The sequence below is a fragment of the Neoarius graeffei genome, chromosome 1, assembly GCF_027579695.1.
Source record: "Neoarius graeffei isolate fNeoGra1 chromosome 1, fNeoGra1.pri, whole genome shotgun sequence".
NCBI lineage: Eukaryota > Metazoa > Chordata > Actinopteri > Siluriformes > Ariidae > Neoarius > Neoarius graeffei.
Window position 1 is genome coordinate 130422867 of NC_083569.1, and position 144179 is coordinate 130567045.

At 44.8% G+C, this 144179-nt stretch overlaps 1 protein-coding gene across 1 annotated transcript; it reads left to right on the forward strand.

Annotated features, from left to right (window-relative positions):
- Positions 1-3565: 3565 nt before the first annotated feature.
- LOC132883701 (zinc finger protein 271-like) lies at positions 3566-107158 on the forward strand. Its single transcript, XM_060917638.1, has 7 exons — positions 3566-3690; positions 4632-4807; positions 31124-31295; positions 57062-57333; positions 95296-95363; positions 95534-95712; positions 104296-107158. Exons 2-7 carry the CDS (start codon positions 4694-4696, stop codon positions 106374-106376), a joined length of 2886 nt encoding a protein of 961 aa, XP_060773621.1. The 5' UTR covers positions 3566-3690; positions 4632-4693; the 3' UTR covers positions 106377-107158.
- Positions 107159-144179: the final 37021 nt, after the last annotated feature.

Genomic DNA, 144179 nt, shown 5'->3' on the forward strand with positions numbered 1-144179 from the left:
TCCGCTCTCGCTCTCCCTCCTCATATAGGGTGCGGTCACTGGGAAGACACACAAACACAGGTTAATTGCTCTCAGGTGAAGTGATTCTGCCACTTACCTTCCCTGACTCCGCCCTCCTGTCACAGACCGGCGCTTGACCACGCCCCCGCTGCCACAATCTCGTTGGGCCATTAGATCGGTCAACACGAGGGTACTGCTTTATATAAGTTCTGGTGGACTATGCAACGCGATACCCGGAAGCAGTGCCTCTTCGCAGTATCTCAGCACGCAGTATTGCAGAGGCACTCTTCTGCATTATCTCCTGATTTGGAATCCCGAAAGAGATTCTGACTGACCAAGGCACCTCGTTTATGTCACGTACACTGAACAAACTGTATGGGTTGTTGGGTATTAAGCTGATCAGCACCACCGTGTATCACCCACAAACGGACGGTTTAGTTGAACGGTTCAATCGCACCCTCAAGAGCATAATTAAAAAATTCGTAAGTGAGGACGCATGTAATTGGGATAAATGGCTCGAACCCTTGCTCTTTGCAGTGCGAGAGGTCCCCCAAGCCTCCACGGGGTTCTCCCCATTTGAATTGTTATACGGGCGTAAGCCACACGGCATTCTCGATGCGCTGCGGGAAAATTGGGAGGAGGGACCTTCACCAAGTAAAAACGAAATCCAATACGTTATTGACCTGCGTGCAAAACTCCACACACTCACGCACCTAACTCAGGAGAATTTGCGGCAGGCCCAAGAATGACAGACTTGCCTGTACGACAAGGATATGTGCCTTAGGGAGTTCGCACCGGGAGATAAAGTTCTCATACTGTTGCCCACATCGAGCTCCAAATTGGTCGCCAAGTGTCAAGGACCCTTTGAGGTCACATGGCGAGTCAGGGATGTTGACTATGAGGTGAGGCGAATGGATAGGGGTGGGGCGCTACAGATTTACCACCTCAACCTGCTCAAACTCTGGAATGAGGAGGTCCCCGTGGCATTGGTGTCGGTGGTTCCAGAGAAGGCGGAGCTGGGGCCAGAGGTTCAAAAGGGAACACTGGCATCGCGTACCTCTCCGGTCCCCTGTGGAGACCACCTCTCCCCGACCCAACTTACGGAGGTTGCCCAGTTGCAGACCGAGTTTTTGGACGTGTTCTCGCACCTGCCCGGCCACACCAACCTCATAGAGCACCACATTGAGACGCCCCCGGGGGTGGTAGTGTGTCGCCGCCCTTACAGGTTACCCGAGCACAAGAAAAAAGTGGTTCGGGAAGAACTCGAGGCCATGTTCGAAATGGGCACTTTCGAGGAGTCCCACAGTGACTGGAGCAGCCCGGTGGTCTTGGTACCCAAGGCCGACGGGTCGGTCCGGTTCTGTGTGGACTATAGAAAAGTCAATGCAGTGTCTAAATTCGATGCGTACCCAATGCCTCGTATTGATGAGTTGCTCGATCGGCTAGGCACGGCTCGTTTTTACTCGACACTGGATTTAACAAAGGGTTATTGGCAGATCCCCTTGACTCCATTATCCCAGGAAAAAACTGCCTTTTCCACAATGTTCGGCTTACACCAATTCGTCACACTTCCTTTTGGGCTGTTTGGGGCACCTGCTATGTTTCAGCGGCTGATGGACAGGGTCCTCCGCCCCCATGCCACCTATGCGGCCGCCTACCTTGATGACATTATTATCTATGGTAATGACTGGCCGAGGCACCTCGAACATCTGAGGGCCATCCTTAGGTCGCTGAGGCGAGCGGGTCTCACAGCGAACCCGAAGAAGTGTGCGATTGGGCGGGTGGAAGTACGGTATCTGGGCTTCCACTTGGGCAATGGGCAGGTGCGTCCCCAAATTAACAAGACAGCAGCAATTGCGGCCTGCCCGAGGCCCAAGACCAAAAAGGGGGTAAGACAGTTCCTGGGGCTGGCTGGCTTTTATCGTAGGTTTATACCTAATTATTCGGACCTCACCAGCCCACTGACTGATATGACTAAAAAGGGGGCACCAGATCTGGTCCAGTGGACGGAGCAATGCCAGAAGGCTTTTTCTAAGGTAAAGGCTGCACTGTGTTGGGGGCCACTTTTACACTCCCCTGACTTTTCTCTCCCCTTTATGTTGCAGACAGATGCGTCGGACAGAGGGAAGCAAATCACCAGACATGCGGACTGTACGGTACTGTGCTCTCAGTGCTACGACTCCATCATACCCCTGAGACCAAAAGGGGGATTGTAGGTACACAGTCCGTCTAAGAATCACAACAGCCCATCTCTTTAAGAAACTACGTTTCCCGCACAAACATTCCATGTCCCAACAGCTAGCCGCTGTGTTCGGGGATCAGGTCGTTGAGGCCCCTGCCTTCAACTGCCACCCAATCCACACTGCACCGGCCCCCTACGGCTACCTCTGTGGGTGGTGAACCCACAGGAGGTCGGGCCCACGTCACCGCTTCAGGCTGAGCCCGGCCGGGCCCCGTGGGCAAAGGCCCGGCCACCAAGCGCTCGCATACGAGCCCCAACCCCGGGCCTGACTCCAGGGTGGGGCCCCGGCTGCACCATACCGGGCGACGTCATGGTCCTTGATTGATTATTCTCCATAAGGGTTTTGGTGAACTGCTCTTGGTCTGGCCTGTCACCTAGGACCTGTCTGCCTTGGGAGACCCTAACAGGGGCGTAATGCCCCCGACAACATAGCTCCTAGGATCATTCAAGCACACAAACCCCTCCACCACAATAAGGTGGCAGTTCTAGGAGGGGTGGCTTTGGGATTTATCAGGAATTGTATGTAGTTTCTTTGTAAAATATGACATTGCTTTTGAGTAAATTTGTAAGATGCAATTTCTGTAACAAATGGGGTACAACATTGATTGATTCTTTATTGTCATTGCACATTACTATACAACAAAACACTGTTTGAGGGCTCAGATCACAGCAGCATATCAATAAATTATATATATATATATATATATATATATATATGTATATGTATGTATGTATGTATGTGTGTGTGTATGTATGTCTACACACACAACCTCTTAAAAGCAGCATAATGGCATATAAGCAGTCGTACAAATTGTAGTATGTAATTATTTAATGTGGCCAAACACAGTAAGGTGCAGAGTGTGAGTCCAAGTCCAGATCAAGCCTCCAGCAGAGCTTTTACAGCCCTGGGGAAGAAGCTATTTTGGTGTCTTGCTGTTTGTGACTTTATGACCCTAAGCCTTCCATAGGGAAGGGTGTCAAAAAGACATTGTCCGGGGTGAGTGCAGTCAGTCCTAATCTTTGTGGCTCTTTTTCTCAGCCTGGCAGAGTAGATCTGTTCCAGGGATTGGAGAGGGGTACCAATGATTTTAGATGCAGTCCTGATGATCCACTGCAGATCTTTCCTCTCCTCTGAGGTGGAGCTGGAGAACCACACTAGGCTATTTAAGTATTATTTAGATTTCCAGACTCGCACTCCATTTCGGTAGGTGGCGGTAATGCTTCCAAAAGTTGTTTGCCAACCGCCATTAAAAAGGAGGAAGAAGGAGGTTGGGATAAGCGTCCTCCAGTCCAGGTGGTGGCGGTAACGCGTCCAGTAGCTGCTTCTCCAACCGCCAGAAAACACTGGAGAAGAAAAAGCCGCTGCTCGCCTGAGCCGCTTTAGCCCCTCGAGTTATAAAAATAAAAACACGTTATTGTGTCTGGCTCTGAGGATTTAAAACCCTGAGGTAAGTTAAACTGAAGGTGTGTGGTCGAATCCCAACTATATCTCCACTTTGCTGTTTTAGGAACTCCGTTCAGTATGAAATAATGCCGTGTGCACCCTAGATAGTGCACTATTTATCCACTCAGGAGAGAGTTGTAGTTTGGTTAACCTGTTTAGTTGTATATTGAAAGTATTTAAATCTTCACTTCAAGTTCATTTCCGTCACGGGTTATTTTTTTTCTCTTTCTCTAAATTGCGACTTCTTCGCAATTCCAACTTTTTATTTCTCAAAATTTCAACTTGATTTCTCGCAGACTTTTTTTTCCTCTGGGTTTTTATTTATTTTTTTAAATTATTATTATTATTATTATTATTATTATTATTATTATTAAGCTAATCAGGCAGAATCACCCCCTCTGCAGTGTGTTGAGCAGAAAGCTTTACACACTGAAAATGGATGAAATCATAGGGGACTGTTTTAGGCATGGTTTCCCGAACCGGGAGGTCTTGTTGTTGGAAGAATCGTATGGTGTTGAGCTCGAAGCCTCTGATCCCTGGAGAGAGAGAGAACTGTGTCTAACAATTGGCTCTGGCAGCAATGAAACCTCTTACTTTAACTCAGGGCTAAAGGCCAGGAGCAAGATCAATGTAATTCTCCTATTTTATATTAATCTTTTGTCAAATATCTGTCACATTTTGTGCCATTTTTTTTTTTTTTTTTTACCTTGCACAATACCAGAAAAATTCAGTTGAAATCAAGCCATTTGAGGCGAATTGGTCCGCCTCTGAAAAAACTTGGCATTTGGATTTCCCAGCAAACACTGATTTTCGTGACGTTGCGTGCGGAACGCCTCTCTCTGAATCCTACATCAGCGCTGGTTTGTTTATGAGAAAACGACCTTGTGGTTTTCTGCAAACTTCGTTATCGCGTAATTATTAAAATGGTTAACATATGTATCGTAGGAGGCTGTAGCAACACCAATCATGATGGGATTAGTACTCATCGTTTCCCAAAAGCCCGGACAATGAGAGAGAAATGTGAACGCTTCGTGCGAGGCACCCGGAAAAAGCCGAGGACCAAAGCAGAGCTGAGAAAAAGACCAAGAAAATCGGCAATTCACAAGTCGACTGTTGCCAGGGTAAGAAATAAGAGACTATACTCTAAATTAGGTGTTCCTGTGTTTGTGTGGTACACGGATAATGTTATTTATTGAAGCACACGAAAGCGCTGGGCGATAATACACTTACTTAGATTAGATAGAACTTCATTGATCCCTTTGTGAGGGTTCCCTCAGGGAAATTAAAAAGATGCAGTCCACAGCCTGGTAAAAAGCAGCCAAAGTAGAGTCCAAAGTAGCACGGTTAAAGTCCCCAGAAATGATGATAAATGCCTGAGGGTGCTGTGTCTGCCGCCTTGCTGTGACAGAGTGAATCCCCTCACATGCTGCGTCTGCCCTCGGAGGGATGTAAACACAGATGGTGATGCTAGCGGCTCCAAGTCTGGGCAACGTAAGCCTGTCTTTACGGAGAAATGTCCCGGGTTACACCAGCGGTTGTTCACGTAAATGATGAGTCCCCCACCTTTGCCTTTCCCGCATGCTTTAATGTCTCTGTCGGCTCTCACAGCAGTGAATCCCCGCAGGTCCACGTTAGCATCCAGTACAAGGTGTGTTAGCCATGTCCAGCGCTCGAAACTAACGGTGTCCCGATGTCCCGGGGACTATAAAAAATGTCATCGGGACACAAAATTATCATATCTGGGACAATCCCGGGACAATCCCGGGACAATGGAAAAAAATAGATCTAGAAAAAAAGCTCTACATTAATATTATTTACAAAGCCGTAACACATACGTAGACATTGACCTAATTTGTCAATTTTAATTTTAAAACGTTAACAGCGAAAAATACATAGTAGCTACACTTTCGATGCACCTGTCCTGCATCCGTAGGCTACAGAGCAGCGCATTCTGTTCGAGAATCTTCGGCCGGAGTCCGCATTATATGGACTTGGAATGGAATTGCTACCGCACACGCTGCGCCGACTCTTGCCAGAACAAAAATGCTGAAGTGGTTGAAGCGGACCGACCGCGGGGAAGAAACTGAAAGCCCAGACATGACGTCTCCGGGACCTTCAGGATCCAAAGTGTCCTCGCCTGGTCTGCAGGCAACGCTAGCAACTGAATGAACTTAATGAACACTGTTAGACACGTTATAAAATACAACAGGAATGATGTGGATGATATTGACGGAAGATACCGTTCAACAGAATAAGTGAGTTTTCTTGGTGTCTTTCTAGTTCAGAAAGTTTAGTCAGTCAGCAGCACAACTAGGCTCGGACCTGCCACTATGCTGATGTTCCACCCATGTTTCGGCAGCGAAAGTTCATAAAATGGATAACGGAAAGTTCATAAAATGGATAACGGAAAGTTCATAAAATGGATAACGGAAAGTTCATAAAAATGGATAACGGTAATGGATAACGGAAAGTTCATAAAAATGGATAACGGTCTCATCTCATCATCTGTCGCCGCTTTATCCTGTTCTACAGGGTCGCAGGCAAGCTGGAGCCTATCCCAGCTGACTACGGGCGAAAGGCGGGGTTCACCCTGGACAAGTCGCCAGGTCATCACAGGGCTATGGATAACGGTAATGGTGAAAATGATAAGTTGGCCTTATAAGTGCCAACAGATATTCAAGGTATAAGTAGATGAAATGAACATAAAAGGGGTCTTATTTTCAACTAAAGTGTACTGCAGATGTAGGGAGTTGAAACATTTTATGAATGAGCTAGTTGGCCCCTTTAAATAAACGGGTATCTATTCATACAGTGAGATCGCCAAAGTTTAATAAACTGAAAATGCAATAACTGTAATTTTGAAGTAGATGATGTATAGGACATGTGTTGCTTGTGTCTTATTGTAAAAATGATATAAAGGGTTCAAAATCGCATAGTTACAAATATAATAGTAACTTCATATGATAATATTAACCACTGGTTATTTCAGAGAGGAAAAAAATGGGGACACTATTGCTTCCATTCGGGACAATACAACACAGAATTCGGGACCACTGGGGGACACAAAGAAAAAAAAGTTAATTTCGAGCCCTGGCCATGTTTCCGTAAAAATAAATAAGCTGCTCTCCTGGTAAATCCGCTGGTTGTTCAGTGCGGATAGCTTGTCGACCTTATTCGGCAGTGAGTTCACATTCCCCATGATGATGGAGGGAATGGATGGTTTATAGCGCCACCGGTTGTCCGCTAGCCTTTAGCTTAGCCCCAGCTTTGCAGCCCCTGGGTTTCCTCCTCAGCTCCGCCAGGAGGGGGTGTCGCATCCCGGCTCGTCCCATTGTTTTCAGGGCCAGCAGCTCCTCTATCGAATAAGTGAGAAAACTGACTCCTGGTTGTGTGTTAAAGTTAAAAATATCCATGGGATATGAAGAAAAACACACTGTCTTTGTAAGAAGAGCAGAAAAGTAAAAACATGGAAAAAAGAGGTTTAAAGAGCTAAAAACTACAGAGCAACTGGAGAGGCAGCTGTCTCGCACAGCACCCAAGGTCACATTTTCTTTACATTTTACTTCACATGTATCAAGGGATGTACAGCGTGTCAGGGCTTGAGATCTTGGGACCTGTCAAACACATTAAATGTATATCAGGCCTTTAGATTACACTAATTTGGGCATATCAAAGGAGCGAAGCGACTGCGCGAACGAGCGTAGCGATAAATACATAAAACAAAAATCTCCTTAGTATGAGTCTCATTCAGAACATTGAATATTTGGCACAACAAGATGATTATATCATATCATGGTCATGTGATGTTTTGGTTGGCAAGAGGCTATTTATAAATGGCCGATCGGAGTTATCGGGTCATAAATTATGGTAGTGTCGTGTTATCGGCTGTACATACGGATTTGATAAGAATGATCCCAAGAGCTTTTACCGTATTCCAAAAAAACCTGAAGCTCGCCGAAAGCTTTGGATCACTAACAAGTGGGAACCTACTGACAATGACCGTGTTTGCTTTCGACACTTTATACAGGGATGAGAGTTTTCCGCTTTTTGGCGGAATTCCGCTTTTTTCAGTCAAAATGGACCTTTTTTATATTGTTGCAAATCCGTTGAGAATTTTAGGGGGGTTGGGTCTGCGTTGTGCTGTTTTGTCATTGCCACGGGGCAAGGGAGACCTCTAGTGGTCATATTTTTCCATAGCAACGCAGTTTTCTATTCCTTTTTGTAAAGCGTCCTTGGGTTTCTTGAAAGACGCTATATAAATTTAACATTATTATTATTATTATTATTATTATTATTATTATTATTATTACAAAAGGCCTATGTCAGTGTTTCCTTTACATAGGTGTAGTTGATCTTTATCAAATGAAAGTTTAAGTAATGCATGTACTTGAGAGTTCTACTTTTGTATAAGTGTCAATTTTGTAAGCAAACAGGGTATGGTATTTCAACAACATTTGTAAAATTATGATGAGAAATGGTTTTTAGGGTAAAAAATCTCTAAAATCCATGAGCTCCCGGGGGCTTCGTCCCTCTACCCCACTGGGGGCCTGCGGCCCCCAGACCCCCGGCTAATTTTTCTGATTTTTTTCATCGCAAGCCACTCTCATCTCTGTTTATATCTGGTAAGACACATGACTTTTTATTATTTTGTTTTGCAGTTTAATATTATGATGCAGGCCTAGAAATTCATATTTTTTTTCACAAGCCAGCCGGAATAGTTACCTTCCAAAGTAACTAGCCAAACAGAAAATCAACTAGCCAAAATTTGTTCATGTATGAATTTTATTCATAATTACTCATTCACTTATTAACTTATTTTTATTGTAATAACCTTTGACTAATATATTCATTATTTTGTTTACCTTTTTCATGGGTGTGTTGTACCCTCGGAAAACACGACAGAGTTTCGTAGATGGTAGCTGTCTGGCCAGCCTCTTTTTTTTTTTTTTTTTTTTTTTTTTTTTTTTTTATAAAGTAAGTTGTCTTCATGCCTTCCTTTGACAGGTACCGGACTATGAAGATGTCGTGTTTCTCCATAGTCCTATCTCTCGACTTGTCAAGGCCAACTCCTATAAAGGGGCTCTTCTGGAGTTCTTTGAGACTAGTAACGAGCGCTTGCAATGTAAAAATGAATACAAAAATCTTATGAATTGTATATCTAATATACTTTTTTATAGGATTCTTCTAGTCAGCTGAGTTGTTCATTGTCCACCTATTGTCAAAATAAACCACCTATAAAACCTAAAAAACCCCAAAACAATAGGTTAGTAATAAATTGGATATCATCAAACTAACCTTATCCAAGGAAGCAAAGTTGAATACCGTCAGGGATTCTTTCGTGCAGTTTCCACCCCTCCTTAGGTTGATGTCCTGCACTCAATGGTTTTGCTGAAATTTTAGGAAGGATGGATATTTCCTGAAAGAAGAAAATGCATTTTCTTCTAAGCAATGAGCACAAAATAAGCAATGAGCACATACCCATACTGAGAGCGGTGGGCAGCGATGCTACAGCACCCAGAGAGCAATTAGGGGTTGGGTGCCTTGCTCTCTATTTGAGTGGTAGAACTCAGTGTGTAACTGTTGATAACTGCACCTCATCCTCTCTCGAGGTAAAAATGGGTGTGCCCCAAGGATCAATTCTTGGCCCCATTTTGTTTTCTATCTATATAAATAACTTGGGTGCGGGACTAAGTCCCACAAAAGTACATCTTTATGCAGACGACACAATATTATACACTTTTGCTTCATCAGTGCAGGAGGCTGTGAACTACTTACAGTCTGCTTTTAACAAGGCTCAAAATTCCCTTGTAGGACTTAAGTTGGTGCTAAATGCTAAAAAAAAAACTAAATTCATGGTCTTTACACGTTCACACACACTTTGTAATGACACTATTTGTACTATGAATGGAACCCAGTTAGAAAAAGTATCCTCCTATAAATACCTAGGAATATGGTTGGATGATAAACTGTCGTTTAGTACACATATTGAGTGTCTCTTAAAAAAGCTCAGACCCAAATTAGGATTTTATTTTAGACAAAGAAAGTGTTTTCCATATAAAGCAAGAAAAAGGTTGGTAGAGAGCACCTTCTTATCAGAATTAGACTATGGTGATATGATTTATATGTATTCCTCACAATTGCTATTGAAAAAATTGGATGTTTTATATCATTCTCAGGGTTCTCACCAGGATTTTTTTTTAGCGTAATGGGTTATGGCGAGGGAGCGTAGCGACCGAGCGGGGGGATGGTGCGGAGATTTTGAAAAATCATGCCCAAAATTGGCCATATTTGACGTTCCTGGAGGGGATAAATTGCATTTTTTATGTTGTATATCCTTGATGGAAAATTGTTACATCTTTGGATCTTGGCAATGTGTTACCTACTGTTGTATTTCACTGAACTACAAAGGGTGTTGTCAAAAGATATGTAAACTCAGACACAACCAAAGAGATAATGAATGTTTTATTGTATTAAGAAATTAAGAAATGCCTGAGCACATAAAAATAAAAAAAAAACAAATTGCATTTTCATTCAGGCATAACATACACCCAGCCCCCTTAATAAATAATTAATATATAATCTAAAACTATTAAATTTCTTGTTTAATAGAAAATTTACTATTCTAATTAAAATTATAAAATTTTATAATTCTTGTTTCCACAACGGGTCGATGCCCGATTTTCTCCTGTTTTGGTTCGCCGTCTTCTGTTAACACCACGGGAGTAACTTTGATTGTAACCACTGTTAATTCTCTGATTTAAAGCCACAAGGGCGATCACGTTGGCACATTGGAGCTGAATCCCATGACTAAAATCATATCATTAACCTCATTCTCACCTGTGAATTTCCAGCCTCTGCTCGTCTTCCTCCATCTCCTCCTCTATCTCCAACAGCGGGCTCTCCCCCACTAGGCCTACCTCCATCCTCTGCCCGTTTATCTGCTACCTCCTTTCCTCTGCCTCCTATGTCCTTTCCTTCATCTCCTCCAACCTCTCTTGTGCCTGTCTCCTTATAGAAATATAACGATGGATGGCATGCAGGCAGATTACCAGTGTGTTAATGTTAGCCACAGTGGGATCCAGTAAATTAGCGCTAATCATCCGATACGTGCGCCCTGTCATATTGCTAAACCTGCTTACAAAGTAGACGTTTTCATTCATCAAAGGGCTTTGGGTTAAGTTTTCAAGCGTGATGGAAAACCTGTAGAAGTGGTGCACTTACATTTCTAACTGTGAAGAAAGAGCGAATGTCTCTTTTTTTGCGAGGGGGTCCGTCATCCATTGTCATTCACCGAAGTCCAGCTCAAGAGAAAGTTATCGCCAGGATCTCTCTCTCTCTCTCTCTCTCTCTCTCTCTCTCTCTCTCTCTCTCTCTCTCGGAACTGATTTCCAGGCATGGGTTTCCTAACAAACGTAGGCTGATTTTGACACCTTGAAAACTGCTCAAGTGCGCAGGAAAAAAAAAACTTTTGGCGATGGTGATGAACAACTGAAAACAACCGTTACGCTATATTAAAAATTTAGCGTAGCGGGGGGAAATTACCGTTGCGGTCTGAAATTTTAGCGTAGCGGGCCGCAACCATATAAAGCGCTGGCGAGAACCCTGATTCTGCCTTGCGTTTTATCACAGGAGCAGCAAATAGGACTCACCACTGCTTGCTATATGAAATGGTTCAATGGTCCTCGCTCCCTTAGGAGAAAGTTTCACTTGCTGATTTTTACTTTGAAAGCATTAATGGGTAAATTACCACAGTACATCTCAAATGCTTTCTTATCACACTAGTATTTATAGTACAAGGTCTACAAATAAGATACTATTAATCACACCCTCAATAAGAACTGAATTGGTCAGGACCTCTTTTTCGTACTATGCACCATACGTTTGGAACGAACTTCAGAACACACTACACTTAGAGACACTTCCTTCTGTTAATACTTTTAAAAATCTTTTAAAATCAACTCTTACAGAGCAGTGCCATTGCTTTTAAATATGGTGCCCATGTGCCTACTTTTTTTTTTTTTTAAATCCTTTTTTGTTGTTTAGTTTGTTTTATCTTAGAATTTATGTGAGTCTTGTCTTCTGCAGTCTCTTGTCTTCAGTGTCCTTGGCTGTACTGTCAATTGTTTTTATGTTTGAGATTTGTCTTGTTTTAGTTGTTCCTTTGACTTGGTGTATTTAGTGTATGTTACATGTTTAGTTACAGCACATATTCCACTGTTTTGTGTGCTTTGTAGTCTGATTTAGTCTTTAGTGTTTTGGTAATGTCCTCTGTCTGTGTTTTTTTTTTTTTTTTTAATAAACTTTCAACTTGCTGCCACTTGGCCAGGACTCCCTGGAAGAAGAGTCACTGTGACTCAATGGGACCTTTCCTGGTTAAACAAGGGTTAAATAAAAAGATGGGTGGGAAGATGGCACCTGTGTGTTTGGCTGGCCGAGTGTGTTGCTGTTTTTCTCAAGTCTGTTTGTTATACGGAGTGTCTCACCGCTGCAGGTGTATGATCACCTGACACTTCTTAATATTCATGAGTCTTTGGAAAAACTGTGGATCTGCGGCTCTGATGGACATTCAAAGATGCCTTCACCTTTTCTGGTGTTCATATCTCCACATCTACGGCATCTTTCCTGCTGGCTACCTCACAGCAGTCGCCGCAGAAGACGGGGAAAGCGAGGAGGAGTTCTCATTAAACTTAAATCTTACCTGGCTTCTTCTCGTCACGATCCCTGTCGTTTATTAGCCGGATCCTCCATGGACCACAGGGGCTACGATCTGCGGATCACGCGTACTTCTACGGAGTACAGGTATCTGTGGCTCCGACCGGTTCTCTGTAGCCCTGTTCACACGGCACATATTTGCATCGATGCTGCACCGATGTATTTTGTTGCGATATATCTTACACCGGTGTAAATTTTGTGGAGCGTTCACACGTCACAACCCTGCTTACTAGAGAGAAGCGTGTTAGCACCGGTGCAGCCCCACTTGCGGTCACACGGCAGTTTCTGCGACCGTGTTATAGTAGCAAAAACTTTATTACTATCATTTCCTTTGATAGTAATAAAGTTTTGATATCATTTCCTTTTATTATCGTCATCATTTCCTATCATTATTACTATCATTTCCGATAGTAATAATGCGGAAATGAAATATGCGCATGCGTGAAAATGTACTTCCTTTTCCCGGTTGTCATGGCATCATCAAGCGCCGGGAAAACAACGTGGATGAAGACACCAGTGTTGCCAGATATTGCTGACTTTTTCCATCCCAAAATATGTTCAATTCCACCAAAATGCACTTAAAACTGACAATCTGGCAACACTGGAAGACACGCAGTTCTGTTGTTGTTGATATTCGCCCTTTTGGAAGCGCAAAATACCAGGATGCAAAATTATGCAATGCCCGTATGTAATCAACTCTCCTCACGCGTAGCGAGTCTACCCCTGTAGCGTTCAGACGGCCCATTTTATATCGGTGCTGCCCCGCAAACTAGCATTTACTCCGGAGTAAATTTCTTAAACCACCTCCCGAGCAGGGTTAGATTTGCACCGGTTTAAGCAGCTTTCAGGGGCTACACCGGTATAACTTTGTACCGTGTGAACGCTCTACCGGGGCAGCCCCGGTGCTACACCGGGGTAAAAGTTGCCGTGTGAACACCCCTTATGATACCGGGGTGCTGTTCCCATGTTGTCGGCTAGTGCGGACCTGTCAGCGGGGCTGTATGCTGGGGATTCTTCGCTTGCTCACCCGCTCCTCTCACCAGTCTGGCTGTTGCTCAGCTCATACTGCGCTGATGAACACCAGATCTCTCACAAATAAGACATTTATTCTGAATGACTTCTTTACAACACATGATCTGGATTTCCTCCTGCTGACAGAGACCTGGTTGAAACCAGGTGAGAACAGTGCCTTTTCGGAGCTCCTCCCTCCCGGCTGTTCTTTTTTTCAGCACCCCGCGAGCTGCTGGTCGTGGCGGCGGTCTGACTGCTATATTTAAGGAGATTTTCAGATGCCGAATGTTAACCGCTTAAAATTATTCCAGCTTTGAACTGCAGCTGTTTGTGATTGCCCTCGCCTGCCCCGTGCTGTGTGCCACAGTCTATCATCCTCCCAAATTTAATAAGGACTTTATTCAAGAGTTCTGAGTTGTTGTCTGATTTTATTGTAAAGTTTGATAAACTATTGATTTGTGGAGACTTTAATATTCATGTTTGTTGTGCAGCAAGTCAACTGGCTAATGAGTTTAAAGGTCTTTTGGATTCCTTTGGTCTCACCCAGTCTCTTAATGCACCAACACATGAGCATGGGCGCACTCTCGATCTTATTTCTCACGGGCTTTCAGTTTCCCTCAGAGAAATAGTGGACGCTGCCATTTCGGATCACCTCCCCATTGTTTCTGATTTTGCTGCCCCCCCCCGCCAATAAGCCTGTTTCCCCAGCTCGTAGATGCCGTATCTTTACTTCGTCGACGGCTGGAGAGTTTGCTGTTGCCTTTAGGGACCCTCAGCTGCATGCTGACAGTGGGCTGGTTCCTTCCCTTTGCCCAGAGAGTCTACTCTCCACTTTCCATTCTACTTGTTCTGCGATTCTGGATTCTGTTGCCCCTTTTTGGCAAAAAAAGCATCAAAACCAAGACAGATCCCTGGTTGAATGACCACACCTGTCTGCTTGGGCAACAATGTAGGCAGGCTGAACGGACGTGGAAAAAGGACAAACTGCATGTATCCCTGGTCTGGTTAAGGGACAGTTTAGCTGCTTACCAGAGATCTCTGAAGGAGGCCAAGTCCAAATATCTGTCTTCCATTATAGCCAATAGCTCTCATCATCCAAGACTGGTATTTAATACTACTTTATTAATCCACTCCCCACTGTTATGTCTGATGCCTTCGCCGCAACCTGTGAAGAGTTTGTCTGTTTTCTTTACTGACAAAGTGGCATCATTCAGACAGAATATCAGTAACATTGATGCGTCCCTTGATAACGTGGATGCTCCTCCGACACAGTCTGCTGTTTTTGACTGGTTTGAGACTATTTCTCTGTCGTTTTTCACAAAGGTGGTTAGTGGCATGAAACCCACTAACTGCCCCTTAGATGTCATTCCGGCCAAGTTTTTGAAGGTTTTTAATTCTGTTTGGTCAAGTCTGCTTGTTTTTATAAACACTTGTCTTAATTCAGGGTCTGTCCCAGCTGCCTTCAAACATGCTGTAGTTAGGCCCCTCCTTAAAAAAAAAAAAAACACATCTTGACCCCTCTGTTCTGTCCAATTTTAGGCCTGTCTCCCATTTGCCTTTTCTTTCTAAGGTCTTAGAAAAAGTTGTTTTTATTCAATTACTGTCATTTTTAGAGAGAAATTCTAGTCTGGTTTCAGATCCCGACATAGCACTGAGTCAGCACTGTTAAAGGTGCACAATATCGCTCTGCCTGTGGATGCCAGGAATCCTGCCATGCTGGTGCTGCTCGACCTCACAGCGGCCTTTGATACAGTTGACCATGCGGTCCTTGTATCTCGCCTAGAGCAGCATGTCCGCATCCGTGGCACTGCTCTCCAATGGTTTAGGTCATACTTGGCAAATAGGAGCTTCGCTGTGATGCTTGGTGACCTCTGTTCTTCATATGCATCCCTCTCTTGTGGGGTGCCACAGGGTTCTATTCTCAGCCCTATTCTGTTTTCATTGTACATGCTCCCTCTGGGATCAATTATTAAAAAAAACCACAATCTGCCTTTTCACTTTTATGCTGGTTTGCAGATATATTTACCCATGAGACCCAATGAAAATACGGCACTTACTAAGTTACTGGATTGTATTACTGATGTAAAGCACTGGCTGGCACGGAACTTTTTGCACTTGAACGACAGCAAAACGGAATGTGTTTTATTTGGCACGTCACCCATGTCAAATGTTCTTACAACAAACTCTGGTATTCTGGTCCCCTTTTTTTAAACCATTTGTACAAAATCTTGGTAACGTTTGACAGTGGGCTTAAATTTGATCCAGATTAGTTCTGTTAGAACAAGCTTTTTTCAGCTCCGTCTCTTTCTTGGCCAAAGTGAAGCCGTTTCGCAGTCGGCAGGATCTCGAGAAGGCAATCCATGCATTCATCAGTTAGAGACCGGACTACTGTAATGCCCCTTATGTTGGCCTCAGCCAGTCTTCAATTTTACGTCTTCAACTTGTACAGAACGCTGCGGCCCGATTTTTAACAAGCACGTCCAGACGTGAACACGTTACTCCTGTGCTGTCGTCACTCCACTGGCTTCCAGTCCATTTTAGAATTGATTTTAAACTTCTGTTTGCTTTTAATGCCATCGATGGCCTGGCTCCCTCTTACTTGTCTGAGATTTTAACTATCCGTGATCATGGTAGGGCCCTGCGTTCTTCGGGTCAGCTTCTGTTAGAAGTCCCAAGGTCGAGATATAAACAGTGGGGTGATCGTTCTTTTGCTGTTGCTGCTCCCCAGACTGTGGAATAATCTGCCCCCCGACATTCGCACCACTTTTGATCTTGGCCTTTTTAAATGGAAGTTGAAGACCCACTTTTTTAGATTGGCATTCAATCCTGACTAGGGGAGTATTGTTTTTGAGGGGTACTTTGTTTCGTCTGTTCTGTTTCATGTAGTTCTGAAAGGCTTTTAATAACCTGCAGCACTATGGCACCTTCTGCAGTCAAAACCTGTGTTTTTATGTACGGTGGCGTTTTTTTTTTTTTAATGTATTGTTTTATACAAAACACTTGTTTTAGTGTTTTATGGCTTTGATGTAGTTTCGTATGGTTTATTTCACACCTCTGTTAGTGCACCATTGTTGGAATATTGGGCCCACCTCATAAATTGAATTGCAACCTCCAGGTATAGCTGTTTGTGGGCAGTGAAGGACCAGGTGGTCCATGTCTTGTGCTGCCTGTTGGCATTTTGGACATGTTGGAGTGTCACGATACCCCCATTGGTAGAGGTTCACAGCGGTTCAACCGCTTTTTGATAAAATTCTATTGGATTGGACCCACTCGCGTCTTGAGAGGGCCGAAAAGCCTGGGAGTGGGTCTGTTGGGTTTGTAATTATTTCTCCTCCCCATGGTATGTTCGAATCCCATTCTCGTTTCCAGGATTCATTTATGTTGAAATTTGGATTACTTGTTTTGAAGAATGGTTTGCGTGATATTAGTCTGTTGGTGTTAGGGGCAGAGTCAAGTACCCTTCTCACCGGGGTAGATTCGTCCAGCAGTTGTATATGCTCATGTTGGCGCTGGGTTGCTTGTTCCCTGTGGAGGGGCAATTGATGCCATCACAGGGAGCCAGGCTGTAGGTGTGGCTTTGATGGAACCTGTGATTATTCTCATGGCTGAGTTCAGCTGAACATCTATTTTGTTGGTATGGGAGCAGCGGCTCCAGACTGGAGCACAGTACCCAGCAACACTGTAGCACAGTGCAAGAGCTGAAGTCTGCAAGACAGACTGTGATGCTCCCCAATTGGTACCAGCTAGTTTTCTTATTATTGCACATCGCTTTGAGTTTCTGTGCTGTGGCCTCGCAATGTTGTCTGAATGTTAGCGCTCGATCTAAAGTAACCCCCAAGTATTTGGGGGTTAAGTCTGAAGGCAAAATATTTTCTCCAATGTTATCACGGACTTGCAGTGTCTTATTTGCTGAGTGTTTAAGTGAAATACAGAGCTAAGTCTTTGTGACATTCATTTTCAGGTACCATTTATTTAAAAAAAAAAGATGTGTAGTGTTTCCACGTCTCTTGTTAGGGTATTTTCTAATATTTCAAATGAACGTGCCTGTGTGGCAATAGCTAGGTCATCTGCGTATCCAAATTTTAGGGATTCCGTGGGTGGCATGTCACTTATATAAATGTTAAAAAGAGTAGGTGCAAGCACTGAACCCTGGGGGACTCCGTTCTGTATTTGTTTGGCTTTGCTCATCTGGTCAGCAATGCATACAAAGTAGCTATGGTTTCCTGTCATTTTGTAAAGCAGCCTCAGTGTGGCTCTACGTTTTACATATGACGACAGCTTAAACATGAGCCCCTCGTGCCACACTGTATCATAGGCGGCTGACAGGTCTACAAAGATGGCACCAATTTTCTGTTTGTTTTCATATCCTGATTCAATGTAGGAGGCATACCTGTCAACCCTCCCATTTTTCCCGGGAAACTCCCTTATTTTGACTTATTTCCCGCTGTCTTCCCGTTTTTTTATTTTCCCGAAAATATTCCGTATTTTCACAATATAAAAAAGCTGGTAGGTCCAGAATTCATGACGCGCTTCTGACAGGAGTTTACAGCAGGAAGTCGGGCCATGAATTCACGTCCCCGCCCTCTCAGGCATCAGTAATTACATAACTACGTCCGGAGGCGAGGCTGAACAAGTGATTAGGTCTGAGGTGAAGATGGCGATGCTAATAGCTAAGAAAAACATTAGCCTCTCTTTCTTTGATGATTTCAACAAGTGCGTGGCTGGAATGTTCCCAGACTCTTCCATCGCAAAGAAATTTTCCATGGGGAAAATGAAAGCCTCCCAAATAATCAAAGGTAAGCTACACATGTTTACATTAAGTATGTCCTGGCTAAGACCTCATAAATAGCCTAGTGTAAACTAATTGGTGTATAAACTGTTTTATCCACTCATTGTTTCTTTTTTTTATTTTCTATCTGAAACCCATTTTAAATCACTCTTGGTTTAAAGGTCCCATGGCATGAAATTTTCACTTTCTGAGGTTTAACGTTAAAATGAGTTCCTCTGACCTTCTTAAGTCACCCCAGTGGCTAGAAATGTCATAATGTGTAAACCAAACTATGCCCAACATTTTGAGAATGGCGCGTTGATAGGCTCTTCCCTTTACTACGTCAGCAAGGGAGATGATCCCCCCCCCCCCCCGATACCCACCCACTGTATGGATTGCCCGTCCTACCAAGCCTACTGCGCATGCGCGAAATCCAGGAGGGTAGGAAAATTCAACAGTAGTTTTGTCCTACCGATCAGCTGGGCTGATAGAAAATCGGTGAGTATTTCACGCATGTGCCGATTTTTATGTTTTGTGCGTATTGGTCGAGTCTTTGGCCGAGTCAAATAATTTGTAATGACTTGTTTTGTATAATAAAACGGTCTGTATGAGAACTTGCTAATTGTAATGACGTCATGTGTTCTGCGTGTGCGCAGTAGGCTTGGTAGGATAACTTTACACCACCTATGTGCGCGAAACATGGAAATTGCGTTGTACATGGATGTGACAACACAGAAAGGAGTCTGTTTTTACTGCCGATGGGAGAGCCCCTGAAGACGCAGTGGCTTAATTTTATTTACTCCAATAATACGCCGTCGAGTCTACCTAAGACGGTGTATGTTTGTCGGAAGCATTTTCCTGAGGAATGTTTCCACAACTTGGGACAGTACAGGGCAGGGTTTGCACATCAACTGTCACTGAAGCCTGGGTCCGTACCAAGCATCCCTGCCACATCAGCCACAAACACCGAACAAGTAAGTGTATAACTGTTCAGTCGTTTTGCTGTGTTTTAAAATCGGTGCGTTAGCCTAGCAATGGCTGCATTAGCTGTGCAGCTAACCGCTTCCTGCTGTTAGCCAGGTAGCATGCCTGCAGCTTGGTCAAGCCCCGCCCCTTCCCCCCATGGCCCGCCTCCATGCTTCTCATTAGCAAAACGACACACTGGGAAAAGGGCTGAAATGGGGCTTTCTCCCAGGAGGCTATATCTACCTGCCGAGGGTTCATTTCAAGAAAGACTGCGGATATAACATGCGGAAGCCTCCACGAGCCCGTTTAAAGCATCAACAAACCACCGTATGTATGTATGTATGGTTCCTAGGCCATTATTATGAATGGAATTGAGTTTATTGACTGGTTATATAATGACCTTTCTTATTTTAACATAAGATACGTATTTTAGCCCTTAATTTGGGAAATAACTGGTACCACTGAAAGCAAATAAAAATAAATGTATAGTTTATTCACAAATGCTCTCTATAAACCATAAGCATATTGAGTTTGGGTCTTGGCTATCACCAACATGCACCAGAGTACAGGAAATCTCAAATACTAGATAGAAAATTGCCCCCCATTCAACTACACACCCACTTTTGGTGAAGGGTATGACTTTCCGAAATTTTCCCTTATTTTGAGTTAAAAATCTGGGAAATGTCCCTTTTTTTTAAACCTCAAAGTTGACAGGTATGGTAGGAGGTGAGAGCTAGAACTTGTTCTACTGTGTCACACTGGGTTCTGAAACCTGCTTGTTCTGGTGGACTATGTACATTTAGGACAGGCTGTAGTCTAGCAAGAAGCACTCTTTCGAGTAGTTTGAATCTGCAGCACAAGAGGGCAATAGGCCGGTAGTTACTTGGAATATCAGCCTGTTTTCCTGGCTTTAGGAGGGCTATTATATGGCTTTGATGTAAAGCACTTTGGGTACCTTTCGGTTATTGTAAAGGGCTATATAAATAAAATTTTGACTTTTAAATTGCAAAAAATATTAAATACCAGTATTCATCTCTGTTTAAACAAAAAGGAAATAAAGATATAATGTCATTGTGTGACAGTTAGGAACAAAGACACACTGGAGCAAAAGAACATTCAAAAGGGATCATAATTATATTGAAGAAAACATTATATATAAAATTCAGTTTCATTTTTTTTAATCGGGCTTGTATTGAACATTCTTAAGATAAAAAGGTTAAAATGAAGGTGGTATCCTGAAAAAAGGGTTTATTAAAAATCATTGACAGTTCAAATGCCCATTTGGTATCTCCTCCGTCGCAAGCCAGTATACAGATTTCAGGGCAGTGGTGCAAGATGCTTTCTGATCCTCCTCCACCTGCTTGTTGGACTCAATAATGCTTCACTGCTATGGCCGCATAGTGGGCTTCTGACACCATGTGTGTCTTAAGACTCTTGGTGCTATAAAATATTTAAGAAAACACAACTTTAATATTTAGTCATGTAGTAACATTTTATATGGATAAAGCCAGTAAAATCGAGTTCCAGCACACTTTATTTATTTATTTATTAACAGCTGATTTACTTCATATGTAAAGATACTGAAAACAAGGTGCACACATGAATTAAATGAAGCACCTTCATTAAATAATGCCATTTGGCTTGTGCTTGATAATGACAACCTGAAGTTTTTCTTTCCATCAGTCTGCCTTGGTCTCTTGGCAGAACTTTGCTTTTCCAATGGTTTCTTCTATTAAAGCATATATATTTGCTTTGCTATAAAGCAAAGTTGATGGCTTTGCAGAGAGGATCATTTTGGTGGCCAGAATTGGCAAGCGGGTTAAGCGAAAAAGGACACGTCTATCCATCTTAAGTCTAAACAAATTCCAATCTTCTCTTGGCTCTCCCAGCCAGCACTGCCTTCAAGGCCGTCGCTGTAGAAACGTGATTCTCCCCCTGGAGTTCACTGCAGTGAGTGTGTGTGCGCTTTTTTTTCCTATACTTTCTTTCTGTCTGTACTAAGAAGGCTAAGTCGAACCGGAGTCAAATTCCTCGTGTGTGTAACATACCTGGCAATAAAGTGCTTCTGATTCTGAGATATAAAAACATTTCCTAGTAATGCAGGGTTGGACTTAAAGCAGTCCCCATTGGGAAAATGCTCTACAAAATCATAAAGGACTCCATTTTTGAAAGACCATGGAGTCCAGGGACTTAAAAATTTGAACGTCTTAGTCAAACCCTGTACCGACTGCATGGACAAAATCTTGTTGTATTTGAATATTAATCAAAAGCAACACCGTGCATTTTTCATAGACAAAATACTCATTGTTAGTTTGAAATTTAGTTAAGTTCCTTTTTGATCAAAGGATCAGTGTTTTTCACGACCCAATATTTCATCTAGATTATAACGTAACAAATATAGGCAGTGTTTTCCACGGGCACTTTTAAAGTGGCGCACCGCCACATTATAATTCTGGCCCGCCACCCTTCCCTTGGCCAAAAAAAAAAAGTAACTTCATCAGTACGCACCAAATAAATCGTAAAGTATTTGCTTTATTATAATTTAACTATTTAACATGCAGAAGACCATTAAATGAATGCTTATGGGGCTACGCGAAGTGGCCACGCGATTGCAATAGAAAAACATCCAGCCGGCTGCATACGGATTGTGACACACAGCTCTGCAGATTGAGGTCTATCCCTGCAACACTACACCGCGCCACATTACACCATACCAGGGTTTCCCATACATAGACCATTGTGTGGCGCAGCGCCACACAATGGATTCCTAGCGCCACACAATCAGACTCGCGATTTTGAAAAAAAAAAATTCCGTTGCGTATTGTTCCGTTCATTCATAGTGCTCTTTCTTCTCGTTCGCGCGCGCACAGAGACAGATGGAGAGGCGTGCTCCAGGGATGAGAATTTTCCGCCGATCGGCGGATTTCCAACTTTTTCAGACCAAAATGATCGTTTTTGAGATCGATGTAAATCCATTGAGAAATTCGGGGGGGGGGGGGTATGGTTAACGATCTGTGGTCACCTTATAACGCAGACATCCCAAGTCTCCCGGAAGTTCCGGGAGTCTCCCGCATATTGATAGCGGCTCCCTGATGCCCACACATTGGAGAATATCTCCCGGAATCTAGAGCAAGCGTGTGCACGCGAAACATTAATGTCTGCCTCGCGCATATGACGGAGTGCGCGAGACAAAGAGCATCCTGATTGGGTTACTCAGCAAAATAAGCCAATCAGCCTTCAGTGTGGGCGGGCTTCTCTTTTCTCGAGGACCGAAGCTTTCAGTTGAAGGTGGGGTATGAGATTTTTTTTCAGGAGTATTTTTTACCATATTGCTTGAAAAGCTCCTCACACCCATGTTGCAAGCAGTACAATAGAAGGTTTGACCCAAAAACGAAATATTTTAATCCAGTCTACAGTGTAAAATAAAGAAACGCCATCCAATCATATCGAGGTACCACCTCAAAATGATTGGATATTGACACATCAATCAGACTGAAGCCCGCGAGCAGCCCGCCCCTTCTGTGTGTGTGTATGTGTGAGAGAGCAAACAGCCCCTCCCCCAACCCGCGCGCTGCGAGCAGTGTGTCACTCAGAGCGCAGGATTTTCTCAGTGCGCTCCCTCCAAACAATGGGGATTTACACGAAAACGGAAGGAGATGTTCACAAAATTCTTTCACAGTGAGCGCCACAAGGCTCTCCTGAACACACTGATGTAATTTTTTTTTGTCTGTAGTGTAAAAAATGAGGTCACTAGAGCGAGTTAAAAATGAGTGACTTTTCTGCCAAGTTTATAATGGCAGTCTATGTGGCTGGGCGGCTGTGCTCTCCTCACTTTCAGGCTTCTCATTCAAAAACTGCAAGTCCTATCGTGTAGGTAGACACATTGTGTGAATCAGGACAAGTGTGGCTACTACTTTTGAGAAAATTATGTGTGGAGTGAAAATTGGGGCTGAAAACACAGTTTAAATGAGAAAGCTTGAGCTATTTTTCCAAGCTCTCTAGCTTTATAAGGGGGAGGAGGGGTGGAGACGTGGGGGGTGGGAGCATGGCAAGGGCGGGCGTTTCTTTTCAAAATATGGCTTGCGGGAACCGTTATTCCAAAATCTCGTACCCCACCTTTGAGTCAGTGCAGCCTACAGGATCGGCATGGCAGAGAGAGAGCGCGCGCCCCAAAAAATGAACAAACCCTACTTCACCTCAGATTACACAAAAGAATCTCCCTGTCTAATAAGGGTCAACAGTAATGACAGTTTCGTGCGATGTACTGTTTGCAGCAGTGGTTTCAGCATTGCCCATGGTGGCTTAAATGATTGTAAAGGACATGTTGAGGTGAGAAGTGTCAGTTCATGTGCATTATATTTAGGTCTACAACAGGCTGGCATGAAAACACCAAACTTGCTGAAGATTTCCATAAAGTAACAATGTATGAATATACATTTTATATATATACAGTGGTGCTTGAAAGTTTGTGAACCCTTTAGAATTTTCTATATTTCTGCATAAATATGACCTAAAACATCATCAGATTTTCACACAAGTCCTAAAAGTAGATAAAGAGAACCCGGTTAAACAAATGAGTCAAAAATATTATACTTGGTCATTTATTTATTGAGGAAAATAATCCAATATTACATATATGTGAGTGGCAAAAGTACGTGAACCTCTAGGATTAGCAGTTAATTTGAAGGTGAAATTAGAGTCAGGTGTTTTCAAATCAATGGGATGACGATCAGGTGTGAGTGGGCACCTGGTTTTATTTCAAGAACAGGGATCTATCAAAGTCTGATCTTCACAACATGTTTGTGGAAGTGTATCATGGCACGAACAAAGGAGATTTCTGAGGACCTCAGAAAAAGTGTTGTTGACGCTCATCAGGCTGGAAAAGGTTACAAAACCATCTCTAAAGAGTTTGGACTCCACCAGTCCACAGCGAGACAGATTGTGTACAAATGGAGTAAATTCAAAACCATTGTTACCCTCCTCAGCAGTGGTTGACCAACAAAGATCACTCCAAGAGCAAGGCATGTAATAGTCAGCGAGGTCACAAAGGACCCCAGGGTAACTTCTAAGCAACTGAAGGCCTCTCTCACATTGGCTAATGTTCATGAGTCCACCATCAGCAGAACACTGAACAACAATGGTGTGCATGGCAGGGTTACAAGGAGAAAGCCACTGCTCTCCAAAAAGAACATTGCTGCTCGTCTGCAGTTTGCTAAAGATCATGTGGACAAGCCAGAAGGCTATTGGAAAAATGTTTTGTGGACAGATGAGACCAAAATAGAACTTTTCTGTTTAAATGAGAAGTGTTATGTTTGGAGAAAGGAAAACACTGCATTCCAGCATAAGAACCTTATCCCATCTGTGAAACATGGTGGTGGTAGTATCATGGTTTGGGTCTGTTTTGCTGCATCTGGGCCAGGACGGCTTGCCATCATTGATGGAACAATGAATTCTGAATTATACCAGCGAATTCTAAAGGAAAATGTCAGGACATCTATCCATGAAGTGAATCTCAAGAGAAGGTGGGTCATGCAGCAAAACAACGACCCTAAGCACACAATTCGTTCTACCAAAGAATGGTTAAAGAAGAATAAAGTTAATGTTTTGGAATGGCCAAGTCAAAGTCCTGACCTTAATCCACTGGAAATGTTGTGGAAGGACCTGAAGCAAGCAGTTCATGTGAGGAAACCCACCAACATCCCAGAGTTGAAGCTGTTCTGTACGGAGGAACAGGCTAAAATTCCTCCAAGCCGGTGTGCAGGACTGATCAACAGTTACCGCAAACGTTTAATTGCAGTTATTGCTGCACAAGGGGGTCACACCAGATACTGAAAGCAAAGGTTCACATACTTTTGCCCCTCACAGATATGTAATATTGGATCATTTTCCAAAATAAATAAATTTACCAAGTATAATATTTTTGTGTCATTTGTTTAACTGGGTTCTCTTTATCTACTTTTAAGACTTGTGTGAAAATCTGATGACGTTTTAGGTCATATTTATGCAGAAATATAGAAAATTCTAAAGGGTTCACAAACTTTCAAGCACCACGTGTGTGTGTGTGTGTGTGTGTGTGTGTGTGTGTGTGTATGTATGTATGTGTATATATATATATATATATATATATATATATATATATATATATATATATATATATAAAAAAAAAATGTATGTATATGTGTGTCTGTATATATAAATAAAAAATCACATTTATCAAATACACGTCATATACAAGTGTGTATCTTTTTATAAATGGGGTTAGCTTATCTAATGTAGCATGTTGGGGAGAATCATAGTATCATCTATATTTCTAATAAAATTTTAGGTATGATACCGTGTATAACTCTCCTACTTGTTGCTCATTTCATAGGGGGACGGAATTGCTGGCATGTGCCGCGCGGGAGCGTCTGCCCAAATTTTTTAGGCCGAGATGAACTTGTAGTTTTTTATTTAAAAAAAAAAATTCCAATATGTAATGCCCATTGTACATGCCTGTTCTTTAATTCAAAATCACCATCTTGATCTTCAAATTGACCATATGGTATCTGTATTACATTACACAACATCCTGTCCAGATAAAACCTCGTTAGTACACAAGGGAAGTGGTGAGTGATGTTGAATGTTGCCTGCTTAATATGTAAGACCTCCTGCTACCATGATAACATCAGAAGAAAGCTTCAGAGAATTATATGACAGAACTTTTTTTCTGGTTTGCACTTCATTTTAAAGGATTAGAGTATTCAAAGACATGAAGAGCAAAAATGCAGACATGTAATACTGTCGAGCTCGTTTATATTAAAAGGTGCATTGATTTTTTGAAATCATCAAATGTGAATTGATTAAAAACAAGTTTCTTGTACCATATTAATCATTTTCACCTGGTAGTCCACCAAGAAGGGGAATTTATTTCCAAATACATTGCAACTTTTTGCTGATAAAATTAATGGTTTTGGGGAAAAAAAAATAGCCAAAAATCATTAGCTCCCTGCCCCTGGGCCCCACTGGGTGCCTGCAGCCCCCAAACCCCTGGCTTTTTTCAGACTTGAATATTTTTCATTCTCATCCCTGAATAACGCAGCCTTCCTGATTCGCCTTCCGACCCCTTATTTTAAAAGGTAGCCTACGTCGTGCTCGTGATGAGCTTTATCATAGCCTTCTTGGCTTACATGAAACAGACATCCCTGAGTCAGGCTATAAACCAATTTTGATGCATACAGTAGCAGCTTGACGCGAGGAACCGGCCTTATTGCATTATCCCGTTTATCCTGCTTCAGCATTCATGCAAGTTATTAATAATGGCTTGACATTCACAATAAATAAGGATTTCCCACTCGCCAATAAAATGTTATCCTCGCGGGGATGCCTAGTTGATGCTATCTGAAGCATAAAATCTGAATATTTTAAGAAACCTCTTTATTGGCGAAGTAGATAAACCATCACTGCACTGGATTTCTCAGCTATGAATAGGGTAAGCACCTAGAAATTCAGTATTCCTTTGTGTGTGTGTGTATATATATATATATATATATATATATATATATATATATATATATATATATATATATAATATATATTTTTTTTTTTTATGTAATGGAAATTTTTAGTGCTTTGATGAAGAAAATGTACTTTTTTTATCCATAGATTAAAACAGACCTCCAGGAATAGGCTCCAAGGGGAACACCTGGCAGCCTGCTTACGAATCTCCATAAATGGTCCCGAACCCAATGACTTCCCTTATGATGGGGCACTTGAGGTTTTTTTCAGGAAGCCACGCAGAATTAAATGTTCTGATAGGGCATGCAGGCTTTGCACCAATTAGGGTAATGCTTTTTCATTATTGTTAGTTGCCTTGGTGTTACCTTAAGTGGTTTCTTACATCTAATTATGATATTTTATTATTATTTTGTTGTTACATTATACTATTTATTTCATTTTAGTATTGGTTGAGATAAGTGTTGAGTTCAATATTTAAAATAAAAACCTCCAGCTTGTTTTTTTGCACTTTATTCCTTGAATGTCAACTAAAGAATGATTGAAAGATTGCCACCAAAAAGGCAAAAAACTAAGGTAAAAACTAAGCTTCAATTTTGGTGAGTAATTTTCATAAATTTAAAAAGACAGGTTTTCCACCAACATCAAGCCCAGCAAGCTAATGGCCTGCCCTGTAATGTAAAGTTGGGTCGAGGAATGAAACCAGGCAGGGTTCTGGTAAAAATTGTTTTAGCTGTCTTCTCTTAAAGAACTTGAAAGAATTTAGATTGAACTGAATAATCTCAAATGCTTCTTGTAGCTTTAAAATAGTCCCAGCAGGTGACTGAAGAAAAATACTGTGTGTTTGAACACCGCCCGCTGTAAACACTTTGCATACACCCCAATGACCCGACTCCACCGCGCATGATTCCGTCATCGGCACAGTGGAGCACCACAAACTGCTACCTGGTCTGTGGGAAACACTGCCATACTGACACATAGTAACGTTGGAAGCTACAAGCTGCAGCTAGCCAGCAGCTAAGTAACTTTGCAGTGCACACGCAGATTGTTTGTAGCATTATTGTGCAACGGTTATGCTTATCTATTGTCTTTTCTGACCATACACTGTTACAGTAATCATATAACGGCACGCGCACACAAGTTAAGTTCAGGTCTTTTATTTTATGTATCTGTGATTGTGTAGGCGAGAACTGTGTTTTACTGTTTGTTTACTGCAGGACTTCCAGGCTCCTGGGTCAAAGGACCCAAACTATGAAGGCCGGGGTGGCTTTGTAGTGCCAGTCTTGGGCATGCACAAGCTGGTGCGCATGGACTGTAGTGGTTCACCTAGGGCTGTAACAATATGCGTATCGAAATCGCGATACGCAGAGCCACGATCCGTGTCGCGATACAAGAAGGCAGAATCGCGGTACACCCTTTCAAACTTCTCCTCAGCCCAAAAACAGAGGCGCTTCCAAACTTCAATTTATGAATACTTTTTATTTAAATTACATTTTAAACTTACTTAAATTACTTTTATTTTTTTATATCTATTAGTAAGTCGTTTTTTCGCCGACCTGCGACAGTCTTCTGCGAGTCACGCAACGTCCACACTCGCCACTGGCAGAGCATTCATTTCTTTTGAGCGGTCGCCATTCTGGTTGCGACGCGGGGAGCGAATCTGTAAACAAGCAGCTCATTGGCTGGCTAGGTGTGCCACAAGCCAATCACAATCACTTGACCGGAAAGGCATGCAGTGTTGCCAGATTGGGCGGGTTTAGGGCTTTTTGGCTGGTTTTGAACATATTTTGGGGTGGAAAACATGAGCAATATCTGGCAACACTGAAGGCATGTCTGCTTGGGCGGAAGCCTTCTGCGGCAGTTACATTTTGACACGCGAGCAATGTTTCACCATAAAAATTCCGTAATTTCCATCTGTTTTCCGCGATCTCAGAAAATCATTGGCCCTATGAGAGTGAGACAGTGAGAGAGCCACCCCCCCCAAAAAAAATCTTAACGGATTTACACGATTTGGAAAAATGACTTTCAGAACCGAAAAAAACAGAGCTTCCGGCTCAACAGTATTATTTTGAGAAATAAAACAATCTTTGGATATACATTTGTTCATTTTTGCATACATATTACTCATTCTCTGCAGTGGTCTGAATTATTTGTTATTAAATAGTTAATGTAAGTAAGTAAATGTTAATAAGGCAAGTTTACTACTTTAAAAAAATATTTAAAAAAAAAAAAAATCGTGGGTGTATCGAATCGTGGGTCAAAAATCGCGATTCGAATCGTGAGTTGGGTGTATTGTTACAGCCCTAGTTTCACCCCATTAACATTGTGTATTGTTTAAAAAAAAAAAAGCATTTATTGTAACTGGGTATTTTGTTTATGAATTATAGAGATTATTGGCATGCACTTAGACCCGAGATTATGTAAATGTATGGGTTATGCAGTGTTGGTAATATAAAGTAATTGGTATCTTCCAGTGGGTGGGGACAGGCCACTATATCTAGCCCTCTGAAGGGAGGTGGATTAGTTGGGTCATGGTGCTGTCTGTTATGCAGTAGTCATGTAATGTGCATGTAATCAGGTGGTGCAAACATAGTGCAATACAGTATTCTGTTTTGTAGACGGTCTTTTTTTTTTTTTGTAGTAATTGCTTGAACTTTTATTATTATAACTTTATTTTGTGTTAAATTTCTGCTGCTACTTTGGGAAACCAGACCCAATAAAACACCTTGTATTAAAAGTTATCTTTGGCCATTGTCCATCAGATGATATGTACAGTAAGAATGTGTTAATTTTTTATAAAATGATTTTAACAATGATTTAGCAATTCCTATCCATTATTGGCCAGTTTCACTGTCAAAAAAGCCCAAAGTCCGTCAGCTTCACAGGGGGCCCCAGCCCCCAAACCCTTACCACCACCTTTTATTTTTGAAAAGTGGTGAACCCTGATAGAGGTCACAAAAACATATATATTTTGCAGTACATAGGTACTTAGTGGTCACATAAAAAAAAAGCCACTAAAGATTTAGACTAACCCGTTGTTGGGTCCAAGTTTGGTTTGGGGTGGAATCTTTTTCTACAGAATCCTTGTTGTTGTGATGAGGGTGGTGGTTGTTGAGCTCTGTTTCTACGCATTCATCATCCAAAGTGAGATCTGTTGATAGTGAACTACTAGAAGTTTCTGTAACTGGAAGATTCTTGTTAGGCAGGTTGTCTTTCTTCTTGAAGAAAGATGATGCGCTTCTTTGTGCCATCATGAGAAGAAGAAATCATGCAGTGTGTCTTGTGTGAATTCTTGCATCAGTGTGAAATTGGTGTGTGGGACAGCGTGGCTAAAATATTTGGGGCATGTGGTTGGGACCCGTCTGGATAGATTGGAGACCATTTTTGAATCATAAACAGTCCATAAATGCCTTCATTTTATATATAAATGTTTCTCATTTATATTTTAGATCATTACAGATTAGCATTTTTATCACAACAAGAATTTTCCATGGTCTGTTAACTCTGGCAAAATTTTTCCTGTGTATGCACTACAGCGCGCACACCAACCGATCTGCTCATCAGAAATAGAAGAAATATTTACACTTGCCTTTGATCTTTTGGCTGGATCGAGTTGAAGTTTAAAAATAAAGGCACTGTTCATCAGGGTCACAGTTCTCAAACTTGAATTGAATCGCTGTCCTGAATCATCCGATGCACATAAAATCTGTGTGCCGTCTTGCAACAAGTTTTACCTGCAAACAGCCTGAGCTATGTCTGACAGCATGGCAGGCGAGAGATGACGTTCTCACACCTTTTTTTTTTTTTTTTTCAGCTTTAACGTCCGTTTAGGTACCCAGACATGTGCATACACACAGTTGCGTTTTGGTCTGGGGAAATCTCTTCTCTCTGCTCTCCCTCCCTCCTTTTCTGTTTTCTCCACAGTCACTGCAACAAACACACACAACATTAATTGACAACAGGTGCATTGACTTTGCCACTCACCTTCCCTGGCCCCGCCCTACATTTGCAAACTGACAATAAGCCACGCCCCCACTGCCACAAATGCATTTGAAGTTCTTCATACTAACTGTCCAGGTTTTTGTGTCATGCCGAGGTAATCATTATAAAGAATCGCGATGCCTCCTCTGCCAGTTAGACGAGGCTGGTGTATATAACTGCAACCAGGAGGACTAGTTTCATTTAATGCTACGGACTCATTTGGTTTAATCCATGTTTCTGTTTCAACACAGTACAGTAAACTGCTGATCAGTAAGAAGTTCATTAACAGTTCATGCTTCAATGTAATGGTACCTGTGTGATGACTCTGTGCAGGTAGCAGACAGACAGTTTAGCCTGTCCGTCTGCTCCCTGGCCTTGGCTCTGGATTGTCACAGATCAACTAGGCCTGTTCTGAAACTACGAGCTATGCTGCAAGAAATGAGAGCAGCATCTTCCCGAGTGGGATGGATACCGTCTCGCCCTAACAGATTTGTTGTTTGATCTTTAGCTGTGTGAGGACATGAAAACAGAGACATCCATGGATGGAGAGACCTCAGAAGCCTGTGTGAAGAAAGAGGAGACGCTGGAGCTGAGCATCTACAACTATGGAGACGGTCTCGACAACCCACCTGAAGGCCTCTCCGTTAAAGTGGAAGATCCTGACGATAAAGACTATCTCTGTAAGACATTAGGCCACTCTGGTGCTCAGTAACACTCACTGTTTATTCTACCCTGCACACTATCTGGTGCACTAAAAGTGCAATACAGTACATTTGGGATGTAGCCTCAGTGTCTCTTATTTTAATCAACAAATTGTGACATTTGAAATTTAGATTTTTTTATTGATTAAAGTATGAAATTTGTTTATAGAGCGTGTAACATGGTAGCGAGGAGTGAGAGAAATTTATTTATTTATTTATTTAAAATACTTTAGTCGTTATAAACTGATGTTAACCTGAACAAAAAAAGCATGGAATATCAAACGATGGGGGTGTGTAGAAATCTATGCCGTGTAATTTTATTTTCATATAACAGCATGGCCCAAAGTGTATGATTCCCCTCAAACCATAGTGATTTGCTTGCTATTGCAATTTTTAATTTTTTAATGAATGACTCATTCAATGTTTAATTTGTTTCTGTTTACATTTAATGTGGCAAAAGGGGTGTTCACACGGCAACTTTTACTCCGTTGTAGCACCGGGGCTGCCCCGGTAGAGCGTTCACACGGTACAAAGTTATACCGGTGTAGCCCCTGAAAGCTGCTTAAACCGGTGCAGATCTAACCCTGCTCGGGAGGTGGTTTAAGAAATTTACTCCGGAGTAAATGCTAGTTTGCGGGGCAGCACCGATTTATAAAATGGGACGTCTGAACGCTACAGGGGTAGACTTGCTACGCACGAGGAGAGTTGATTGCATCCTGGTATTTTGCGCTTCCAAAATGGCGAATATCAACAACAACAGAACTGCGTGTCTTCCAGTGTTGCCAGATTGGGCGGTTTTAAGTGCGTTTTGGCGGATTTGAACATATTTTGGGCTGGAAAACGTCAGCAGTATCTGGCAACACTTGGTGTCTTCATCCACGTTGTTTTCCCGGCGCTTGGTGATGCCATGACAACTGGGAAAAGGAAGTACATTTTTCACGCATATCTGTGAAGATACTCAGTCAGCCAGGTACATAGTAATCTGTGAAGTTGCTCTCTTCTACCAACCACAGATTTTTCACGTATGCGCATATTTCATTTCCGCATTATTACCATCCTATAGCACGGTCGCAAAAACTGCCGTGTGACCGCAAGTGGGGCTGCACCGGTGCTAACACGCTTCTCTCTAGTAAGCAGGGTTGTGACGTGTGAACGCTCCACAAAATTTACACCGGTGTAAGATATATCGCAACAAAATACATCGGTGCAGCATCGATGCAAATATGTGCCATGTGAACACCCTTATAATGTCTGTCATTCTCTCCAGCCACTCCTGTGTTTTATTCTGAGACAAAAAAAAAATGTGGGATGTCGTGTGACTGAGACACCAGAAAGCACAAAGTCCTCTGTCCTGAAGACTCTTCCATCTTGGGAAACTTACTGACTGATACCTGGGCCTCCTTCCATAAATGTTAAATGTGTTCTAACGTCTTCACCACATTAGAAGCTGTAAAGCTGCTTTGCGACAATGTTTATTGTTAAAAGCGCTGTACAAATAAACTTGATTTGATTAGATTAGAAGATTATAGGTTTTTTTTTTCCCTCTTTCTTCTACCTTTTTTTTTTTTTTTGGTCCAGTGTGGTCACCTGCTAGTATCCACCCACTAGCCAGGTCTCTCTAACCATGTGAGTGAAGGCTAACATGTACTTCCTCCATGACATGTAAAGCCATCAAACTCCTCTTTTTCAACTGAAGCTCATGCTGTGTGTAAATGACTCTTATTGACGGTATACAAGTCAAGTTTATTTGTATAGCGCTTTTAACAATAAACATTGTCGCAAAGCAGCTTTACAGAATTTGAACGACTTAAAACATGAGCTAATTTTATCCCTAATCTATCCCCAATGAGCAAGCCTGTGGCGACGGTGGCAAGGAAAAACTCCCTCAGACGACATGAGGAAGAAACCTCGAGAGGAACCAGACTCAAAAGGGAACCCATCCTCATTTGGGCAACAACAGACAGCATGACTATAACATTAACAGTTTAAACATGAGGACAGTTTCGTTGATGTTATAACTCTTCATTGATGGAAACTTGAGCGGAAAACTGTTCATGATAACTGCAGTCCTAAAGTTAGCAAGACAACTGTAGTCCTCAGCCATAAAAGCATTACTGTAAGAGTCCAGAGCATCCTCCAGGTATAACCCTCAACTGTCCTCATGGGGCCGTCCTTCACAGGAGCGATGCGATAAAACTCCGACCAGACACAGGGCAGCAGGATGGATCAAGCAGGTCCGAGGAGCAGAAGAGGCCAGCATCTCAATCCCAGGACCAACATGTAACTCAGAGGTACAGATTGGGGGGGGGGGGAGAGTGAGAGAGAGAGAGAAAGAAAACGCATGTTAGGTATGCCCTAAAAATGACAAGTATTAAGTCTGTGTGGTAGGCTCGCAGAGATGAGCCTTGACATCAGGCATAACACACAACAATGGCATGTTAATATGGTTAAAAAATATCATGACCTGCTCTGGCTGGATGCTTGATTGGGTGATGGGAGCACACTCCTCAGCAATGATGAGATGCAGATGGGCTGGCCAAGACAATTCCGTTACATTTCACCGGGTCTGGGACATGCGACAGAAGTCTGACGGCCGATTCCCTGCAGGCTGCGATAGCCAGTCGAGGTCTCCACCCTCTCCACCAAAAGATTTCCTGTTGACTCCATGTAACTCAGAGGGACAGATTTGGGGGGGGGGGAGGGAAAGAAAACGCAGGTTGTTAGGTATGCCCAATGTCACCTGAATAAGTAGGAGCAGTATACATATTGCACCGAGTACAAGCAGGGACTCCGGCAACTAACTATGACAGCATAACTAAAAGGAGAGAGCCAGAAGGTAACGCAGGCATGAGGGAGCCCCGGGACATAAAGCAGCAGCCACTACACCATCAACAAACTCGAGTGAGCAAGCGAGTGGGGACTGACAGCATCCATACATCCCAGTTTACCAAAACTCTGTCTGAGGATCCTCCAGATCTACACGATCCTCCAGATCTACACCTTTACCTCATAAACACCATTAACACAAGGCTTGACTAAACAGATATGTTTTCAGCCTAGACTTAAATGCTGAGACTGTGTCTGATTCCCGAACATTACTTGGAAGGCTGTTCCATAACTGTGGGGCTTTGTAAGAAAAGGCTCTGCCCCCTGATGTAGCCTTCACGATACGAGGTACCAGCAGATAGCCTGCACCTTTTGATCTAAGTAGGCGTGGCGGGTCATAGAGGAGCAGAAGTTCACTCAGGTACTGTGGTGCGAGACCATTTAGTGCTTTAAAGGTCAATAGTAGTATTTTATAATCAATACGAAATTTGATTGGGAGCCAATGCAGTGTGGATAAGACAGGCGTGATGTGGTCATATTTTCTAGTTCTAGTAAGGACTCTTGCTGCTGCATGTTGAACTAACTGGATCTTATTTATGCACTTATTGGAACATCCAGACAGTAAGGCATTACAATAATCCAACCTGGAGGTAACGAAAGCATGGACTAGTTTTTCTGCGTCATGCAATGACATTTAAATTTCTTATCTTTGTAATATTTATGAGATGAAAGAAAGCTATCCGGGTGATGTTATTGATGTGAGTTTCGAATGAAAGAATGAAAAGGTCAATAATTACCTTGAGGTCTTTTACTGCTGCACGTGAAGAAACAGAAAGGCCATCCAGAGTTACTGTGTAATCAGAAAACTTACTTCTAGCTGTATGTGGTCTGAGCACAAGTACTTCAGTCTTGTCAGAGTTAAGCAGAAGGAAATTAATAAGCATCCAGTGTCTAATGTCCTTCACACATTCCTCAATTCTATTAAGCTGGTGTCTCTCATCAGGTTTTGCAGAGACATACAACTGTGTGTCATCAGCATAACAGTGGAAACTAATACAATGTTTACGAATAATATCACCCAGAGGTAACATATATATATAGAGAAAAAAGCAGTGGACCCAAGACAGAACCTTGTGGAACACCAAACTTTACCTCAGTACGTCTAGAAATATCACCATTTATATCCACATACTGATAACGATCAGTTAAATAAGACCTGAGCCAGGAGAGGGCCATTCCCTTAACTCCCACAACATTTTCTAGTCTATCCAGAAGAATGGAATGATCAGTGGTATCAAATGCTGCACTAAGGTCAAGCAACACAAGTAGCGAGACACAGCCCTGATCAGATGCCAACAGTAGGTCGTTTACTACTTTAACCAGTGCTGTGTCTGTGCTATGATGAGGTCTAAATCCTGACTGATACATTTCATGGATGTTATTCCTATGTAAATATGAGCATAACTGCTGTGCCACAGCTTTTTCAAGGATCTTGGAGATAAAGGGGAGGTTTGATATTGGCTGATAATTGTACAGCTGACAGGGATCAAGGTCAGGTTTTTTTAATCAGGGGTTTGATAACTGCTAGTTTCAAGGATTTGGGTACATAGCCAATCATAAGAGAAGAATTTATTATTTTTAGAAGTGGTTCAATTACTCCAGGCATTATCTGTTTGAATAGATGTGTAGGTAAGGGATCTAGTACGCAAGTTGAGGCTTTTGATGTAGAGATTAATGAAAGTAATTCAGTTTCTTTAAGGGGAGTAAAACATTCTAACTGATGATCTGATACAGTTATATAGTTAATGACAAGGTCACTTTCATTGTCTGACCTTCAATTAGTAGTTTGAATTTTTTGTCGGATATTCTCAATTTTGTCATTAAAAAAAATTCATGAAGTCGTTGCTACTACATACTGCAGGTGTGCATGTGTCGATAGTGGACTTATTCCTGGTTAATTTTGCTACAGTATTAAATAGGAATCTAAGATTATTTTTGTTATCTTCTATTAGGGAGGAGAAATATGTTGAGCTTGCAGCACTAAGAGCTTTTCTATACTTCAGGAAGCTCCCCTTCCACGCTAATTTGAACACTACCAATTTTGTTTGACGCCATTTACGTTCCAATTTTCGAGTGGTCTGTTTTAATGTGCGAGTGTCATCATTATACCAGGGTGCTAATTTTTTGTCTAACCATTTTCCTTTTTAGAGGAGCTACATTATCTAAAGTATGGCGGAATGTTGACTCTAAGCATTCAGTTGCCTGATCAAGTTCTGCAGGGGCTGACAGTGACCCAATCAAAGTTGACAACTCTGGGAGATCATTGCAGGAAGTTAACTACTTCCTGTAAGTTTTATTTTTGTTAGTGCCTTTTACGTTTTCGGTTCCTTTATTTTGAAGCCCAGGGTTCCCGCGGGGTTTTAAAAGGTAGTAAAAGGTAGTTAATTAAAATAGGCTAAATTATGGCCAGTAAAAAGTAGTAAAAGGTAGTAAACGTAATCTGACGTGGTAGTAAATTTTTTTTGACCCCCATCCAACTGGGCCTATGTGTTTTCTAATTTGTTTAATTAACCTGCATGCCATAATATCCATAAATTACTACATTTGGGCTAATTTATTTTTATGTATCGAGGAGGACCGCAGTGAGGAGTTGGTGGCGCATGTGCATTGAATTCCAATAACGGTCGAATCCAGTATAAATTTATACCAGAGATTGTTTAGTACGAGACTGACTTTGTTTATACGGCTCTAGTTGAATCTATTTGTTGACCTGACTGGCGACATCTGCACGAGAATTAAACAATGGGCAAATGCAAATTTTCAGACCTCTGGCTGGAGGAACCTGATTTTAAAGACTGGCTAAAGGCGGTAGATGGCAATCGGCGAGAGGCGTTCATTGAAAAGTTGATCGAAGAAAAGGTCAAACAACTGAGGCACATGTAATGCGTTGTGCGCACGCGCGTGCCTGGTGCGTTGCGCGCACCATTTGAGGCATCCAAAATGTGATGAGCAAATCTGTTGAACTGTTCAAATGATTAAGATTAACCCTCTAAAACACTGATCTCTGGGAGGAAGGTGTTGACTCTGCCCACGGGCCTTCACGACTACAGGACTGGTGCAAATGGCTATCTTAAGCAAACTTGGCAATGTGTTGAGAGACTGCCAAAATAGGGCTTGGGTTATGTGTGTTTTGTATCTTTAGGGTGTGTGTCTTGTCTTTGTCATGTGTGTGTGCACCCATGTGTGCGTGCGCCTGGTGCGCTGTGTGTGGTGTGTGTGTGTGTGTGTGTGTGGGTTCGTGTTTGCCATTTGACCTGATCTAAATGTAATGAGTTGATGTACCTAAGCACACAAGATTTTTTGTGCAAATCTGTTCACCTGTTCAAAAGATTATTCCACAAACAAAAGGTTGGCCATCTTGAAAGTGTTGGCCGACAAAATGTAATCAGATCTTGTACCTAATGTGAAGTGTTGACACACAAGGTTTAGTGCAAATCTGTGTACCCGTTAAGAGGTTATGGGCCACAGTTTCACAGTTCAATAAAATTATAACTTGTATGTGGAAGTTTGGCGGCACGGTGGTGTAGTGGTTAGCGCTGTCGCTTCACAGCAAGAAGGTCCGGGTTCGAGCCCCGTGGCCGGCGAGGGCCTTTCTGTGTGGAGTTTGCAAGTTCTCCCCGTGTCCGCGTGGGTTTCCTCCGGGTGCTCCGGTTTCCCCCACAGTCCAAAGACATGCAGGTTAGGTTAACTGCTGACTCTAAATTGACCGTAGGTGTGAATGTGAGTGTGAATGGTTCTGTGTCTATGTGTCGGCCCTGTGATGACCTAGCGACTTGTCCAGGGTGAACCCCGCCTTTCGCCCGTAGTCAGCTGGGATAGGCTCCAGCTCGCCTGCGACCCTGTAGAAGGATAAAGCGGCTAGAGATGATATGTGGAAGTTTGTTTTCTTTTATGCAAATATGCATTACTCCATGTGTAGTCCTAGCAATGGGAGGTTCTATTATGCGTCCAAAGGTAAAGAGTTACACTACCGGTACGTTCAGATTTTCTTTCTATCTTGTCTCATCAGTCCAACTCTTTGGGTAGAGTTGTCACTAACTTGTATGTAGCACATTCACTTGGACTAACACATACACTTAAAGATTACCTTGTTAAATTTTGAGATGTCCAAATCCAAATGTCCAAATCCAAATTGTCGTTGTAGTAGTAAAAAAAAATTGTGAAGGTAGTAAAAACGTAGTAAATTCAACATAAAATATCTGTAGGAACCCTGGAAGCCCTTCTGGCGTACTCTCATCTGAGAGTCAGCAACTTGCCCATAGGTGTTCACAAGTGAACGGCAGCTAATTGAAGAGTGTACGGAAGGAAAAGGTGTTTTGAAGACGTTGCCTTGCAATGTAAAGTTTCATTATGGATAATTAAGCGCCTAGCTGGAAATGGGAACAAGGTATTGTGTGTTTCAACTTGTTTTATGACTGATTGCTGTGACGTGTTATCCTAATTAACTGCTGAAAGGGTGTTTGCGTATATCGTTGTTGTATTAGCCATGCTAAGGTTAGCTTATGCAAAAGGGTGCTATATGGATAAGCTGTAATGCCATGTTAATGCTGGTTTTCTAGCTTTTCATGTGCTTTGACCAATTTATATGTGAGTGAATATTTGATTAATGTCCACATGTGTGGTTAACTGGCATTATGGAAATGTTTATGCTTGTGAGAGCTAATTTTATTTATCCATCTGCAGCGCTTACGGTGTTTGTGAAAGGTTGTGAAGGAAAGGAAGTATATTTGTGTTCAAATTAAGGATGACGGCTGAACATAATAAATGCTTCTTGAAACACCAGTAAGCTTCATCATTGTCTGGCTGGGGTTCGCTATAGTAAGAGCTTGCCCTCATCGATCTGACGACTTGCTGCCATTATGACGGGCCATGATGGAGGGTCTTCATGACATGCCTGCTGCTGCTGCTACTTCGCCATGTGCTGTCTACATGGATTCATCATGAACATGTCCCGACGTGTCAGCACATGATCCACTTCGGCAATCCAGATAGCAGTTTCATGGATTCGATGCAATGGTCAAGTACGGTCACGTTCACTGATATTGAAGCAGAACTGTGAGTACACACCTATATTACACAGTCTACAGACTGCAACAAGGTGAGCTCCACATGAACAGCCCTTTTAGACTGAACCAGTAAACTTTTCATACTCATCATCTCATCTACAGCAAAGGAGAGAAACTGTTGCTTACACTCAGGCATGAACACATTCACATAGACTCTTTAATAAAGACATTTCATATTTTTTGCATACCAAGTACTTTGAGAAGTGTGTTCATTACAGTACTTACCTGGACATTTCCAGTTGTTTGAGTGTCTGCACGTTAATGCAGCTCTGCTAGTTGTTCATGCTCGTATTCTGATTTTTGCATTTCAAGTACTTTAAGGTTTGCCTTTATTGTAATACTTACCTGGATATCTACAGCAACTTTGTTTATTGCGAAGGTTCGATCATACTTGTTAAGAGGTTTCTTCTGACTTAATAATTTCAAATTGAGTTGATAATGTCAAAGTCAGGTAGCTTCAAGGAGACAGAGGAGCAGATGCCTGGTTCCCAGCATGAAGTTCAAGACTTCCAGAGTGAGCTCCACTCAGTGGCAGTTGTATCTGAGACACCTGGCCTGAAGGGCCTCGACGGTCTGAACATGCACGGAACCCGACAGAGAAAATGCGCGCACTACAAGATGAAGAGGCCAAGAAAAAGGAGCAACGGCTGCTCTCCATGTACAAAAAATGGAAGCTCGACATATGCAAAGCAAGAGATCAGCTGAAGACATGCATGTCAGAGAGTGAGCTCTGGCCTCTCATTGAAGAGCTTAAGAAAGTGAAGGCAGACCTAATGAACCTGTATTTTGGAATTCGAGATCTTGCCACACCTTCCACCGGCGTGAGAAGAAGAGTTGACACTTGCGAATCAGTTACCACAGAAATCATCACCATTGCCTACGGCAGAGCAATAGACGAAGGTGAGTTTAACGAGGACATGGAAAGATGCCGCCTTCATGAACTGCTCCACCGTGACTATGCAAAGTCTGTCTATGGATCTGCTGCTTCCTTGACAAGTCACAGCAAGTCTGACCAACACTCCACAGCTTCGTCCATGGCAGCCAAGCATGCAGATGCAGCTGCAGAGCTAGCAGTGAAGGAAGCAAATTATGAAATGTTGGAGGCAGAAGAAAGACCAAGAGAAATCATCCGAGAGTTAGAGGAACAACAACAGAAGGCTCTGGAGGCACAAAGGCATGAGTTGGAGTGATTGCAGGCAGTGAAGGAAGTGCTGGCAGCTCAAGCTAAGCTAAAGGTATACGATAAAGAGACGGAACACGAAGCTGCTGACTGCATTAATGATGAAAGGAACAAGGAAACAGTGTGCCTGTAATTGCAGTCCCTCTATCTCATGTTGCAACACCCCCCTCACACAGATGTTTCCCCTCTTGTTCAGGTCTTTCAGAACAGCATAGCCTTAAATAGGCTCCCTGTTCCAGAGCCATTTGTCTTCAATGGTGATGCAATACGGTTCATTGAATGGAAAGCAGCGTTTACCTCCCTCATTGACCAAAGAGCAATCACACCAGTTGAAAAACTCTATTATCTGAAGAAACACGGTGGTGGTCCAGCATGCCAGATGCTAGAAGGCACTTTCTTCCAGAATGATGATGAAGCCTATCAGGAGGTCTGGAACAAGCTGAATCGTTGCTTTGGCCAGCCATTCGCCATTCAGCGAGCATTCAGAGAGAAGCTCACCAATTGGCCATGGATTCAACCTAGGGATGTTCAAGGACTCAGAAACTTCTCAGATTTTCTGAATGCTTGTCAAGATGCCATGCCTCACGGCAAGGGTCTTGACATACTAAATGACTGTGAGGAGAACCAGAAGCTTGCCCACAAACTACCAGACTGGGCAGCTTCACACTGGAACCGACAAGTCACCCAATGCCTGAACGAGAAGCAAGAATTTCCAAGTTTCAAGGACTTTGCAACATTTGTGTCAACTGAAGCTGAGATTGCCTGCAATCCAATTACATCACTTCATGTTCTTCATTCGTCAGACTCGAACACTGAGAAGAGAAATCTCAGAGACACAAAGAGAAACAAGGCCAGTGTTCTCACCACTCGCACATCTACAAACAACACAAATAAAAGGTCAGACCAGAAAAGGGCTAAAGCTCCATGCATCCTTTGTCAAGATAACGGACACCAACTTCATGCATGTCCCAAGTTCACAGGGATGATGTTGGCAGAACGGCAGAACTACATAAAGGAGAAGAAACTTTTACGGATGCTTAAAATCTGGACACGGTGCAAAAGACTGTCGTCATAGTCACTGCTGCGACAACTGCAAAGGAAGGCATCCTACAGTCCTCCATGATTACAACTATGGAAAGGAAAGGTGTTCATCTGAAACAGGGATGAATCCAAGTGCTGCTGCTGCTGCAACATCACTCAGTGTAACAGGCGAAGGCTCATCCTACACATTGATGGTAATACCAGTGTGGGTGTCAACTAAAAACAGTTCAACAGCTGAGAGGCTTGTCTGTGCTTTACTCGACACTCAAAGCGATACAACATTCGTCGACCAAGAAGTGAGCGACAGTCTAATTGCTGACAAGTATCCAGTGAAGTTGAAGTTGACCACCATGAGTGGGGGGGGAAAAGCACAGTCCTCCCAAGTGAGTGTGTCTCTGGCCTTCATGTAAGGGGATACAGTTCTGCTATTCAGGTTGAGCTTCCAGTTGCCTACACGAAGGATTGCATACCCGTTAACCATGCTCACATTCCCACTTGTGAGATGGCTAAACAATGGAGTCATCTCCAAGAACTAGCAGATGAAATCCAACCACTAAAGGACTGTGAAGTAGGACTTCTTAGAGGCTACAACTGCTCCAGAGCCATGGCACCAAGGCATGTCATCCTAGGAGGAGATGAGGAACCCTGTGCAATACGGACAGACTTAGGATGGACTATTGTGGGGCGCTCATCCCAAGGCCATGATCCGTTGAGCACAAGTCGCCTGTGTCACAATCACGGTTAAAGAGCTGCCTCTGGTAACTTCTGCCAATGCTATTTGCATTCTAGAATCTGACTTCAAGGATGGCAGTGAAGACAGCAAAGCAGTGTCACAAGACGACATCGCCTTCCTCCATAAGCTAGATGAGGGTATACAGAAAAACATGCATGGCCACTATGAAATGCCCCTGCCCTTCAAAAACAGACCTAGCTTGCCTGATAAAGACTCAGCCATGATACGCCTCAACCACCTGAAAAGGAAACTGCAACGGGACAAAAGGTATAAGGAGCGGTATGTCGAGTTCATGGAGGAGGTAATCGAGAAGGAAGATGCAGAGCAGGTTGAAGATGGTGGGAGTGAAGGTGAGAGATGGTACAGTCCCCATCACGGTGTTCGTCATGCAAAGAAGCCGGAAAAGCTTCGCATAGTGTTCGATTGTGCCGCCAGATGCAACGGAACCAGCCTAAATGACCACCTCCTCTCTGGTCCTGACATGCTGAACAAGTTGAGTGGTGTTCTCATTTGCTTTCGACAACACCCTGTTGCTCTGATGTGCGACATTGGAAAAAATGTTCCATCAATTTCATGTGTACGAGGCTGATCGCAACTACCTGCGCTTTCTCTGTCGGAAGCAAGGAGACTTGAACTCTCCACCCAATGAGCTCCGGATGAAGGTGCATCTGTTCGGTGCTGCTTCTTCTCCTGGACGTGCAAACTACAGGCTGAAGCATCTAGCTAAAGAGAATAGCAACCTCTACCCTAAAGGCTCCCGGTTCATCATGAGGGATTTTTATGTAGACGACGGGCTTACCAGTGTTGAAAGCACTGAAGATGCTATTCAGCTTGCCAGAGAAGCTCCCAAACTGTGCACCACGGGTGGTCTGCGACTACACAAGTTTGTGTCGAACGACAGAGACGTTCTAGAGTATACCACCCTCAGAATGAGAAACTAATGTGAAAAATATGGACCTCACCTTTGACAACCTGCCACTTGAGAGAGTCCTAGGGATTCAATGGGATGTAGAATCCGACCACTTCCGGCTTAACGTCAGCCTAAAGGATCAGCCTGCAACACGCCGCGGCATCCTGTCTGTAGTGGCTTCCTTGTATAACCCTCTTGGGTTTGTGGCGACTGTTCTGCTCAAAGCGAAGATCATTCTTCAGGAGATGTGTAGGCAAGGCACAGGCTGGGACGATCCTCTCCCAGACGAACTTCGTCCAGAATGGGAACAGTGGAGAAGTGATCTAGCCCAATTAGATAATGTTACCATATCCCGTACCTACTCGCCTGCTGGATTTGGAAAGGTCACAAAGACAGAGCTGCATCATTTATCGGATGCTAGCCTTAAGGGTTATGGCCAGTGAGACTTCAAAATGAAGAGGGAGATGTTCACTCTGCCTTAGTTGTAGGAAAGGCACGTGTCTTACCATCCAAGGTCACAACTGTTCCGAGATTGGAACTAACAGCCACAGTTGTTTCTGTGAAGATGAGCAACATGCTCAAGGATTAATTTGCATCTACTGGGACTGCAGAGTTCTTCTGGACTGATTCTAAGGTGATCTTAGGATACATCAACGATGAAGCATGACGATTCCACACCTTTTGTGGCTAATCGCATTCAGAAGATTCATCTCGGCTCACCCCCTCAGCAATGGAGATGCGTCCCAACCAATGAGAATCCTGCTGACTATGCTTCTAGGGGCTTGACTCCCAGCGAGCTTCGTTCATCCACCTGGCTCACTGGACCCAAGTTCTTATGGAACAAGGAAATGAAGCTGCCTGTTGCTGAGATTCCAGAGTTAATGATTGGAGATCCAGAGGTCAGAAGTGCTGTCGTGCTTAGCACAAGAACCACAGAACGAGTAAGCCTTGTTGATTGCTTGACTAAGCTCTCATCTTGGTCACTGGCTACTCAAGCTGTTGCATGCATACGAAGGTGCATCAGCAAGAACAGATCAAACAGTCTCACCACTGTAACCAGAACAAGAACATGCAGAACATTGCATAATCATAGACCTGCAGAAAAATGTGTATCAAGAGGAGTTGAAACTGCTGAGCAAAGGGATCCCCCTACCATCTCAAAATCCATTATACTCGCTTGATGCCTTCCTTGACAAAGATGGCATTCTCAGGGGTGGGATGTAGGCTGTGCAGCTCTTCTCTTCCCGACTTCATCAAGCACCCTGCAGTCGTCCCCAAGGATCACATTGCAAAGATGATCATTGCTCATCACCATGAAAGGATGAAACATCAAGGCAAAGGTCTTACCATTAATGACATCAGGTCCCATGGATTCCTGGCATCAGTCGGGCAGTAGCATCCTACATTTGTCAATGCGTTACCTGTAGACTGCTTCGGAAACCAACAGAAGAGCAAAGGATGGCTGATCTACCCCCTGAACGTGTGGAACCATCACCCCCCCCCCCTTACCTTCTGTGGAATGGACTACTTTGGTCCATTTTTCACAAAGCAGGGTAGAAAGGAGAACAAGAGGTGTATGGTCTTCTCTTCACTTGCATTAGCTCTGGCACCATCCATATTGAGATGCTTGATGACATGTCCACCGACGCCCTCATAAATGATCTACGATGCTTTATTGCCATACGTGGCACTGTTAGTCAAATCAAGTCTGATCAAGGAAGCAACTTTGTTGGAGCCAAAAATTAACTCAAAGAAGCTCTAAAACAGGGGTGCCAGGGTGAAATTGGTCAGGGGGCCAGATTGTTTTCAAGTGGGACCTCAGGGGGCCGCATTACCGGCGTGACAAGACCAAACACTAAACAAATAGACATACTATTTGATATCATTTATGAATATAAATATTTATAAAGTTTTTTTTTTTAAATAATAAAAAACAACAAAATGGACAAGGACACATAAAAACACAACTAAACTGTAAATTACTTTGATCAGATTTATTGACAACTTGCCCATAAAACCATGTCAATACACAGGCCTAATTAGGCCAATTAAAAAAGATGGCCCTAAGTAGCCCTAAAGAAGTCAAAAGATGTGCCAAGGTTAAGTACTCCACCAACAGGCCAAGTGACTAAATATTCACTAGAACTTAATAATAAAAAGACATAAATAACAGATGGTACATTAACTTAAACAACTCCCACAAACTCCCACTCCCACAAACATACCCTCCCAATCATTACTTCACAGCACTATGTTACATGGGCAGACAAGCCAGCTGCATTTTACATGTCGAAGCCAGAAGCCTTTTATTTTTCACCAGCTTGTCCACATTGGGGGACAGGCTCTGGGCCGTGGCTATTTTCATGACATCATTGAGATGTCCATGTGTCATACGATTGCGCATTTTCGATTTATTAATATTCATAACTGAAAATGCCTGCTCACATAAACATGTTGTCCCAAACATACAGAGTATTTTACCTGCAAATGCAGTGATAGTCGGGTACTCGGGTGGCAACGATTGGTAGAATGATTCAATACCAACAGATTTGTACATGTCCTTCAACCGCGTGCAGCATTTCAAGTCTATCAGTTCCATTTGCATCGCCTCGGGGACCTCAGAAGCATCCGTGGTGAATGGAGAGTCAAAAAACGCAAAGTCCTTTTCCAGTTCAGTGAAAACCGTGAATCGATTGGCAAACTCGTGCATGAGCCCGGAAAGCAAGTTTGCATACTTGTCCATGCTCTGATGACTGACAGACAGAGATTTCAAACAGGGGAAGTGGGCTGCGTTGCGCTGACAGAGCTGTGCCTTCCATAACGCAAGTTTACGTTGAAACGCACGGACACCATCGTAATACTCGGTAACGAGTTTGTTGTGACCTTGCATATTAACATTCAATAAGTTCAGGTGTTCGGTAATGTCCACTAAAAAGGCAAGGTCCCTGGTCCTTTCGGTGTCGTCCAGTTCCTCCACAGGCTTCCCTTTCGCCTGCATGAACTCGGCTATCTCTTTGCGCAATTTGTAGAACCGTTTGAGCACTGCGCCTCGGCTCAACCAACGCACATCGGTGTGATAGGGAAGGCCCTGGTGGATGTCATTTTCAGATAATTTTAAACAGTCTGTGGCGCGAATTGGACCGATGCAAATGGCAGGCGCCATCAGGCAAATCTCCGCCTCTGACGTCAATGCGATCGGCAGTGAAAGACAGGCAATTGTTCTGTAATAATTGTTCGATGGGGTGTGGCAGACATTGATGGCTCTCTGCCGGCCGAACGATTAGAGGGCCATCAGCAAGGGGGCCGGATTAGATGTTCATTCGGGCCGGATCCGGCCCGCGGGCCGCCACCATGGCACCAGTGCTCTAAAAGAAGTCAGTGTAGACTGGCTGGCTGCATTTCTTGCTGAGAAACAATGCGAGTTCAGCATGAATGCACCCTATTCGAGGCATGTCTGAGGGGTGTGGGAGAGACAGATTAGAACAGTGAAAGGCATCCTAAGGCCACGCTTGCACGTTCTTCTGGTAGGCTAAATGATGCTTCGCTATGAGCTTTCCTCTATGAAGCTATGACAATCGTCAACAGCCATCCACTGTTAACAACCTCAGTGACACCACACACACACACACACACACACACACACACACACACACACACAGCCTCGAGCCACTCACCCCAATTATCTCCTAACTATGAAATCTGTTAAGGCCTTGCCTCTTCCAGGTGCATTCATCAGAGAAGACGTATAGCAAGAAAAGGTGGCGACATGTTCAATACCTGGCAGAACAGTTTTGGAGTCGATGGCACAAGGAATACCTGGCCAACATTGCCCTCAGACAGCGCTGGCATACTCCCAGAAGAAATCTGCAAGTTGGAGATATCGAAATGATGAAAGGAGAGGATGTGCACAGGAACGAGTGGAGGTTGGGCAGAGTTTCAGAAACCACTACCAACAAAGACGGACTAGTAAGGAGAGTTGAGGTCTGCCCCGGTGACGGGAAGCTTGGCAAGAAAGTGGAGCGTCTCCACAAGATGTCTGAAGTGGAACGCCCAGTCCAGAAGCTAGTCTTGCTGCTGGAGACTGATTAAGCCTGTTCACGCTATAGTTAATAATACCTTCTAGCTATAGCTTGTAAGCTCATAGTTCATGGTTTAAAAGGGTTTTCCACCTTCTAAACAAGTTATTTGTATAGGGAAGGTCATTTTCAGCTTGAAATCATTCGTGCCTAATGTAAACCGTATACTGTTTCATTATTTGCTCATGATTGGTGGGAGTGTAAATTACTCTTATTGATGGTATATAAGCAAGTTAACTACTTCTTGTAAGTTTTATTTTTGTTAGTGACTTATGTTTTCGGTTGTTTTATTTTGAAGCCCTTCTGGCATACTCTCATCTGAGAGTCAGCAACTTGCCCATAGGTGTTCACACGTGAACGGCAGCTAATTGAAGAGTGTACGGAAGGAAAAGGTGTTTTGAAGACGTTGCCTTGCAATGTAAAGTTTCATTATGGATAATTAAGCGCCTAGCTGGAAATGGGAACAAGGTATTGTGTTTCAACTTGTTTTATGACTGTTTGCTGTGACATGTTATCCTAATTAACTGCCAAAAGGGTGTTTATGTATATCGTTGTTGTATTAGCCATGCTAAGGTTGGCTTATGCAAAAGGGTGCTACATGGATAAGCTGTAATGTCGTGTTAATGCTGGTTTTCTAGCTTTTCATGTGCTTTGACCGATTTATATGTGAGTGAATATTTGATAAATGTCCACGTGTGTGGTTAACTGGCATTATGGAAATATTTATGCTTGCGAGAGCTAATTTTATTTTATTTATCCATCTGCAGCTCTTATGGTGTTTGTGAAAGGTTGTGAAGGAAAGGAAGTATATTTGTGTTCAAATTAAGGATGACGGCTGAACATAATAAATGCTTCTTGAAACACCAGTAAGCTTCATCATTGTCTGGCTGGGGTTCGCTATACTGTGTCATATGATGGCAAAACACACACCTGAAGGACAGTGCTATGTGCTCTGTTCCCCACATGCATAAGCTCGCAGAAGATCCCAACCAGCTGTGATTTAACAGGGGACAGAGAGTATGCCCCTCATTATGCCCCGGAATGGGATGTTCAATAAGAGACAGTGGGTGTGAGAGACAGGAGTCCAAATATACGGATTTCGGGGCATCACAGTGGCGCAGCTCCAGGGTCCTGGATTCGATTCTACGCTCGGGTTGCTGTCTGTGTGAAGTTTTGCAAGTTCTCCCCCGTCAGTGTAGGTTTCCTCTGGGTCCAATGGTTTCTTCTTCAGCAAATTAGTTATGCTTAAATTGCCATTCGGTGTGGGGGGGCTTTTTTTTTTTTTTATTAAATATGAATCCTATATGTATGGCATTGGGAGGAAAAATGTCTAGATTTAGAAATGCCATAATTGTCAGCAAGCTCAAATAGAGATGTGCGTTGGACTATTTTTTTAGGGCCCGAGCCCTATGGGCGAAGGCCCTATTGTTCTTGTAAGAGTTCACTATTATTAGGGCCCGAGCCCTATGGGCGAAGGCCCTATTGTTCTTGTAAGAGTTCACTATTATTATTCTTCCGTCTTCTTCTTCTTCTTCTTTATTTTTCTCCGCTGTTGGGCCATTTTCGGGGCGCTTGCCGTGGGCGAAAACGCACGAAATTTGGCAGCACTTCCGAGAATTGCCACCGCTACTCAGAACCAAAAGCCCAAACTTGGCCGGGGCTCAGGGCCTCTATAGCGCCCCCTAAGTCGTTGTGATTTTGGCCTCCCGCATTAAGGTGCCTGGTTGCCATATAGTTTGTAGTACTGGCATGCCATTTGGTACGCATATGTATCTCACTAAGCCGGACAAAAATGTAATGCCAATGCATTAGCCACGCCCAACAGGAAGTGAGGTAATTTCACTTTTGTGCGAAATGCATGGCCACGAAGACGGCGCAACTCCTCCTAGACCGTTCATAGGAATGTCACCAAAATTGATACACATCATCTACAGACATGGCTGACAAAAGTTACTAAATACGTTTCACGTAGGATAAACCGTTCAGAAGTTATACGTCAATCAATTTTCACTTCAAAATTTTACATGCTAAAAAATTCATAACAAATCTTCTAATTGCTCAACACTGCTCATACTTCACACGCTAATCACTCATTTGGCTTCTGACATTTTACCCAATTTCTGTGATATTTCGCCACTGGGGGCGCTATTTTTGGGCAAAAAATCCAATCTTTCCTCAAATTTGGTCAAACTTCACGGCCACCCTCTTACTACCTCCCATGTCATGTATACCACATTTTGGGAATTTTCGTCCATGGGGGGCGCTGTTTTTGGCCGACGCAATTGCTCCAAAACGGGTTTTTGGTCAATAATTCCATAATGCTTTTCCTTCACACCACTACCTTGTGATAGTGCGTTGCTGTTGTGGACACTTATTTTTCCGTCTCATAATCACTCATGTACAGCATAGCGCCACCTACTGACAAGGGAAAAACCAAAAAATTTATTCTTCAAAAATCTATATCTCATCTTCTGTTTACTCAATTGTCATCAAACTTCATACGCAAACTCTTCATAGCTCACCTGACATGTACGCCAAATTGTGTGCACTTTCGCCCCTGGGGGTGCTGGTTATGGCAGAAATGATATTGCAGCTTCTGATTTGTCAAACTTGGCAAGCAAACTCTTTACAAGACCCTTTTTGGGGCGCTTGCAATGGTCGACATCACACGAAATTTGGCTCCTTTTCCTTAGACTCCCACCGCTACTGAGAACCAGAAGCCCAGATCCAGGCGGGCCTCGGGGCCTCTATAGCGCCCCCTAACTCATTGTGATTTTGGCCTCCCGCATTAAGGTGCCTGGTTGCCATGTTGTTTGTAGTAGTGGCATGCCATTTGGTACGCATATGTATCTCACTAAGCCGGACAAAAACGTAATGCCAATGCATTAGCCACGCCCCACAGGAAGTGAGGTAATTTCACTTTTGTGCGAAATGCATGGCCACGAAGACGGCGCAACTCCTCCTAGACCGTTCAAAGGAATGTCACCAAAATTTATACACATCATCTACAGACACGGCTGACAAAAGTTCCTAAATACGTTTCACGTAGAATAAACCGTTCAGAAGTTATACGTCAATCAATTTTCAATGCAAAATTTTACATGCTTAAAAATTCATAACATATCTTCAAATTGCTCAAAACTGCTCATACTTCACACGCAAATCACTCATTGGGCATCTGACATGTTACCCAATTTCTGTGATATTTCGCCACTGGGGGCGCTATTTTTGGGCAAAAAATCCAATCTTTCCTCAAATTTGGTCAAACTTCACGGCCACCCTCTTACTACCTCCCATGTCATGTACACCACATTTTGGGGATTTTCGTCCATGGGGGGCGCTGTTTTTGGCCAACGCAATTGCTCCGAAACAGGTTTTTGGTAAATAATTCCATAATGCTTCTCCTTCACACCACTACCTTGTGATAGTACGTTGCTGTTGTAGACACTTATTTTTCCAACTCATAATCGCTCATGTGCAGCATAGCGCCACCTACTGACATGGGAGAAACCAAAAAATTTATTCTTCAAAAATCAATATCTCATCTTCTCTTTTCTCAATCTTGATCAAACTTGATACGCGCACACTTAACAGGTCACCTGACATATGTGCCAAATTTTGTGAACTTTTGCCACTGGGGGCGCTGTTTTCAGGCAACAATTTATATCTCGGCTTCTGATTGGTCAAACTTGATCAATCTTTACAAAACAACTCTTCATAGGTCCCTTGACAGGTATACCAAATTTGGTTAACTTTCACCACTGGGGGCGCTCATTGCGCTGTAGCAGTTGCAGGAGAGGTGTTTACAATCATGAGGCACCAGGAGTATGTTGTTTTGGTTGCCTTAAACACACATGACTTGTGGGGAATGGGTAGGCAGTCGGGATCAAGTGTTGTAGCGTTACATACAGACTAATAGATGTCTACCAGAAGACAATCCTATGTAGCTATAGCTTGGTGACTGATGAGGTAAATACATTAATTTGGTTGGGAAGCCATGGCATAAAATGTTCTGTCCATGACAACATCTCAGCGCACCGTGTACTCTGTGTCCAATTCTGTGCTTTGTCACCATTGTGGGAGTAATGTCTCTTGCCAAAGAAGCTGTGGAAGGTATTTCACGGGGACGCATGCCCCCGCCCCCCTTGGCCGCTGGCGCGAGGGCCCGTCGAGGCCGCTTGTGGCTTTAATTATTCTTCCGTCTTCTTCTTCTTCTTCTTCTTCCGTCTTCTTCTTCTTTATTTTTCTCCGCTGTTGGGCCATTTTCGGGGCGCTTGCCATGGGCGAAAACGCACGAAATTTGGCACCAGTTCCGAGAATTGCCACCGCTACTCAGAACCAGAAGCCCAAACTTGGCCGGGGCTCAGGGCCTCCATAGCGCCCCCTAAGTCGTTGTGATTTTGGCCTCCCGCATTAAGGTGCCTGGGTGCCAGGTAGTTTGTAGTAGTGGCATGCAATTTGGTAGGCATATGTATCTCACTAAGCCGGACAAAAATCTAATGCCAATGCATTAGCCACGCCCAACAGGAAGTGAGGTAATTTCACTTTTGTGCGAAATGCATGGCCACGAAGACGGCGCAACTCCTCCTAGACCGTTCATAGGAATGTCACCAAAATTGATACACATCATCTACAGACATGGCTGACAAAAGTTACTAAATACGTTTCACGTAGGATTAACCGTTCAGAAGTTATACGTCAATCAATTTTCGATGCAAAATTTTACATGCTTAAAAATTCATAACAAATCTTCTGATTGCTCAAAACTGCTCATACTTCACACGCAGATCACTCATTGGGCTTCTGACATGTTACCCAATTTCTGTGATATTTCGCCACTGGGGGCGCTATTTTTGGGCAAAAATTCCAATCTTTCCTCAATTTTGGTCAAACTTCACGGCCACCCTCTTACTACCTCCCATGTCATGTATACCACGTTTTGGAAATTTTCGTCCATGGGGGGCGCTGTTTTTGGCCGACGCAATTGCTCCAAAACGGGTTTTTGGTAAATAATTCCATAATGCTTTTCCTTCACACCACTTCCTTGTGATAGTACGTTGCTGTTGTAGACACTTATTTTTCCAACTCATAATCGCTCATGTACAGCATAGCGCCACCTACTGACATGGGAAAAACCAAAAAATTTATTCTTCAAAAATCTATATCTCATCTTCTATTTACTCAATTGTCATCAAACTTCATACGCAAACTCTTCATAGCTCACCTGACGTCTACGCCAAATTTTTTGCACTTTCGCCCCTGGGGGTGCTGGTTATGGCAAAAATGATATTGCAGCTTCTGATTTGTCAAACTTGCCAAGCCAACTCTTTACAAGACCCTTATTGGGGCGCTTGCCATGGTCGACGACGCACGAAATTTGGCTCCTTTTTCTTAGACTGCCACCGCTACTGAGAACCAGAAGCCCAGATCCAGGCGGGCCTCAGGGCCTCTATAGCGCCCCCTAACTCGTTGTGATTTTGGCCTCCCGCATTAAGGTGCCTGGTTGCCATGTAGTTTGTAGTAGTGGCATGCCATTTGGTATGCATATGTATCTCACTAAGCCGGACAAAAATGTAATGCCAATGCATTAGCCACGCCCAACAGGAAGTGAGGTAATTTCACTTTTGTGCGAAATGCATGGCCTCGAAGACGGCGCAACTCCTCCTAGACCGTTCATAGGAATGTCACCAAAATTGATACACATCATCTACAGACATGGCTGACAAAAGTTACTAAATAGGTTTCACGTAGCATAAACCGTTCAGAAGTTATACGTCAATCAATTTTCAATGCAACATTTTACATGCTTAAAAATTCATAACAAATCTTCTACTTGCTCAAAACTGCTCATACTTCACACGCAGATCACTCATTGGGCTTCTGACATGTTACCCACTTTCTGTGATATTTCGCCACTGGGGGCGCTATTTTTGGGCAAAAACTCCAGTCTTTCCTCAAATTTGGTCAAACTTCACGGCCACCCTCTTCCTACCTCCCATGTCATGTATACCACATTTTGGGAATTTTCGTCCATGGGGGGCGCTGTTTTTGGCCGACGCAATTGCTCCAAAACGGGTTTTTGGTAAATAATTCCATAATGCTTTTCCTTCACACCACTACCTTGTGATAGTGCGTTGCTGTTGTAGACACTTATTTTTCCAACTCATACTCGCTCATGTACAGCATAGCGCCACCTACTGACATGGGAAAAACCAAAAATGTTATTCTTCAAAAATCTATATCTCATCTTCTATTTACTCAATTGTCATCAAACTTCATACGTAAACTCTTCATAGCTCACCTGACATGTACGCCTAATTTTCTGCACTTTCGCCCCTGGGGGTGCTGGTTATGGCAAAAATGATATTGCAGCTTTTGATTTGTCAAACTTGGCAAGCAAACTCTTTACAAGACCCTTATTAGGGCGCTATTATTATTAGGGCCCGAGCACCGTACAGTGCGAGACCCTATCGTTGCCATGTGTCCAATTCTGTTCTTTGTCGCCATTGCGGGACTAATGTCTCTTGCCGAAGAAGCTGTGGAAGGTATTTCGCGGGGACGCATGCCCCCGCCCCCCTTGGCCGCTGGCGCGAGGGCCCGTCGAGGCCGCTTGCGGCTTTAATTATTTACTTACTTTCTTACTGTGTGGATAGTTAATTTTGTTTGTACCTGCATGTGATTTCATAACAAATTTGGGAAATTCTGTTCCCCAGAAGATAAGCAAACAAGTAGCTGAATTTAAAACAACCCTGACCAGGCAAGTCCTAAGAGAATACTGTAAATACATCATTCAGTGCCACAGTCATGTTAATGAACATTCATTTTATTTTGCCCTGCAAGCTTTGTATCTGACCATTTTGTTTACTCCCACAAGGAAGTAAAAAAAAAAAAAAAACCCTCATACTCGTATCCAGTACTGGCACAAAATATGGAAATGCCTAGGAAAAGATTGATTTTGCATACTTTAATCTGTGCAAATGACATCAGAATCTGCACTGAAGACAACTGAAATACATTATGAAGATACAGGGACACCTTTTAACCACAATTTTATACTTTAACCATGAAAACACTAGCAGTTTTGGTCATCGTTGTGTGATAAACATCATGAAAATATTGGAAATGGTGTCTCTTTTTGTTTAGTTTAGCCCCAAAACCAACCTTAATCACTCCTTGTTGGGCAATCCTACCATGATATGCTAATTATTCCACAGGTGAAAACCATTAAATAATGTGGTCTCTACAAATAATTCATTAGAAAAAGTATTTATCCTCTGACTACAGCCAGGCAACAGGCAGAAATGGCATCAGAGGCAGAAACTACAGAAGAGCAGCGTATTAGGATGAAAGTTTTGTGGGAGGAGGGCCATTCATAATGAGCCATAGCAAAGAAACTGCATGTGACCCACAGTGCTGTCTGGAAATGCCTCAAGCATCACCAGAAGACTGGGAACTTCACGAACATTTCAGGCAGAGAAAGGAAGAAAAAGTTGACTAAAGTTGATGTCCAGTATCTCAAGACTACATCCTTATGAGAGAGGAAGAAATCCAGCAAGGAACTGGCACAAGACCTCCAAGATGCTACAGGCAAGGATGTCTCCCCACACCTGGCTAGGAAGACGCTCTCAGCAGAAGGCCTCAAAGGTCATGTGTCGGTGCGCAAAACTTTTGTTGAGAGGTGGAAATAAGCAGAAGAGACTTAACTGGGCAAAAATTCACAGGAGTTGGACTTCTGAGCAGTGGAAAAGGGTCATGTTCTCAGATGGGAAGAAATTTTGAATTATTTGGCAACACTATGCGACAGTAAGTCAGGTGGAGAAAGATACAAGGCAAACTGTATTTCTCCCACAGTAAAACATGGCGGAGGGGTCCTGCAAGTATGGGGAGCCATCACCTACAATGGAGTTGGTCATCTCTACAAAATAGATGGGACCCTCACTGCTGACAAGTACAGACAAATCCTTATCCATCATGCTGTGCCTTCTGGAAGAGCTCTCGTTGGCAACAACTTTATCTTCCAGCAAGATAATGACCCCAAACACACAGCCGGGATGGTTAAACAGTGTTTGCAAAACAAAGAACAAGATGTCAGCTTGACTATTCTTGATTGCCCATCCCAAAGTCCTGACATGAATATAATTGAGCAAGTCTGGAACTACATGGAGCGAGAGAAGGTGAAAAGGGCTCCTTCAAACCTGCCACAGCTCTGGGAAGTGTTGCAAGACATGTGGAGACAGGGTTCTCCACGGATTGAAAATATAGGGGGTTGGGGGTCAATCGGATGACCTTGAAACAAATTTGCATAAATTTCCATATTTCATTTGCATATAATTTGCATAAATACTCTCAAATAGTAATCATTTAGAAAAGAGGAATCAATTGGACTGGTACAAAACACATCAAACATTACACACTTACACTTGAATTCATTGTATTAATTAATTTGCACACTTCAGTTCAAATTAATTCATACAATGAATTCCATAAAGCTAATGCAAGAATGAAAACTGAGGTCAACAGATTTCAAATGTAGGCCTGTTTATTAACATTGAGTGCCTGAGGAACAAGTTAAAATAACTTAAAATAAAAAGAGAGCCATCTTTCTTAAGTAAACTTTTGCTTCTTTTACTTTTCCCATCTACAACATATCAGACATAAAAAAAGGTTGATCAATGGCTCAGCAGCATCAAAATATTGCACTTTTGTAAAAGAATGTACATAAGAATTATAAATTATAACTAGAGCCAACAATTCCCCTGTGGGAAATTGAGAGTGATGCAGTGCGTGCAGCAGTCGCTATTGCCGGAGCTGAGCTGTACTGTGTGAAATGTATGATTTTGCCATGAGGCTACGAGCCTGGGTCTCTCTGAGAGCGAATAGCCCCTCCCTCGTGTGTGTGTGTGTGTGTGTGAGAGAGTGAGCAGCCCCTCCCTCCTGTGTGTGTGTGTGTGTGTGTGTGTGTGTGTGTGTGAGAGCGAGCAGCCCCTCCCTCCTGTGTGTGTGAGAGTGAGCAGCCCCTCCCTCCTGTGTATGTGTGAGATCGAGCAGCCCCTCTCTCCTGTGTGTGTGTGAGAGCGAGCAGCCCCTCCCCCACCCGCGCGCTGAGTGTAGAGACAGAGTATCACACAGAAATCGCACTTTTTCCTCAGAGTGCTCCCTCCAAACAATGGGGATTTACACGAAAACGGAAGGAGATATTCACAAAATTCTTTCAGATTGAGCGCCACAAGGCTCTCCTGAACACAGTGATGTAATTTTTTTTTGTCTGTAGTGTACTTTGTCAGTACTCCAACAGAGAAAGGCTATCTGTCACAAAGAAAACAAAGGGACGTCTCTTCCTTTTGTAAAGGTGCGGCAGAAATTAAAGGGGGGTGGTCCGCCCCTCTAAAACCCCTCATGGAGAACCCTGGGAGATCAATTCCACTTGATTTTATTCATAAACTTGGATTGCATGCCTGATCATGTCAGTGCACTTCAGTGTCAAGGGGTTCCATACCAAATATTGATAATATTTTTTAGAATGATTTACTTTGGTTACTTGTAACATTTGTTTATGATAAATGTTTAGTTTATTAAGAGAACTTGAGAACAAAAGGTCAAATTGTGTTGTTTTGTCGTTTTGGTAGGTGTTTCCATATTTTTTGCCAATACTGGTACCTTGTTGTGTCCTGTTTGATCCCAGTCCTGATGGACACCAAGTCTCAACCAGATGCTCAGTGAATCTTACTGGCAAGCTTTCTTAGGATAATCTTTATACAGTACTAATGTACCGTATATGGTCTTGGATAGACATACACAGATTGCACATGCATTTGGGCCTCATTTCTTCCTGTTGTGTTTTCTCTACTCCCAGACTGTGAAGTTTGCAAATCCTTCTTCTTCAACAAATGCGAGGTTCATGGACCACCCCTCTTCATCCCCGATACTCCTGTTCCCATGGGAGTCCCTGACCGAGCCAGACAAACACTTCCTCCTGGGCTAGAAATCCAGAAGTCCAGTATTCCTGATGCAGGCCTGGGAGTGTTTAATAAGGGGGAGACTGTTCCAGTAGGTGCACACTTCGGTCCCTGCCAGGGAGAGCTGGTGAACCGAGAGGAAGCCAAGAACAGTGGAGACTCCTCGGTTGTGAGTTTGTCATAAATTTTATTATAAAGATTGTATATTTTTATGTAACAAAATATGATGACTAGATGAAGGTAGCTCCAATTAATATCAATTTCTTCTCGCAGATGTGTGGAGTAGTGGTGTAAATCGTAAGTTTGAGCACAATGCGGTCCGACATCGGTTCTTTTAGCCAGTGTGGTGGAACTTGCCGGTTAATAAAAATACTAGTAACACCTCAGTGCTCAAGTAAATAAAATAATGCTCAAGCAAATATTTCTTTATTGTATAATTATTCATGAAAGTCCCATAAAATCACAAGCCCAGGTAGTCACCAACAGAAGTCTTCCCATAATGATGCCTTAACATGGTCAGCTTCCTGTATTACACAAAATATTAGTCGTCGTCAACAACAACATTCCATTATAGTCTGTTTTCCCAAATGCAGTTGAGAAAAACTGTACCAAGTTTTCCTTGACTCTGCTGCATGCACAACATGGTAGCTTCTCACTCACTCACTCACTCACTCACTCACTCACACTCTCTCTCTCTCTCTCTCTCTCTCTCTCTCTGTCACTCACTCTCTCTCTCACTCACACACACACACACACACACACACACACACACACACACACACACACACACACAAACAAACAAGAAACGTATTCATTTACACTTAGTTTGTTTCTTTTCTAAATGTCAAGGATAAACAGAGAAGCATGACACTACAGGATCTGAACAGATCCTGTTAACTATAATTAATGCTAAAGTTAATATAAAACTTGTTACCACACCAACGAGCCAATGGTTTTCGATGCCACAAAATTTGCCACTTGTGCGAGTTGGTTTGATGCTGGGGTCTGCAGTTGGTGTGACGTTGTTTCATTTCCGTGAATTCACAAATGCAGACAAAATATAATTTGAACATCGGTTCAGTGAGGGTTGAGTTTCGATATGTACAGTATATACCCTGTGTGCTGTGAGACAAAGTGAAGTGTGCTGTGGAATTTTGAGCAACCCCATGCATTTTTATGCAGACTCATGAAATAACATTTTTTAAAATACAACAATGACTGTACTTTTTCATTAAAAATGTTTGTAGGTAGTCACTTTTTTAACTTTTTTTTTTTAAAAATCTAAATGGCCTCTAATCCCATTTTGAAAATAAATTTGAGTCCAGGGAGGAGGATTATTATTGTAGTGACCAGAAAAGGCAGTCGCTTTAGTTGTTGCCAGTTCCACAGAGCCTTGCCAGAGTGCAAAGGCTCATGGGGCTGTTAATGTTAAAGCTTGGAGAACATTAGGGGCTAAATAGCAATGAGCCACCTTGACCAAGACTCCTGCAGTAATTGACCACCTCTGGCCAGTGTTTCTAATAGGCATGTATCTCGTAGTAAAATAAAACAACATCTAGAACCATGTTATGCACAGAGCATAGGATGTCACATAAGTCAATCAGTTCCTATCCCAGTCCACCATCCCACCCTGCCTGAAGTCCTCTACCATCTTCCATTGCCAAAAAAAGACCATTAGCAGCCTGAATGACCACTGTCCAGTGGCACTTACTCCCGTCATCATGAAGCGCTTTGAGCAACTGGTTCAGACTTGCATCATCTCAAGTCCCCCACCCATGTTAGACACCAGTATGCTTATAGAGCTAACGGGTCTACAGAGGACGCCATAGCTACAACTCTCCACACTGCCCTCAGGAGAGCTTTGCTAGGCTATTCTTTGTGGACTTTAGCTCAGCATTCAACACCATTCTCCCTCACCAACTGGTGTCCAACCTGACAGACCTGGGACTGTCTTAATCCATCTGCCTCTGGATAAAGGACTTCCTGTCTGATCGCTCACAGAGGGTGAGAGAAGGCCCCCACATCGCCTCAGCAATGGCTCCCCTCTCTTCAACCTCTAGTCAAGTTTATTTTTATAGTGCTTTTAACAATAGACATTGTTGCAAAGCAGCTTTACAGAATTTGAACGACTTAAAACATGAGCTAATTCTATCCCTAATCTGTCCCTAATGAGCAAACCTGTGACAAGGAAAAACTCCCTCAGATGACATGAGAAAGAAACCTCGAGAGGAACCAGACTCAAAAGGGAATCCATCCTCATTTCGGTGATGGACGATGTGATTATAACATTTTTAACATGAAGTCAGTTTTGTTGATGTTCTAACTCTTCATTGATGGAAACTTGAGTGCAGAACTGTTCATGACAACGGCAGTCCTAAAGTTAGCAAGTCAGCTGTAGTCCTCAGCCATCAAAGCATTACTGTAAGTGTCCAGAGTATCTTCCAAGTGTGACTTTCAACTGTCCATATGGGGCCATCCTCCACAGGAGCGATGTGATGAGACTCCAACCAGATGTAGGGCATCAGAATGGGTCAGGCAGGTCTGAGGAGCAGAAGAGGTCAGAATTGCCATGCAACTCAGAGGGACAGATGGTGGGAGGGGGGAGAGAAAGGGAGAAAACACAGGTTGTTGGGTATGTCCAATGTCACCTGATGAGTAGGAACAGTATACGTTTTGCACCGAGTTTTGCCAGAGTCCCAAGCAGGGACTCTGGCAAAACTAACTATGACAGCATAACTAAAAGGGGAGAGCCAGAAGGTAACACAGGCATGACGGTGCCCCAGGACATAAAGCAGCAGCCTCTACAGGATCAACAAACTTGAGCGAGCAAGCGAGTGGTGGACTGGCAGCATCCATACATCCCAGTTTACCAAAACACTGTCTGAGGACCCTCCAGATCTACTCCTTTCCCTCATAAACACTCTTCACAAAAGGCTTGACTAAACAGATATGTGTTCAGCCGAGACTTAAAGGAACAGTCCACCGTACTTCCATAATGAAATATGTTCTTCTCTGAATTGAGACGAGCTGATCCGTACCTCTCCGAGCTTTGTGCGACCTCCCAGTCAGTCAGACGCGCTGTTACTCCTGTTAGCAATGTAGCTAGGCTCAGCATGGCCAATGGTATTTTTTGGGGCTGTAGTTAGATGTGACCAAACTCTTCCATGTTTTTCCTGTTTGCCATAGGTTTATATGACCAGTGACATGAAACAAAGTTCAGTTACACAAATTGAAACGTGGCGATTTTCTATGCTATGGAAAGTCCGCACTATAATGACAGGCGTACTAACACCTTCTGCGTGCTTCGACAGCGCATTGATACCTTCACTCCTCTTCGGGCACGGCCAGGCGGGCGAATGCCCTGGTCCGTCCGCCCTGTCTAAAAAAAAAAAAAAATGGTACAACTCGAGCCCCATGGTAAAACCGGGACGTTGTCATTTTTCCGCATGAGGCCCATGGTAAAACCACACTTCCAGGAGGGGCTGCCGTCTGCCTCCCAAGCCTGCCGAGAGCGCTCCTCGTCGGGCACAGCCAGGCGGGCGAATGCCCTGGTCCGTCCGCCCTGTCTAAAAAAAAAAAATGGTACAACTCCGAGTGAAGGTATCAATGTGCTGTCGAAGCGCGCAGAAGGTGTTAGTACACCTGTCATTATAGTGCGGACTCTCCATAGCATAGAAAATCGCCACATTTCAATTTATGTAACTGAACTTTCTTTCATGTCACTGGTCATATAAACCTATGTAAACAGGAAAAACGTGGAAGAGTTTGGTCGCATCTAACTACAGCCCCAAAAAATACCATTGGCCATGCTGAGCCTAGCTACATTGCTAACAGGAGTAACAGCGCGTCTGACTGACTGGGAGGTCGCACAAAGCTCGGAGAGGTACGGATCAGCTCGTCTCAATTCAGAGAAGAACATTTCATTATGGAAGTACGGTGGACTGTTCCTTTAAACATGGACTGTTTCTGATTCCCAAACACTACTTGGAAGGCTGTTCCATAACTGTGGGGCTTTGTAAGAAAAGGTTCTGCCCCCTGATGTAGCCTTCACTATATGAGGTACCAGCAGATAGCCTGCACCTTTTGATCTAAGTGGGCGTGGAGCGGCATAGAGGAGCAGAAGTTCACTCAGGTACTGTGGTGCGAGACCGTTCAGTGCTTTCAAGGTCAATAAAAGTATTTTACAATCAATGTGACATATGACTGGGAGCCAGTGCAGTGTGGATAAGACAGGGGTGATGGGGTCATATTTTCTAGTTCTAGTAAGGACTCTTGCTGCTGCATTTTGAACTAACTGGAGCTTGTTTATGCACTTATTGGAACATCCAGACAGTAAGGCATTACAATAATCCAACCTGGAGGGAACGAAAGCATGAACTAATTTTTCCGCGTCGTGTAGTTACATTGAATTTTTTTCTCTTAGAAATATTTCTGAGATGAAAGAAAGCTAACCGGATAATGTTATTGATGTGAGTTTCGAATGAAAGTCTGGGGTCAATAATTACCTTGAGGTCTTTTACTGCTGCACGTAAAGAAACAGAAAGGCCATCCAGAGTCACTGTGTAATCAGAAAACTTGCTTCTAGCTGTATGTGGTCCTAGTACAAGTACTTCAGTCTTGTCAGAGTGAAGCAGAAGGAAGTTAATAAGCATCCAGTGTCTAATGTCCTTCACACATTCCTCAATTCTATTAAGCTGGTGTCTCTCATCAGGTTTTGTAGAAACATACAACTGTGTCATCAGCGTAACAGTGGAAACTAATATGTTTATGAATATCACCCAGAGGTTCGTATATATATATATATATATATATATATATATATATATATATATATATATATATATATATATATATCAATCAGGGTTTTACATTATCAATCAGGGTTTTACATTAACTTTTTTGCTCACCGGCCATTGTGCCTAATGGTTTTCCTGAGTCACGAGCCATTCAGCCTTTTCACTAGCCACAATTTTGTTGCCAGGAAATCGCAGTTTTTTCTTCACCATGATACATTAAAGTTTGGAAGATCTAGATTTAATTATGAATGGCAGCGTATAATGTATCTGTACAGTAGCACTCAAGTATTCAGTGCTGTTAAGGTCGCTCCCTCTATGAAAACATGGAACCAATTCAGACAAAAATAGAAGCAGAGTATTCTGTTTATTGAACTCAAATTCAAGCCCCTTACAATATGAAATATCCTACAGTAGACCCCCACCTATTCGCGGTTCAGTATTCGCGAATTCACATATCCGCGGGATTTTATATAGAACATATCTCCTATACATTCGCAGAAATCTCAGCGATTCGCGGTCATTTGCGGTGAACATATCGAACGTTTACGCACTGCTACATTCTCGGAGCCGAATGCTCGCTCGCTATTGGCTGACGTTTGAATGGCGGGCTGCTGCTCATTGGCTGATACGAATGAGCGCATTGCACAGTACAGTCTCGCGGTTCCCGTAGTTCAGATTTGTTCACGTGTTTTGCGTTCTTGGTATTTTTGAATAATTTTTACGCCCTACAATGGCTCCTAAACGCTCTGTATCTTCTAAGGCTCCTGCCAAGGAACCTAAGCGCCAGAAGAAGGTAATGACGCTGCAGAAGAAGGTAGGACTTCTCGATACGGCATCAACGAGAGTACCGTGCGCTACATAAAGCGCAGTTTTATGGGGGGGGGGGGGTTACAAGTATTCGCGATTTTGGCTTATTTGCGGCCATGTTCGGTCCCTAACAATTGAACTGATTCTAATATTAAAAGTCCAATTCAAAACATTTATCATTGAAAAACATTTGATGTTTTGATATGCAAGTATTATGTGTATTATGTATTATCTATTAATTTTGTGTGTGTGTGAGAGAGAACGTGTGTAGAGAGAGACATTAAATGTCCTCATTACATTCATCATCAGATGAGTCTGAATGGTCCATGAAAAATGGTCTTCATGACCTGAGGCTTCCAGCAGGTCATAAGTTGATAGCTGGGGCGGATCAACTTCTTTACAATCACGTGAACGTTTCTAAACGGCAGCTCCATCCTCTCCAGCTCAGCCGACTTCATGACGGCCAGGGACTGAAAGCAATGCTGTCCTGTCGTGAACCAGCCATCTTTGCTGGTTTTGATGTTATAGTACCGATGTGTGCATTTGACTTTTCGTGGTCCTTTATAGTTTCGAGTTTAAAATTACTGGTGCCTGTCTTTGCCAGACTTTCTACAGTCTTCGCAGTACATGGTATTTTCGGTTTTGCTATGAACGAGCCAATCTGGGCGGCACGGTGGTGTAGTGGTTAGCGCTGTTGCCTCACAGCAAGAAGGTCTGGGTTCGAGCCCCATGGCCGGCGAGGGCCTTTCTGTGTGGAGTTTGCATGTTCTCCCCGTGTCCGCGTGGGTTTCCTCCGGGTGCTCCGGTTTTCCCCACAGTCCAAAGACATGCAGGTTAGGTTAACTGGTGACTCTAAATTGACCGTAGGTGTGAATGCGAGTGTGAATGGTTGTCTGTGTCAGCCCTGTGATGACCTGGTGACTTGTCCATGGTGTACCCCGCCTTTCGCCCGTAGTCAGCTGGGATAGGCTCCAGCCCGCCTGCGACCCTGTAGATCAGGATAAAGCGGCTAGAGATAATGAGATGAGATGATCTCTTGTGTGGTGTGTAATTCACCCCCTCATTTAAATATGGCGAACATTTTTCGGCGCGCGCTTTGTGCATCACGGACCTCGGTGATTTTTAAAATGCTGCTCCGGCCCTGCTCATTTCTTCCCCTTTTTCCCTGAGCAGCAGGGTTTGAAACTCCAGCTATATGCTGCCACACAGTGCGCTTGTCAGTCGTCAGCAACTTTGTTGCCTTGTTCATTAACCGCAGGTTACCGTTCATTTGATTTTATCTGAGACGTTAACGAACGTTCTAAACAATTCTAACATGTCAATGTTTACGCAGGTGCTCATGGGAGTTGTAGGTGTGTAATATTACATTGCCATGTGTTTATTATATCAGATGCCTTCAGAGAAAACTACAATTAAAATATATCGTCATACCACAGAATAAACCACCCGCCAAAGTGGCTAGTGAGACTAAAGTTATTACCCGCCAAAGCCGAATTTTACCTGCATTTGGCGGGTGCTAATGTAAAGCCCTGAGATGTAAAAAATGCAGTATGTCTAGAAAAATCACCATTTACATCAGCATACTGATAGCGATCAGTTAAATAAGAGCTGAGCCAGGAGAGGGCCGTTCCCTTAACTCCCACAACATTTTCTAGTCTATCCAGAAGAATGGAATGATCAATGGTATCAAATGCTGCACTAAGGTCAAGCAACACAAGCAGCGAGACACAGCCCTGATTAGGGATGTTAACCGATGACCGTTTGATCGATGGTTGACCGAATCAACGTCAACCGGTTAATTTTTTTTTTTTTTGGTTGTCGGTTGAAAAAAAAAATCGTTTTGAAGCTGCTGATTTTGCAGCGGAGAACCTGGAATTCTGTGTTGTAAATGCTTGGGGCATGCCATGCGGTGTAAGGACGACAGCTGACAAATCAGAAACACCCATTCAGTCATGTCCCGCCCTCCTGCCCCAGTTGAAGACAGCTGCCACTCGGCGAAAGAAAAGTGTAGACACAGGCTTTTTAGCTTACAAATTACTATTCTGTTTTTTTTTATTATTATTAGAAGGCACATCGAGTTTAGTCCTGCCTTGGCCAGTACATTCTGAAAGTATGTTTCGGTCCATAGCCAACAATGCATGTTATTGCAGATCATATCTCTCCACACAAACTAAAGGCGCAGATGCCGACTTTTTCACGGCTGAATTGTGCAGATCCGATTTTTTTTTTTTTTTTTGGGGGGGGGGGGGGGGGGTTGGAGTGTCTGAATAATTTCATCAGAGTAAATTCTGTATTAAAATTACTAAATAAGCAAATGCTGTTACAGTCCATGAAACATAGGAAGTATGAGAAGAAAACAGTAAATCAGAAAGCTGCGCCGCACATTTGCACAGCTTCCGCGAAAACGTGCGCAGCTTTCTGATTTACTGTTTTCTTCTCATACTTCCTATGTTTCATGGACTGTAACGGCATTTGCTTATTTAGTAATTTTAATACAGAATTTACTCTGAAATTATTCAGACACTCCAACGCGCCGCCCCCCCCCCCCCCAAAAAAAAAAAAAAAATCAGATCTGCACGATTCAACCGTGAAAAAGGCGGCATCCGCCAAAAGGCGCACCGTTTGCATCCCTGTTTAAACTCATAGGTTAACCGACTTTAACCAGGTAATGATGCTCGGTGGTCGGTCTAGAAGTTTTCGCCATCCCTAGCCCTGATCAGACACCAACAGTAGGTCGTTTACTACTTTAACCAGAGCTGTCTATTTGCGATGATGTCTAAATCCTGACTAATGCATTTCATGGATGTTATTCCTATGTAAATATGAGCATAACTGCTGTGCCACGGCTTTATCTAGGATTAAACAAGTTGTTGTTCTACACTTACAACTGCACCATGCTCGCTCCCGTAATGGCATCATATTTGCAGATGATAATACCATAGTGGGGCTCATCTCTGGGGGGAAGGAGTCTGCTTATCACCAGAAGGTTGAGTAGCTGTCTGGGTGGTGCTGAGTCAACAAACCTGGTCCTTAACCACCAAAACCAAGGAGCTGATCATAGACTTCAGGAAAAAGAAAATGGACTTTCAGCCTATTCTCCCCGGGGTTGGGGCTCGTATGCGAGCGCTTGGTGGCCGGGCCTTTGCCCATGGGGCCCGGCTGGGCTCAGCCCGAAGAGGTGACGTGGGCCCGACCTCCTGTGGGTTCACCACCCACAGAGGTAGCAGTAGGGGTTTGGTGCAGTGTGGATTGGGTGGCAGTCGAAGGCAGGGGCCTCGACGACCTGATCCCCGGACACAGCGGCTGGCTGTTGGGACATGGAATGTCACTTCGCTGGGGGGGAAGGAGCCTGAGCTTGTGCGGGAGGTTGAGAGGTACCGGCTAGAGATAATTGGGCTCACCTCCACGCACAGCTTGGGCTCTGGAACCCAGCTCCTCGAGAGGGGCTGGACTTTCCACTTCTCTGGAGTCGCCCGTGGTGAGCGGCGGCGGGCTGGTGTGGGCTTCCTTATAGCTCCCCAGCTCAGCCACCATGTGTTGGAGTTTACCCCAGTGAACGAGAGGGTCGCCTCTCTGTGCCTTCGGATTGGGGAGAGGGCTCTTGCTGTTGTTTGTGCCTACGGGCCAAATAGCAGTATAGAGTATCCGGCCTTCTTGGAGTCCCTGGGAGAGGTACTGAGGGGTGCTCAGACTGGGGACTCCATTGTGCTACTGGGGGACTTCAATGCTCACGTGGGCGACGACAGTGACACCTGGAGGGGCGTGGTTGGGAGGAACGGCCTCCCCGATCTGAACCCGAGTGGTGTTTTGTTATTGGACTTCTGTGCTAGTCACAGTTTGTCCATAACGAACACCATGTTCGAGCATAGGGATGTCCATAAGTGCACGTGGCACCAGGACGCCTTAGGTCGGAGGTCGATGATCAACTTTGTTGTCGTGTCATCTGATCTCCGACCCTATGTCTTGGACACTCGGGTGAAGAGAGGGGCTGAGTTGTCAACTGATCACCACCTGGTGGTGAGTTGGATCCGCTGGCGGAGGAGGAAGCTGGACAGACCTGGCAGGCCCAAACGTATGGTGAGGGTCTGCTGGGAACGTCTGGCCGAGCACTCTGTTGGGGAGGTCTTTAACTCCCACCTCCGGGAGAGCTTTTCACAGCTTCCGAGGGAAGCGGGGGACATTGAGTCTGAGTGGACCATGTTCTCTACCTCCATTGTGGACGCAGCTGTTCGGAGCTGTGGCCGCAAGGTCTCCGGTGCCTGTCGTGTCGGCAATCCCCGAACCCGGTGGTGGACACCGGAAGTAAGGGATGCCGTCAAGCTGAAGGAGGAGTCCTATCGGGCCATGTTGACCTCCGGGACTCCTGAGGCAGCCGACGGGTATCGGCAGGCCAGGCGTGCTGCAGCTCGGGCAGTTGCGGAGGCAAAAACTCGGAACTGGGAGGAGTTCGGGGAGGCCATGGAGAAGGACTATCGGTCGGCCTCAAAGAAATTCTGGCAAACCGTCCAGCGCCTCAGGAGGGGGAAGCAGTACTCTGCCAACACTGTTTACAGTGCGGGTGGGGAGCTGTTGACCTCGACTGGGGATATTGTCGGGCGGTGGAAGGAATACTTTGAGGATCTCCTCAATCCCACCGTCATGTCTTCCACTGAGGCTGATGACTCAGAGGTGGACTCGTCCATTACCCAAGCCGAAGTCACTGAGGTGGTTTGCAAGCTCCTCGGTGGCAAGGCACCGGGGGTGGATGAGATCTGCCCTGAGTATCTCAAGTCTCTGGATGTTGTGGGGCTGTCTTGGTTGACACGCCTCTGCAACATCGCGTGGCGGTCGGGGACAGTGCCTCTGGAGTGGCAGACTGGGGTGGTGGTCCCTCTTTTTAAGAAAGGGGACCGGAGAGTGTGCTCCAATTATAGGGGAATCACACTTCTCAGCCTCCCAGGGAAAGTTTACTCCAGGGTACTGGAGAGGAGAATTCGACCAATAGTCGAACCTCGGATCCAGGAGGAACAATGCGGTTTTTGTCCTGGTCGCGGAACACTGGACCAGCTCTATACCCTTCATAGGGTGCTCGAGGGTTCATGGGAGTTTGCCCAACCAGTCCACATGTGCTTTGTGGATCTGGAGAAGGCATTCGACTGTGTCCCCCTTGGTATTCTGTGGGGGGTGCTTCGGGAGTATGGGGTTCGGGGCTCTTTGCTCAGGGCTGTCCGGTCCCTGTACGAACGGAGCAGGAGTCTGGTTCGCATTGCCGGCAGTAAGTCAGACCTGTTCCCAGTGCATGTTGGACTCCGTCAGGGCTGCCCTTTGTCACCGGTTCTGTTCATAATTTTTATGGACAGAATTTCTAGGCGCAGCCAGGGGCCGGAAGGAATCCTGTTTGGGAACCACAGGATTTCATCTCTGCTTTTTGCAGATGATGTTGTCCTGTTGGCTTCTTCAAACCAGGACCTTCAGCATGCACTGGGGCAGTTTGCAGTCGAGTGTGAAGCGGCTGGGATGAGAATCAGCACCTCCAAGTCCGAGGCCATGGTTCTCGACCGGAAAAGGGTGGCTTGCCCTCTCCAGGTTGGTGGAGAAGTCCTTCCTCAAGTGGAGGAGTTTAAGTATCTCAGGATCTTGTTCACGAGTGAGGGAAGGATGGAGCGTGAGATCGACAGGCGGATCGGTGCAGCCTCCGCAGTGATGTGGTCGCTTTACCGGTCCGTCATGGTGAAGAAGGAGCTGAGCCAAAAGGCGAAGCGCTCAATTTACCGGTCGATCTCCGTTCTGACTCTCACCTATGGTCATGAGCTTTGGGTAATGACAGAAAGAACAAGATCGCGGATACAAGAGGCTGAAATGAGTTTCCTTCGCAGGGTGGCTGGGCTCTCCCTTAGAGATAGGGTGAGAAGCACAGTCACTCGGGAGGAGCTCGGAGTAGAGCCGCTGCTCCTCCACATTGAGAGGAACCAGCTGAGGTGGCTCGGGCATCTTTTTCGGATGCCTCCTGGACGCCTCCCTGGGGAGGTGTTCCAGGCATGTCCCCCCGGGAGGAGGCCCCGGGGAAGACCCAGGACATGCTGGAGGGACTATGTCTCTTGGCTGGCCTGGGAACGCCTCGGTGTTCTTCCCGAGGAGCTGGCCGAGGTGTCTGGGGAAAGGGAAGTTTGGGCTTCCATGCTTAGACTGCTGCCTCCGCGACCCGGTCCCGGATAAGCGGAAGAAGACGAGACGAGAACATAGGAAATTCATACTGCCTTATCTTCATTATGTGCAAACATAAAACACGGTGTAGGATTGCTAACACAATATTGCTGATTCCCAGAACATGCTAGAGATTTCAAATGGCAAAGAAAGATTGTCTGGCTGAAATACAAACTTATAAATGGTTATACCAACAAATAAAGTCTAACAAAGGAAAATAAGGGCACTTACATTTACATTCACGCACAACAGCACCGAGAGACCTTCAAACGAGACATGAGACTCCCAGAATGCGACAACATGAAAGAGAAACGTCGGTGCCTGTTTATATAACGCAGCTCCTTAAAGGGGCAGTGCCGCATTTTCTTAAAGGCAAAGTATTTTACATAGAACAACAGGAATTTACACAGAAGAAGGCAGGGAATTTTGTACAGCCGCCCCCAAATTTACTTAGTAAATTTGTAAACAACATAAATTAACTGTCCATCAGTTATTACATTAATCGGCTACATCACTGGGCATTTCAGGTAACTCAATTAGCTTGGCCACGGGTCGTAGGTAGGTGCTACCTTTTAATGTCCACTGCAGCAGTCCGGACTTTACCGTCATCACTAGTAATGACCTTACTGACCCGTCCTACTGGCCACATAGCTCTTAGCAGCTGACTGTCCATTACCAGGACAACCTGTCCAACCTTTCGGTCTTCTGATGAACCCTTCCACTTCTGTTGCAGTTGAAGGTTGGGAAGGTATCTCTGGATGAACTGGTTCCAGAAGTGGCCGGCGATGACCTGGCTGTGTTGGTAGAGTTGTCGTCCCAGCAGAGCTTCAGGCCCGTACAAGGCCTGAGGCAGGGAGGCATCCCGCCACCCCATAAGGAGTAGGTTTGGTGTGATCGGGTCCGGGTCCGCCACGTCTGATGACGCATAGCCCAGAGGTTTTGAATTAAGAATCCCTTCCACTTCCACCAGCACGGTGGCAAGGACCTCCTCTGGAACAATTTGGTCGCGTAGCACAACCTGGAGAGAAGCCTTGACAGGCTTGATCTCTCTTTCCCACGCTCCTCCGAAATGAGGTGCAGGAGGTGGATTGTATCTGAAGGAGATGCTTTGTCTGGCGAGCTGCTCCCTCAGGGAAGGTTCAAGTTGAGCAAAGGCTTCCTTGAGTTCTCTGTCTCCCCCTCGGAAGTTAGTGCCCTGGTCACAAAGAATCTCAAATGGCTTTGCCCGTCTTGCTACAAACCTCCGTAGGGCAAGGAGGAAAGAGTCACTGTCCATATGGCAAAGGAGGTCTAAGTGGACACACCTTGTAGTCAGGCACTTAAATATGATGCCCCACCTTTTCTCCTGTTTTCTGCCTATTTTGACTGCATAGGGACCAAAACAATCAACCCCCGTGGACCAGAAAGGAGGCTTATTCAAACGAAGGCGTGCAGCGGGTAAATTGGCCATTTGGGGAATCCCCGGTTTCTTACGCCACTTGCAACACTCTGTACACTGCCTCTGATGCTTACGGATGGCTTGACGTCCATGCAGTATCCAATACGATCTTTGGACCTCTGCATAGACTCTCTCTGGTCCAGGATGAAGGAGATTATTGTCATAGTCTCTAATCAGTAGGCGTGTGACCATGTGATCAGGTGATAGTACAATAGGATGAAGAGTGTCGTCCTCTAGATCCTCAGCCTTGCGAAGCCTCCCACCAACTCTTATCAGTCCAAGTTGGTCGAGCATTGGTGAGAGTGAGCTCACTCGGCTATTGGTTGGTATGGCCTTTCCAGCTTTGAGAGCTGTCACCTCCTCTGGGAAGCTCTCTAACTGTGTTCTCTGTAGGAGAGCGAGTTCGGCTGCAATACGTTCAGAGGCGCTTGGGGGTGTGGAAGCCGCCCCGTGAAGAGCCTGATGCGTGGTAAGTAGGAGGTCCTCCCAGGTCTCACAGGCAACCAAGTCAGGTAATGGCATGTCTGTAGTGGAGACGGTGCCACAGAAACTGTCATGTCGGAGCTCGGTTGCATCATCCAGGACAGTGGAGGGACAGACAGGCCAGTGCTCTGGTGAGAACAGTGACCAGGCTGTGAGAGCTGAAACAAAGTTAGACCTTGGGTTATGTCATCAGCCGGGTTATTCTTCAAATCAACATACCTCCAGTTACTAGTCCCGACTAGGTCTTGGATTTCTGCAACATGTGTTCCTACGTACACTTTGTATTGCTGGGACTCTGACTGAATTCATTTCAGAACAGTGGTGGAATCAGACCACATGATGGAGCATGTAATGGGTACTGTGAGCTCAGTACTCAGTAATTTGGCAAGTTGTGCTCCAGTTAGGGCTGCACATAATTCCAAGCGTGGGATTGAAAGCTGGCGCTTGGGTGCAACACGGGACCAAGCCAGGATGAAGGAGACATGGGTCTGACCAGCTGGATCTAACACCCGGAGGTAAGCTACAGCTCCATAAGCTTTCTCGGATGCATCACAGAACACATGTAACTCCACATCCTCAGTTGTGATGTTGAATGGGGTGTAATGTCGAGGAATGGTAACATCCTGGAGGTCAGTCAGCTCAGATTCCCATGCCTTCCAGAGAGGGTGCAAGTAGTCCTGAATGGGGTCATCCCATTGTCGCTCGGTCCGCCACAATGCCTGCACTAGTACTTTAGCCCTGGTGGTGTATGGGATAATGAACCCCAAAGGGTCGTACTGGCTAGCGAGTACACGGTACACCGTTCTCATGGTCACTTCGGTGGTAGAGACTGATCTCTTCTTGTAACTGAGGACATCAAATAGGCAGTTCCACTTCAGGCCGAGAGTGGATTCTTGGGGCTCCGTTTTGTCTGCAGAGAGCCAAAGCTCACAGGCCTCGGATCTGGCCTCAGAAGGAAGATGAGCTACCACCTCTGGTACATTACAGGCCCACTGTCTGATGTCAAAGCCACCTTTGGCGAGAACTGCTCTCAACTTGTCAATGAGTGCTGCGGCCTGCTTAGGACATGATAAGGACTGGAGACAGTTGTCCACATAAAAGGCTGTCATGACTGATTCCATCACATCTTCATTGCCTTTCACATGGTCCTTGACGTGCCTCTGGACTGCATAAGTGGCGCAACAGGGGCTGCACGTAGTCCCGAACGGTAGTACACGCCACTCATAAATGTCCGGCGGACGGTCTTGCTCCATGTCTCTCCACAGGAAACGCAAGAAAGGCTGGTCTGAGGACAAAAGCCTAACTTGGTGAAACATTGCACGAATGTCACCACTGATAGCGACAGCATGCTTTCTGAATCTGAGCAGTATTCCTAGTAAAGGAGGGCCTAAGGTAGGGCCAGGCAACAGGTTGGCATTGAGGTTGTGCTCCTGATATGTGAAAGAGCAATTAAACACTACTCTTGCCTTCCCATTATGGAACACCATGTGATGGGGAATATACCATGAGCCAGCGGTACTGTTGGCCTCCTCACTGGTGATCTTCACGGCGTATCCCTCCTTCTCCAGCTTGTGTATTTCTCTGTTGTAGATGGTGGCCTGCTCAGGGTTGTGCGACAGCCGTCTCTCAGCCCTTCATAGGAGAGGCATCACAGCAGAGGGTGAAGCTTGGAGTAAGGTATGGTCCTCTTTCCACAGGAGAGGTGTCACGTATCTCTCCACGCCATCCACATTGATCCGTACCATGTCACTTTCCAACAGAGCAAGTGCAGAGCTGTCCTGCTTTGAGCGTGTGATCTCTTTCTCATTGCGACGAGGCAGAGTGTCGAGTTGCCATAATTTCTCCACATTGTGTCGTAGCTCTTGAGCAGGCGACAGGAAGGAGGTGTGTAGGCATGAACTCTGATGACAGGGCTGTTGCAGGAACGTCACAAGCCCTTGGATGGCCCATCCCAGCTTTGTGCATACAGCAACAGGAGAGCCAGGTGAGCCCATGCGGACTGGACGTATGGCAGTGATCAAATGTGCATTGTCCGACCCAATGAGGATCATCGGCTTAGCTTTGTGGAAAGGCTCGACTGGAACATCCCTCAGGTAGTGGTATTTCCTCTTCAGGACATCAGGTGGGCAGGACTGTTCAGCAAGGTTCAGCTCTGAAGCAGTGAATACATTCTTGAGCTTGTGTTTGATGCCCAAGTTCGACATGGTTGATACTTCAAGTGTCACCAAGGCTCCCTTTAGGTGCACTATGTCCTGCCGGACAGTTCTCAAAGTTAGGAACTCACACTCCCTCTTCAGGCCAAGCTTGTCAACTGCAGTGGGAAGCATGGTCGTCCTTTCAGACCCATCATCAAGCAGGGCATGGGTATCCAAGATCTTGTTCCCATTGCGCAAGCGAACAGGGACAACTTTGAGCATCACTCGGCGTGAGTGACTTGCTTGATCCATGTAAACAACTGGATACAGTGCTGACGGTAAGGACACCGGGCTGTTGCATAGATGCGACCTCATGCAAAGTCAATAGGTGCTGCTCTCCACAGGAAACGCAAGGCTTCTTCAGAGTGCACTTGTCGGGTTTATGCCCTCTACCACACCTCCAGCAGCGGTTCTGTTCCTTTATCCAATCTGACTTCTGAGATGTATTCATGCTGGTGAATTCTGAACATCCACTCAGGTAGTGCTCGTTGGACTTGCAATATGGGCAAAAGGGCTTGAATTGCTCACGCTTGTGTTTTGGTGATGTGGAAGGTGCAGTTGCCTTCAGTGTAGCAGCAGTGTTTAGCAACACAGTGGATGACTTCACTTTTGCCTGTTTGGAGGACTTGGTATCTCGACGTGCAGGCTCTCCCTGAATGCCTTCAGCGGCTCGTCGAGAGATTTGTAGGGTTTGAGACTTAATTTCCAGCCAGGACGCCAGGTCAATCAAAGTGTAAGTCATAGCAGACCCACTAGCTATGATGCCTCGCTTCAAGCAGTGTTCTACAAAGGAATCCCTGTAGCTCATAAGAAGTTTGCTAAGCAGGATGTCAACATGCGAACCACACTGCAGCTCGTACCTGGCTGGCCCACTTGTCGACTGTAGCATTCCTACTAGTGAGCTAACTGCTGTGCTGAAATCTTCAAGTGCTTGGGCATCACCCATCCGGACAGCTGGAGCTTGCTGGATGGCCTTCAGCTCACTCTGTATGAGGGATCGTGGCTGGCCGTACCGTTGCTCCAGAGCCTGCATCGCAGCGCTGTAGGGCTGTGGACTGTTAAGATGCCTCTTAGCTATCTGATAAGCTGCAGGAAGTTTCACAAGGTCAAGGAGAACTTGAAACTTAGAATCCTCTGTCAGATGTCAGTGAGGCCCTAAGACTGTGTCCAGACCTTTTTTCAGGAGAATAAAGTCACTCTCTTTGCCTGATGAGAATGCAACCAATTTAGGCTTCGGTATCCCATAGGATGAAGCAATGGCCATCTCCATCAAGTTAGGTGCTCCTGTATCGGCTGCAGGGTAGGCCGCAGGTTGAGGCACATGGTACGGGTATGGGTACCAAGGATAATGCCCAGGTTGTGGTATCCCATAAGGTGGATACCAAGGCCCAGCAGGTAGCTGCACTGGCGGATAAGGTTGAATGGGCAGAGGCTGCATTGGCACTGGCTGCCCTGGAGGAGGCTGTGCAGGCGCTGGCTGGCGTGGCAGAGGTGGCGTGGGCGCTGGCTGGCGCGGCAGAGGTGGCGTGGGCGCTGGCTGGCGTGGCAGAGGTGGCGTGGGCGCTGGCTGGCGTGGCAGAGGTGGCGTGGGCGATGGCTGGCCTGGCAGAGGTGATGCGGGTGCTGGCTGGCCTGGCAGAGGTAGCGCGGGCGCTGGCTTGCGTGGCAGAGGTGACGCAAGCGCTGGCTGGCCTGGAGGAGGTAGTGCGGGTGCAGGCGTGCCAGAGATGCCGTGGGGTAGTGCCCTATGGATGCCCTCTCTGGTGAACCATAAAATGCTGGTGTAGAAGTGCCATCTGATGGAACACTCGCTGCATGCTTGGTCAGGCCTACCGTTGTCACCAGAGGCCTATGATGTTCTGTCATATCGAACCAGGATCCTACTCTGGAAGCTGCTCCTTGAAGCACTGATGAAGTGGATTAAATGAGTGGTTGAGACAAGAATGGATTCAACTCTTGCACATAAGTGTGACTAGGGGATTTGGTCCATAATGTTTGGGGAGCTAACATGTAATCTGAGGGAGGCCTGTCTCCAGTGTGGGTAGTAGTGACAGGTGCATGGCCAAATGAATGTGGCAAACTGCTACTATACTGCTGATGAGGAGAGGTTGATCTTGGATGCTCATGAGAAAAGCCCATTGTACTTAATGGATAAGAAGCACGCTTTGCATTCTCCATTTCCACAGTAAGCTGTTCCATTTCAGTGCTTAAACTTCTCTATCTCTCCTCTAGTCGATCTAATACAGAGGCTCTAGCAGCGGTAGCTCCCTCAGATGGGAAAGAAATGTTGCTCTGACTTGCATGTGTTGCATGCCCTGTTGATCGCATGTGTGGTCTGAAGGGGGATGACTGGCGAGGGTGGCTGAGCACATAGTCCTCTAGATAAGCTGGAGGTTGTCTTCTCCGACTGGGGCGAGGATCAGGCTGATGTGCTTCACCCTGGACATCTCTAGAAGCAGCCATGACGCAGCTGGTGTACAATCCGGCTCGAAGGACCAACTATGTAGGATATAATGATGAGGAAAGTACTGGTCGTACACCCGCTGGCCTAATTCTTCGGTCAGAAAGAACACAGCTGTTCTAGAGGTTGTATCTTGCCATTTATTAATTGTCTCTGTGCATATATACATCTGTGTCAAAGGTGCTGAAGTTGTGTTGTGACAAAAGTTGTGACAACCGTTGTGTTGTGGTTTCTAAGACAAAGAAAGAAATAAAGGGAAAATACTTAACGTGAGAATGCTAAAGTTATTCCCATAACAAACATGTCCTGTTTAACACTCTATTTGAAGGTAATAATTGCAGGAAATGTACTGAACACACAGTAATAAAGATATGGTGATTAACAGTACTAAAATGTCATAAAACAACATGGGAAATTCGTACTGCCTTATCTCCATTATGTGCAAACATAAAACACGGTGTAGGATTGCTAACACAATATTGCTGAGTCCCAGAACATGTTAGACATTTCAAATGGCAAAGAAAGATTGTCTGGCTGAAATACAAACTTATAAATGGCTACACCAACAAATAAAGTCTAACAAGGGAAAATAAGGGCACTTACATTTACATTCACGCACAACAGCACCGAGAGACCTTCAAACGAGACATGAGACTCCCAGAATGCGACAACATGAAAGAGAAACGTCGGTGCCTGTTTATATAACGCAGCTCCTTAAAGGGGCAATGCCGCATTTTCTTAAAGGGTGGTAAAAGGGAGCACCTGGACTTGTTTGAAGATTCTTGAAAACGTTTCACCCCTCATCTGAAAGGCTTCTTCAGTTCTGTCTGACTGGTAGGGAGTATCAGGTATTTATCCTCTCATGGATGAAAAGCTCATCTAAGGTGTCGTTGAGTCATCCTGTTGGTGTGGGTCACTGGGGGCTGGATGTGAACAGCCTCGAGAGTCGTTGGGGTGATCAATGGATTGCCTGTTAAGGTGATCAATGGAATGCTGATTCTCTCTGTCCTCCTGTGAGCCACTGAAAACAGCTGGGTTTTGGTGTGCATTCAGTTGTCTGGGAAGTGTGCCAAGGACTGCATTGTAGGTGGCTGATAAATTATGTCTTAGACCCCCACCTCTGTTCAGTGATGGCTGTTCTAGGTTGACAAAAATGGCTTCTTTAACTCCTCGCTCATGCCAACGATCCTCTCTGGCTAAAATGCGTACGTTGGAATCCTGAAATGAGTGTCCTTTGTTGTTAAGATGAAGGTAGACAGCAGAGTCCTGGCCTGAGGAACTGGCTCTCCTGTGTTGAGCCATACGCCTGTGAAGCGGTTGCTTGGTTTCACCAATATACGAGTCCGTGCATTGCTCACTGCACTGAATTGCATACACCACGTTGTCCTGTTTGTGTCTGGGTATTCTGTCCTTAGGGTGGACTAATTTCTGCTTCAGGGTGTTACTGGGTCTGAAACGTACCGGAATATTGTGGCCAATCTTTACATGGAAGAAGTGGAACATAAAGCTTTGACCACTTTTTCAGGAGTTGCTCCCAGCCACTGGTTCAGATACGTGGATGACACCTGGGTTAAAATCAAAGCCCATGAAGTGGAAGCCTTCTCTAAACACATCAATGCAGTGGATATCAACATCAATTTCACTCGGGAGGACGTAAGTGGGAATAATCTAGCCTTCTTGGATTGTGATGTACACATTAGACAAGACAGAAGCCTTAGCATCGAGGTCTACCGGAAACCCACACACACAGACCAGTACCTACTCTTCAATTCTCACCACCCACTGGAACACAAATTGGGGGTCATTAGGACCTTGCAACACAGGGCTCAGAACATCCCTGCAACGGTAGAGGGAAAAGAGAAGGAGCAGAATCACATCAGGAAAGCACTTCAGAACTGTGGGTATCCCGACTGGTCTTTCTTCAAGAGCAGGAAAAGGAACATAACGGACAAGGAAGATAACAGGAACAAACGCAAGAACATCGTCATTCCCTACATTTCTGGTCTATCTGAGAAACTCAGGAGGATCTTCTACAAACACAACATTCTGGTACGTTTCAGACCCAGTAACACCCTGAAGCAGAAATTGGTCCACCCTAAGGACAGAATACCCAGACACAAACAGGACAACGTGGTGTATGCAATTCAGTGCAGTGAGCAATGCACGGACTCGTATATTGGTGAAACCAAGCAACCGCTTCACAGGTGTATGGCTCAACACAGGAGAGCCAGTTCCTCAGGCCAGGACTCTGCTGTCTACCTTCATCTTAACAACAAAGGACACTCATTTCAGGATTCCAACGTACGCATTTTAGCCAGAGAGGATCGTTGGTATGAGTGAGGAGTTAAAGAAGCCATTTTTGTCAACCTGGTACGGCCGTCACTGAACAGAGGTGGGGGCCTAAGACATCATTTATCAGCCACCTACAATGCAGTCCTTGGCACACTTCCCAGACAACTGAATGCACACCAAAACCCAGCTGTTTTCAGTGGCTCACAGGAGGACAGAGAGAATCAGCATTCCATTGATCACCTTAACGGGCAATCCATTGATCACCCCAACGACTCTCGAGGCCGTTCACATTCAGCCCCCAGTGACCCACACCAACAGGATGACTCAACGACACCTTAGATGAGCTTTTCATCCATGAGAGGATAAATACCTGATACTCCCTACCAGTCAGACAGAACTGAAGAAGCCTTTCGGATGAGAGGTGAAACGTCTTCAAGAATCTTCAAGCAAGTCCAGTAGCTCTCTTTTACCACCCATAGTTACTATGACCTGGATGACTGAGAATATTCACAGACAAATTTTCTTAAAGGCAAAGTATTTTACATAGAACAACAGGAATTTACACAGAAGAAGGCAGGGAATTTTGTACAATAAGGGCTGCAGAATACTCATCCATATGTGTTTTCAAATCAGAGGTACCCAGAGCCGGAGTCCCCTTCCTCCAGGGGAGAGGGAAAGGTCGTCCAAAAATAATCTCATAGGGGGAATAGCCGCCTAGACTAGGTTTTGATGTCATGCGAATTTCAGCCAGAGTGGCTGGCAATAGGTCTACCCAATTTTTTGAACCTGTGGTCTGCATAGCCTTAGTTAGTTTGTCTTTCAATGTTCGATTAGTACGTTCTACGATCCGAGAAGATTGAGGGTGGTACGGAATGTGAAAACGCCAGTTTAGTGAGAGATACTTACAATGGTCTTGTGTGACTTTTGAGGTGAAAGGGGTACCCTTGTCTGAGTCTATGGCATCTGGAACCCCATAACGAGGTATTATTTCTTTTGCCAGAATACGAGTAACTACCTTCGCATTCTCTCTAGAACATGGAAAGGCTTCTACCCATTTAGAGAATTTGTCCACAATCACCAGGAGATATTTAAACGGCCCACAGGGAGGCATGTGTGTGTGAAGTCGATTTGCCATTCTAGGAATGGAGACGTAGGTATGGGTAAACACTCGTGTTTCGCGACTGCTTTAGAGGGATTATTTTGTGCGCAGATGAGGCATATCTCGAGAATTGAGTCCACCAAACTGTTTAGCTTGGCTATACAAAAAAGTTTGTTCATGTCCCCCTTCACCCCCCTTCGTGCACGGTGTGTCACGCCGTGAAATTCACGCACGAGGAAGGGAAGGCAGTGAGATGGAAGACAAAGATGGCCATCCTGACTGTACCATAGGCCATCAGAGGCGACATAAGCGCCTTGTAACTGCCAAAAGGCAGAATCATTTGGAGAAGCTGAAGCCTGTAAATAAAAAAGGTCGAGATCGGGAATCGGCGTACTAGCAAGACAAGATGTGTTACATGATGAAGGATCTAGGCCAGGAGACATGACACCAGAAGCAGCAGCAAGTTTTGCATTACGATCAGCAAGAGAATTACCCACGATTTCAGGTGCGTTTCCCGAGGCATGTGCTTTAGTTTTAACTATGGCGAGTGACCTAGGGAGATGACAAGAATCAATGAGGTTTTGTACTAAGGTAGAGTGTGAAATGGGCTTCCCATCTGCGGCGTGGAAGCCTTGAGATTGCCAAATCTTCCCAAAATCATGAGCCACACCAAAGGCGTAACGAGAGTCTGTGTAGACTGTGACATCCTTGCCCTGAAACAAAATACAAGCACGCGTTAGCGCATACAACTCTGCTGCCTGAGCTGAAGAGAAAGGAAGAGCATAGGCCTCATGCACAATATCAGGCAGTGAACACAGAATAACCACAGAGAGAAACACCATCTGAGGGTTTAGAACAAGAGCCATCAACAAAGAGTACTTCCCCCGTCCCTAGAGGGCTGGAGGAGAGATCAGACCCGATACTGGTAGTATGCAAGATTTCAGATAGACAATCATGATCGGTGTCTTCCAGAGTGTCATCCTGAGAATTAAGAAAGCGTGCGAGAGCATGACCTACAGTGTTGAAAGAGGATGTGGCACGAATTTCGAGATTGGTTTCATATCCGGAGCGTCGCTGCGCAGTCATGTTGAGTCTATAAATTTTGCAGTACCTGTTTAACTTGATGTGACGAGTGCAAGATCAGTGGGTGAGACCAAACCAATTTTTCCGCATCTAAAACCATCAGAGCACAGGTGGCGACAGCCCTTAGACACACAGGTAAGCCTTGAGCAACAGTGTCTAATGTTTTGGATAAGAACGCACACGGACGGATCCCACCCCCATGCTCTTGCGCCAAAACAGCAGTCGCCATGCCTTGTTGTTCACAGGCGTAGAGATGGAAGGGCTTTGAGTAGTCCGGTAAACCCAGAGCTGGAGCTGAACAGAGAGCACTTTTGAGGGAGTGATAAGCGTCAATCATAGTGTCAGTCCAGGTCAAAGGATGTTGCAGCGGATCGTGATGAGAGATTGCAGAACGGAGAATCTTGTCATATAAGGAGCAGTCAGGGATCCATTGTCTGCAGTAGTTGATAAGACCCAGAAAAGACATCAGTGCATGTTTAGTTGCAGGGCGTTTTGTGTCTAGAATCACCTGCACCCGATCAGATGACAGCTTACGACAACCTTGTGAAAGTTCAAAGCCCAGATACTTAACAGTGTCCTTGCAGAACTGGAGCTTGGTTCTGGAAACCTTGAAGCCCTTGTGCGCCAGATGTTGGAGCAGGCGCAAGGAGGCATCTCGGTAGATTTCTGGTGACTCAGCGGATACCAGAAGATCATCTGCGTATGTCAGGACCACAGAGCCCTGGGGGAGGGAGAGGTCACAAAGTGCGTTACGAATTACAGCTGAGAAAACAGCCGGAGAATCAATAAAACCTTGCGGTAGGCGTGTCCAAGTATACTGCTTCCGTCTGTGCGTAAATGCAAACAAAGGCTGTGTTTTTTCTTCAACGGGAACACTGAAAAAGGCAGAACAGAGATCAATAATGGAAAAACAGCAACGATCAGCAGGAACTTGTAATATTACAGAGGAAACGTCAGGTACAATGGGTGCCACAGGGACAATCAGCTCATTAATCTTACGTAAGTCCTGCGTAAAACGCCAGGTACCATCAGGTTTAGGTACTGGATTGACAGGTGTATTGTACGGGCTGGTACACGCTCTCACCACGCCTTGTTCAAGGAGAGATTGTAGGATGACATCAATTCCTTTGGCTTTGTCTTCAGAGAGAGGATACTGGTTAAAGCAAACAGGAAACATGTGTTTAAGCTTAGCCTCATAAGGAACACAATGAACTAGGCCTACCTCGTCCTTCTGTTCAGCCCAAAGGGGGGGGGGGGGGGGGGGGGAGATCAGTAAAAGCTGTAGAAGGATCCGTAGAAGAAATGTGTTTACAGAAGCCATGCAAACAGCGGAGATATTTGGAACAGTCACATGTGAAGAAAGATAAGATAAAGCAGGAGGCAGCGAGTCAGGAGTGCAAATAGTCATTTTTGATCCCTGAAACGAAATGGATAAATGTAACAGACTCATTAGATCCTGCCCCATTAGATTAAAAGGACACTGTGGCATCAACACAAAAGAGTGATGTTTATGAAGTGCTGTGTCAGCGGGACAGGTTACCAATAACGGAGGAGTGCAAGGGGAGGAGAAAGGGACCCCATCAATTCCCACAGAGCGAACAGTTTTGTTAGAAATCGGACCCTCGTAGGATTCTCCCACTGAGGACATCGTAGCACCAGTATCAATTAGAAAAGGAAACACCTTTCCATCTATAGCTAATTCTACGACAGGCAAATCACTGGCTAGATAAGAGTCGAAAGAACAATGTAGCATCATGGGGTCACAGCTCTGTGGGCAGCTCTAGGTTCGATATGGGCCTATGGGGTTTGCTGTAGGGGCAGGCAAAGCAGGAGGAGGAAGAAGGGACACATCATGCTGAAGATTAGAAGAAGGAGGGGGAACATATGCCGTGCTTTGTCTTCATCTGCCTTTTTCTTTCGACACTCACGCCTCCAATGTCCTTCTTTACCACAATAGTAGCACACTCTACTACCGGGGCATACCCTATTCCAGGGCCCCACCCTGGCTTGCGGATTACCCCAATTCCGATTCTTCTGTCTATTCATGTCCTCACGGGGCTGTGAGTAGCCACCAACAACAGAAAGGCAGGCCACCTGCTTACTATCCAGAATACCATCTCCCTCCAAAGTTCTAATTTTTTCCCCTAGGGCTCTCATTATCGTATTACAACGGTCACTTAAATGATATTTCAAAACCTTCTGTATATCAGGACGACAATTATTCAAAAATGTCGAAATAAGGAGCGGATTGGTTTGCTGCTGATTCAGTTGCATATTTCCCAAACAAGTCCATGTCTCGCTAAAACGTGTCAGAAACTTTGAAGCGAGTTCAGCCTTCTCCTGTTTACAGTTAGTAACCTGTGAAAGATCACGGCTAGCCTGTTGTCGTGAGAGCAGATAATGCGTCAATTGGTCCTTTAATTCTGTCATGGCTCTATCAGTCTCTTTCCAGTAGAACTTAAGCACATGCTTTGTGGTGGTTTTGCCACCGCCTTCTACCTTAGTTTCAACTAGTTCATAGTCATCATTCTCAGGACCTAGGCAGGGCACTGCAGCTAGCAATACAGCTTCATCATAACTATCGCGTAGAACGGCATGCAGGATAAAACGATAATCTGCTCCAACCAGCTGGGCATGTCTACACATTTTTAAGAGCATTTCTACAAAGTTAAGTGGGTTGTCTATCGAAGGCAACAACTTAATTATATCTTTTAATTCTAATACCGAAGGCGGAGAGATCTTAAATCCTCTTCCTCTTCGGGCCCACACACAAGCTGCATTTATGGGGCTATCATCATCAGAGTCATCATCTGTATTGGAATCGTTAGTCTCGTTTCTTTGTAACAGCGTTTTTAAGCTTACAGGGTTTTTCTTTATCTGCTTCAAGTTTAGCAAGAGATACGCTAGGAGCGCTATCAGCAGGACATGAAGTATTTGCAGGTGTGTTTCTTGATCTCCCGCACATCGGCGGGAGAGCAGAGGCTGTAGATCTAAACAAAGCAGGTTTTGCTTTCTCATCAGGCTTAGGGCATGGTACTGAATTCTTTTGCTCTTTAGTTTCTTTAATTCCGTGAAAATCATCCCATATTGATTTAATTTTAATCCATTCTAAATGGCCTCTGGTCATATAATCATAATCCCATTCTGGGTTGCCAAATCCTTCATATATCTGTTTAAGTGCCGAAACAAGGTAGTTTGATTTAAAAGTTCCGGCACGAGGATAAATTAAAGACTGAGGTTGTAATTCTGACCATTCGGCTAAATGGTCTAACCAAGGAGTAGTGTAGAGTTCTAAATCACATCGATTCATCCAATCCCATGGAGTATCTTCAGAATCAGGTCTGAGTACCTCCTTATTACAGTTACCCCCCCATAATAGTTGCACGAAGGAATCAGTCTCGAGATTAATTATTATTATGGGTTTAACTCATAAAGCGCGCTCTTCTCGTAAACAAACTACGAGGATCACCAAATCTTCTCGCAAACTACGAGGATCACCAAGTCTTCTCGTAAACAAAATCTACGAGGATCACCAAATAAAAACGTCCCATGCCTCTACACGAGGATTACCAATAAAAACATCGTCCCGTGCCTCTACACGAGGATAACCAAAATAATAAACAACTGGATTTTTTTTCTGATACTACCAACCAGGCGGAAGTCAACTAATCAATTAAAAGAGACGCCTTACCTGATTGGAAGTATCCCGGACGAGCCCCCAAATTGTTAAGGTTCTCCCAGTCAGAATGGTCAACCTCCCGAGACCAATGCCTTCGTGCCACCTACAGATATCCGGGACGGAGACACCATGAAGAAAACAGACCAGGAAAACCAGAGATCGGTTTCACAGCCAGTTTATTCACAGTCCTTTCGTCGAAGTGAAAACCTTTTTGACAACATTTTATAGCATCAGTTTATCTCTCCGTGTTTATGTATTGTCTACATATATGCGTGCATAAATGTGTGTATGTGTGAATGGTATGTGTGTGCGTATGAATGTGTCTGTGTGAATGGTATGTGACCTTGGCTATGTACCGTACGTGCGTGCGAAGGGATAGGTGAAAATGTGTGTGTTGTGTATGAATGTGTGTCTTGTGCCAAGTCAGCAAATTACATCTTCATTTCATCAATATGTAGTAAGACAATCATAAGCAAAATAACAAATAAGAATATGTCTAACAATTTTAAACAAATGTTATAAGAAAGTAAACAAAAATAAGAATATGTCCTTAACAAATTTAAACAAATGTTATAAGAAAGTAAACAAAAATAAGAATATGTCCTTAACAAATTTAAACAAAGACAGTCATACGAAACATAAGAAAAATAAGAATATGTCTTTAACAATTTTAAACAAAGATATGTTATGTCTGGCAAAGCAAAGAAGTGCTACTTGACTGGAGGAAGGTCAAACAGGATTCAGGATTAAACTCAGTCTTAACATTAGAATCATAAAGTCTTAACAATCCTAAATTCTATTCTGTAATTATAAAACTAACTTAAAACTATAAAACTAACTTAAATCACTAAATGCATCTTAGATCTAACAATTAAATCTAACATTCAATCATTTCAACTTCAGATTCAATGTTAAAGAGACTGGTTAACTCTAACAATCTTAAATCACGTTCTGTAGCTATAAAACTAACTTAAAACTATAAAACTAACTTAAATCACTAAATGCATCTTAGATCTAACAATTAAATCTAACATTCAATCATTTCAACTTTAGATTCAACATTAAAGAGACTGGTTAACTCTAACAATCTTAAATCACGTTCTGTCGCTATAAAACTAACTTAAATCATGGCATTAAAATCTAACAGTCATTATGAATTAAGAGGAACTCGTATATGTTTGTTAAAACAAAGTTCAGAACAAATGTGAAACAGAGGTGTATATCTATAACAGGAGTTAATTTATGGAATGGTCTTGAAAATGAAATTAAACTGTGTAACACGCTTAAAGGCCTTAAAAAAAGCATACAAACACAAGATTATCAGTAAATACAAAACTGAGATGAAATATGTTTGGAAAAAAAATGGTTTGATTTAAATTTGATCCAGCTACTTGATATGTAACGCTACAGAATACGAAAATGTCAAAATCCAATATGTATGTTTTGGTGTTCATTTGAAATTGAAAGCTGTAAAATCGTATTGAACAAAATGTAACACATACTATTGTTACTATTAATTTTTTTTTCATTTTTGTTTCTTTCCTTAATTCCTTTGGCATAAAAAAAGATTTATTAATTTATGAAATGTGATGAGAGTAGACGCAATAAGCTTTTGCTTCAGTCTAATCCTTTTCAGTCTTTCTTGCTGATATGTATGTAACCAGTGTGTATGTTATTGAAAGTTGAAATGACCGAAATAAATAATTAAATCTAAAATAAGCAGATGTTGCACTGGTAGGATGGCGTCCAATTTCGTTATACGATATGCAATGACACACTTTTATATTCAAAAGCGGAGCTCTCCGTCTCATGATTTCTCCTTCCACACACACTTGCCACATTAGTTCACTACCCGTCAAGTTTATTTTTGAACATCAACATGCTTCTAGGATATGTTGCATAATCACGGTCACCTACTTGTACGTTTGAGTTGAGAGAGATTTCTTTCACAGCTACCCTAACTTGCAAAAGAACAGGTAGCTTTTCCTCTGGCAGTAGTTATTAAAAAAAAAAAAGACAGAATAATAGTGTTTCCCTCAGGATTTTGTGAAACTAGGGTCAGTGGCCCTCGCTCTGGGGGCATGCTCCCCTGTGAGAGAATTTTATTTATTTTAAAGTTAAATGTATCAAACTGGAGCACTTTGCGAGCAAAATTACGAGTTTTAGATCTAGGAAGACCTTGCACAAAACAATTTTGTGCTTTAGTAATTTAAGCATAAACACACTGGTTGTGTCGATATGAATGGTGATGCCACAGCAAAAAGGCCACGCCCGCAAAGCATGTTTAAGGAGTTTAACAGTTCATAAACGGTTAAAAAAATGACTAGAGCACACACTTCAGCCCTCAAAGAAATGAAGCAGAAGTGGTTACCTGTGTCCAACTGGTTTATTTATTTATTTTTAGAAAATTTAAAATATTGAATAGAGAGCATGCAGAATAATTTCATTTTAGCCAAAAATAAACCTATTTTGAACTCTGGTTAGAGCATGCACTTGTGTTTTGAATGACGAATACATGCTACCGGATGTGTTAGCAGCTTTTCTGACTCAAATAAGCTAAAACTCTACAAATTTAACCGTGCACTGTTTTAAAGCGAGGAGATGAGAGTCGGACATGCTGCTGTTAACGTTCTCTAAGCTCAAGTTTGATGAATGCTAATTATCAATGCTAACTTCTCCATTGATGTTATCTGTTTGCTGTTTTAAATTGATAACCATCGTATTGTGTTTGGACTAGTGGATGACTGGAGTGGACACTTGGTGTTATCAGTCTCAAATCAAATGGTGTTTGTGTTCTGAAAATGCTTCCGTCACTACAGTCTAGGTAACTCTCATGGAAAACGCTGTAATGAGCGTTGCGTCACATTTTTTAAAAAAATTATACAATTGCCTGTCTGATTTACCTATCTGTTTTAATAATTATTTGACAATCTGCTGTAGTGCAATCTGGGTCAAATTTTGCAAATGACCTTCTAGCCCATCATAATGTGTGTGACATTCTTCATAATCGATAGCCAACTTTTAATTTGGTGTGCCTTGACATTCTGATTTGACCTTTTGATGTGCTTCAGCCCCAGCAAGCTTGGAAATCTCTGGTACATATGATAGTCAGTTATGGTTGGGCAAGTTACAGCAGTTTTAAATGAACATGCAGCCTAGCCCATCTCTAAAGTCCTTCCCTCTCCATGCAGTCAGGCACATTGGGCGGCGCTGACCTTCGTTTCCATAGCCCTCGGCCTCTCACTTATACAGCTAGGGTTACAGGGGGGCTAGTCCTCTGGTAACTGCGAGAGGCAACAGCCTAGTCTATAGCTATGTTTTAATGTCCATTTTAAGCTCTTCATTCTGGTCCTTGAAAATGGCATTGCAGGCCAATTCAGGGTGCTGATGCCCAAACAGTTTGTAGATTGATTTATTTATTTATTTATTTATTTATTTATTTTTAAACATTTGGAAGCCTATGCCTCTAATGCCTGGTTTGTTTGGTTTTTTTGGCCCCTCCTTTAATTTTTGACCTTTCCATGGCTTTTGTTTCACTGCTGCACACTGCTTCTGCATTAGTGTAGAATGTTAATGTGCATTAGCTAACTTGGTTGTGATTGACCGGTGAGAAAACACATGCTGTCATGTGAACCTGAAATGACAGGCCCACAGAGAGGGCCGGTAAAAGCACGGCAAAACAAAATCTCTGTTCATTATGCCCTGACGAATAAACGTGACCCAAGATAGCTGGTTCTGTTCAGACAGTCATCCTAGCTTACTTCTCAAGGGAATTTTTACAGCTAGGGGAAATATCCTGAGCAAGATCCATTCCAGTATGTTGCCTTCCCTCTTTTTCACGTTCCTGACCGTAGTTGGGAAGCGGGAGTGAATCCGGTTTGCGAGACTCGCTCACTTCCCTGCTCGCATGGCTTTCATAATGCTCCTGGATTCTAACAGGTATACGAGTCACACAGCATTGGTCTGAACAAAGTAACGTCTTCATATGAAAATAGTGCTCATCACCATTACAGTCGTGGCTAACTCCACATACAGTGCTCAGTGTAAATGAGTACACCCCCTTTGAAAAGTAACATTTTAAACAATATCTCAATGAACACAATTTCCAAAATGTTGACAAGACAGAGTTTAAAATAACATCTGTAACTTTTATAATGTGAAAGTAAGGTTAATAATATAACTTGGATTACACATTTTTCAGTTTTACTCAAATTAGGGTGGTGCAAAAATGAGTACACCCCACAGCAAAAACTACTACATCTAGTACTTTTGTATGGCCTCCATGATTATTAATGACAGCACCAAGTCTTCTAGGCATGGAATGAACAAGTTGGCGACATTTTGCAACGTCAATCTTTTTCCATTCTTCAACAATGACCTCTTTTAGTGACTGGATGCTGGATGGAGAGTGATGATCAACTTGTGTCTTCAGAATTCCCCATAGGTGTTCGATTGGGTTCAGATCAGGAGACATACTTGGCCACTGAATCACTTTCACCCTGTTGTTCTTCAGAAATCCAACAGTGGCCTTAGATGTGTGCTTTGGATCATTGTCATGTTGGAAAAGTGCATGACGACCAAGGGCACGGAGTGATGGTAGCATCTTCTCTTTCAGTATAGAGCAATACATCTGTGAATTCATGATGCCATCAATGAAATGCAGCTCCCCGACACCAGCAGCACTCATGCAGCCCCACATAAGGACACTGCCACCACCATGTTTCACTGTAGGCACCATGCATTTTTCTTTGTATTCCTCACCTTTGCGACGCCATACAGTTTTGAAGCCATCAGTTCCAAAAACATTTATCTTGGTCTCATCATTCCAGAGTACAGAATCCCAGTAGTCTTCATCTTTGTCAGCATGGGCCCTGGCAAACTCTAGGTGGGCTTTTTTTGTGCCTGGGCTTTAGGAGAGGCTTCTTTCGTGGACGGCATCCATGCATGCCTTTCCTCTGCAGCGTACGCCGGATTGTGTCACCAGAAATAGGTCACCCCAGTTTGGCTTTCTACTTTTTTAGATAACTGCAGTGAACTTGCATGCCAATTTTCTTCAACCCTTCTCATCAGAAGACGCTCCTGTCGAGGTGTTAACTTCCGTGGACGACCTGGACGTCTCTGTGAGATGGTTGCAGTTCCATCTTTCTTAAATTTTTGTACCACTTTTGCTACAGTATTCTGACTGATAAGTAAAGCTTTGCTGATCATCTTGTAGCCTTCACCTTTGTGGTGTAAAGAAATTATTTTCTTTGGGGAAGTTCTGAACAGACAAGTTGAGCATCACTCTTCATCCAGCATCCAGTCACCAAAAGAGGTCATTGTTGAAGAATGGAAAAAGATTCATGTTGCAAAATGTCGCCAACTTGTTCATTCCATATCTAGAAGACTTGGTGTGGTCATTAAAAATCATGGAGGCCATACAAAGTACTAGATGTAGTAGTTTTTGTTGTGGGGTGTACTCATTTTTGCACCACCCTAATTTGAGTAAAACTGGAAAAAAATGTGTAATCTAAGTTATATTATTAACCTTACTTTCATGTTAGAAGTTAAACAGATGTTATATTAAACTTTGTCTTGTCAACATTTTAGAAATTGTTTGTGTTCACTGAGATTGTTTAAAATGTTACTTTTCAAAGGGGGTGTACTCATTTACGCTGAGTACTGTAACTTCTGCATAGTGACAAAACCAGCCATATGCTGGGGGGGAATCCAGCTAAACCCCTGCTGCAACTGGCCCTCTTAAAACTGCAGGGCATATTTTACAAGAACCCTGCAACTATCTGAGGAAATTATGATTAAAACATTGATAGACTAAAATTAAAATTGAGTTCCATTGATGAAATCTTGACAAAAAAAAGACTAAAATGTAACTACTATTTTCAGGACACAAGACTAAAAGTAAATTTAAAATCATTTAAATTAAAGATGAACACTGCTACACTGAACTAAAACAACATTGTTGCCCAAATAAATATTACTTGTACAGATCAAAAATATTTTATGTAAAACCCATTTAGAGACAGAACTGACTTTTAAAGTTGTGTATTTTTGTAGCTGTCTGTTTAGAGACCAAGGGACAGATAGATATTTATCAGGGAGGTCTGATTCACAGCACAGCTTTGCCATGTCAGAAGTAACGCCTTTTATTAGAAACCTTTCCTTTGCCTAAATTCTGATAAAGCCTTGCCTGCATTTTCCTATAGTTACTAAATTCATCTTGGAGCTTGTCAGCTGTTTTGTGAATCTTACAATACAGTCAAAAACCTTTAATTCAGCCTTCATGAGGCTTAATAATATTGGCATGAGACATTGTTCTTCAAGGTCAGTAACAAAAGTTCATCTCAATACTTTGTTATATACCCTTTGTTGTCAATGACAGAGGTCAAACGTTTTCTGTAAGTCTTCACAAGGTTTTCACACACTGTTGCTGGTATTTTGGCCCATTCCTCCATGCAGATCTCCTCTAGAGCAGTGATGTTTTGGGGCTGTCGCTGGGCAACACGGACTTTCAACTCCCTCCAAAGATTTTCTATGGGGTTGAGATCTGGAGACTGGCTAGGCCACTCCAGGACCTTGAAATGCTTCTTACGAAGCCACTCCTTCGTTGCCCGGGCAGTGTGTTTGGGATCATTGTCATGCTGAAAGACCCAGCCACGTTTCATCTTCAATGCCCTTGCTGATGGAAGGAGGTTTTCACTCAAAATCTCACGATACATGGCCCCATTCATTCTTTCCTTTACACGGATCAGTTGTCCTGGTCTCTTTGCAGAAAAGCAGCCCCAAAGCATGATGTTTCCACCCCCATGCTTCACAGTAGGTATGGTGTTCTTTGGATGCAACTCAGAATTCTTTCTCCTCCAAACACGACAAGTTGAGTTTTTACTAAAAAGTTCTATTTTGGTTTCATCTGACCATATGACATTCTCCCAATCCTCTTCTGGATCATCCAAATGCTCTCTAGCAAACTTCAGACGGGCCTGGACATGTACTGGCTTAAGCAGGGGGACACGTCTGGCCCTGCAGGATTTGAGTCCCTGGCGGTGTAGTGTGTTACTGATGGTAGCCTTTGTTACTTTGGTCCCAGCTCTCTGCAGGTCATTCACTAGGTCCCCCTGTGTGGTTCTGGGATTTTTGCTCACCGTTCTTGCGATCATTTTGACCCCACGGGGTGAGATCTTGCGTGGAGCCCCAGATCAAGGGAGATTATCAGTGGTCTTGTATGTCTTCCATTTTCTAATAATTGCTCCCACAGTTGATTTCTTCACACCAAGCTGCTTACCTATTGCAGATTCAGTCTTCCCAGCCTGGTGCAGGTCTACAATTTTGTTTCTGGTGTCCTTTGACAGCTCTTTGGTCTTGGCCATAGTGGAGTTTGGAGTGTGACTGTTTGAGGTTCTGGACAGGTGTCTTTTATACTGATAACGAGTTCAAACAGGTGCCATTAATACAGGTAACGAGTGGAGGACAGAGGAGCTGCTTAAAGAAGTTTGAGATGCTGGCCTCTTCTGCCCCTCGGACCTGCTTGATCCATCCTGGTGCCCTGTGTCTGGTCAGAGTTTTATCGCCCCACTCCTGTGAAGGACGGCCCCATGAGGACAGTTGAGGGTTATACCTGTTAAAACTGTTAATATTATAGTCAGGCTGTCTGTTGTTGCCCAAATGAGGATGGGTTCCCTTTTGAGTCTGGTTCCTCTCGAGGTTTCTTCCTCATGTCGTCTGAGGGAGTTTTTCCTTGCCACCGTCGCCACAGGCTTGCTCATTGGGGATAGATTAGGGATAAAATTAGCTCATGTTTTAAATCAAATCAAATCAAGTTTATTTGTACAGCGCTTTTAACAATAAACATTGTCGCAAAGCAGCTTTACAGAATTTGAGCGACTTAAAACATGAGCTAATTTTATCCCTAATCTATCCCCAATGAGCAAGCCTGTGGCGACGGTGGCAAGGAAAAACTCCCTCAGACGACATGAGGAAGAAACCTCGAGAGGAACCAGACTCAAAAGGGAACCCATCCTCATTTGGGCAACAACAGACAGCCTGACTATAATATTAACAGTTTTAACAGGTATAACCCTCAACTGTCCTCATGGGGCCGTCCTTCACAGGAGTGGGGCGATAAAACTCCGACCAGACACAGGGCACCAGGATGGATCAAGCAGGTCCGAGGGGCAGAAGAGGCCAGCATCTCAATCCCAGGATCAACATGTAATTCAGAGGGACAGATGGGGGGGGGGGGGGGGAGAGAGAAAGAAAACACGTTGTTAGGTATGCCCTAAAAATGACAAGTATTAAATCTGTGTGGTAGGCTCGCAGAGACGAGAGTCTTTACATCAGGCATGACGCACAATGGCATGTTAATATGGTAAAAAATATATCATGACCTGCTCTGGCTGGATGCTTGATTGGGTGATGGGAGCACACTCCTCAGCAATGATGAGATGCAGATGGGACCCTTAGGCCTGGCCAAGACAATTCAGTTACATTTCACCGGGTCTGGGGCATGCGACAGAATGTCTGACGGCCGATTCCCTGCAGGCTACGATAGCCAGTCGAGGTCCCCACCGTCTCCACCAAAAGATTTCCTGTTGACTCCATGTAACTCAGAGGGACAGATTTGGGGGGGGAGAGAAAGAAAACACAGGTGGTTAGGTATGCCCAATGTCACCTGAATAAGTAGGAACAGTATACATATTGCACCGAGTACAAGCAGGGACTCCGGCAACTAACTATGACAGCATAACTAAAAGGAGAGAGCCAGAAGGTAACACAGGCATGAGGGAGCCCCGGGACATAAAGCAGCCAGCCACTGCACCGTCAACAAACTCGAGTGAGCAAGCGAGTGGGGACTGACAGCATCCATACATCCCAGTTTACCAAAACACTATGTCTGAGGACCCTCCAGATCTACTCCTTTACCTCATAAACACCATTAACAAAAGGCTTGACTAAACAGATATGTTTTCAGCCTAGACTTAAATGCTGAGACTGTGTCTGATTCCCGAACATTACTTGGAAGGCTGTTCCATAACTGTGGGGCTTTGTAAGAAAAGGCTCTGCCCCCTGATGTAGCCTTCACTATACGAGGTACCAGCAGATAGCCTGCACCTTTTGATCTAAGTAGGCGTGGCGGGTCATAGAGGAGCAGAAGTTCACTCAGGTACTGTGGTGCGAGACCATTTAGTGCTTTAAAGGTCAATAGTAGTATTTTATAATCAATACGAAATTTTATTGGGAGCCAATGCAGTGTGGATAAGACAGGCGTGATGTGGTCATATTTTCTAGTTCTAGTAAGAACTCTTGCTGCAGCATTTTGAACTAACTGGAGCTTGTTTATGCACTTATTGGAACATCCAGACAGTAAGGCATTACAATAATCCAACCTGGAGGTAATGAAAGCATGGACTAGTTTTTCTGCATCATGCAATGACATTAAATTTCTTATCTTTGCAATATTTCTGAGATGAAAGAAAGCTATCCGGGTGATGTTATCAATGTGAGTTTCGAATGAAAGACTGGGGTCAATAATCACTCCGAGGTCTTTTACTGCTGCACGTGAAGAAACAGAAAGGCCATCCAGAGTTACTGTGTAATCAGAAAACTTACTTCTAGCTGTATGTGGTCCTAGCACAAGTACTTCAGTCTTGTCAGAGTTAAGCAGAAGGAAATTTATAAGCATCCAGTGTCTAATGTCCTTAACACATTCCTCAATTTTATTAAGCTGGTGTCTCTCATCAGGTTTTGCAGAGACATACAACTGTGTGTCATCAGCATAACAGTGGAAACTAATACAATTTTTATGAATAATATCGCCCAGAGGTAACATATATAGAGAAAAAAGCAGTGGACCCAAGACAGAACCTTGTGGAACACCAAACTTTACCTCGGTACGTCTAGAAATATCACCATTTATATCAACATACTGATAACGACCAGTTAGATAAGACCTGATCCAGGAGAGGGCCATTCCCTTAACTCCCACAACATTTTCTAGTCTATCCAGAAGAATGGAATGATCAATGGTATCAAATGCTGCACTAAGGTCAAGCAACACAAGTAGCGAGACAAAGCCCTGATCAGACGCCAACAGTAGGTCGTTTACTACTTTAACCAGTGCTGTCTCTGTGCTATGATGAGGTCTAAATCCTGACTGATACATTTCATGGATGTTATTCCTATGTAAATATGAGCATAACTGCTGTGCCACAGCTTTTTCAAGGATCTTGGAGATAAAGGGGAGGTTTGATATTGGCCGATAATTGGACAGCTGACAGGGATCAAGGTCAGGTTTTTTAATCAGGGGTTTGATAACTGCTAGTTTAAAGGATTTGGGTACATAGCCAATCATTAAGTCGTTCAAATTCTGTAAAGCTGCTTTGCGACAATGTTTATTGTTAAAAGCGCTGTACAAATAAATAAAACTTAAAAACTTAAAACTTACAGGTCTGTGAGAGCCAGAAATCTTGCTTAGTTTTTTTTTTTCTTTTTTATCAGACATCTAATTTTTGGGTTTGTTTACCTGACATGTTTCGACGTACAACTTCCGTCTTCCTCAGAGTGTCACCGGATGTTAATTGGTGACGCATCTTTTATCAGCTGCTGTTTCTGAAGGCGTGGCCTTCCTGTCTGGTTTGACAGGTCGGTCACGCCTTCTACTGTCTGTTTGTCCCCTGCAAGATGGCACTCCAGGTGTGGGAGAGCATGTATGCTCCCTCATCCCGGTTGATGGTCCTCGGGCTTCGCTTACGGATCTCCATGGCCTCCCTGATCCAGCGCTGATGTTTGTTATCTTCTGTGCGGATGACTCTGGCATTTCCCCAGTCCATAATGTGATTTTCCCTTTTACAGTGATCTGTTATAGCTGACTTATAATTTTCCTGTTGTGCCTTTTCTTTTATTGTTCGGGTTTGTCTTGTAGCTGTCTCCTTTTCGCACTCTTTCTTATGTTCATGTTTTCTTGTGCTGAAACTCCTTCCTGTCTCCCCAATATAAGTTTTATTGCATAATTTACATGGAATCTCATATATGGTGTTGCATCTGTTGTCCGGATGTATTCTGTCTTTGGGATGAACCAGGATCTGACGGAGTGTTGTGTGTGGTTTGACAGGTGTGTTAACATTGTGTTTCCTCATTACTCTTTGAATGCGTTCCGTTATTCCTCTGATGTATGGTAATGTAACTACTCCCCTGTGTTCTTGTTTGTTAGTTTGTTTTTGAGGAAGACGGAAGTTGTACGTCGAAACATGTCAGGTAAACAAACCCAAAAATTAGATGTCTGATAAAAAAGAAAAAAAAAAAAACTAACCATATTTAATATAAGACATAATGAACGTAATCGAAAGAGAAATCTTGCTTGTTTGTAGGTGACCAAATACTTATTTTACCAAGGAATTTCCCAATTAATTCATTAAAAATCCTACAATGTGATTTCCTGGATTCTTTCCCCCCATTCTGTGTCTCATATTTGAAGTGTACCTATGATGAAAATTACAGGCCTCTCTCATCTTTTTAAGTGGGAGAACTTGCGCAATTGGTGGCTGACTAAATACTTTTTTGCCCCACTGTATTGATTTTGTGTAAAAAAAAAAAAAATAAATAAATGTGGTATTTTTCTACAGGTATACAGGAGCATGCAGTGTGAAGAATACATCGATGCCAAAAGAGAGACGCATGTGAATTGGATGAGGTGAGCAGTACACTAGCTGTTGGGTCGTTTTAGTGATTTGATTTTACAGCTCCTCATTTGTTGGAAGAACTTTATCTTCATGTCATTGATGTCTCCACCATGCTTTCTCCAAGTCTGTAACTCTGATCTGATTTTTTACCTTTTTCTGAAACGTTGCCTCACTCTTTTAGGTATGTGAATTGTGCTCGTAATGAAGAAGAACAGAATCTTGTGGCATTTGAGTATCAAGGGGGAATTCTGTATCGTTGCTGTCGATCCATTAACCCAGGACAGGAGCTCTTGGTGTGGTATGAAGAGGAGTACACCAAAGAACTCCGTCCTGCACCTACAGGAACAACTAGACAGCAAGGTGTTACTTTTGTCTAAGAGGTTATAGAGGTTATTTTCTGCATCATTTCATGACGTTTCAGAGCCTACCAGTGTTTCTGGGATGAAAGCTGTTGTACAATGCAGTCTGCAATAACGAGAGCATTCCCCAGAGAACTCATTTTGGCCTGTTCCAACAACCAGGTAGGTGGTCTTGATCATATGAGCGTGACCAACCAGAGAGGGTGAAGTCTATCAGCTTCCTTTGAGATGCATGAAGTCTGCCCACTGCATATCTTGCTATTGCAAAACTGACTACAGTGGTGCTTGAAAGTTTGTGAACCCTTTAGAATTTTCTATATTTCTGCATAAATATGACCTAAAACATCAGATTTTCACCCAAGTCCTAAAAGTAGATAAAGAGAACCCAGTTAAACAAATGAGACAAAAATATTATACTTGGTCATTTATTTATTGAGGAAAATGATCCAATATTACATATCTGTAAGTGGCAAAAATATGTGAACCTTTGCTTTTAGTATCTGGTGTGACCCCCTTGTGCAACTAAACATTTCCGGTAACTGTTGATTAGTCCTTCACACCGGCTTGGAGGAATTTTAGCCCATTCCTCCATTCAGAACAGCTTCAACTCTGGGATGTTGGTGGGTTTCCTCACATGAACTGCTCGCTTCAGGTCCTTCCACAACATTGATTGGATTAAGGTCAGGACTTTGACTTGGCCATTCCAAAACATTAACTTTATTCTTCTTTAACCATTCTTTGGTAGAACAACTTGTGTGCTTAGGGTCGTTGTCTTGCTGCATGACCCACCTTCTCTTGAGATTCAGTTCATGGACAGATGTCCTGACATTTTCCTTTAGAATTCACTGGTATAATTCAGAATTCATTGTTCCATCAATGATGGCAAGCTGTCCTGGCCCAGATGCATCAAAACAGGCCCAAACCATGATAGTACCACCACCATGTTTCACAGGTGGGATAAGGTTCTTATGCTGGAATGCAGTGTTTTCCTTTCTCTAAACATAACGCTTCTCATTTAAACCAAAAAGTTCTATTTTGGTCTCATCCATCCACAAAACATTTTTCCAATAGCTTTCTGGCTTGTCCACATGATCTTTAGCAAACTGCAGACAAGCAGCAATGTTCTTTTTGGAGAGCAGTGGCTTTCTCCTTGCAGCCCTACCATGCACACCATTGTTGTTCAGTGTTCTCCTGATGGTGGACTCATGAACAGTAACATTAGCCGATGTGAGAGAGGCCGTCAGTTGCTTAGAAGTTACTCTGGGGTCCTTTGTGACTTTGCCGACTATTACACGCCTTGCTCTTGGAGTGATCTCTGTTGGTTGACCACTCCTGAGGAGGGTAACAATGGTCTTGAATTTCCTCTACTTGTACACAGTCTGTCTGACTGTGGATTGGTAGAGTCCAAACTCTTTAGAGACGGTTTTGTAACCTTTTCCAGCCTGATGAGCATCAACAACGCTTTTTCTGAGGTCCTCAGAAATCTCCTTTGTTCGTGCCATGATACACTTCCACAAACGTGTTGTGAAGATCAGACTTTGATAGATCCCTGTTCTTTAAATAAAACAGGGTGCCCACTCACACCTGATTGTCATCCCATTGATTGAAAACACCCGACTCTAATTTCACCTTCAAATTAACTGCTAATCCTAGAGGTTCACATACTTTTGCCACTCAGATATGTAATATTGGATCACTTTCCTCAATAAATAAATAACCAAGTATAATAGTTGTCTCATTTGTTTATCTGGGTTCTCTTTACCTACTTTTAGGACTTGTGTGAAAATCTGATCATGTTTTAGGTCATATTTATGCAGAAATATAGAAAATTCTAAAAGGTTCACAAACTTTCAAGCACCACTGTATATAGTAAACCACAAGATATTGTCTCGTCTCGTCTTCTTCCGCTTTATCTGGGACCGGGTCGCGGAGGCAGCAGTCTAAGCATGGAAGCCCAAACTTCCCTTTCCCCAGACACCTCGGCCAGCTCCTCGGGAAGAACACCGAGGCGTTCCCAGGCCAGCCGAGAGACATAGTCCCTCCAGCGTGTCCTGGGTCTTCCCCGGGGCCTCCTCCCGGGGGGACATGCCTGGAACACCTCCCCAGGGAGGCGTCCAGGAGGCATCCGAAAAAGATGCCCGAGCCACCTCAGCTGATTCCTCTCGATGTGGAGCAGCAGCGGCTCTACTCCGAGCTCCTCCCAAGTGACTGTGCTTCTCACCCTATCTCTAAGGGAGCGCCCAGCCATCCTGCGAAGGAAACTCATTTCGGCCGCTTGTATCCACGATCTTGTCCTTTCGGTCATTACCCAAAGCTCATGACCATAGGTGAGAGTTGGAACGTAGATCGACCGGTAAATTGAGAGCTTCGCCTTTTGGCTCAGCTCCTTCTTCACCACGACGGACCGGTAAAGCGACCGCATCACTGCGGAGGCTGCACCGATCCGCCTGTCGATCTCACGCTCCATCCTTCCCTCACTCGTGAACAAGATCCTGAGATACTTAAACTCCTCCACTTGAGGCAGAACTTCTCCACCAACCTGGAGAGGGCAAGCCACCCTTTTCCGGTCGAGAACCATGGCCTCGGACTTGGAGGTGCTGATTCTCATCCCAGCCGCTTCACACTCGTCTGCAAACCGCCCCAGTGCATGCTGAAGGTCCTGGTTTGAAGAAGCCAACAGGACATCATCTGCAAAAAGCAGAGATGAAATCCTGTGGTTCCCAAACAGGATTCCTTCTGGCCCCTGGCTGCACCTAGAAATTCTGTCCATAAAAATTATGAACAGAACCGGTGACAAAGGGCAGCCCTGCCGGAGTCCAACATGCACTGGGAACAGGTCTGACTTACTGCCGGCAATGCGAACCAGACTCCTGCTCCGTTCGTACAGGGACCGGACAGCCCTTAGCAAAGAGCCCCGAACCCCATACTCCCGAAGCACCCCCCACAGAATACTATGGGGGACACGGTCGAATGCCTTCTCCAGATCCACAAAGCACATGTGGACTGGTTGGGCAAACTCCCATGAACCCTCGAGCACCCTATGAAGGGTATAGAGCTGGTCCAGTGTTCCGCGACCAGGACGAAAACCGCATTGTTCCTCCTGGATCCGAGGTTCGACTATTGGTCGAATTCTCCTCTCCAGTACCCTGGAGTAAACCTTCCCTGGGAGGCTGAGAAGTGTGATTCCCCTATAATTGGAGCACACTCTCCGGTTCCCTTTCTTAAAAAGAGGGACCACCACCCCAGTCTGCCACTCCAGAGGCACTGTCCCTGACCGCCACGCGATGTTGCAGAGGCGTGTCAACCAAGACAGCCCCACAACATCCAGAGACTTGAGATACTCAGGGTGGATCTCATCCACCCCCGGTGCCTTGCCACCGAGGAGCTTGCAAACCACCTCAGTGACTTCGGCTTGGGTAATGGATGAGTCCACCTCTGAGTCATCAGCCTCAGTCTCCTCAGTGGAAGACATGATGGTGGGATTGAGGAGATCCTCAAAGTATTCCTTCCACCACCCGACAATGTCCCCAGTCGAGGTCAACAGCTCCCCACCCGCACTGTAAACAGTGTTGGCAGAGTACTGCTTCCCCCTCCTGAGGTGCCGGACAGTTTGCAAGAATTTCTTCAAGGCCGACCGATAGTCCTTCTCCATGGCCTCCCCGAACTCCTCCCAGTTCCGAGTTTTTGCCTCCGCAACTGCCCGAGCTGCAGCACGCCTGGCCTGCCGATACCCGTCAGCTGCCTCGGGAGTCCTGGAGGTTAACATGGCCCGATAGGACTCCTTCTTCAGCTTGACGGCATCCCTTACTTCTGGTGTCCACCACCGGGTTCGGGGATTGCCGCCACGACAGGCACCGGAGACCTTGCGGCCACAGCTCCGAACAGCCGCGTCCACAATGGAGGTAGAGAACATGGTCCACTCAGACTCCATGTCCCCCACCTCCCTCGGAAGCTGGGAAAAGCTCTCACGGAGGTGGGAGTTAAAGACCTCCCCAACAGAGTGCTCGGCCAGACGTTCCCAGCAGACCCTCACCATACGTTTGGGCCTGCCAGTTCTGTCCAGCTTCCTCCTCCGCCAGCGGATCCAACTCACCACCAGGTGGTGATCAGTTGACAGCTCAGCCCCTCTCTTCACCCGAGTGTCCAAGACATAGGGCCGGAGATCAGATGAAACGACTTCAAAGTCTATCATTGACCTCCGACCTAAGGTGTCCTGGTGCCACGTGCACTTATGGACACCCCTATGCTCGAACATGGTGTTCGTTATGGACAAACCGTGACTAGCACAGAAGTCCAATAACAAAGATATTGTTGTAGTTTTATTCATCATGCCCAGTTTAACCAGAAGTAGCGTAAAATGCATGCCCTGTGGATCCCGAGTGGCACAGCAGAAAAGTGTTGTCCCTGTCATCCTCCCCATCATCCAGATATTGCCACTTTCAAATCCTGATGACGCCACAATCATCTGTGGTTGGGAGCTCAAGAGAGCAAAATTGTCTGGGCTCTCTGGGAGGGAGAGATGGCATGCTCTCTCTTCTCTGCCCTGTTAGTTACACTGGCCAGTCATGGGTGCGAGAGAGCACATTTAATAGGAAGTAAGTGGATTGGGCTTTCGTCCGAGTGTGCTTTGCAGCCCCCTGACATTGTATGAGTAAAACGTGATCAACTGGTGTTTCTTGTCTTGGAGGAAGCACATGATAGCCCTCCCTGGTTGGTAGCTGTTATGTGATACTGGAGAGGAGTCTGATGGGTAGGAATTGGCCATGGCTAAATTAGGGAGAAAATTGGGGAGAAATCGGGGGGGGATGCCCTGTCACAGCAAACACATAATATAGGATAATGTCAGACCTCCCCATATTACAGAAACACTGGGGGGGTGTCATTATAATACCTTCAGTGCAATATAACCAGCTGGCTGGAAAGAAGTTAGTTGAACACACACATGCAGTGTGTCTGAACCAAGCGAAGTTGTTAATTGGATAATGCAGATGTCAGTCAAACCCATCAACCATTATAAAAATCAATTGCAACACATTTGCTTTATTTCAGGAGCATGTGTAATGGTTATATTATCAAGCAATTTAACAAGCAATAACAATTTTAGTATTTTTATGGAATTCAATAATTCCACAAGAGTCATACCATGGAGAACTTATCTTTTTATTTATGTTAAATTTTAGCTCCTTAAAGTGCATATCACGGGTAAATTCAGGAGCAAGATCAATGTAATTCTCCTATTTTATATTAAACTTTGGTCTGTAACATTCTGCCTTCTCTGAATTTTTTTTTTACCTTGCGCAATACCAGAAAAATTCAGTTGAAATCAAGCCATTTGAGGCGAATTGGTCCGCCTCTGGAAAAACTTGGCATTTGAATTTCCCGGCAAACACTGATTTCCGTGACGTCGCGTGCGGGATGCCTCCCTCTGAATCCTACGTCAGCGCTGGTTTGTTTATGAGAAAACGACCTGGTGGTTTTCTGCAAATTTCTTCAACGTTATCACGTAATTATTAAAATGGTTAACAGATGTATCATAGGAGGGTGTAGCAACACCAATCATGATGGGATTAGTACTCATCGTTTCCCAAAAGACCGGACAATGAGAGAGAAATGGGAGCGCTTGGTCTACACAGGCTGTGCACTGAAACCGTGCAAGCTCTCGCAGCCTGCTGACGCTTCCGCAGGTGACGTCACGAATCTGGTTCCAGACTCCCTTGGGATTTTTCCAGAAGCATTTTATTTTATTTTTTTCTGCTGTCGACAGATTGCCTTGGGCAAAATTACCCTTCTGGATGAGTGTGTAAAGGGGCATACTTTTCATATATAAAAAAATAAATAAATTGGTCGAGGATATGCACTTTAAACTCTTGCAGCTGAAGAACTTCAACATGTTAAGGAACAAATAGCGTCTGATGAATTAACGAACAATTAAACACATGGAGGTTTGGTTGTTTTATTACTACAAATCACACTGTGGCGTTCTTCAAATACTGCAGTAAGGAAATTCCTATTGCTGCAGATCTACTTGAATGCCATCTGAACCGATGCAGTGTGTCCCTTTTTTTTATTTTATTTTTTTTATACGCCAACATTTAAATTAAATGACTGTTATGTGTCTTAATTTATGGATGTTGGCTTGCTTTCATCAATTACATTAATATGAATCATGGGGCTTCACAAAATCCCACAAAACTTAATTTCATGAAATTAGTGTTGTAGGTACACAGTCCGTCTAAGAACTACAACAGCCCGTCTCTTTAAGAAACTACATTTCCCATCAGCCCACTTCCGCGTTGACCTGCGTCACGCCGGGGCGGGATCACCGTAACGTCCTCCATGAATGCATAAGTAACGGAACAACGCTTCCGTCTTCCTCTTTTGGCGTTGTGATCTCAACACGGACACAGGGAGAATTGCTCGCTCAACTGGGCAAACCAGATAAGACGTCTTTTTCTTTCTTTCTTGCAAGATCCACGAGTTAGTGTGATTTCTTTGTTTACCACTGGCCACGGTAGACTCTAAGATCGCACAATTTTAAACTCGGTGAGTTACAACTGGTTTCATTCATTAAGTACGTACGACTGCAGCTCAAAGCAGTTAATTTATAATTAGGAGTGACCAGAATTCCTCCTGATTGAAGCGCTGTGCACATTGTTTAATCAGAGACTTTCTTTTCATCACGAGCGACCACGAGCCGGACCAGGAAGTTCTCTGCGCTTTCCACAGAAGCAACTCGCGTGCTTCACAATGGCGAAACTCCAAAAGTCTCAGAACATCTCTTCATAATCTCGCGTAGAAGCGAGATACTAAGTAAGACTTGGCATTTGGGCAAAACCTAGTCTTAGGAATTAGCTTTTATTGAAATAGTGTGAATTTGAACTCAGGAATGTTTTATTTGTCACACTGTAGACATGTAGTGTGTTGAATTTTGTTTAATCTCTCAATTGTTTAATAGATCGTCTGTGCATGCTCCTCTCTATCCCTGACTAACACTTGAATTTCCTTATCACACATTTTGACCTTATCAAGGTTTCAGTGGATTCAGTACTGTTATAAGCTAGTGAAATTAGCCTATGGTTAATTTCTTTTGGCTCATTAGCATCCAAAGCTAATCCTTTTGTTTCATTAGCCTCCAGGGGTAATTGTATTGTCTCAAGGGAACACTAGGCCTTAACACGTGGTGGTACTCCCCCACACTCTCCAACACACCTTAGCTAGCCACACGGCTAATTCTGTTGTCTACTTAGCAACACAAAGCTAATCTAGGCCTCACCACATGGTCAACCACACCTCAGTTTGCATCCTACGCTAGCTTCTTTCTTTTGCTAGGCTATAGGCCTAACCACATGGTCAACTCCTCCCCCACAAACACACGTGGAGTTAGCTACCAGAGCTAATCCTTTTTTTTTGTAGGCCACACACATGGGGCCTTTCACACACACAAGCACACATTAGTGACACGTGGTCAACTCCCCCACGTGGCCACCACTCTCAAACACACCTTGGCTAGCTTTCCTTTGTCTTAGCTTAGCTACACAAGGCCTCACACCTTAGTTAGCAACAGAGCTAATCCTTTGTTCTACTTAGATAACATCCCTTTGTCTTAGCTAGCAACCAAGCTAGGCCTACACACACACACCATATCATATTTGTATATAATGATTCCATCTCCTATTATCCATTTTAATCTTTGTTATAATAAATTCCATTATTATTGAAACTGTGTATTTATTTGTGTTCCAATATTTCCGAAGTTGCCCAATCTCCCAAATAATTAAAAAAGGTACATACAAGTTATGTAATATAGTAAGTGATCATAATTTGGAATATACCATAATTTAGCTGTTTGGTAATTTATTATTAAGCACCAAAATTAATGGTATTAATTAATGAGACTGATTCCATGAGTGATTTAATGACAATATGAGACTGATTCAATTTAAACGATTCAAATGAGACTGATTCAATTTAATTATTAACCTTCAAATTTAATGAGACTGATTTAATGAGATTGATCACTTAATAATTACCAAATGTACCTACAGTGTGTAATTGAAATTAATAAGTGTTTTAAACTTGACAACCTAATCCATATATAAAATCCAGATAGAAACTACAGATTTGCTTGTGTAAATGCTACTAGAAACTATTTGCAAATAAATCTATCCATATCCAGTTTGATAAATAAGGCCCATTTTTGGATCTTTTAGAACCTTGAATGTGAGGGCTGAGTTTCCATCTCAATCCTGGATGAGATGTAAATAAGGCTAGGCTTGCCATTACCTCGACTTGACATGATGTCCAACAGGAACCAACAACTCCCCTTTGGTCGCTCAGACCCACGGGGCTATGGCCAATGCTGTGCATAGCTGCTGTTCCAGGACCTTATTGAATCTCCCAGTATTCCAAGCTAGAGGCTGCTATGTCTTAGTCTGCAACCTTTTGTTTTTGTCTCAGTCTTAATTCATGTAGAATCTTGATTAAGTTTCAGTAAAAGCACTCCTTACATTGGGTTAGTGTTATATTTTATAATCTTGTTGCATTTCATGTTCAATTTGTTATTTTTGTCCTTTCATTTCTCCAGAAGTAAAGAACGCTCTGCTGCAAGTCTTTTCCTGCTCCACATGCCCTCGTTCCAATGCATCTCCAATTTACCTCGACAAACACATCCAGAGATGCCACTATGAAGAGTACGTGAGACTGCAAGAATCAGGAGAGATTAAATGTAAGCTTCAGATCCCCTCCAAATGCTCCAGTCGTCAACCAACATCAACTAATATTATCCATTCTGGTACTTCCCATAATGATATACAGAAGGAAATTCACCACTGCTCAGATTGTGGAAAGAGTTTTAGTTATCAGAATGCACTCAAAACACACCAGCGCATTCACACAGGGGAAAAGCCGTATCACTGCTCACAGTGTGGGAAGAGTTTTACTCGTCAGAGTCATCTCCAACAACACCAGCGCATTCACACAGGAGAGAAGCCGTTTCACTGCTCACAGTGTGGGAAGAGTTTTACTCAGCGGCGTGATCTCCAAACACACCAGCGCATTCACACAGGAGAGAAGCCGTTTCACTGCTCACAGTGTGGGAAGAGTTTTATTCGTCAGTATGATCTCCAACGACACCAGCGCATTCACACAGGAGAGAAGCCGTATCACTGCTCACAGTGTGGGAAGAGTTTTACTCGTCAGAGTTATCTCCAAAGACACCAGCGCATTCACACAGGAGAGAAGCCGTATCACTGCTCACAGTGTGGGAAGAGTTTTACTAGTCAGAGTGCTCTCCAAAAACACCAGCGCATTCACACAGGAGAGAAGCCGTATCGCTGCTCACAGTGTGGGAAGAGTTTTACTAGTCAGAGTGCTCTCCAAACACACCAGCGCATTCACACAGGAGAGAAGCCGTTTCACTGCTCACAGTGTGGGAAGAGTTTTACTCAGCAGAGTACTCTCCAAAAACACCAGCGCATTCACACAGGAGAGAAGCCATTTCACTGCTCACAGTGTGGGAAGAGTTTTACTCAGCAGAGTGCTCTCCAAACACACCAGCGCATTCACACAGGAGAGAAGCCGTTTCACTGCTCACAGTGTGGGAAGAGTTTTATTAGTCAGTATGATCTCCAACGACACCAGCGCATTCACACAGGAGAGAAGCCATTTCACTGCTCACAGTGTGGAAAGAGTTTTACTAGTCAGAGTGCTCTCCAAACACACCAGCGCATTCACACAGGAGAGAAGCTGTATCACTGCTCACAGTGTGGGAAGAGTTTTACTAGTCAGAGTGCTCTCCAAACACACCAGCGCATTCACACAGGAGAGAAGCTGTATCACTGCTCACAGTGTGGGAAGAGTTTTACTGAACGGAGTGCTCTCCGACGACACCAGCGCATTCACTCAGGAGAGAAGCCGTATCACTGCTCACAGTGTGGGAAGAGTTTTACTCGTCAGAGTGCTCTCCAAATACACCAGCGCATTCACACAGGAGAGAAGCCGTTTCACTGCTCACAGTGTGGGAAGAGTTTTACTCGTCAGAGTGCTCTCCAAAAACACCAGCGCATTCACACAGGAGAGAAGCCGTTTCACTGCTCACAGTGTGGGAAGAGTTTTATTAGTCAGTATGATCTCCAACGACACCAGCGCATTCACACAGGAGAGAAGCCGTTTCATTGCTCACAGTGTGGGAAGAGTTTTACTCGTCAGAGTTATCTCCAACAACACCAGCACATTCACACAGGAGAGAAGCCGTATCACTGCTCACAGTGTGGGAAGAGTTTTACTCGTCAGAGTGCTCTCCAAACACACCAGCGCATTCACACAGGAGAGAAGCCATTTCACTGCTCACAGTGTGGGAAGAGTTTTACTCGTCAGAGTGCTCTCCAAACACACAAGCGCATTCACACAGGAGAGAAGCCGTATCACTGCTCACAGTGTGGGAAGAGTTTTATTAGTCAGTATGATCTCCAACGACACCAGCGCATTCACACAGGAGAGAAGCTGTTTCACTGCTCACAATGTGGGAAGAGTTTTACTCAGCAGAGTGCTCTCCAAAGACACCAGCGCATTCACACAGGAGAGAAGCCGTATCACCGCTCACAGTGTGGGAAGAGTTTTACTCAGCAGAGTGATCTCCAACTACACCAGCGCATTCACACAGGATAGAAGCCGTATCACTGCTCACAGTGTGGGAAGATGTTTGCTTGTTTAGTTACATTTAAGACCTTCAAGTGCACTAACTCTGAGACATTGCATGATTTAAAGTTGTCAAATTAAATATGGTTGTTACAGTTTTGGCTGAAAATGACCTGTACTTTGAACTTTATTGTTCATGTTACACTGGTCAACAATTTTTCAGAAGTTGTCTGCTTCAGAGATGAAATTGGCTATTATGAAATTTGGTGTGTTGAATTAGAAGGGACAGTTAATCAGCTGTTTGGCTATGGCTTCCACGATATTTAAGATTTTAAATTTTATGCTTGTGTACATTGTGTCGATTGTAAGGTTTTAAATATAAATTGTAAAACTAGGTCTCCATGTCTTTATGGTCTGTTTACATGATATTTCACCTGTTCTCTTTATGTAACACTAGAAAATCAGCAAAAAGTTTATATAAATAAAATGTATTATGAACCAAATTGCAAAAACCAATCATGTATAAGTACTGAGTAAGAAAACATTGAATAAATAGGTGATTCAGAAGCATTTGGGCAAGGTTTTCCCCCTTTGGCTGCCCGCTTCGTGACTTAACTAATTTCACTTATTCAATCAAAATCTTCAACTTGTGTACTTGTGGGGATTTTTTTCACCCCTTACCTATGTGATTCTTTAAACAAATAACACCAGAAGCAAACAAACCTCTTTGAAAAACAATCAGTTATTCTTTTAGCAATGGCTATGTACCTAAATCCTTTTACCTAGCAGTTGTCAGACTCTTGATTAAAGAACCTACCTCAACCCTTGTCAGCTGTCCCATTATAGGCCAATATCAAACCTCCCTTTTATCTCCAAAATCCTAGAAAAAACTGTGGCATAACAGTTATGCTTATATCTACATGGGAATAACATCCATAAAAGGTATCAATCAGGATTTAGATCTCATTATAGCAGAGCCACAGCACTGGTTAAAGTAGTAAATGACCAACTAATGTCTCCTGATCATGGGTGTGTCTCCTTGCTTGTGCTGCTTAACCTTAGTGCAGCTTTTGACACCACTGATCATTCCATTCTGCTGGATAGACAAGAAAATGTCATTGGAGGTAAAGGAATGGTCCTCTGCTGGCTCAGGTCTTATTTAACTGATCATTGTCAGTTTGTATACGTGAATGGTGACTTTCGTATGCATGCTAAAGTAAAGTTTGGTGTTCCAGAAGGTGCTATCTTCGGCCCACTCCCCAAAATAGGCTACCTCTGGTTAGGATTAGGGTAGGGTGAGGGAGAAAGTTTTCCATTGCCCCAGCAAAAGCTGGGGCCTGCGTTCTGCACAGGCCTGTCCAAAGTCCATCTACTCTCTCACCTCCCACAGCCCAGACACCACACTCCTGAGCAAACAATCTTTCTGTACCTTAATCTGGATGTTGGTCCTCAACCAGGGTTCGGGAACGGGATGAGGGGAAGGTCTAGATCCAAGATTTGATTTTAGTGGTTGAGATTAGGTTTAAGGGTTGAGAGGGTTAGGGTTTGGTACTGGGATCACGGTTAAGTTTAGGTGTAGAGGTTGTGGGGAATAGCCCTTAAAACAAGTCTGATTGACTGACTGGATACCCCCACTAGGCTTAATTGTCTGCTTACACCTAGAGCCTTCCAATTCTTCATACGATATACTTGGCTTAATTGGCTGCTTACACTCTGAGCCTTCTAATTCTGGATACAATACCTTGACCCCTTTACTAGCAATGATTGCTGTTTTAACCTCAAAACCTTCTAATTCTTGACCCATGACCTTAACCACTTAACTAGCCATGATTGCATTCTTAAACTCTAAATATTCTGCTTCTTAACCCAAAACCTTCACCACTGATCAGCAATGATTGCGATTTTTGACCTCAAAATTCTCTGTTTCCCAAGCCAACCCCTTGACCAATGATGGATACAATTTAGATAGATGGATGCCTGCCTGCCCGCCCGGCCGCCCCTCTCTCTCTCTCCCTCTCTCCCTTTCTCTGGTGGGTCCAGAGTTGGAATTTGTACTCAAAAGAATAATCCCTGAATCGGGAAAATTCAGTATTAAAAAATTATGCTCTATAGCAATTTAGTTTCTTGTGACGTTCTTGGGGATTCATACGCCATCCCCTATGTCGTGCATTGACCATTTCTAAGACGAACCAAGGCTTCTGTTGCAACATAGGCTCCAGCTTGCCTGTGACCCTGTAGAACAGGATAAAGCGGCTAGAGATGATATGAGATGTTGGCCTTAAGTGGAGCCCAGTACATGAAAGGGTTAATTGGTTCACCTGCGCTAATTAGCGGAGCGCGTGTGAGTGCTCAAGGGTGTATGGAAAGTTTAGAAGCTTGGAGACGCCAGCAGGCACACGGTTTTGGAAGATTGGAAGCTGCGTTGTCGCAAGCTTGTGGATTACTTGTCGGGAGTTTGTGGATGTGGATTTACGTGCTTGTAGGATTGACTGACTTTTCTGGTTGGTGAGAATAAGACTGAACTGCTGAACAGGCCGCCGCGTGCACTTTACAAACTGAACCGGCCTGTGCGCGCGCTGCCTTTCGCCTTTCCTACTGCACTGTGTTCAACCTTTTTAAGTTAGTAATGAACTTTTGTGTTTAAAGCTTTTGAGTTAAGTTTCAATATAACTGAGGAAGAGACTGAAGACCAGGATTTCTCAAATGAACGAGAACTGTTTAAGTTAATTGCAACATGCAGAGGGAAGCTTGGTGTTCTAACACAAACGTAACGAAATCAACAGCCTTATTGAATCTGGCCAAGATAAAGAAACTGTTGAGAGACAAATTAAGTTATTTGAGGGATTTTTCATTGAGTTTAATAACTTGCAAACATCAGTACAGAGATTGATAAAAGAGGACTATGAAAGAGAGGCCAATCATACAGACTGGCACGAACCAAAATTTCAGTTTTACAAAGACTTCTTGGATGGCATTATAAAATGGGTTCAGTGCGAACAAAGTGATGAAAAGGAGGAAGCGGGTGACAAGGAAGAAGAGGGACAGCGTGAACGTGCCTTCAATATTGAACCCCAGGATAGCGCATCTCAAACAGCTCCCAGTGTTCCGCAGAGCTATAAAGCGATGTGCGTTCTCATGGTGCATTTACACGTAGCCGGATATCTATGACGATGCATGTTTATTTATGCAGTTGCACCTCTCATTTACACGTAAACGGAGGTTTCAGTCACTGAAAACGGATATATTTGAAAACTCCGGGCAAAGTGGAGATTTCTGAAAACTCCGTTTTCATGCCTGCGTGTAAATAGTGGAAAACGGAGTTTTAGGTTTTCCCGACGTCACGATATGCGTCACAGAACAATATTTGCGTCAGGCGCTCAATATTTTGGTTTGATGGTCTCATGGATGCAACACAGGTGGTCGTCCTTTTTACATATTTGCAAACACTTTTGGTTTGTTTGCATTTGCAAATAGGACTACAACTGCTTTATGAGGAGCGGAGGAGAAGAACTGTGAGGAGGGTCGCAGTTTTTCAGGCACTTTTCCTCCCACCAAGACAAAGGCTTGCTGCTTACCAATGTCACCGCCGCTTTTGGATCCGGCCCGGGCGAACTGCTGCCTGGTAGCTAAACCTCACAAATGAAGTTGTTCTCCTGGAGGAATGGCACGAGAACTTCCGAATGTCGCAGTCATCGCTGCTCTCGCTTGCGGAGTTACTGCATCTCTACATTGAAGGCCAGACGACTGTCATGCGGAGCCCAGTCAGTGTATTGACAAAAGTAGCCTTCACCCTATATTATTTAGCTGATGAGGGTAGAATACGGAAAATGGCAAATACATTCGGGCTCTCTAGGTCGATGGTTTCCATAATAATCAGACAAGTGTCTAAAGCGATTACTGTGCATCTTGGTCATAAGTACATACGACTGCCGACAACAGAAACTGCTGTCCAACAGCTTGTGCACGGATTTCAGCAAGCGCACGGCCTCCCCCAGTGTCTAGGTGCTGTAGATGGTACACACACACACACACACACACACACACACAGATAAAACAACCTTCAGCCAATTCTACAGATTACATTAACAGGAAAGGCAGGTATACTTTAAATATTCAAGCTATCTGTGACTACAAATATCCATTCATGGACGTGGTGGTGAAAGGTTCAAGGTATTTTTAATGTCCCCTGAGGGCAATTAACTTTGCAGCCAGCAGAAAAAATGCACCAACAATAAATACAGTCACAATTGAGACATAAACCAACCATAAATAATTAGAGCAATAAAAACATTCATCAAGAAGTGTTTTAAAAGGACGTTTACAGCAGGTAAAAATGAGTTTTTGAATCTGTTGGTTCTACAACCTTTTAAAACAAATCTGCGTCTGGATGGTAAAAGGGAGAACTCTGAGAACGGGGTGACTGGGGTCAGCTAAAATTGCCTGTACTTTTTTGAGTGATCTGATTTATGGAGAGTGGAGATATTGTTCAGGGGAGTATTGGCAATTTTGCTACAGAGACTGATAATGTTAAAAATACGGTTCTTGTTTTTCTGTGTCAGCAACCCAAACCAGCAGATAAAAAGTAAGAACAGATTCAATAAAACAACTGTAAAACATTCTCATAAAACTGTTGTCCATGTTAAAATTCCTCAGTTTATGATAAAAATGCATACGTTGGTGAGCTTTCTTGCATACAGTGTCCACATGTTTGTCAAAAGTAAATCTGTAGTCGATTATGGTACCCAAGTATTTGTACTCCTCCACAACTTCAACTACCTGATCACTAATGTATACAGGGGAGATGACATCTTTTGTTTTTTCTAAAATCAATGATCATTTCTTTAGTTTTGCTGATTTTTATGTCTAAAAAGGATGACTTGCACCAGTTAATAAAATCAGACACTACTGAGCCATAATCAGGATCATCTGACTTTAAAAGAGACACAATAACAGAGTTGTCAGCAAACTTTAAAATTTGCCATCCTGTGTGCTGGCTTTGACACAAATTTGTGTATAAAACAAATAAAAGGGGGGAGAGAACACAACCCTGTGGTGAACCAGTGGAGGAGAGCAGAGCATCAGATAAAACATCGTTGACCCTGACATGTTGGGATCTGGCGGTTTAAAAATCCATCAACCAAGAAATAAGACCAGGGTCAATGTTATGTGTTCTTTAACCTATTAGCTAAAATATGTGGCTGGATACAGTTAAAAGCAGAGGAAAAATCAATAAAAACAAGACATGCAAAGCTGTTGGCTGCCTCAAGGTGTAAGAGCACCAAGTTCAGTAAAGTGCATATGGCATCGTTCACCCCTCTACCTGGCCTGTAGAGAGCGTGCACATGACGTCACGAGGTCACGTGATATTCGTTATCCGTCATTTTGGATGGCAAGGTCGCGCATAGAACTTAGACGAACCCGTTCTAATTATCAAGTGTGTGGGAGTAGATCTTTCGAGAATGGTTATATCTTGTTCAGCATTTGGTTGTACCAATAGACAGGGGCAAAAGGAGGGCCTGTCATTTTATAGATTCCCCGCAGACGCGGAGAGACATGCAAAATGGGTGTCCGCTGTGTGAAGAGAAAACTGGTACCCCAGCTCTACCAGCCGAATTTGTAGTAAACACTTCATATCAGGTAGGTGTAATCTTCTAATTCAATACTCCTAGTACATCTGTTAAGTTGATTTTCGGATTGGAAGATAGCTGCATACTTAGAAACTAGACAGTCTCTAACGTTTAAAATGGCTATGCCTAGCCCTACTACCCTGGCCTAGTCTATGACAATGTTTTATCTTTTTGGCTTTGAAAGGCCAATCCATAGTAGGGATGGTGAAAACTAAAAAAAATCTTGACCGACCACCGAGCCTCATTAGCCGGTTAAAGTCGGTTAACCTATGAGTTTAAACAGGGATGCAAACGGCGGATGCGCCTTTTCCACGGCTGAATCACTGCGCAGACCCGATTTTTTTTTTTTTTTTTTTTTTTTTTAGGGGGGGTGTTGGAGTGTCTGAATAATTTCATCAGAGTAAATTCTATATTAAAATTACTAAATAAGCAAATGCCATTACAGTCCATGAAAAATAGGAAGTATGAGAAGAAAACAGTAAATCAGAAAGTTGCCCACGTTTTCGCGGAAGCTGCGCAAATGTGCGCAGCTTTTTGATTTACTGTTTTTCTGACAAAAACATACATATTTACAACCCTGTCATTATCTGGAACCGAGTTTAAATTTTGAACATTCTTACGATAAAACGTCCTGCATAGTCTCTTATTGATAAACGTCTTAATGCCACTTACCCGTGAGGTTATCAAGTAGACATTCTTCTTCGGGAACTTCCTGAGGTGTAGTTGGGATACCCATCCCGCAACAAAATATTTATAAGCTTCCAGGCTCTTGTAAGCTTTGAGGGCTTTGCCAGTGTAACATGATTCACGATTAACGAGAAAATTGTAAATGTCGTGGTAGGCCAGATCGGGCAAATCGCCGGCACCGCAGCTCCGAATTTCCCTGAGCAAGGATTGCGGCAAGTTGTACGGATCTGCAATCCCCAACCTGGAACACTTTTCCACGCAACGCTGCCTCACGTCACCTTCAAGATGCTGAACAAACTTAGACAAGTAATCGCGCGATGTAGATGGGGTATTTTCTGAATTTTCTTGGGGATTACTGCCTGGATCCATTACGCTCACGCAAGGTAAACTATCCTGATGCCGTCCAATATGCCGGAGTGGGCGGAGTACACACGTGCGGGTCACGTGACTGCACATCCTCTATAGGCGAATTGCAGTGGGTCTAAGCCGGTTTTCACAGTGGATAATAGTGCATTCTTAACTATCTTCTCAAATGACTTCATAACAAGGGATGTAAGGGCAATGGGCCTGTAGTCATTCAGCTGTTTTGGAGCTCTGTTTTTAGGGACGGAGACAATAATGGAATCTTTCCATGAGCAAGCGACCTTGTTGAGATGGAGGGAGCATCTAAAAATATAGCAAAAATATCAGACAACTGATCTGCACAATTCTTGAGTAAGCGGCCACTGATACCATCAGGGCCTGGACTTTTCCTCTCCTTCACACCCTGGAAAAGTCTCCGGACCATACCCTCCTCAATGTGGACGGGATTTTGGTCCGCTGTCACAGCCTTAAAATGGGATTGTTCCACTGCAAAGTTGCATGTATTAAAACAGTATAAAAAACATTCAGTTCATGGTCAGACATGTTGCCATGGGAAATAGGACATTTTTTGGTTTTCATACCCATCATGGATTTCACCCCTTCCCATGCAGGGCGGGAGTGACCGGCACAAAGCAGGTTCTCCACTCTATCTTTATACAGTGGTGCTTGAAAGTTTGTGAACCCTTTAGAATTTCCTATATTTCTGCATAAATATGACCTAAAACATCATCAGATTTTCACACAAGTCCTAAAAGTAGATAAAGAGAACCCAGTTAAACAAATGAGACAAAAATATTATACTTGGTCATTTATTTATTGAGGAAAATGATCCAATATTACATATCTGTCAGTGGCAAAAGTATATGAACCTCTAGGATTAGCAGTTAATTTGAAGGTGAAATTAGAGTCAGGTGTTTTCAATCAATGGGATGACAATCAGGTGTGAGTGGGCACCCTGTTTTATTTAAAGAACAGGGATCTATCAAAGTCTGATCTTCACAACACGTTTGTGGAAGTGTATCATGGCACGAACAAAGGAGATTTCTGAGGACCTCAGAAAAAGCGTTGTTGATGCTCATCAGGCTGGAAAAGGTTACAAAACCATCTCTAAAGAGTTTGGGTTCCACCAATCCACAGTCAGACAGATTGTGTACAAATGGAGGAAATTCAAGACCATTATTACCCTCCCCAGGAGTGGTCAACCAACAAAGATCACTCCAAGAGCAAGGCGTGTAATAGTCGGCGAGGTCACAAAGGACCCCAGGGTAACTTCTAAGCAACTGAAGGCCTCTCTCACATTGGCTAATGGTGTGCATGGCAGGGTTGCAAGGAGAAAGCCACTGCTCTCCAAAAAGAACATTGCTGCTCATCTGCAGTTTGCTAAAGATCACGTGGACAAGCCAGAAGGCTATTGAAAGAATGTTTTGGGGACGGATGAGACCAAAATAGAACTTCTGGTTTAAATGAGAAGCGTTATGTTTGGAGAAAGGAAAACACTGCATTCCAGCATAAGAACCTTATCCCATCTGTGAAACATGGTGGTGGTAGTATCACGGTTTGGGCCTGTTTTGCTGCATCTGGGCCAGGACGGCTTGCCATCAGTAATGGAACAATGAATTCTGAATTATACCAGCAAATTCTAAAGGAAAATGTCAGGACATCTGTCCATGAACTGAATCTCAAGAGAAGGTGGGTCATGCAGCAAGACCACGACCCTAAGCACACAAGTCGTTCTACCGAAGAATGGTTAAAGAAGAATAAAGTTAATGTTTTGGAATGGCCAAGTCAAAGTCCTGACCTTAATCCAATGGAAATGTTGTGGAAGGACCTGAAGCGAGCAGTTCATGTGAGGAAACCCACCAACATCCCACAGTTGAAGCTGTTCTGTATGGAGGAATGGGCTAAAATTCCTCCAAGCCGGTGTGCAGGACTGATTAACAGTTACCGGAAACATTTAGTTGCAGTTATCGCTGCACAAGGGGGTCACACCAGATACTGAATTCAAAGGTTCACATACTTTTGCCACTCACAGATATGTAATATTGGATCATTTTCCTCAATAAATAAATGACCAAGTATAATATTTTTGTCTCATTTGTTTAACTGGGTTCTCTTTATCTACTTTTAGGATTTATGTGAAAATCTGATGATGTTTTAGGTCATATTTATGCAGAAATATAGAAAATTCTAAAGGGTTCACAAACTTTCAAGCACCACTGTAGCTACACTTGGCAAGCTTAAGTTCTTTCTTAACTTGTTTTTGTAGCTCTCTATACTTAGTAGTGTCTCCCTGATAAAAACAAATGTTACGCTGATTTATTAAGTTTTTAACTGATTTTGAAATCCATGGTTTGTTGTTCAGAAAGAAAGAAACCTGTTTGAGTGGAATAACCAAGTCCTTACAGAAGATTACATATGCTGACACAGTCTCTGTGAGATCATCTAGATCAGTACAGACCTCCTTAAACAAGGCCCAGTCTGTACAGCTGTAGCAGTCTTGTAGACTTTGGATTGATTCCTCTGACCAAACTGGAACCAAACGTTTCACTGACTTGTGTTCCTTCAGGACTGGTTTATAGGACGGAAGTAAATACACGGCATTGTGATCCGACAAACCAAGTGGGGCTCTGCGCAAGGACTTGTAAGCACCCTTCACAGAACCGTAACAGAGGTCCAGACATTTTCCATGGCGAGTCGGACAACTCACACACTGGTGAAAATTACACAGGGACTTCCCTGGTTTACAATGGTTAAAATCGCCCATGATAAGGACCGGCGCTTCCGGGGAAATCCCTTGTAGCCACTGTAGCACCTTGACTATAACCTGGGTTGCTAACTCGGCATTAGCTTTCAGGTGAATGTAGACAAGTGTTACAAATAACTGTGGAAATTCCCTTGGTAAATAAAATGGACGAAGGGACACAGACAACAGTTCAATGTCGGGGGTACATCGTGACTCTCTGATTATCACCGTGCTGCACCAGTTCTTATTAACATAGAGACATAAGCCTCCCCCCAGTGATTTACCTGTCACTGAGGGATCTCTGTCCAAGCAAACAGGCTCCCCAAAGCTGTCAATCCCCAAATCAGACTGGGGGTCATGATCTTGGAGCCATGTCTCAGTCAAGACAAGGAGACAAGCGTTCTTATACTCATGTGAAAACTTGACGTTTGCCTGGAGCTCGTCAATCTTGTTGCGAAGTGACTGGACGTTGGCTAAGATGACAGTGGGCAGAGGAATCCGGCGGTGGCCTTGCCTCTTCAGTCTCTGGCGCACACTACCCCATCTCCCCCTCTTCCTCAATGGCCTGGGACTCCAGCCCTGGTTACCGCTGATGTATACTGGACGGATGATCTCCACAGGGAAGGTGGATGAGGGATCCACACTGTCAGCGTTGTTGTCCCATAGAAGCAGCAGGAAATTGCGGCTGTATTGGAGAGGCCCTCGGTGGTCACATAATCCACTCAGTAGGTGACAGAAGAAAGTGATGAGAAATAGAAGGCCCAACATACCGCGGTAAGTCATTGTAATTGTTGCAGTAAATAGTAACAGTTGTCCGAACTTGTTAGTAATGACGATAAAGACAAAAAACAAGGAGGTTAGAGCTTAAACGCGCACTGACATTCATACGCTCACAATGCTCACACACTGCTGCCTGTCACCATTACCAGCGCCACCATCATATTAAAATAAATGGCTGGGGAGCGTCCATGATGCTCATATGTTTGCAAATTCTAATCTAAACACATACCTGAAAAATGGAAATATTCCACCCTGTCCCAGGCAAATTATTGATGAAGAGGCCATACCAATTTACCTACTGGGCGACCCCGCGTATCCACTGCTCCCATATCTGATTAAAGAATACGCCAATGGGGGGAGCACTGCCCAAGAGCAGTACTTTGGACTGTCTTTGGGCCATGCACGGATGGTAATAGAATGTGTGTTTGGTAGGCTAAAAGACCAGTTTGGAGCCCTGAGAAGGTCAATGGACATCAATCTTGATGACCTCCCTTTTGTCATTTTCCTGGCATTACCTGGCAGGAGAGGTAATCTGCCACCACCACCATATGTAGCCCCCGATCTGTAGGCCAAATTGAATTTAAAGTGCTGAAGGGTGATACCCAGAGTGATCCGCGCGGTGGTCCCACTGGTCAGAACAGAGGGTGAACGGGTGTCTGAGCAGGTAGTACCGGAGAGTGAGGACCGCCCACTTGATGGGCAAACACTTTTTGTCCATCGATATTTTCCACTCATCCAGCATTCAAGAGTGACCTGGAAAAAGCAGTGCTGTCACACAGATTCGAACTGGAGCTGTTGTGACCACAGTCCCATAAGAGCGTTTGCTAAATGCCTGTAACATATTCTAATGTAATCTCAAAACAAAATTTCGGCTTGCTGTATGTATTTGATGAGGGACAAATTTTGTATCCAGCTGTTTGGATAGAGCCGTGACGTAATTGCCCCAGGAGTTGCTGAAATAGCTCAGTTGGGAGTGTGTTAGACTGAAAATCTAAGCATCTTTGGCTCAAGCCCAGATTTCAGCATCGAGGACTGTGGCTTGTGTATATCTTGGTCTGTGCTTTTTTTTTTTTTTGCCAGGTTGATGCCAGTAATTTGATGGTTAAAATAATCACACTGTTTGACTTTGGTTCCATGGTGTAATGGTTAGCACTCTGAATCCAGTGATCTGAGTTCAAATCTCAGTGGAACCTGTGAATCCTTCATTTGCAGCTTCCAAACTAACATGCACAGACTGTCTCAACAGAAGGCTCCTTTTGGTCAAGCCAGCTTTTATGTCCCATTAAACATTAATTTTTTTTTGCTTCCGTTTCTGGTTGAGAGTACGTCGTGTGCATTCTGGCTGCCGCTTCTCACCGGAGCTTTTTTGTTTTATTTTCTTTTTCTACTTTCATTTTATTTTATTTGTTTATTTATTTTTGTGTGTTTGTGTGGTTTGATGTTTGTTTGAGTGTTTTGTCCGCCGGTTGTGGTGTAGCTCCAGACCCAGTTTTGGGCGTTGGTTTCTCTCCAGGCCTTGGTTCGCCGCAGGTGATGCCTGCGCTTCCGGCTGTGGGCTGCAGTGAGCTCGTTGCTCATTTGATATCGTGGTTGTCCAGCGCTCTGCGCTTTGACGCTTGGCGTGATGTTCCGGGCGATGTTGCTTGGTGGCGTTGCGGCGGCTTTGCGGGCGGTTTGGGATACACCAGCGCTCTGCGTGGCGGAGCTTCTCTGCTCGCTTTGTGGATCCATGGCGTGGTGTTCGAGCGATGTGGCTGGCGCCAGCAGTGCTGGAGATGTGGGACTTGTTTTCATGCGCCTTTTGGTGGGACTGTGGTTGCTACACCATGGGAATTACATCCTGACCCCTACTTGGTGGACTTATTTTTTTATTTGATTTGATTATTGTTTTTTTATTTATTTATTTATTTTTCCCTTGTCTATAATTGTAAAGCATCCTTGGGTGTTTTGAAAGGCGCTATATAAATCTAACTTCTTATTATGTCCCAAACCCTTTGTGTCCGTCACCATGAAACAACTTCTTTTCAAGATGGGTATGGGCCAGTTCTGCAATTTTGAATCTGGGCTTTATTGAAATATCATCGCAGCTTCAATGGTATTGGCCACTATGTGTCTGTATTGATCTTCCGAATAGCACAAGTGCTGAATGATTTGGCTCCATGGTGTTATGGTTAGCACTCTGGATGGTGAATCCAGGCATCTGAGTTCAAATGTTGGTGTAACCTGTAAAATATTGTGCCTGCATTGAATGATGGATAAACAAGACAATTTTGTTTCAGTGAGGAAAATCCCACTTTTTATGCAATGCATGATCAAAATACATAAAACAGAAATGTACCCCCTTTTTATTACAAAGTTGTACTGATCAGTCAGCATTTTCTCCAATTTGGACAGAGAAATCCTGTTTGCTGTAGCAGAAAGAAACCGTTGCTCCAAGTTGTCATTGTTTCTAGCCAGTGGACCACTGATGACCCATCCCAGCAATGTCCTAATGGCATATGGACCATTCCCACAGCTGTTGATGACCTCCCAAGGTTCCATTATCTTGGGAGCATTGCTACCAATTAACAGCACAACATTTGCCTTCATGCTTGGGATGTGCACCTTTGACAAATATGGCCAATTAGTCAGGTCTTCAGGAGTTACCAGATCATCTACAGTGACGGGCATTTCCTTCTGTGTAAAAACCTTGAGAAGGATGTGAAAATCATTGCTGTCCAGACCAGTTATCTCTGAACCAGTCAAAGAATAAGCTGGAACAATCTTTTCTTACCCATAGTCCGCAACAGGAGGCTAGTTCTTCTGCCTGTAATGTTCAATTTCTGTATTAGATGTTCTGAGTAAAATGTAGCCAAGCTACCGGCATCCAGGAAGGCATATGTATGTATAATTTGATTCCCTTTTTCACCTTTCCAGGTAAAATGGATAGAGCACCTCGGTCCTTACCGGCCCCTGTTGGGCTACATGTTTTGAGTGGGGCCAACTGATCATTGGATGGTTCCTTTGATTGTTCCAGAGTTGGAAGATGCCCCTTAATATGAAGCACAGTAGGATGAGTTTGACTGCATGCTTTAGACATCAAGCACTGCTGGCAATTATGACTCATAAGCCCAGAACGTAAACATGCAAAGCAAACTCCCCTTTCCTTCAGGAAGATTATCTTTTCCTTGTGCCCCTTTCTCTGAAACTTCTTACACTCATCCAAAGTGTGACCACAAGCACAAAAAAGACATTCAACTCCTTTAGATGTCTCTAAATCTGAAGTTGGTTCAAGAACTCCCTCAGACAAATCCATAGATGTTACTGTTGTGGTGACAATATTTCCTTTTATTCGATCCCTGGGCTGCAATTTAAACTTGTTGGGATTCTTTTCCCCTACGGCACCAAATGAGGGATCCTGTATATCACCAAACAAAGGATCGGAGAGAATTTTGACTCGTCGGTCAATGAATGTAACCAGATCACTGAAACGAGCGCTATGGTTAGTTGTTTCCATTATTTCATGTGCTTTAGTCCTCCATTGCTCCCTCATCTTCAAAGGTAACTTTGAGATGATGGTCCTCATATTCACTGGCATGTCCTGCTCTTGCACATATGGCAGCTCCTCTATTACATGACAGCAACCATGCAAGAATAAGGAGTAGGCTTGAAGTGATTTAACATCCTCAGATTTTGTTTGCCATGCCAGAGCTCTTTCCATATAGGCAGTTGCAATTTTCTATGGATTCCCAAAGTGTTCCGGTAAAAGATCCCTTGCCACTATATACAGTGCTCAGCGTAAATGAGTACACCCCCTTTGAAAAGTAACAATATCTCAATGAACACAACCAATTTCCAAAATGTTAACGAGACAAAGTTTTATATAACATCTGTTTAACTTATAACGTGAAAGTAAGGTTAATAATATAACTTAGATTACACTTTTTTTCAGTTTTACTCAAATTAGGGTGGGGGCAAAAATGAGTGCACCCCACAACAAAAACTACTATATCTAGTACTTTGTATGGCCTCCATGATTTTTAATGACAGCACCAAGTCTTCTAGACATGGAATGAACAAGTTGGTGACATTTTGCAACATCAATCTTTTTCCATTCTTCAACAATGACCTCTTTTAGTGACTGGATGCTGGATGGAGAGTGATGCTCAACTTGTCTCTTCAGAATTCCCCAAATAAAATAATTTCTTTATACCACAAAGGTGAAGGCTACAAGAAGATTAGCAAAGCTTTACTTATCAGTCAGAATACTGTAGCAAAAGTGGTACAAAAATTTAGGAAAGATGGAACTGCAACCATCTCACAGAGACATCCAGGTCATCCATGGAAGTTAACACCTCGACAGGAGCGTCTTCTGATGAGAAGGGTTGAAGAAAATCGGCATGCAAGTTCACTGCAGTTATCTAAAGAAGTAGAAAGCCAAACTGGGGTGACTATTTCCCATGACACAATACGGCGTACACTGCAGAGGAATGGCATGCATGGATGCCGTCCACGAAAGAAGCCTCTCCTAAAGCCCAGGCACAAAAAAAGCCCACCTAGAGTTTGCCAGGGCCCATGCTGACAAAGATGAAGACTACTGGGACTCTATACTCTGGAGTGAGAGAACAAGATAGTTTTTGGAACTGATTGCTTCAAAACTGTATGGCATCACAAAGGTGAGGAATACAAAGAAAAATGCATGGTGCCTACAGTGAAACATGGTGGTGGCAGTGTCCTTATGTGGGGCTGCATGAGTGCTGCTGGTGTCGGGGAGCTGTATTTCATTGATGGCATCATGAATTCACAGATGTATTGCTCTATACTGAAAGAGAAGATGCTACCATCACTCCGTGCCCTTGGTTGTCATGCACTTTTCCAACATGACTAAACACACGGCTAAGGCCACTGTTGGATTTCTGAAGAAGAACAAGGTGAAAATGATTCAGTGGCCAAGTATGTCTCCTGATCTGAACCCAATCAAACACCTATGGAGAATTCTGAAGAGACAAGTTGAGCATCACTCTCCATCCAGCATCCAGTCACTAAAAGAGGTCATTGTTGAAGAATGGAAAAAGTTTGATGTTGCAAAATGTCGCCAACTTGTTCATTCCATGCCTAGAAGACTTGGTGCTGTCATTAAAAATCATGGAGGCCATACAAAGTACTAGATGTAGTAGTTTTTGTTGTGGGGTATACTCATCTTTGCACCACCCTAATTTGAGTAAACCAGACCAAGAGCAGTTCACCAAAACCCCGATGGAAAAGCAATCAAGGACCGTGACGTCGCCCGGTATGGCACAGCCGGGGCCCCACCCTGGAGCCAGGCCCGGGGTTGGGGCTCATTTGCGAGCGCTTGGTGGCCGGGCCTTTGCCCATGGGGTCCGGCCGGGCTCAGCCCGAAGAGGTGCCGTGGGCCCGACCTCCTGTGGGATCACCACCCACAGAGGTAGCAGTAGGGGACTGGTGCAGTGTGGATTGGGTGGCAGTCGAAGGCAGGGGCCTCAACGACCTGATCCCCAGACACAGCGGCTAGCTGTTGGGACATGGAATGTCACTTTGCTGGGGGGAAAGAGCCAGAGCTTGTGCGGGAGGTTGAGAGGTACCGGCTAGAGATAGTTGGGCTCACCTCCATGCACAGCTTGGGCTCTGGAACCCAGCTCCTCGAAGGGGCTGGACTCTCCACTTCTCTAGAGTCGCCCATGGTGAGTGGCAGTGGGCTGGTGTGGGCTTGCTTATAGCTCCCCAGCTCAGCCGCCATGTGTTGGAGTTTACTCCAGTGAACGAGAGGGTTGCGCCTCTGCACCTTCGGATTGGGGAGAGGGCTCTTGCTGTTTGTGCCTACGGGCCGATTAGCAGTATAGAGTAATCCGGCCTTCTTGCAGTCCCTGGGAGAGGTACTGAGGGGTGCTCAGACTGGGGACTCCATTGTGCTACTGGGGGACTTCAGTGCTCATGTGGGCGACGACAGTGACACCTGGAGGGGCGTGGTTGGGAGGAACGGCCTCCCCGATCTGAATCCGAGTGGTGTTTTGTTATTGGACTTCTGTGCTAGTCACAGTTTGTCCATAACAAACACCATGTTCGAGCATAGGGGTGTCCATAAGTGCACGTGGCACCAGGACACCTTAGGTCGGAGGTCAATGATAGACTTTGTTGTCGTTTCATCTGATCTCCGGCTCTATGTCTTGGACACTCGGGTGAAGAGAGGGGCTGAGCTGTCAACTGATCACCACCTGGTGGTGAGTTGGATCCGCTGGTGGAGGAGAAAGCTCGACAGACCTGGCAGGCCCAAACGTAGGTGAGGGTCTGCTGGGAACGTCTGGCCGAGCACTCTGTTGGGGAGGTCTTTAACTCCCACCTCCAGGAGAGCTTTTCCCAGATTCCGAGGGAGGTGGGGGACATTGAGTCTGAGTGGACCATGTTCTCTACCTCCGTTATGGACGTAGCTGTTCGGAGCTGTGGCCGCAAGGTCTCCGGTGCCTGTCGTGGATGCAATCCCCAAACCCGGTGGTGGACGCAATCCCCGAACCCGGTAGTGGACACCATCCCCGAACCCGGTAGTGGACACCATCCCCGAACCCAGTGGTGGACACCGGAAGTAAGGGATGCCGTCAAGCTGAAGAAGGAGTCCTATCGGGCCATGTTGACCTCCGGGACTCCTGAGGCAGCTGACGGGTATCGGCAGGCCAGGCATGCTGCAGCTCGGGCAGTTGCAGAGACAAAAACTCGGAACTGTGAGGAGTTCGGGGGGGCCATGGAGAAGGACTATTGGTCAGCCTCGAAGAAATTCTGGCAAACCGTCTGGCGCCTCAGGAGGGGGAAGCAGTACTCTGCCAACACTGTTTACAGTGCGGGTGGGGAGCTGTTGACCTCGACTGGGGACATTGTCGGGCAGTGGAAGGAATACTTTGAGGATCTCCTCAATCCCACCATCATGTCTTCCATTGAGGAGACTGAGGCTGATGACTCAGAGGTGGACTCATCCATTACCCAAGCCGAAGTCACTGAGGTGGTTTGCAAGCTCCTCGGTGGCAAGGCACCGGGGGAGGATGAGATCTGCCCTGAGTATCTCAAGTCTCTGGATGTTGTGGGGCTGTCTTGGTTGACACGCCTCTGCAACATCGCGTGGCAGTTGGGGACAGTGCCTCTGGAGTGGCAGATTGGGGTGGTAGTCCCTCTTTTTAAGAAAGGGGACCGGAGAGTGTGCTCCAATTATAGGGGAATCACACTTCTCAGCTTCCCAGGGAAGGTTTACTCCAGCCTCCGCAGTGATGCGGTCACTTTACCGGTCCGTCGTGGTGAAGAAGGAGCTGAACCAAAAGGCAAAGCTCTCAATTTACCGGTCGATCTACGTTCCGACTCTCACCTATGGTCATGAGCTTTGGGTTATGACCAAAAGAACAAGATTGCGGATACAAGCGGCCGAAACGATTTTCCTTCACAGGGTGGCTGGGCGCTCCCTTAGAGAAAGGGTGAGAAGCACAGTCACTCGGGAGGAGCTCGGAGTAGAGCCACTGCTCCTCCACATCGAGAGGAATCAGCTGAGGTGGCTCGGGCATCTTTTTCGGATGCCTCCTGGACGCCTCCCTGGGGAGGTGTTTGGGGAGGATTGTCAGGAATTAACTAGGCCTGTTCTGAGACTATGACCTATGCTGCAGGAAATGAGAGCAACACCTTCCCGAGTGGGATGGATACCGTCCCGCCCTAACAGGCCAGCAGTGACCTCCAAATTAGCCCAATTATCTATAAAGTCCACACTGTTTTCAGAGCACCACCTGGACAACCAGCAGTTCATAACCTGCTGTAAGCTTGTCTGTGAAGATCCTCAGTCATCCAGGTAACTGTGGGTGGTAAAAGAGAGCAACTGGACTTGCTTGAAGATTCTTGAAGACGTTTCACCTCTCATCCGAAAGGCTTCTTCAGTTCTGTCTGACTAGTAGGGAGTGTCAGGTATTTATCCTCTCATGGATGAAAAGCTCATCTAAAGTGTCATTGAGGCTACATCCACACGACAACGGCAACGAGATTTTTTTTTTTTTAAATATCGCGTCCACATGGGCAACGGATCAGTAAAATATCAGGTTCATATGGCAACGCAACACTTGCTGAAAACGATGCAATACACATGCCATACCTCTACGTGCGCTGTAAGACGGTCCCATCAGAGACACCAGAACAATAGAAGTAGACGCATGCACATAACTGCACATGCGCACAGTGACTATCCCTGTCACTGTCACACGCACACACTTTCTCACTCCCTTAAATCACATGCTCGTTTTTTGAATGGAGATGCGGAAAGAGGAATGAATGGGGGTAGATGGAAGCCGCCAACATTCTGATATCCTCCAGAATTCTTTAATGGTCTGGAATAAATTGAATGCTACACATTGATGGATTACTTTGTTCTTCTAAGCCCTTTTTGAGGAATGTATTGTCGGATTTAACCAACATCTGAAGAGGTGAGACCGCTCCTTTTTTTTTTCCCTATTTTTGCTGGCAGGATTGACTCTGCCCTAAGGGCTATTCTTTCTCTCTCTCTCTCTCTCTCTCTCTCTCTCTCTCTCTCTCTCTCTCTCACTTTGCAGCATTACACAATAAATATTCACAGTTAAAATATTTTGTAAGCACGTTTCATGAACCAAGTTATAGGATTTGTTGACAACTCGCATCGAGTTCGTTACACTTCTACCCGGCGTGAAGCACAAGTGGTTGTGACGTCATCGTAAACAAATCCGTTCTACTCATCCAGACGACTTTGCAATGGCGCCATTGCCAGAATTTTCCACTCTGGAACCCGTTCTCAAAAGATTTCGTTTTGGGGCACCCAAAACGCCGGTGCCGTGTGGACGCAGGGCCGAAACGATAAACAATTATATCAGATTCACCTGAATCCATTGCCGTGTGGACAGGTCCTGAGTCATCCTGTTGGTGTGGGTCACTGGGGGCTGGATGTGAATGGCCTCAAGAGTCATTAGGATTATCAATGGATTGCCTGTTAAGGTGATCAATGGAATGCTGATTCTCTCTGTCCTCCTGTGAGCCACTGAAAACAGCTGGGTTTTGGTGTGCATTCAGTTGTCTGGGAAGTGTGCCAAGGACTGCATTGTAGGTGGCTGATAAATGATGTCTTAGGCCTCCACCTTTGTTCAGTGATGGCCGTTCCAGGTTGACAAAAATGGCTTCTTTAACTCCTTGCTCATACCAACGATCCTCTCTGGCTAAAATGCGTATGTTGCAATCCTGAAACGAGTGTCCTTTGTTGTTAAGATGAAGGTAGACAGCAGAGTCCTGGCCTGAGGAACTGGCTCTCCTGTGTTGAGCCATACGCCTGTGAAGCGGTTGTTTAGTTTCACCAATATACAAGTCCGTGCATTCCTCACTGCACTGAATTGCATACACTACATTGTCCTGTTTGTGTCTGGCTATTCTGTCCTTAGGGTGGACCAGTTTCTGCTTCAGGGTGTTACTGGGTCTGAAACATACTGGAATGTTGTGTTTGTAGAAGATCCTCCTGAGTTTCTCAGATAGACCAGAAATGTAGGGAATGACAATGTTCTTGCATTTGTTCCTGTTATCCTCCTTGTCCGTTATGTTCCTTTTTCTGCTCTTGAAGAAAGACCAGTTGGGATACCCGCAGTTCTGACTCCAGAGAAGTGGAGAGTCCAGCCCCCCTCGAGGAGCTAGGTTCTGGAGCCCAAGCTGTGCATGGAGGCAAGCCCGACTATCTCTAGCCAGTACCTCTCAACCTCCCTCACAAGCTCAGGCTCTTTCCCACCCAGCGAAGTGACATTCCATGTCCCAACAGCTAGCCGCTGTGTTCAGGGATCAGGTTGTCGAGGCCCCTGCCGTCGACTGCCACCTAATCCACACTGCACCAGCCCCCTACGGCTACCTCTGTGGGTGGTGAACCCACAGGAGGTCGGGCCCACGTCACTGCTTTGGGCTGAGCCCAGCCGGGCCCAGTGGGCAAACGCCCGGCCACCAAGCGCTCGCATACGAGCCCCAACCACGGGCCTGGCTCCAGGGTGGGGCCCTGGCTGTGCCATACTGGGCGACATCACGGTCCTTGATTTTATTTTATCCATAAGGGTTTTGGTGAACTGCTCTTGGTCTGGCCTGTCACCTAGGACCTGTCTGTCATTGAGAAAGCCCAGAAGCAGCTTCTCAACGAGAGAGTGAGACAAGTACATTTTACCATCGATGCTCTCCAGAACAAGACTGAACTGATGTTTGAAGAGTTGACAGTACTTCTTCCCAGTGAAGTTTTGGAACGAGTCTCTGATTTCGCAGAGAAGGCACAGATTTCACAACATACCAAAGGCAAGGAATGACAGATACGCAAATTCCAAACATTGCTGTCTAAAACCACCTCCTCCAGGAAGACAGAAGTGCTGACTTGGAGGAAGAAATCTGACCAGGCTACACAACCGGACATAGAAGAGAAATGGGTGAAGAACTTATCTGACAGGGTACTCACCCAACCAGAGAAAGATGTTTTATCCAAGGGACTTAACTTTGCAGTTTCACCAGAGTGGATACCACAGAGTCAGCCATCATAAACAACAATCTGACCAACACAGAGGCAGAACAACTTAGACTGAAGGTATCAGCTGCTCTGTTCAGTGCAAAAGCACCCCCCTCCAACCTTGCCAGCCAAGAAAGTAGGGCTCTTACATTGCTTCTGTTAGGACTGGGACTGTTTTGGCCTCTAGAGGCCACTGTTATTTCCTTTTCTGGTCATGTTTGTTTTGGGCCTCTAGAGGTCACCACTGTGTTCTGTGTTTTGTTTTTGTCTTATTGCCTGTTTCCTGCCCCGCCCTGTCCTTAATTAGTTTGTGTATTTATACCCCTGAGTTCAGTCCTCTTGTCACAGAGTCTTTGTCCTGTTATGTTTAGCTCCAGTTACCTCTGTTCCATGTTCCTTGCCTTTGTCTTTTTGGTTTTGCACTTTGCTTTGCTTTTTGGACTTTTTGGACTTTGTATTTACTGTTTTTTGGATCTTCTGAGCGTTGGTATTTTTGTCTTTTCCTTTCTAGTTTATTGGCTTTTGTATTTGACTTTGAACTTTTGGATATTTTATTTTTCCCTTCATCTTCTGAGCGTTTTTTGGATTATATTTTTTTGGGACTGTAAATATTGTAAGTAAACTTTTGATACTTTTCTACTTCCGCCTCATGCCTCTGCACTTGAGTCATTCCCCTGGTGGCCTAGTGGGGGTTTGCTGGATTATCACACCAGCGAACCAGGTTCGAATCCCAGCAAAACCCTAACAGAAAGACTCCGTCATGACCGACTCAGCAGAGGCTTCTTCATCTGTCTACCTGGCCAACCTTCAGGGAATGATGGCTGCGTTAACACGCCTCGGATCCACCATGGACACTCATGGACAGACTCTCGCAAGCCAACGTGAGACCCTTGCTCGCCACGAGGTACTGCTTCAGCAGATTGGGAGAACCCTGGCACAGCTGACTTCTCTACCCCATCTCCGCCGCCTGATTCTGCTCCTGCTCCACCATCCACTCCTGCTCCAGTGCCTCCTGCCATGCTGCCTTCTTCACCTCGCGAACCCAGCCTTCCTGCACCACAGAGGTATGATGGCAAGCACAGTGAGTGTCGAGAGTTCCTTACCCAGTGTCAACTCACCTTTGAGCTTCAGCCTACCACCTACGCTACGGATCGCCGCAAGATTGCCTTTGTGATAACCTTGTTAGCTGCTAAGGTGCGAGCCTGGGCTACTGCTATCTGGCAGAGACAGGGACCTGAGTGCTCTGATTTCCAGCTGTTTACTGAAGAGATGCTGCGTGTCTTAGATCAAGCAGACATCAGTAAAGACGCAGCCAGAAAGCTCATGTCCACCCGGCAAGGGGGAAGCGTCGCAGACTACGCCATCTCGTTCCGGACACTCGCAGCAGTAAGCGGATGGAACGAGACTGCCCTGGTGTCAGCCTTCCAACATGGTCTGTCTGACCCCATCAAAGACGGTCTGGCTTCTATCGGATGCCCAAGTGACCTCGAAACACTGATCTCACATTCTACTTGTCTGGACAACAGGATGAGAGAACGCCGGCAAGTCCTGAGCCTCCCCGGCCTCCCTGCTTCTACCTGGAGCCTGTCTACCTCCTCCAGTGACTGTCCAGAACCCATGCAAGTGGGTCGTACTCACCTCTCCGCATCTGAGAGGGAGCACAGAAGGAGGGACAAGTGCTGCATCTACTGTGGCAAGCCTGGTCACTTCCGAGCATCATGTCCTGAACTCTTGGGAAAAGGACCGCCCCGTCCAGCCAAGGGAGGGTTATGACGGGGCCTACCCTCTCTCCCGGACTCCCTGGCCAAGGAATCTACATCCCGGTCTCCATCTCCTGGGGTGAGTCCGTCCATTCTTGTCAAGCTTTGTTAGACTCAGGGGCGGCTGGAAACTTTATGGATATCCACTTCGCCCAAAGCATCAATGTCCCGACTGCGCCTCTTGAAGTCCCACTGTCTGTCTGCCCTCGATGGCCAAGCGTTAGGTGATGGAAGAGTCACTCCAGTCTTTCTCCAGTCTGAAGGTCACAAAGAAGAAATATCCCTGCACCTTATTCATTCACCAGAGTTCTCAGTGATTCTAGGCCTTCCTTGGCTTACTCGCCACAACCCTCGCATAGACTGGGTAACAAGCCAGGTTGTGGAATGGGGCCCTGCATGCCATGCCTCTTGTCTGCTCTCTAGCTCTCCTGTGTCTCCTGCTGAGCCCCCTGATCTCACCGAGTTATCTCAAGTTCCCACAGAGTACTGGGATCTCAAGGAGGTCTTCAGCAAGAGCAGGGCCCCCATTCTTCCTCCGCACCACGCCTACGACTGTGCCATCGACTTGCTCCCTGGGACGACTACTCCTCGGGGCCGTCTGTTCTCCCTCTCTCAGCCAGAACGCAAGGCCATGGAGGAGTACATCAAGGAAGCCTTGGCCTCTGGGTTCATTCGACCCTCCACCTCACCCGCTGGTGCCGGCTTCTTCTTTGTCGGCAAGAAAGATGGGGGTCTCCGGCCATGTATTGATTATAGGGGCCTGAACAAGATCACCGTGCGCAACCGCTATCCCCTTCCGCTGATGTCCACAGCATTCGACCTGCTCCAAGGCGCCACCATCTTCACCAAGTTGGACTTATGGAACGCATACCACCTCATCCGTATCCGACAGGGAGACAAGTGGAAGACCGCCTTTAACACCCCATCAGGGCACTACGAGTACCAGGTGATGCCCTTCGGACTCACCAATGCACCAGCTGTTTTTCAGGCCCTTATCAATGACGTCTTGAGGGATATGATTAATCTATACGTTTTCGTCTACCTCAATGACATCCTTATATTCTCCAAGACCTTACAGGAACACTGCCACCATGTCCGCCAAGTCCTCCAGAGACTCTTGCAGAATAATCTGTTTGCTAAAGCCCAGAAATGCGAGTTTCATGTCCCCGAGGTCTCCTTCCTGGGATTTATCATACGAACGGGGCAACTCCAAATGGACCCAGCCAAGACCCTGGCCGTCCAGGACTGGCCTACTCCCAAGTCCATTAAGGAGGTTCAGCGGTTCTTAGGATTCACTAACTTCTACCGCAAGTTCATCAGGAACTTCAGGTCCGTAGCTGCACCTATGTCGGACCTCACTAAAAGGACTGGTGGCTCCTTTGTCTGGTCCCCTCAGGCGGAAGAGGCGTTTAATGACCTAAAACACCACTTTTGCACGGCACCCATTCTGGTTCTCCCAGACACCTCCCAACCATTCATCGTGGAGGTGGAGGCCTCGGACAGTGGTGTTGGCGTGGTGCTCTCTCAACGCTCGGAAGGGAAGCTGCACCTCTGCGCTTACTTCTCCCACCACCTGAGCCCTGCAGAGTCCCGCTATGATGTGGGGAATCGGGAACTGCTAGCGGTCAAACGAGCCCTTGAGGAGTGGAGGCACTGGCTGGAGGGAGCGCAACATCCATTCCTGGTGTGGACGGACCATAAGAACCTGGAGTACCTCCAGCAAGCCAAGAGGCTGAACCCACGACAGGCTAGGTGGGCTTTGTTTTTCAGCCATTTCATCTTCACCCTATCATACCGCCCGGGCTCTAAGAACACCAAGCCAGATGTGCTCTCCAGGCTGTTCTCGCCCAACAACAGGGAGAGTGAAGTTGGGCCGATCATCCCTATATCCCGGATTGTGGCTCCTGTCCACTGGGGTATTGAGGAGACCGTTCGACAAGCTCAACGCCAGGACCCTGATCCTGGGACGGGGCCACCGGGCCTCTTGTACGTCCCTTGTCAAGCCCGGGCCAAGGTTCTCCAGTGGGGTCACTCTTCCCCTCTCACCGCCCACCCGGGAGCTCGGAGGACCCTGGACTTCCTGAAAAGACGCTTCTGGTGGTCTAACATGGAGAAGGAAGTGAGGTCATTCGTCCTGTCCTGTGAGGTTTGCACCAGAACCAAGAACCCGCGACAGCGTCCCCAGGGTCTCCTGCATCCTCTGCCTGTTCCCCGGTGTCCCTGGTCCCACGTGGCGGTCGACTTCATCACGGGTCTCCCTGAGTCTCAAGGTAACATTGTCATATTGGTCATAGTGGACAGATTCTCCAAGGCCTGCCACTTTATTCCACTGTGCAAACTCCCCTCTGCCCTTGACACTGCTAAATAATTGTTCACTCATGTCTTCCAAGTTTTTGGTCTCCCTCAGGACATCGTCTCTGACCGGGGGCCCCAGTTCTCCTCCCGAGTATGGCACGGCTTCTGCAAGAGCATCGGGGCCACTGCCAGCCTCTCCTCTGGGTTCCACCCCCAGTCCAACGGCCAGACGGAGAGGCTCAACCAGGACCTGGAAACCACCCTGCGAGGCCTGGCTATGGATAACCCAACATTGTGGAGCATCTGGCTGCCATGGGCAGAGTACGCCCACAACACCCTGCAGTCATCGGCCACCAAGCTGTCGCCGTTCCAGTGCCAATTCGGGTTCCAGCCACCTCTGTTCCCGGACCAGGAGGAGGATGCTGGGGTGCCCTCAGTCAACCATTACATGAGACGGTGTCGCAAGACCTGGAGCAAGGTCAGGAGGACACTCATCCAGACCTCCAGTACCAACCAGACTCAGGCCAACTGCCATAGGAGACCTGCCCACACTTTCCGCCCTGGGCAGTGGGTTTGGTTGTCCACCAAGGACCTTCCGCTGCGGGTGGAGAACCGCAAGCTTGCTCCTCGCTACATTGGCCCCTTCAAGGTTGTACGCAGAGTTAACCCTGTCTCCTACCAGCTCCAGTTACCACGTACGCTAAGGATCAACCCCACATTCCATGTTTCCCTGTTGTGGCCCGTACTGATGTCCACATATGCTCCTGCTCCTAGGAATCCCCTGCCCCCCCGCATCTTCCAGGGTCAGACTGTGTTCACCATGCGCCGCCTGCTGTACTCCCGCTGGGTTCGCGGGGGCCTCCAATATCTTGTGAACTGGGAGGGCTATGGCCCTGAGGAGCGCTGCTGGGTCCCAGCTCGGGACATACTCGATAAAGAACTTTGTCGGGACTTCCATTCGGCCCATCCTGATCGTCCTGGGAACGTCAGGAGACGCTCCTAGAAGGGGGGGGGTGTCCTGTTAGGACTGGGACTGTTTTGGCCTCTAGAGGCCACTGTTATTTCCTTTTCTGGTCATATTTGTTTTGGGCCTCTAGAGGTCACCACTGTGTTCTGTGTTTTGTTTTTGTCTTATTGCCTGTTTCCTGCCCTGCCCTGTCCTTAATTAGTTTGTGTATTTATACCCCTGAGTTCAGTCCTCTTGTCACGGAGTCTTTGTGCTGTTATGTTTAGCTCCAGTTACCTCTGTTCCGTGTTCCTTGCCTTTGTCTTTTTGGTTTTGCACTTTGCGTTTCTTTTTGGGCTTTGTATTTACTGTTTTTTGGATCTTCTGAGCGTTGGTATTTTTGCCTTTTCTTTTCTAGTTTTTTGGCTTTTGTATTTGACTTTGAACTTTTGGATATTTTATTTTTCCCTTCATCTTCTGAGTGTTTTTTGGATTATTTTTTTGGGACTGTGAATATTGTAAATAAACCTTTGATACTTTTTTTTGTTAAAAAGCGCTATATTAAAGAGTGGAAAGGATAATATCGGTTATGAAACACGGAGGAAGGCAAAGAAACCTTGGGTCACCGAGCAGATGCTGGATAAGATGGAGGAAAGGAGGAAATGGAAGAATGTAAACATGGAGCACGGAAGAGTGATGTACAGGAACTTGAACAATGAGACACGCAGAGAAACAGATAAAGCTTGTGTAAGCTGGTGGGAAGGTCAGTGTAGAGAGCTGGAAGATCTGGAAAGAATGGGCCGGTCTGACTTGGTGTACGCAAAGGTTAAGGAGCTCTCCAAGGAAAATAGAGGTGTGAAGAAACAGGATAATGTGCTCAGTAAGGATGGAATCCTGCTGACAGAGACAAAGGATATTAGTAACAGATGGAAGGAATACATAAAGGACTTATACGCAAGTGAAGAGAAACCAGACGACCTGCCCTAAGAGCTGGAGGAGGAGGTTGATAAAGACAGCCGTGGGCCTGACATTTTGAAGGAGGAAATATTGCAGGCGATTGATCATCTAGCGGACAGGAAATCAGAAGGAGCTGATGGAATACCAGCGGAAATGTGGAAAACATTAGGGGCTGAAGGACTCGAGGCTTTTGTGGAGTTATGCTACATTATCTATAATACCGGTATTTGGCCGGAGGAATGGTTGACATCAGTGATAGTACGCATAGAGAAAAGATCTCAAACAACAAGATGCGATGAACACAGAACCATCAGCCTGATTGTGCATGCCTCAAAGGTTATTTTGCGTGTTCTGACAAACAGAATAGAACCAAAAGCCAAAGCATTTATCAGCAACGATCAGTTTGGTTTTCAGAAAGGGGTTGGCACCAGGGAGGCAATAGCAGTTATGAGATTGCTTAGTGAGAGGTGTATAGACCACAACCAGGACATATACATGTGCTTCGTGGACTACGAGAAAGCGTTCGACAGAGTAGACTGGGTGAAACTCCTAGAGTTGCTCAAGAGAATAGGGATCGACTGGCGCGATCGTAGACTGATCGCAACACTGTATATGGGTCAGACGGCAGCAGTTAGACTGAAGGACGGCTTGACTAATCCTGCAATGATAGGACGAGGAACCAGACAGGGGTGCTGCTTGTCCCCTTTGCTGTTCAACATCTATGCAGAAGCTATGTTAAGAGAAACGCTAGATCAAGTGGATGAAGGCATTAGAGTAGGTGGACATCTCATCAAGACAGTGAGATATGCGGATGACCAGGCTACAGTTGCCAGCTCAGCCTGTGGTCTACAACTTATGATGGACAAGATGCAGGAGACTGCAACGGAGTATGGCATGAAAATCAATGCCAAGAAAACCAAGGTGATGAAAATCTCGAAACAGCCTGGGGAAGAATTCGCGGTATGCCTTGATGGTAAACTACTGAGCCAAGTGAAACAGTTCTGCTACCTTGGAAGCATATTGACACGAGGGGTACTGCGACATAGAGATCAAGTCGCGAATCGCAAGGGCAAAAGACGCATTCTCTAAGAGAAAAGAGCTCCTGACCAAGTCGTTTAGCCTGCCGTTGAAGAAAAGAATAATTAAGGCAGTAATCTGGAGCGCTCTGCTCTATGGCTCAGAAAGCTGGGCAATGCGAAAGGATGAGATCAGGAGAATTGAGAGTTGTGAGATGTGGTTGTGGAGGAAGACCCTAAACATCCTATGGTCAGACAAAGTCTCCAATGAGGAGGTACTAAGGCGGGTTGAAGAAGAAAGGTCGCTGATTGATACAATTCGAAAAAGACAGAAAGCGTGGCTAGGTCACACCTTCAGACACAGAGAACTGTTGGTTATTGTGATGGAAGGAAGAATTGAGGGAAAGAGGCCTCCGGGTTGAAGAAGATGCCGCATGATGGACTTAGTGAAGTGGGAGGCGGGCTCATATGAGCGAGCTAAGAGACTGGGAGAGAGTCGGATGCTGTAGTGTCCAGACCTGCTTATATAGCAGACCACCAGAGAGAGAGAGACTTTTCTACTTCCGCCTCACGCCTCTGCACTTGAGTCATTCCCCTGGTGGCTTAGTGGGGGTTTGCTGGATTATCACACCAGCAAACCAGGTTCGAATCCCAGCAAAATCCTAACAGCTTCAAAGAGACTGGGACATCATCATCCTTCCTGCTGACAAAGGGAGATGCACAGTGGTGCTAAACACAGTGGACTACCACTCAAAGATGACCAGTCTCCTCAGCGACACAGCCACCTATGAAACCTTAAGGTGGGACCCCACCAGTTGTTACAAAAAGAAAGTTGTTAGCTGCCTGCAACAACTAGAAAAGGACCAAGCCATCAACCGATCTCTGTACTACAGATTGTACCCTGGGGAAGCCGTTCCTCTCATATACGGACTCCCCAAGATTCACAAGGAAGGAGCTCCACTCAGACCTATCATCAGCAGTATAAACTCTGTCACCTATAACATTGCCAAACACCTAGCCACCATCCTGGCTCCTCTTGTTGGGAATACGCTACATCACGTCAAAAACTCCCAAGATTTTGCTACTAAAGTTGCAGACCTCAAACTAGACTTAGATGAAACCATGGTTTCTTACGATGTCACTTCTCTTTTCACCTGCATTCCCACCACAGAAGCAGTTGAATCTGTTAGAAAACGACTCCTTCAAGACAACACCTTACTGGATAGAATGAACCTCACCACGGACCAGACTTGCACCCTGCTTGACCTCTGCCTGACTACCACTTATTTCCAGTTTAATGAAAGTTTCTACAGACAGAAGCATGGATGTGCCATGGGCTCACCTGTGTCCCCTATTGTGGCCAATCTTTACATGGAGGAAGTGGAACATAAAGCTTTGACCACTTTTTCAGGAGTTGCTCCCAGCCACTGGTTCAGATATGTGGATTACACCTGGGTTAAAATCAAAACCCATGAAGTGGAAGCCTTCTCTAAACACATCAATGCAGTAGATATCAACATCAATTTCACTCGGGAGTACGTAAGTGGGAATAATCTAGCCTTCTTGGATTGTGATGTACACATTAGACAAGACAGAAGCCTTAGCATCGAGGTCTACTGGAAACCCACACACACGGACCAGTACCTACTCTTCGACTCTCACCACCCACTGGAACACAAATTAGGGGTCATTAGGACCTTGCAACACAGGGCTCAGAACATCCCTATAACGGTAGAGGGAAAAGAGAAGGAGCAGAATCACATCAGGAAAGCACTTCAGAACTGCGGGTATCCCAACTGGTCTTTCTTCAAGAGCAGATAAAGGAACATAACAGACAAGGAGGATAACAGGAACAAACACAAGAACATTGTCATTCCCTACATTTCTGGTCTATCTGAGAAACTCAGGAGGATCTTCTACAAACACAACATTCGGGTACGTTTCAGACCCAGTAACACCCTGAAGCAGAAACTGGTCCACCCTAAGGACAGAATAGCCAGACACAAACAGGACAACATAGTGTATGCAATTCAGTGCAGTGAGGAATGCACAGACTCATATATTGGTGAAACCAAATAACTGCTTCACAGGCGTATGGCTCAACACAGGAGAGCCAGTTCCTCAGGCCAGGACTCTGCTGTCTACCTTCATCTTAACAACAAAGGACACTCATTTCAGGATTGCAACGTACACATTTTAGCCAGAGAGGATCGTTGGTATGAGTGAGGAGTTAAAGAAGCCATTTTTGTCAACCTGGTACGGCCGTCACTGAACAGAGGTGGGGGCCTAAGACATCATTTATCAGCCACCTACAATGCAGTCCTTGGCACACTTCCCAGACAACTGAATGCACACCAAAACCCAGCTGTTTTCAGAGGCTCACAGGAGGACAGAGAGAATCAGCATTCCATTGATCACCTTAACAGGCAATCCATTGATAATCCTAATGACTCTTGAGGCCATTCACATCCAGCCCCCAGTGACCCACACCAACAGGATGACTCAACGACACCTTAGATGAGCTTTTCATCCATGAGAGGATAAATACCTGATACTCCCTACTAGTCAGACAGAACTGAAGAAGCATTTTGGATGAGAGGTGAAACATCTTCAAGAATCTTCAAGCAAGTCCAGTTGCTCTCTTTTACAACCCACACCTGCTGTAAGCTATATCGCCACATCGCATTGGGATAGGGCCAGAGCATACTACAGCATTGAACATCGCCTTCGCTAATTTAAACACCTCTACAAAGTTGCTCTTAGTAACCTCAGACTGACAAGGGCATATATCATTAGCTCCTGCATGGATAACTATCTTTGAGAACCTGTGCTTGCCTAGGACCCTAAGATTACCTGCTATGTCCGGCACCCTGGCTCCCGGTATACACCTGACTAAAGCTGTTGGTGCCCCTAAAGTCTGAGCTAATTTCACATGCCGTATGATAGAGACCCCTATAACCAGAGCCCTTTCAGGTTTCTCAGCAGGTGCATCACTAAGGAGAGCAAACCTGTTCGACACGTGATGCAGAGAGGAGTGGTGCTCCCGTGGGTGAGCCTCAGTGGTAGCTTTGGCTCTACGTTTATGCTGCCGAGCCATCACCCATTCACCCCGCTGTGAAAGCTCTAATGCCGGAGTTGGTGGATTACTAACTCCACCTAGGGCATCCAGACTTTCCTCTACAGAAACTACACTGTTCTCATGCTCACTGACCTTCTCTAAAGCCTGGACATGCACTTCTAGCACTGTAATATTCTCTGTCAGAGTGGTAACTAATCTGCACTTATCACAAATAAAGCTATCGCTAGCGACAGAGGAAGAATAACTAAACATCCTGCACTCAGCACACTGAACAGGCTGAAGGTGTGCCATGATGAAAAGATTCACGTACCTTTAAGCATAGATCTATTGATATTAAGGCAGATCCGATGTGGATGGCCTCCGCTTGTGGTCTTTATGCAGGAGGAGGGGGGAAAAAAAGAAAGCTTCCGGTCTCTGCGTTCTTCTGAGAAAAAAAAATGGAAAGTGAAAGTCCCCTCCCAGAACTGCCACCTTATTGTGGTGGAGGGGTTTGTGTGCTTGAATGATCCTAGGAGCTATGTTGTCGTGGGCATTATGCCCCTGTTAGGGTCTCCCAAGGCAGACAGGTCCTAGGTGACAGGCCAGACCAAGAGCAGTTCACCAAAACCCTTATGGATAAAATAAAATCAAGGACCGTGACATTGCCCGGTATGGCACAGCCGGGGCCCCACCCTGGAGCCAGGCCCGTGGTTGGGGCTCGTATGCGAGTGCTTGGTGGCTGGGCCTTTGCCCACTGGGCCCGGCTGGGCTCAGCCCGAAGCAGTGACGTGGGCCCGACCTCCTGTGGGTTCACCACCCACAGAGGTAGCCGTAGGGGGCCGGTGCAGTGTGGATTAGGCGGCAGTTGAAGGCAGGGGCCTCGGCGACCTGATCCCTGAACACAGCGGCTAGCTGTTGGGACATGGAATGTCACTTCGCTGGGGGGGGGAAGAGCCTGAGCTTGTGAGGGAGGTTGAGAGGTACCAGCTAGAGATAGTCGGGCTCGCCTCCGCACAGCTTGGGCTCCGGAACCTAGCTCCTCGAGAGGGGCTGGACTCTCCACTTCTCTGGAGTCGCCCATGGTGAATGGCGGAGGGCTGGTGTGGGCTTGCTTATAGCTCCCCAGCTCAGCCGCCATGTGTTGGAGTTTACCCCAGTGAACGAGAGGGTCACCTCTCTGCACCTTCAGATTGGGGAGAGGGCTCTTGCTGTTGTTTGTGCCTACGGGCCGAATAGCAGTATAGAGTATCCAGCCTTCTAGGAGTCCCTGGGAGAGGTACTGAGAGGTGCTCAGACTGGGGACTCCATTGTTCTACTGGGGGACTTCAACGATCACGTGGGTGACGACAGTGACACATGGAGGGGCGTGATTGGGAGGAACGGCCTCCCCGATCTGAACCTGAGTGGTGTTTTGTTATTGGACTTCTGTGCTAGTCACAGTTTGTCCATAACAAACACCACGTTCGAGCATAGGGGTGTCCATAAGTGCACGTGGCACCAGGACACCTCAGGTTGGAGGTCGATGATCAACTTTGTTGTCGTTTCATCGGATCTCCGGCCCTATGTCTTGGACACTCAGGTGAAGAGAGGGGCTGAGCTGTCAACTGATCACCACCTGGTAGTGAGTTGGATCCGCTGGCGGAGGAGAAAGCCGGACAGACCTGGCAGGCCCAAACGTAGGTGAGGGTCTGCTGGGAACGTCTGGCCTTGCACTCTTTCGGGGAGGTCTTTAACTCCCACCTCCGGGAGAGCTTCTCCCAGCTTCCGAGGGAGGTGGGGGACATTGAGTCTGAGTGGACCATGTTCTCGACCTCCATTGTAGACGCAGCTGTTCGGAGCTGTGGCCACAAGGTCTCTGGTGCCTGTCATGGCGGCAATCCCCAAACCTGGTGGTGGGCACTGGAAGTAAGGGACGCCGTCAAGCTGAAGAAGGAGTCCTATCAGGCCATGTTGGCCTCCGGGACACCGGAGGCAGCTGATGGGTATCGGCAAGTCAGGCGTGCCGCAGCTCGGGCAGTTGTGGAGGCAAAAACTTGGAACTGGGAGGAGTTCGGTGAGGCCATGGAAGAGGACCATCAGTCAGCCTCAAAGAAATTCTGGCAAACCATCCGGCGCCTCAGGAGGGCGAAGCAGTACTCAGCCAACACTGTTTACAGTGCGGGTGGGGAGGTGTTGACGTCGACTGGGGACATTGTTGGGAAGTGGAAGGAATACTTTGAGGATCTCCTCAATCCCACCATTACATCTTCCATTGAAGAAGTGGAGGCTGTTGACTCAGAGGTGGACTCATCCATTACCCAAGCTGAAGTCACTGAGGTGGTTTTCAAGCTCCTCGGTGGCAGGGCACCGGGGGTGGATGAGATCCACCCTGAGTATCTCAAGTCTCTGGATGTTGTGGGGCTGTCTTGGCTGACATGCCTCTGCAGCATTGTGTGGTGGTCGGGGACAGTGCCTTTAGAGTGGCAGACTGGGGTGGTGGTCCCTCTTTTTAAGAAAGAGGACCAGAGAGTGTGCTCCAATTATAGGGGAATCACACTTCTCAGCTTCCCAGGGAAGGTTTACTCCAGGGTACTGGAGAGGAGAATTCGACCAATAGTCGAACGTCGGATCCACGAGGAACAGTGCGGTTTTCGTCCTGGTTGTGGAACACTAGACCAGCTCTATACCCTTCATAGGGTGCTCGAGGGTTCATGGGAGTTTGCCCAACCAGTCCACATGTGCTTTGTGGATCTGGAGAAGGCATTCGACCGTGTCCCTCATGGTATTCTGTGGGGGGTGCTTCAGGAGTATGGGGTTCGGGGCTCTTTGCTAAGGGCTGTCTGGTCCCTGTATGAACGGAGCAGGAGTCTGGTTCACATTGCCGGCAGTAAGTCAGACCTGTTCCCAGTGCATGTTGGACTCTGGCAGGGCTGCTCTTTGTTACCGGTTCTGTTCATAACTTTTATGGACAGAATTTCTAGGCGCAGCCAGGGGCCAGAAGGAATCCTGTTTGGGAACCACAGGATTTCATCTCTGCTTTTTGCGGATGATGTTGTCCTGTTGGCTTCTTCAAACCAGGACCTTCAGCATGCACTGGGGTGGTTTGCAGTCAAGTGTGAAGCAGCTGGGATGAGAATCAGCACCTCCAAGTCTGAAGCCATGGTTCTCGACCGGAAAAGAGTGGCTTGCCCTCTCCAGGTTGGTGGAGAAGTCCTGCCTCAAGTGGAGGAGTTTAAGTATCTCAGCATCTTGTTCACGAGTGAGGGAAGGATAGAGTGTGAGATCGACAGGCGGATCGGTGCAGCCTCCACAGTGATGCGGTCGCTTTACCGGTCCATCGTGGTGAAGAAGGAGCTGAGCCAAAAGGCGAAGCTCTCAATCTACCAGTCGATCTATGTTCCGACTCTCACCTATGGTCATGAGCTTTGGGTAATGACCAAAAGAAGAAGATTGCGGATACAAGCGGCCGAAACGAGTTTCCTTCGCAGGGTGGCTGGGCGCTCCCTTAGAGGGAGGGTGAGAAGCACAGTCACTCGGGAGGAGCTTGGAGTAGAGCTGCTGCTCCTCCACATCAAGAGGAATCAGCTGAGGTGGCTCAGGCATCTTTTTTCGATGCCTCCTGGACACCTCTCTGGGGAGGCGTTCCAGGCATATCCCCCCGGGAGGAGGCCCCGGGGAAGACCCAGGACATGCTGGAGGGACTATGTCTCTCAGCTGGCCTGGGAAAGCCTCGGTGTTCTTCCCGAGGAACTGGCCGAAGTGTCTGAGCAAAGGGAAGTTTGGGCTTCCATGCTTAGACTGCTGCATCTGCGACCCAGCCCCGGATAAAGCGGAAGAAGACAAGACAGGAAAGCAAAAGTGGAGAGTACAAAAAGGAAACCTACAGTACAATAAAAATGAAGGTGATACTGGAAAATTATTTGTAGAAAATTTTTTTTTAAAAAGATTAGTAGTTAACGCCAACACTCGAGGGGAAAAAAGGACTCCTTTTATGTACTATGATGAATGGATTTACATACCTCAGTTGAAGATCTGTTGGTATTAAGGCAGATCCGATGTGGATGGCTTCTGCTTGCGGCCTTTGCATGGGAGTTAAAACTTCCAGAGTTTGGCATTCTCTGAAAAACTTGCTCAAAAAGCAGAAAAGGAGAAAGTGAAAGTAGAATAAAAAAATGAAAAAGATACTGAAAAATGGGGGCAGCACGGTGGTGTAGTGGTTAGCGCTGTCGCCTCACAGCAAGAAGGTCTGGGTTCGAGCCCCGTGGCCGGCGAGGGCCTTTCTGTGTGGAGTTTGCATGTTCTCCCCGTGTCCGCGTGGGTTTCCTCCGGGTGCTCCAGTTTCCCCCACAGTCCAAAGACATGCAGGTTAGGTTAACTGGTGACTCTAAATTGACCGTAGGTGTGAATGTGAGTGTGAATGGTTGTCTGTGTCTATGTGTCGGCCCTGTGATGACCTGGCGACTTGTCAAGGGTGTACCCCGCCTTTACCCATAGTCAGCTGGGATAGGCTCGAGCTTGCCTGCGACCCTGTAGAACAGGATAAAGTGGCTAGAGATAATGAGATGAGATACTGAAAAATTATTTGTACAGAAGATGTGTGTGTGTGTCCACATGCGCAAGCTCAGTACAAAAGCATAACCTGAATGGATTGCCCTTCCCAATATATTAAACCATATCTCCAAGATCATATGGCAGTTCTCACCTTAGTGTGCAAGTATAAAGTGTGGACAACTGATGCTCAACTTAGGCACTCGTCCTCCAATGTGACAAGACCAAGGTGTCAACTTTCTTTTAGTTAACCTCACACAATACAGCTCACCTTAGAGCCTGCACAGCTCAGTAGATAGGACCAAGGTTCAACCTTCAAGTTACCTATACCATTTTCTGAAGCGAGGACATCCGTCAACAAGGCAACTGAAACCTGTGTTCTGAAAGCTTCTCAAGCAGTATTTTGCAGCATTTTTTCAAGCAAGCCCAGTGGACAAATTTTGGAAACATATTGCATTACGTTGTGAAGTTATGAAAGGCACATTGGTGAAAGAGTTGTTAGCAGAGCAATCTTCGCTTTTTGCATGAGCTTGACAAAATCCTGAACAGTCATCATAGAGATAGGAGTCTATCTGAAAGTTTCTGCATGAGACTGTGCAAAAAACCAACAGCATTATCTTGGTGCATGACCTCAACACGCAACCTTCTGATCTGGAGTCAGATGCGCTACCATTGTGTCATGAGGTCTGTGCTGGAGTACAGCGGACCGTACAAGCAGGGTACAAAGTTGGCATCGCTCTGAATTCGAGCTCTTTCAGAGGATGAGCTCAATATGAAAGCATAACCTGGCTGGATTCCCCTTCCCAATATATGAACGGATCTTTCCAAGATCATATGACAGTTCTCACCTCAGTGTGTGAGTATAAACTGTGGACAACTGTTGCTCAACTTAAGCACTCGTCATCCAATGTGATAAGCCCAAGGTGTCAACTAACTTTCAGTTAACTTCACACTTTTACATTTTATATGAATCCTTTATGTCACTATTTGTGTCACATGATGGGCATTCAGTGGAAAAGTTGTTTTTTGAGGGTACCCTGTTTTGAGGGTTCAAAGGAAAGGTATATTAAGATACTTTTGAATGTGACAAACAGCAGATGGTATGAGCAGGGCTTCAACTGAATCAGAGGAACCTGTTGAAAATGTGTGTCCAAAGTCCTGACATGCTTTGACTCTTACAGAAACAGAAGAGCGGAGCCTGGAAAGCTCAGTCGGGAGCGCATCAGTGTTTTAATCTGATGGTCCAATGATGAATTCCGTCTTTGTCAGAGGAACAGACTTGCTTTTTAGTCAGTTGGTCTCCTTGTTCCAAAAAGACAGGTATGGTTGAAAATGGTGATGCTTGTCAAAGGAGTCCAATACCATGACAAAAAAGGGATTCCTTGAACCAAGATAAGACTTTAGAATGACTGTTATAAAGTAGACTCATGATGGTAACATTTTCTAAGTGACCTGATGGTTAAACTTCTTCATTTTCAAAAAGAAAATATATGTCCTATGGTTCAGTACAGCTCACCTTATAGCCTGCACAGCTCAGTTGACAGGACCAAGATTCAATGTTCTTTGAGTTAACGATATAATTTTGCAGGTTACACAAGTACTTTTTTATTGTTATTTGTGCCAGATGATGGGCAATCATTTGGAAAAGGTGGCAGAGTGCTGAGTTATACAGAGACAAGATATGAGTCATACAGAGACAAGATGACACCTTGTTGGCTTGAACACGCAACCTTTTGATTTGGAGTCATGCTGGTAACATTTTCCAAGTGACCTGATGGTCAAAATTCTTCATATTCAAAAAGAAAATACATGCTTTATGGATCAATACAGCTCACCTTAGAGCCTGCACAGCTCAGTAGATAGAACAAAGGTTCAACATTCTTTAAGTTACCTATACCATTTTCTGAAGCAAGGACATATTTCAACAAGGCCACTGAAACCTGTGTTCTGAAAGCTAACTCTGACAAAGCTCGAAGCTTCTGTTCACAGTCTGACCATGGGCTATGACCAGCAACCCTCTGAGAGGGGGAAAATTTTCTTACAGATAACATCTCCACTTAGTTCTGCATAACTCTAATATAATGCTTTCGGTCATGGTATCACTCCTGCAGCCACTTAGAAATGGGTCAGTGTAAAGTTGTTTTAAACTCCAACAAAAATTTAACCTGTGCATGGGTGTGAACTTTGCCATGGAGAAATCAGCAAAGAGGAACAAGGGATACTGTGTCTTATTATAGATGAGAAGATTCTGAGTTTGACTTCTGGCTGGCATGGCTCTCTTTTATCCCATGGAATGTTCTGGATAATACAGTGATGCTTGAAAGTTTGGGAACCTTTAGAATTTTCTATTTTTCTGCATAAATATGATCTAAAATATCATCAGATTTTCACACAAGTCCTAAAAGTAGATAAAGAGAACTCAGTTAAACAAATGAGACAAAAATACTATACTTGGTCATTTATTTATTGAGGAAAATGATCCAATATTACATATCTGTGAGTGGCAAAAGTATGTGAACCTTTGCTTTCAGAATCTGGTGTGACCCCCTTGTGCAGCAATAACTGCA

Coding starts and splice junctions, on each gene's coding strand:
- LOC132883701 (XM_060917638.1), top strand. CDS start 4,694: ATGAGAGAGAAATGTGAACGCTTCGTGCGAGGCACCCGGAAAAAGCCG. Junction 4,808..31,123: donor ACAAGTCGACTGTTGCCAGG/GTAAGAAATAAG, acceptor TTTGATCTTTAG/CTGTGTGAGGACATGAAAAC. Junction 31,296..57,061: donor TGACGATAAAGACTATCTCT/GTAAGACATTAG, acceptor CTCTACTCCCAG/ACTGTGAAGTTTGCAAATCC.